This window comes from Rhinolophus sinicus, linkage group LG01, assembly GCF_036562045.2.
Source record: "Rhinolophus sinicus isolate RSC01 linkage group LG01, ASM3656204v1, whole genome shotgun sequence".
NCBI lineage: Eukaryota > Metazoa > Chordata > Mammalia > Chiroptera > Rhinolophidae > Rhinolophus > Rhinolophus sinicus.
The window spans coordinates 69,682,007-69,794,780 of NC_133751.1; the positions used below are offsets into that span (position 1 = coordinate 69,682,007).

General features: G+C 40.6%; 4 protein-coding genes across 4 annotated transcripts in view; all 4 read right to left on the reverse strand.

Annotated features, from left to right (window-relative positions):
• Positions 1-382: 382 nt before the first annotated feature.
• Positions 383-32,438, reverse strand: LG01H3orf52 (linkage group 01 C3orf52 homolog). The gene is made up of 6 exons (XM_019715194.2): positions 29,691-32,438; positions 23,195-23,324; positions 15,468-15,595; positions 9,828-9,898; positions 6,030-6,211; positions 383-1,864 (listed from the first exon to the last, which is right to left on the reverse strand). Exons 1-6 carry the CDS (start codon positions 29,826-29,828, stop codon positions 1,860-1,862), a joined length of 654 nt encoding a protein of 217 aa, XP_019570753.2. The 5' UTR covers positions 29,829-32,438; the 3' UTR covers positions 383-1,859.
• A 4,252-nt stretch (positions 32,439-36,690) lies between these two features.
• TMPRSS7 (transmembrane serine protease 7) lies at positions 36,691-70,257 on the reverse strand. Its single transcript, XM_019715186.2, has 18 exons — positions 68,484-70,257; positions 66,466-66,736; positions 63,119-63,249; positions 62,065-62,132; positions 60,760-60,953; positions 59,700-59,738; positions 58,483-58,711; positions 57,037-57,167; positions 55,147-55,259; positions 51,897-52,003; positions 49,890-50,026; positions 47,945-48,052; positions 45,769-45,879; positions 44,933-45,049; positions 43,859-44,030; positions 41,320-41,588; positions 39,243-39,379; positions 36,691-36,969 (listed from the first exon to the last, which is right to left on the reverse strand). Exons 1-18 carry the CDS (start codon positions 68,529-68,531, stop codon positions 36,799-36,801), a joined length of 2,553 nt encoding a protein of 850 aa, XP_019570745.2. The 5' UTR covers positions 68,532-70,257; the 3' UTR covers positions 36,691-36,798.
• Positions 70,258-81,607: 11,350 nt separating this feature from the next.
• TAGLN3 (transgelin 3) lies at positions 81,608-95,429 on the reverse strand. Its single transcript, XM_019715182.2, has 5 exons — positions 95,189-95,429; positions 94,724-94,905; positions 93,395-93,569; positions 83,476-83,578; positions 81,608-82,082 (listed from the first exon to the last, which is right to left on the reverse strand). The coding sequence occupies exons 2-5, from the start codon at positions 94,901-94,903 to the stop codon at positions 81,941-81,943; spliced, it is 600 nt and encodes a 199-aa protein (XP_019570741.1). The 5' UTR covers positions 94,904-94,905; positions 95,189-95,429; the 3' UTR covers positions 81,608-81,940.
• A 10,296-nt stretch (positions 95,430-105,725) lies between these two features.
• The window catches only part of ABHD10 (abhydrolase domain containing 10, depalmitoylase), a 15,731-nt gene continuing 8,682 nt past the window's right edge, over positions 105,726-112,774 (reverse strand). Inside the window, exons 3-5 of the mRNA XM_019715183.2 lie at positions 112,400-112,511; positions 111,897-112,034; positions 105,726-106,868 (exon numbers count right to left, since the gene is read on the reverse strand). Of these exons, the coding sequence (XP_019570742.1) occupies positions 106,524-106,868; positions 111,897-112,034; positions 112,400-112,511 (595 nt within the window). The 3' untranslated portion in view covers positions 105,726-106,523. The remainder of the gene's footprint in view (positions 106,869-111,896; positions 112,035-112,399; positions 112,512-112,774) is intronic.

Genomic DNA, 112,774 nt, shown 5'->3' on the forward strand with positions numbered 1-112,774 from the left:
CACCTAGACCAAAGAGTAAACCCCAAGGACAGTTCTATGACTTATAAGTGGTACTTGCATCTAGTGCTTTCCAAAGGGAAGATGAAAACCAAACCCAGTCGTGTCCCCTGATATGAACCAGCCCTTTCTTTCAGCCCCAGGCCCTGCCAGATAGGAACCTGGGAAGAAGTGAGTGGAGCAAAGGCCCTGCCCTCTGCCCACTGGAATGCATAGGACTCAGCCTACCCCAGCATACCCCAATTCAATCTTATTCCCTCATAGAGAAAGCTGCCCTCAGGGAAATGACAAGATCACTTCCAACACCATTTGCTGCAAGAAAATATCAACCCAAATCATGGCCCTGGAGAGTCAACGCCAACGAAGCAAACACAAATAAACAATGCAGAGGCAACAATAATTTATTGTAAATATTTTTAAATCCTTTTCCATTAAAGTTCTTCATTATTTTCTAAAAAGTACAAACACACTGACGTCTACATATGATGTGTAAAAACTAAAGAGGAAGAAGGAAACTTCACCTGTTTCACTAGTTTAAGGAACTAGTATCCTCAAAATGAGACACTGAGTTACAATAAATGCATATTCTACTTAAATAAGAAACAAAGTTCACATTATCCAGAGTCCTGGGTCATAAAGAGCTCAAAGCAAACCTACCTGAGACACACACGGGCACATCCCCATACACAGCTGCCCACATACTAACTTCCACCCCAGGCCAATAACTGAGATATCGGGGCTAAGGAGAGCTCATTATAGGACCACAAAACTCTTTCTCCTGGAAAATTTCCAGCAAAACAATTTTCCCAACAAATCAAATACTCTGTTCCTTCATGACAGGCAATTCTCTATCTGCAAATGACCGATACAATTGCCCCCACTGTGCAAATGAATTGGCATGAAGCTTCTGTTTATTTCAGAGAATGGTTCTTCTTGTTTCACAACCATCTTCAACAAGACCCACAATCAATGCCTGAAGGCACTGAGGCCTACAGAAAGGCTATTAACACTGGACAATGAAAAGCCAATGTGTAACAGCTATAGCAGATGGTAAGCCGTCTTAATGATTCCCTGATGGAAGTCTGTGAAAACATACATGGAAAAACTATCCAAAATGATAACAGTGTGTTCAAAACTCACAGGGAACCATGTTTCTAAAAGAGGTGTTCAGGAGTCACAGGAAAAATGAGGAGATGCAAAGTAATTAAGAAACACACATCTTATTTCTGCAGCTGTATGTAACACAGTAATGGTGGGTGATGTGCCACCTAGCAAGCCTATGGATGGGTTGCTAAGATACGGAGGTACAGGTCATATCAGTAGACACAGAACCATGCTGCTTCCGTCTTGTAAAGTGCCTTCCTTTTCCTCACAGGCTTGCTTAGAGGTAGATTAAATATAATGGTGAGTGGGAGCGGATTTCAGTGAGCAAGTAGCCCGATTCTCCCTCACCTCACTGCCTGCCTCTCCTGAGCTCTCTCCGCTGGCACAGGTTGGCAGGATTCTTCCTGAAAGGCCACCCCAGCACTAAAGAGAAGGTGTCCATGTGCAGAAGGAGGCAGCTACTGCTTCAAGAATAGCGGTAACCTCACAAGGCAAGGTTCACCCAGCCGCCCAGTCACCCCTTCCCCATCTGGCTTCCTGTCTTTGTTACAACTGCAACTGGCTGGAGCTCTCCAGTGCAACTTTGCTGGACGTCATAACTGTGCAGAATCAGGAGAAAAAGCACCCTGTCTACCCCTCTAGTCATTTCTAGTCCTTCTGTGTGAATTCACAGGATCTTTTCTGTAAAACGGCATGAATCTCTTCATCCCACAATTCAGTGAAGCACTGCTTTCAGACACAGACCAGCCTCCACCACTTCACTCTGAAAAGAAAATACAAACAAAAAGTGCTAAAGTTCTTAAATCGTGATTGTTTTAAACATTTATGTTTCTATTTGACTTTATTGGGTTTGAACATCAACTCATGTAAAACTGGAATGTTTGTAAATTCCTAACAGTTTACTCTTCAGTCAACAGGCCACACACACACAACTTTGAATCCTTTTTTCAAAAGACAAATAACATATTGTTTGCTCATTTGTTTTGGTATAATTCATGATAAATAACATTTTAATGAGGACTTTTGAATATTGAGGACACTTTAACATTCAATTCTTTGTCATAATCTAACTATAAAAAATACCTCTAAACGTTCAGGTTTTTAAAAGATGGACAATACACTGCATTAAAATTCTGATGAGGGAAATGGTGCAGACCTGGCCTGACCTGGTGGGGGTATGAACTTGCCCTCACTGGGAATTACTGCTCTTTGGGTAAACTCTCCAAGTTTCCTGAAGAATCTATAAACAACCAAAATGGTTTTCCCTTAATGCCCCAGATGGTCCTTTCAAGGATAGAACGCACACTACACTGGCTTCTCCGCCAACAGCCAGCTCATCAGTTTACCCCAAAAATGTGCAAACAAGAGTCACTGTTCTTGCCACCTTGAGCTTTTTTCTCTTCACTTTTATGTAAGTCCAGTTTTGTCTTTGTTTTTCACTCAGTCTACTACGGGTAACTGATGCCTTCACATGAGAGAAAATAGTACAAAATAATTAACCCGTGCCCAAAATAACTCACGAGGTCCAAAATAAGCCACTGTTTTACATTTGTAAAACAGACTTCCCTTCCTTATACCCAAGCCCTACCCATATAAAGGTGAAGAAGTTCAAAGATAGGGGAAGTGGGGAGGGGACATGATCCATTAAAAAAAAAGATTCCTTCAACTTTGAAGGCATTCTGCTAAGTGAAATAAGTCATATAGAGAAAGACAAATAACACATGGTCTCACTTATATGCGGAATCTAAAGAAACAAAACTCACAGGAAAAAAAGCAGATTGGTGGTTGTGGGTGGGGAGTAATTTGGGTGAAGGTTGTCAAAAGGTACAATCTTCCAGTCAGAAGATAAATAAGTCCTGGGGATGTAATATACAACATGATGACTATTGCTAACAATGCTGTACGGTACATTTGAAAGTTGCTAAAAGGGTAGATCCTAAAAGTTCTTACCGCAAGATAAAAAAAAAACACGTAACGTTAAAAAAACAACAGACTCAAAATGAAGTCACTTGTGCTAAGCCCCACAGAGACTTACTATCTAACCTAACTGCAATTTCAGCCTCTCCCAGGAATGGAATTTTAAACCAGTCTGGAATTTCCTGGTCTGCACTACTGAGGTAATCTGCCTGATAAATCTGCCAGAAAACCCCAGTTTTCTCCTAAGGGAAGGTAACCTTGCCTGAAATCATCCATTCTTATAACTTCCTTGCCCCACCCTCTTTCTGCCTATAAAAACCTTTCATTTTGTACAACTCTTTGGAGCACCTCTCTATTTACTAAATGGGATGCTTAGTGATTCATGCATCATTCAACAAAGGTAATTATATCTGTTTAAGTTTACCCAGCTGAATTTTTGTTATTTAACAGTGACCATATGAGGTGATGGATGCTAACTGAATTTACTGGGGTAATCATTTTGCCAGTATGTGTGTGTCAAGTCATGCTGTACATTTTAAATTCAGTGTTGTAAATCAATCATATCTCAAAAAAACTGGAAGAAAATTAAAAATAAGAAATTCCCTCTGATTATAATATTAAGGGATGTTTTATTTTTATAAGACATTGAAATATGCCTGCAGCTCGGTCAAATAGTCATTGTATTTCCAAATTAGAAAATGAGAACTACACACACACACACATAATATCCCAGGAATCCAAATTACAGTCTAATTTAAGGTTCTCACTCTAAAGTGCACACACATATGAGCCCCAAAGGAACCACAGTCTGGCCTCAGGGAATGCTTGGAACCCTGGAATTGTAAAATTTTGCATAGGAGGAGGACAATGTTCTTTTTTTTCTGGGGAGAAGGTTCAAATTCTCTAAGGGACATACAAACCCAATGATTTTTTGTTTTGTGAGGTCGTCTTGTGTTGATCTTGGTTGTGAAGGAACCCAACAATTTTAAGAATTTCTGCTCTTTGATGAATTAGAACATTATTTAGTGGGAAACTAGTTGCCCGACTCATTACAGGAAGTGGGTGGGGGTAGCCTGCCAAACCCACCGCGCATATGAACATGGGGAACTGGCCTAAGAACAGACTGGGCCTCACTCGGTCCCTCCCAGGGACTTCCGCCTATCCCTGCCACAGTCATCTCTTCCCTTTGTTGGGAGTCTGCCCCTGAGCTTGTCCCCTATCTTGGCCTGCCTGCCATCTCTTCTTCCTTCCTCACTTTGCAAATGGTCGCTATCTACCCCTTCATTTAAGAGGTAACAGATACTCATATTCCTGAAACTATCAAATGGCTCAAATACTGCACAGGCATGCTCTGGAAAGTGGATGTGGGGGCACAACCTGTCCCCTAGAAGAAATGTCGGAGATAAAGATACAATCTCCTGAGGAGCAACTGTTTAGCTCAGGCTGCATTCCCAGGGCCTGAGGCAGATCTGTACTTGGGGAAATGTCTCTGAGGCTGTTTGGCTGAGTTCAAAGTCTCCTCTGAGTTCTCCTCAGGCCTCACAAGCAACCTGTCCTTAATCATACTCTGTGTGGACCTCCCAACCTCATAAGCCTCGTAAACCTTTTCTCACCCTCCTTCCACCTCCCTAACCTACATTTGGAAAGAGCTGGTAACCACAATATTACAAAAGGAGGCTCAGAAAATCACAACCCATCACATCACAGCAGCACCACCACACACGTCTCGTGCAGAGCAGACCTCCCTTCTGTCATCTCTTTACACAGGAGGGGGTCATAGGATATTTTCTTTCTTTTTAAAATTATTATGGAGGAAGCATAACGCCCTCACTCCATACCTGTATGCCATCTTCCTGGCCCACAGACACACTTTATTTATTCAGATCCTTCTGTGAGGAAACTTCATTTATGAGACTTTCCCAAGTAAGCTAAAATTTGGTCTGCTGAATGTCATTCTTTCTATTCATTTGGGGAAAAGAAAACTTTAGAAAGCACTTTATATAATGTTCTGCTTTCTTAGGCTGAGATTAGTCTACTCTCACCTCCCATCATCAAAAAATAAATGTCATCATAATAAATGCCTCTTCTGGCGCTTTGTAGTGACATGTGTGCTTTATATTATACGAGTAATCTCTGTTCTGCTCTTCTGATTCTAGGCTGCTGGCACTGTGCCTGGCACTAAGCACATTTCCCTTTGTCATTTTTTCAACTAGTATTTCCTACTACTAACGTGCAGAGAGTGTTTCTGATGGATTGTGGATGAGAAAATAAAATATCCAAGAATGTTAGCATTATGAGCTAGCAAGAGCCAATGCGTCTCCAAAGGAGGAATCAGAAGTGGGAAATAAGAAGAGATGGAAAATAAAGGCCAAAGGACATTTAAAAAGCTGTGGTAGTTTTCTAAGGAAAGAGACTAATTTGCTTTTTTATGTCCCTCTGTTAATTTCTCAAGGGACTCAGAGGCCTTCCACAAAAAAAAAGAGATAGGTTCCTACACTGAGATAATCTTTCACTGATTTAGCTATCTTGTTCATTTCAAATTCTTCAATACTGACTTCATTTGTGAAAACATGGTTTTTTCATGAAGGTTACAGTCATACCTCAGAGATATCATGTGTTGGGTTCCAGCCCACCACAATAAAGCGAGAATCGCAATAAAGCGAGTCATAATCTTTTTGCTGGTGGAGGGTCTTGCCTTCAATTTGTAAAATATGCAACCTCTGTTAAGCACAGTGCAGCGAAGCGCAATAAAATGAGGTGTGCCTGTAATAATGATATTACAAAATGGGATATGGGGCTTAGAATGTGGGTGTTCTACAACAAGAAAACATTTAACAATCCTCATCTTTATAGTTTAATTATTTTTTTCCATGATTTTTTCCCCCAACTACTCTGTCTGCTCATGGAGGGCTGGAACATCACCTGCACAGAAATCATCCCAAACCATCTGTCCCCAATCTGGTTCACATGTTTACCGTCACAGCTCTGTCTTCTTGACTTGCTTGACTTACCATAGAGCAAGAGGGACTCTGGACCAAGCCCCAGAGTCTCACAACCAGGCATGTTCTGATCATGGAAATCCTGCAGCAAAATGCCCAGCACCAACTCCTCACTCATCATATACTTCATAAAACTGTCATCTCCTGATGGAACCCCAAACTGTAGGTGGTAGGTTACGGTGGCATTTTCACCACTGAAAGGCAAACCAAACAGAGACATTAAAACATACAACAGGGCCGTCCCGGTGGCTCAGGCGGTTAGAGCTCCTTGCTCCTAACTCCAAAGGCTGCCGGTTCGATTCCCACATGGGCCAGTGGGCTCTCAACCACAAGGTTGTCAGTTCAATTCCTCGAGTCCCGCAAGGGATGATGGGCTCTGCCCCCTGCAACTAAGATTGAACACCGCACCTTGAGCTGAGCTGCCTCCCGGATGGCTCAGTTGTTGGTTGGAGCGCGGGCTCTCAACCACAAGGTTGCCGGTTCAATTCCTCGACTCCCGCAAGGGATGGTGGGCTGTGCCCCCTGCAACTAGCAACGGCAACTGGACCTGGAGCTGAGCTGCGCCCTCCACAACTAAGACTAAAAGGACAACAACTTGAAGCTGAACAGCATTCTCCACAACTAAGATTGAAAGGACAACTTGACTTAAATAAATAAATAAATAAATAAATAATTAAAAAAACAAACAAACATACAACAGAATTGTACTGCAACTCAGGAAATCAGTCTTAGCAATAACATTTCTTTAGCTCTGCATGTTCTTCCAAGTACAAAACAGCAAAGGATGTACTACCCTGGAAGAGTGTGCTGTCCCAGAAGAATCCTTTTCCATAGGTCCACCATTAAACGTTTAGGTGATCCTAACGTCTCCCTCCACCTAGACCCCATCTCCCAGGACTCCAGCGAGAGAGGCCATCAGAGGGAGAGACGTGACCCAGCTATTGTGAAGGAAGCTCCAAGGGCTAGCACATTGTCTGCCCCAATACCCGCCTTTTACCCCCCAAGGCAGACCAGGAAAGCCCTGTTCTCCTGTATTCTTTCTCCGATTCTCACACTACACCCTCCCCCTGCCCGACAAGTACACATTAGTCAAAGCTACTCAGTTTAGTCAGCTCATTATTTAAGCTATAAAAATGTTTTAGGTAGGGTCCAGAACTTTCTGCCGTCACCAGGGGGCAGAACTGCTCTCCCACAAACTGCTCCGCGTACCAGCAGCAAACCACACCTCCCCCGTTTGTCCCCAAAGTGAGAAGCTTGTTCTGTCCCATTTCCACTCCTGAGGCTCCCAGCTTTGCAACTCTCAGGAAGGGAACCTAAGGAAAAGGAGATCTAGAAATATCTTCCTAGAACATATTTTTCCCATTTCCAAAATTAGAATAATCATAGGGCTATCCTTAGTTAATTAGTGGCTTATGCCATTTGTTAAATGCTACCTCAACATTTAGATTTTTCACGATTATACTATTTACTTTGGTTCAAGAAGGCCCAGATTAAGAGCTAGCAATAAAACAATTAGGACGTGGCCACATCTGAGACTCTCACCCTGAAGCAAGTTTTATAGACAGTCCCAGTAGTGAACTTTGCCTCTGCTAAAGACCGGCAAAGAGCGCCCTCTTGTGGCCAGAAGTCACATAGGCCAACACTTTTACATTAATGTGGCTGACAGTTCAGTTTATAAACTCTACAACGAAGAAGTGTGCCAAACCCTGTGGTTCAAATGAATAATATACACTATGGATTCTGGAGAAACTGAAAATTTCAAGGACACCTCTAAAGGCAAGCTGACAAATGAACTTTCAAACCCTAAGCCAGCTACTCTAGTTGGCAGGTGGTGTATCCTGTGCTCCATCTTCTAATTACCGCTAATGATAGTAAATATTTTGACAAGCAGCTACCCTGCACTCCCATGGGCAAGGCTTGCGGTCAGCTTATGGAAAGGACCAGAGGCTGCCTTTCAGAAGACCAGGCCAGAAGCTGAATGAGAGGATTGGTGAATGATTAGGGTAACCCAGCCTGGCTATTCTCATCCCAACAAGTCAGATCACGGGGTGAATTTACATAGGGCTGAATTCTGAGGGAAGAAGAGGGATTTTCAGGGAAGCACCCTGTGGGCTTTGCCTCAGCTGCCCACCCCTAGAGTGGGTCGGTCCCACAGCTGAAGAAGCAATGGGCATTTTCCCAGGTTCCTGTTGGGCTGGTCCAGGACTGAGGTCAGGATCCCCCTGTAGGCACAAATGTCTGCCAGGCATGTGTCTGTCTCCTGTTCACGTGCAGCCACAGCCTTTCAGAGGCAAAGGCTTCTGTTTCTCAATTCAACATTGTTGAGACTCTGCCTGGTTTGTTTTTTTTTTAATGAAACAAAAATGTTTCCCTGACAGAATTTCTTTACCCAAAATACTGAAACCCTTGGGTTTTTCTTCCCAATTACTTTTAAAAGCAGATTCTCTAACATTGTGTTCAGATTCTAGCCATGTTTTACTCAGTTTTCTGATGGTATTTTTCCCCAATGTCTACCCCAACCCATTAGGCAATCCCACTCCTCTGGACCCATATGGCTGGATTCTTGGAAAAACACTTCAGGCTCAGACCTCTTCCCTCTCTCAACTGTGTCTCAGTCTTCGAATTACAAGTTGGAGCAGGGGCACGAAGAAAAGCATGTTGGGTCTGATTATGCATTTCTCCCTTTTCTATTGGCATTTTAATATCAGTGGTTTATGATTCAAATAAGCAGTGTCAAAGATGTCACCTTAATGTAACATGCACAGGGGGATCCATAAAGAAGAAGGGATAGTGAGTGTTGTTGCCAAGGCAACCTGCCATTATATGCATTTTCAGACTTCAGGTCCACATTGGTCCTACCCTGTTGTGCTACCACTTATGTTACATGCTTCCCTTCCCAGGTACACTCATGTTATGGTTTAGAAAATGTATGGTTTGAAAGGGGGGACCTCAATATAATATTGCCTTTGATCCTCACATTCCAGGGATATCTTAGGAATAGTAGATAAGAAAGCTTAGCCATGTAAATCTTCTCCTAACAATATATAAAGGATAATTAAATAACTCCTCTATACACATACACCCTTTTACATAAGTTTCTACTGATATAGACAAAAATATTAAAGATCACAAGGAAATCTTTTTAAATGTGTGTGTATATGCTATACATGTATAGTATATAAAGTATATATGGTAAATGCATGTATAGAAGAAATAACACCAAACTATTGATGGCTGTTCATTTTGAACAGAGAGTGTAATTCACTATGTGTGTGGAATTGATTGGCACATACATTGTCCAGGGGTAGGAGGGTGGGGTGGGTCAGAAGGTAGACTTTTCCTGTAGTATATATGTATATTTTTTAATATTATACAAGGAATATAGACCCCTGTACTACTTGCGTTTCTCAAAATCCAATACATGACCCCAATAAATTTAAAATAAAAAAAATCCAATACATGTATTCTATCATTTCCATCACATCACTGTCTGAGATCTGTTTCTATTTTGACCATTAGCTCATTTGAGTATCTGTTGTTAAACAGGCATGGTCTACCTGAGACTGGCTTTTCCTCTCTTCCACGTGACCTTGTTGAGTCATCTCATTAATCTGGGCTTCATTTTTCTTCTTGGTAAAATAAGGGAGTTGAGCTAGTTGGTGTCCAAAGACCCACCCAGCACCAAACTCTATGATTCTATCATTGGTTCCCTTCGTGCTTTGGGACTCTGGAAGTCCTTCTAGGTATAAAATGGTGATGGGTGTCACTTTCCAGAGAAAAAGACCAACGTGTAATGTTCCACATTCTTACCTGAAGTCCACGATTTCCACTGACGTAAAATAACGATTCAGAGACGGGGATGAACTGTACACATCTGTGAGCTGAAACAAACAGGAACAAGTGAAACAACCCCATACATTACTGCCAGATCGTGGTGTATGTCACCTGACAAAGCATCACTACTCCTAGACAAAGAATATTCCATGCTTGCTAGAAATTACCTTATCCAGAGAGCCTGGGTCAAAAAATAGAAAGGGGAGGACTTAGTACCAATCAAAATTCAAATTGAAACTCAAAAGAACCTCATTTATAAGGATCAAGTGATGAGACCAGGATTTTCAACATCCCATAGGCTGTGCTGACATCTTGTGGCCTTAACGGTGCGAGGGGTCAACAACCTGAGCCCACACAGACCCCAAGGAACATGGGAAGGAGCGAACACCGCAGTGGCTGGGAAGACTGTAGAACGGGCCCCTCGGGGCCTGGCACGTCACTGGACCAGGGCTCTTCTCTCCTTTATCTCATTGCAAGGAGAAACAGCCACGGTAAACCACAGGTATGGCAGCCCTTTCCCCTGAAAAATGGGACCAAGTGGGGCTGGTCTATAATTGCAAAGATATGCAGTTCTTATTTTATGCCTGAAATATTGCCATCACAAAAAATAAGGACACCTGTGTTTCAGGCCTTCAGATTTTACCAATTCCAGTTCAACCCTTTTATTTTAAGAAATAAAACAAAGCTAAAGCTACTCCTTCACATGATTCTTGGTTTCCCTCCTTCCCGCCCCTAGGGCTAGTTACTGTCCTGAAGCTGGAATGTATCCTTTTCATGCACGTTTTTATAAATGTAATACTTTCTTGTGTAATCATAATAATACATGACTTAATTTGTGTTTTTATTCAAATAAAAAGTACCATAATCTTCTAAGACTTGCTTTTTTGCATTCAAAATTATGTTTGAGATTTACTCATAATGATACATGTAGATAGGGCTCGTTCACGCTAAGTCCTAACTCCTGCATAGAATAATTAAATTAAGCAATTGTACCAACTTTTCCATTCCCCTACTGATGGCCATGTGCATTGTTTCCAGTTTTCTCCTATTATAAACTATGCGGAAGTTACCATCCTTGACTATCTCTGTGCCTGTCTTCTCTACATGTTTGAGTGTCCCTTAGGTACATGCCAAGAAATGGATCTGCTGGGTCCACAAGCAGGTCCATCTTCAACTGCAATAAGTCTTGCCAAATTGCTCTCCACCTTATTCTCCTCCTAGCAATGTACAACCGGTCCATTTCCCACAGCCTTGCTGGCACTTAGTAGTGTTACCTGATTTTCAGATTTTTGAGGGGTATAACCTTGTGTTTCACATTGGTTTAATTTGCTTTGTCTTGCTTACTAGTGAGGTTGAGTATCTTTTCATGTGTTTACTAACTCTTTGGGGTTTCTCACCTTTGAATTGCCTGTTAGTTCCCGTCTTTTCTTGGGCTGTCTTTTTCTTATCTATCTCGAACGATTGGTGTTATATTCTGGATACTAGCTGTTGGTTTTACGTTACAAATATCTCCTCTCAGTCTTTGATTAGTCGTTTCATCATGTTTCAGAGATGTGAATCCTAACCTAGCAGTACTTGAGAGAACATGCCTATGCTACATTTCTTTTAAATGTATATTTTAAGGTTAAATGCCTTGTTCTTTAGCAGATAGGTTCTAGCATAAATCAAGAGAACTGCTCTGGGATCTGGTTACAGCCTGGATGCACTCTAGGGCTGGAATGAGCCCATAGCCAGGCCTCTGGGAGCCCAGCCAGACCCTCTCCTGCCCAACCTGAAGCCTCAGCCCAGACATTGTCATAGAAATCTGACCAGTATCCAATGTCACCCTTGTGCTGAGACCAGTGTGTCCAGCTGCACCCATTATGGCTCAGAGTCCATTACTTTATCCAGCAGCAAGCAGCAGAATGTAACAAAAAGCAGTACTCTGAGGGGAACTCTGCCTATCTTGGTTCCCACTCAAAGGAATCTCAAGGAGGCTGCGTTCCCACTTAATTCTCCTGGTGACAATTCAATCTCTCAAAGGTAGGGCGCAAAGATCAGAGAACCTATAGACTATACCCCTAGAATCTTGTCATTATTGCTGCAATCTTTTTAAGAACCTGACATAACAGGCATTACTAACCATTTCTCCCTTTTTTACTGGTAAAAAAGACAGCATTCCGAGAGGTTATAAAACCTGCCCAAGGTCACTCTGCTAGTAAATAATTCAATCCTAGGCGTTACAGACACCAAAACCCAGCTTCTTTGCATGTTACCACACTATCTAGCGAGGATAAAGCAAGGAAGGAAAGTGTTTCCTTCTGGATATCAAGAAAGAAAGAAGCATAAAGTGATAAGAACTTTGGGAAAATATGACTGGGTCATCTTATAGTTTTTGAGCTCCAGAGAAAAGAATGTTGCCACTAGACACTTGGAAAACTTCGAAAATAGGAAGAAGGCTTTCACAGGGCTGGTCAAATTGACAGGGAGAAGGATGAGGATGCTATAGATGGGATTTTTTTCAAGTAGTAGTAGTAATAGTAGTAGTAGTAGTAATTCTCTCTTCCTTTTAGGTTGAGCTTCTTATGGTGGTGGTCATATCTGACCTTTGTGGACAAAAAAGCAGCTCTGTAATATATCTGTAACCAAAAGTAACCTCACAGAATGATCTATCATAAATTCCTAACTGGGCAGGTCCTGGTGAGTAGTCACACCAAAGCATATAACTTCTTTAGTAAAGGTTTATCTTCGCCCTAACCAAGCCCTGTCCATTGTTTTTGTGCATCTAGCTTAACACTTCTTTGAAATGTCAGAATAATGTTTTTCAGACCTCTTGGAGGTAAAACCACCCACAAAGGAGCACATAATCTTGTTAACTATCCTATAACTCAAACACAGAGATTATCCTGCCTTGCTTTCTCCCACCCTCATGTAATCTTCCTTATGTTCCTTCCTTAATTCCAAAGTTATAAAATTAACTGCAAAACTGTCATTCTCAGGATCATTTGAGATCTTGCTTCCTGGCATGTTGTCAGTTTTGCTTAAATAAACCATAAATAGTCTCTTCAGGTTTGGACATTCTTATTCAACACCTTCCTTCCAGCCTGCTCTGTTCCCTCCCTCCCTTCCTTCCTTTATTAATTGTTGGGTCAAGCACTGTGTAGGCTCTCATAAAAAAAAAAAAAAAAATTCAAGTTAAAATTTTAAGTTGAGATAGTGTGTTATACTAGATCACTTGAAGATTATTTTTGGTGGCATGGTCCCATGCTATAATTAGGATATGTTTGTATATTTGGGAGCCATTAAGCACACTATCTACTGTGGGCCCAAAGAAGTGAAACAGGGGTCCTCCTCACCCCTTGTTCTGGTATCTCCCATACTGTGCCTACAAGGCTGTGTAAAGACTGAGCTAGGAGCCCGTGAGCTGATTATCAGTCGGGCATAGTAGCTAATTAGAAACCAGCTTCCAGAATAAGAGCGATACCTTCCCCAGGTTATCAGAGGTGCCATCCTTAGCTCCTCCATCAAGCACATGAGCTGAGGTAATGCAGAGTAACAGCCCCAACCCTAAGGGAAGAACACTCTGACAATGAGATATGAGAGGGGCCAGGAAAACTGTGTTTACAAAAGCAAGACAATAAAGCAAAAGAGAGGGCACAGTGTTCCAATATTCACTCCCATTTACTTCCATATGCAGAAACTTCTGGAGACTGGCCTAGCTGGAGGAAAGGGGTTCTTGACCTGACAATAGAACAGTAATATCTCTAAGTTCCCTAATTTTGTTCCTGAACATATTTGGTTGGAAAGCCAGGGGCAGGAGTCTTTTTACTTCACTGTGCCTTTTATCATCTATAAATTGGATAATTTTAAAAAAATATTTTACAAAGTTCTTTACATGCATTTCACACGCACCTGTGGGAATACTGGGAAAGGGCAGTGATTTCCATTGATCAGAGGAGGAACCAGCTCAGAGGCCTGTGAACTTGCCCGAGGAATCACGGCCAGTCCCTGTTCCTTTGCCACTACAAAGTGATGAGCCAAAAATACCTGTAGAATCTGGTCGTGTCTGGCTCTGCGTGAGAGATATGGCTCTCAGGTGAATGACTAACATCCATTTGCCTTTGACATAGAGAGTCCAGTCTGTGACATGTGTGTTTGCTGATTCATTTCATTTCCACTCATCAAATTCAAAACCCCTCAATTTAAAAAAGCAACCAACAGGAAAGCAGCAAAAGGCTCTTCACTCAGCAACTTGCTCTGGAAGCAGGTGGAAGGAAAGGAGGAAAAGGGAATGGCAGATAAGACATAAACAAGGAAAACAAGGAGGAAGAGAAAACAGAATAATCATCCCAGAGTACAAACTCCTGTGATCCAAGGAGCAATCAAATGTCAGGCACTTGAGTACACAGAACTGACTCTGGGATGATCGAGACGGAATCACCTCCCTCAGGAGCTTTGGTAGGAATCAAATGGAAGCCAGATGAAGAGGACTCACCCCATTCGACCCATCACAGCAAAGCAGAGTGCAATGGACAGCAAGCTGGTCTTGTTTAGACTTTCTTATCAAAATCTTTCCTGTGTCTGGCTGTGAACCACCCTGTCTTTGACAAGATGACCAGGATTGCCCCAACAACCCTCACAGTCTGGATGCAGAGCCCCCATATTGCACAGACGGCTCAATCCCCTGAATTTCCCACTCCAAGAATGATGCCATCTTCCATCCACATGGCCACCCAACACTGGACCTGGAGTCATGCTTTCCTTCATTCCCACACCCAATAAGCCATTAAGTCCAGTTGAGAGAGAAGACTTCTTAAATCTCACTTGAGTCTTCCATATCACCCTGACATTGCCCTGGTTCAAGACCTCTCTGCCCCCCCACCATTTGTTACCTGGACTACTGCAACACCTTCTAACTAAACACTCTACCTCCAGTGTTTTTCCACCATTACACAGAAAGGCTAAAATGAATAGTTGACCATGTCTACCTGCAGATTAAAATCTTTCAGTGCCTTGCCAAAGAGCAGGAAGACCTTCATGGTCTGACCCTCCCTTGCTGTTCAGCCTCATGTCTGCAAATCCCCACCACACAGCATGCGGAGGCCATAGGACAGGACACCGATGTGCAGATGCCGTAATGTCTGCTGCTCTTTCATCTAGAACATTCCACCTCATATTTCAAGACTCATCCTGAGTATCACCTCCATTCCACCTCAGGTAGTCAAGATCCCCCTCCTTTGTGGTTGTAAAACACACTGCACATATCTCAACAACAGGACATATCACACTGTTTGATAACTATTTAATTTCTTCTTTTACTTGGACTCTGAGCCCCTACTAAGGGCACAGACTTTGTGGCCCTGGCACTTGGTAGAGGGTCCTCAATGAAACCACAAGTTAAATCAAATAGAGCAGAGTAAGGAAACAGAACACTCTCCTCCAGGATGCATTTCACTGAAGGCCAGGGTTCTTCCCTCTGCTTTTGCATGACGGAAAACCCATTTCTAAGCATCCATTTCTGCCAAAATCCAGACAAAGAATTCAAGCCTGAAACTACTTACTCTGTAGTTCAATGCCACCTGTTGTAGCAGAATCCATACTCTAATGTTAAGAAAACAATGCATAAGGTGTCATTACCCTCTTCTTGAGCAGGTGAGACAATTCCTCTTCAGCAACACACTCCTCTGGAATCTTCAGCATGACCAAGAATGTTTTATTTGATGATAACTCAAGTATTTCATTTTCATCTTCATCGATGTAAGTTACTAAAGAGAGTGGAGGGTGGGGGAAAAAAGTAAAAGTAAACACATGCATAAACTAATCAATCCATTGGCTGCTGCACTTTAAAAAAAAATTGAGTACTCTTCAAGGATAAAGCCTGTCAACAGTAAGCAAGTAAGAACAGAAATGCTTTTCCCCCTCAGTAAGATTGAACAAAAAGAAGGTCTTGCCTCCATCATGATAAAACGTTTATTTTACCTCATAAGTGGTCTCAGATTCTATTGAATACAGACTGGGAGGAGGGCCAGCAGGAAGGAGTGGGAAGAACATGAATTTGTTTGTTAAACTAAACCTGCAGCTTAGCTATGTACACATGGTGTCAAGGCAGGTGATGGGGGACAGTCTGCGGGTGGGGGTGAACAATGAGTGATGGGGGATAGAGTGTGGGAGCAAAGAATCACCTTCAGTTGTGTGTACTTGATGAGGAGGTGACATCATCGACCAGAACAGAGGGGAACTAGAATAGGAGCGTGTGAGCCCACAACTTGAAATCTCCCAGGGAGACACAGGATGGGCATGAAGTCATCACTCTAGTGTATATCGCACAGATGAGGAATGTTGACCCACTCTGTTTGCAGAAAGGAAACCAGAGCACTCAGAGCCTCAGGGCACACAGGCTTCCATTCCTGGGACAATGAGCTCTGTGTGGCTACTTGCGTTCTAATCACTGTGAGCTAACTGATTTTTATGCAGTTAGATCTCAAAGAAAAACACACAAAGTCAAGAGCCAAGAGCTAGAAGCTGGCACGCATGGTACTAATTATGCTCCAAGCTCCACCTAGGCCTCACCGGCTGGGCCCACGCAAAAGCCACCTATCTGGCCCTGAAAATGGTGTGGGTGTCCAGAACCAGGTGTTTGTGTTGCCCTAGACTTTTTCAAATCCCAACTGATAATATCATCAGCTTCTTTTCCTGGACTTTGAAAAGGCCATAGTGGAATCAATTCAGGGTTTATGATGAAAGAGCAGGTGAAAAGAAGTGAGAATCCTGGTACCTATTCCCTGAGAAAGTCTGGAAATGTGAGGCATGAGGAACAAGGAAATATGCACAGAAAAGTTAACAGAGGACTGAGACTGCCAGGTTAGCAAGTCCTCTTAGGGTGGCCCCTGGAGGGTTCCCACCATTCCCTGACAAAAGTGGCTCACATGTTCCTTAACTGTTTGCACAAACAACGTGACTTATGTTGAACATCTCCTTCCCTTCTGGGAGTCTGGAATTTTAGTACATGCCAGGCAGAGGTTGCCTATATGACCAACCCCAATAAAACCCTGGGCACTGAGTCTCTAATGAGCTTCCCTGGTGGACCACATTCCACACACTATTGGCACAACTCACTGCTAGAGGAATTAAGTGCCTCTTATGGGACTGCACCTGGACAGGACTCTTGGACGCTTGCACCTCATTTCCTCCAGATTTCGCTTTACATCCTTTTGCTGTAATAAATCAACCATCTCTAAAATTATATTCTGAGTCTTGTAAGTCCTCCCAGCAAACCACTGAATCTAGGGGTGACCATGGGGGACCTCAAACACAGGGAATTATCTCTGCATCATTATTTGTTTTAAGTTATTACATTATTTTGTCTGACAATAAAAGTTATGCCCTCATAATAGAAAACTTGCAAAGTATATAGAAAATTGTAGCAAAGGAAGAGACTAATAATTTTTTAATCAAGTTTTTTCCCCCACACTTTATATTATATATTTGAGGTCTTAATGAAAAGGTAATTTGTATACAGCTTTTGTTGTTTGTTGCTGTCATTGCGTATTTGTCTTGATTCTTTGGTTGTTGCTGTTAACATATCAAAAGCCATTCCCCATGTGTTTGAAATTCCTTGCAAAGATTAATTTAATGGCTGCATCTTGTTCATAACTGGCTTGCCCATTTTCCTAAGTCTTTTAGTGTTTTCAACTTTCCACTGTTGTAAATCATGCTTCAATGGAAATCTTTGAGCTCTGCACCCACGACGTACCATTACCTTGGAAAGGAAGAGGGGATGCCAGAGGGTGGATATGGTATTCACATAACTGCTGAACTCAAGGGCCCTGACAAGAGACGCCAAGTTCAAAAAGAGGATCTCCAAATAATAGTTCTAATGACAGATACTTCAGTTGTATCACCAAATAATGAATCTATCCTAAGATCTGGCTAAATGATTGTGTTTGGTAAATAACAACAAACAACAAAAACAATGGATTTACCTAGTCAGCAGAAGTTGCATGTCATTAATGAGACTTCATCTGGGCAGCCCTTTCCATGTAGAAGATGTGTTTAAAAAAACAGAAAGCCTAAAACATGCAAAGTACATTGCAGGTACACAAAATCAGCTCTTTGGCTGGAATATAAGAAATGAGGCTGCAGAGGGAATCCTTCCATGCCAGGTAGCTGCAGGAGGTAACGGATGTCATGAAATGTCTCCCAGGAAGGAGGTGCAGGTTAAACTGGAACCAGGAGAGACTGGAGGCAGGGAGGCCAGTAGGCACAAGATTGGGAGAGACAGATTTTGATGGACAGCAATGGGAAATGCAAGGAAGGAAGGAGGAAGGCAGGAGAAAGGGAAGGATGGGGAGAGGGAGGCAGGGAGGAGAAAGCCCAGGATAGTGGAAGCAAAGCTGGCTTTAAAGGTAGCCAGACTTCGTGTGAATACCAGCCCAGGTATTTATTAGCCATGGGATCTAAGTAATTCCCTTAAGTCCCTGAAGCTGTTTTCTCAATAGAAATATTGATGCCACATTGTAGGTGACAGTAACACAATGGGAACCAATATGTATAATGTATCCCCCACAGTGCCTTGGAGTAACTGGATAGTCAATGACAAAAGACGTCATCAAGACACTACCAAGAAATGACTGACAAAACTTGGTTATTTACCTAGATATGGGAGAGAAGAAGAAATAAAAAATATTCCAAAATATCAAGTCTGGATAACAGGAAGAATACTAGCAACTATATGAAACATCACATACAGACATTTTGCTATGCACTTGTAGATATTTCTCATGTAATCCTCAAATCAACCCTATGAGTTAAATATTAATGTTTTCAATTTAAAATAAAAACATTGAGGCTTAGCGAAAAGGCATAATTTGTTCAGGTCAATTGAGCTACTAAGTAGTAAGATTTAGATTCAGATTCAGAAATCATTTATATTTTACTAATGTGGAAACGGAGGCCAAATGGATTGAAGAATTGGCCTAAAGTTACACCACTGGATGGTAGCTGGAATAATCCTGGTCTCATGTTCCCCATGAAACTATAAAGAGTAAGCTAATTGGGGAAGGGGATATACACGAATAGTAGTTTCATATGGGTAACGCTTGAGGTGATGACAGATATTTCCAGGTAGAGCTCTCTAGCAAAGAGTATGACTAAAACTCAGGAATGGTATGTGGATGTAGACCTAGGAGTCACCTCCTAGAGAAGTTGGCTGCTGACCGAGGAGTAAATGGGTTACTCAATGAAAAGAATGAAAAATGTGAAAAGTAAGAAACCTAAAGACAAGCCTCATGTACCACAGTACGGAGGCTGAAGGCAGAAATTACAGGAGACCTCAAGTCCGGGAGTTCTGTAGACCCTGAAGGCTACAAACACGGCAGGGGATGGGAGAAAGGCTATTAAGCCTATTATTCATTGGGCATCGTGATGAATTGCTAGTGACCTTCAGAAAAATAATTTGGGACCGATGATACAAGTGATTTAGAAATGAGCAAGAGGCAAAACCCGAATGCAGACCTCTCTTTCTAGACGTGTGCTAGTGAAAAAAGGGAAAGTGAAAAATGCCGAAATGAAGCAGCAAGATTCTAACTGAAAGACTGCTTTGAAGGAGAGATGACACTAACACATTTGAAGAGGTCTGAGTTGATAAGAGTCTATGGATGCTTAGAGAGAAATGGAGCTACCTGAAGGTCTACAAGTCAGAAGAAGCTGGCAAGGATTCTATGGAGAGCACAGGTCAGTCTTGGGAAGGTAGAGAAACATATGAGTCTTGAGGAAAAACAGGTGAAAATGCAAAGAAATTTCAAGGTACTGGGCCTACAGAGTTGCTATTATGTTCCTGCCCCCAAGGACCTTGCTAGCTTACGGCTTGCTGATGCTGTCTGCCTAAAATTTTCCCATGAGTCACCTGACAGCAGACGGAGCATTGCCTTGAGCAACCTGTCTGTTTGCCAAGACCGTGTGATGTCATAAAATGTAGCTCTTTTTCCCAACTCACAAGGAAAACAAATCCATTCACTACAGCGTCACTTGGGAAGTCCCTGCTTATATCTTTGTATCATAGTGTCCTACTCACGGGAAAGTCTGTGTGTTAGAGAGCAAAGGGGTCAGACAGAAAACCAGAATCCTGGGGATATCACACAGGGGTCCCTAGAGTGTTAAATCTGATCACCCTTAAATCAGATTTCTAAGTATCCCCCTACTTGTCACAGTTTGGTTTTTATAACATTTAAAATATTTGCCCAAAGAAAGGTTTCATTACTATGGTGTTACTCGGTGTCTCTCTTCTCCCTGTAATTGGGGCAAATTAGCAAAAAAAGCAGAACCTTTGAGGAAGGTTAACTGATTCTTCAAATTATCCAGAAAGGAGATGACTGAGAGGGGCAGGGGGGAGAGGCTTTTTCACTGCACCACTCACACCAAAGCATTTATAATTTCTCAGGGAGAAGGAGAGAATTGATTAATAACCTCTCCCTAAAGAGCTAGGACAAAACCAGGTTTCCAGACTCAGCAGGATTTCCTGGGTTCTGCCCATAAAATTGTCCAGTTTAAAAAGATTTCATTGTCCATTGTGAGCCTGGCAGAGCGCTAGCCTCTCCTCCACAGTGTGTACGCAGCCCCAGCTCAACACCTCAAGCTGAGCCATGATCCTGAATTTGCCATCATTCCCATGGCATGCCAAAGGCAGAGTGGCAGGGAGCCCACCCCGGGTGCAAGCAATAAGGGGTGCACAGTCTATAGAGAATAACAATCTAACCAACCACAGGTTCCTCTGCTTGCATTCTTAATAATGTCAGTGACAAGATACACTCCCCCCCCCCCAAGCAAGCACCCTGCCCTGGGTACCCCCATTTTCCCTAGTTAACCTCTGCATTCTGGGATGTATGTACTGTCCCTTTCTGTGTCCACTCCAGCTCCAGAGTTACTAACACCTCTGCCACCAAGCCTTGGTCTGAGGACTACAGAGTCCTGAGATAGGAGATTAATGAGTTGAGAGGAAGGGAAGGAAGAGGCGAATGGCAAATGTAGTTCCTGAGGAACTCGCTTCTGAGCGCATCCGGACAGCCATAGGTAAGCCCTTGACTCTCTTGACACTGCCCTTTTCTCGGATTGTAGTGATTTCCACACAGTGCCCAGAAGTTCTACAAATATTTCATTCCTGCCAATGGGCTTAGCAATTAGGCAATTGTTGATTATTGCAAATTGTCATCACGAAAGTGCCTACAGAGCTGCTGTGGGTGGTGGAGGCTGTCATGGAGGGAAGCCCTGTCCCCACCCACATTGTATCTATTGCACCCACTACCACCTACCATGGCTCTCCCATAGGCCCAAAGCCCTGAAGGCTGAGGAGTCGCATAAAATAAAATGATTTCCCTAATTAAAAAAAGTAAAAGTTTGAAAATCTCTCTTATAGCATTAACATTTTAAGGACACAATTTTATACCCAAATTGAAAATGAAGGTTGTGCGACAAGTGTTGAAAAGTTCTTCCCTGAATATCATCCTATGAACTTTCATGTCTCCCAGAGAAACTGTTGAAGGAAATGGAATCCTTTCCTCTGCAGATTGTTCTTTGTGAGTTGAAAGGGTCAGATAACTTTTTCAGAATGGAAGACAGCTCTTGAGTCTTGTGCTTTAGAATCCTGAATATTAAACCACCTAGACCTGTTGCATCATCCTTTGCAATAGGCCCCAGATGCCAACAGACAAACCCATCTGCTTTCAGGATAGCACCAACTAGTTGTGATAGGACAAGACTGTGACTCAACTTCAGTGTCCACATCCACATGTGGGGGTTGATGGGAAGAGGGAGCGTCAATGCTTACACAAAAACTATTGTCCTCAGCATGACAGAGGAGGTGTAGCACCCCTTATTAACTTCTCCCTACCTCAAAACCAGCCTATAGCCTCAAAGAATCATCCATCCCACTTCAACAATGTCCTAAGTAACTAAGTGAACATGATGCTTGCACGAGAAACTCACATGCTGGAGACTGGCACATGTTATCAATGTTTTCCTATTTCTTCATGGACCATGAAACCTTGAGACAGGAGCAAAAGGGGTTGGGAGGAGGAAGAATGGGAGGTGAATGGCAGATGCAGATCCTGAGGAAAATTCCCAGGGCCACCTCTGGAGAGACTCAGGGGTTCCCCTTCTTGCTCTCATCTGTGACTGGATTTGCTATGGAGAGCCTGACTCAACCGAAATCCTTGAGGGACTGGATCACCTCAAGTGTGTCCCACTCCAGGAGAGCCCCCTCTCCCCTACAATCACTCCCACATATAAATAAAAAGTTTTCCTCTATCCTGTTTTGAAATTGAAATGATTGCCCACTGGAGGGTGCTATATTTGTGAATCATATAAACCTTAATACCTACATATCATCATAAAAAATTGGTAAATACCTAAAAGCCTTTAAAATGGTGTAGTAGACTACCTCATGCAGTCATTTAAATAAGGAAGTTTTTAGACCTATTGTAGTGATCGTTTCACATTATGTTACACACCTGAAACTAATATAATGTTATATGTCAATTATATCTCAATTTAAAAGAAATGTAAAGATGTTCAGAAATAATTTTTAATAAATTGGCAAAATGATCTCAATGTACATTAAATTTTTAAAGCTAGGCCACAAGACTACAGAAAAATCTGATCTTAAATTGTTTTTAAAATGCAAATGAAAAAAATATACCAGTGTATGACAAAGTATTAATATTAATATGGATGAGTTTTATGGGTAACTTAACATGTATTTTTATATTCATAATAAATAATTTTAAAACGAGATCATGTATGTAAAACATATAGATAGCATCATATAAGTTTTTGTTTTACATACACATGCAATATAAATACGATAAACAGTTATTTCCAAAATAAGTTCAAATACTGACAGCTTACAGGTACATGGTTCTATAAAGTTTTGAAAACTTTCAAATACATTATTCATCATTTTATCATTATAATCATATACCAGGTATATCAGATGAAATATAATTATTTTTACTAAATAAATTATAAGAAAAAAGTCAACATTTTTTTATCTCAAAAAGTGTTGAAGATAAAATCAAATATAAATTAGTGTTTAAATAAGTTAAAAATGTAAGAAATCTACAAGCTCCAATGGGCAGCATTTAAAGTAAAATGTTCTCTATACTTCAGTCTCCCTACTTCTTCCAGAACTTATTAAAACAAACAAACAAGAATCATGTATTTCTCCCATATAACATATTCCAAACCAGTTTTAAATTCAAATTATAAATAATGAAATAGCAATGAGTACATCTTCCATTTCAGTGTAAGTCATAAGCATTAAACACATCTTCTTAAAGTGCATCAACTTAGTCATGTTGAAATCCTCTTACCTCCAATAAGACATAAGCTTATGATGATCACTATAAAGAGACCTAGGAAAATGGAGGCGATGACCATCCACAGTTTACATTTTCCGATCACATTCCTATTACAGGAGCTCCAAGGGCTTTTCTGGTTAGCCTGGAAAGCAGAGAAGACTGTTAGGCAGTCACTCTGTTTCAATAAACATTTTGGAATAGTGAGTATGGGCCAGTGATACAGAAATCGGGCAGCAGGATCCTGGCTTCAAGGGGCTACACTCAACAGAGTCAAGTTTACAAAGGGGTGCAATGGAACTTCACAAAAATGTTGGCAAGAAAATGCTCTGGGGGCTCTGAGGTAGGCAGGACAGGCAGGATTTTGAAGAATGGAGAGAGTAAAACACTTGAAACCCAGGAAATGGAGGATCCTCGGTGTTGATTTATAATGGAAATGGGCAAGAGACTCATGTGATTGATTAGTAGGTTTCAGAGGCAAGTAATGAGAGCTGAGATTGGAAAGAGTGAAAGCGCGGAGCATATTCGAGAGGGTTTTGAATGTTGCCAGAGCAGTTTGGACTTAATTTGGTGTGTACTGGAGACCTGTTGAAGTTTCTGGAACACAAAAACTGAATTGAAGATTAAAAGAAAAATGATGTGGAGTTTAGAGTGGACACATCAAGAAAAAGCAAAGAGGCTTCTGCTGCAGCCCAGACTGTAAGCAATAAAGGTCTAGAAAGGAAAATGAAGGAAAGGACAAGAGAGACACCAGGAAATAAGCTGTAATGGGGATAGTGAAGCTCAGTGTGGGCTCAAATAAAATAACTATAGTCAACATCATTGCATTTCATCCTAACAGCACTCAAGCGACGCATTCGCCCATTTAAAAGATGCGTATCAGAGATGCGTATTAGCCAGGACTAATCCTTGCTGTGTTTCACCGGAAATCTGGCGTGCTCTCCCTTTTGTCCCCAGCCTCCCTGTGTCATGAGCTCCTGGTCAGGAGGTAGCCTGATTGCCTTAGGGCTGCCTCCACTCTCAGCACTACTACCTGCCCCTATAAGGTGCCATGACTCTTCTCCTTCCTCCCTCTGAGGAGTTAGGTAATTCCCACGTGGAGACCACGGGAAACAATGGAATATGATGGGGGGAAAGTGTGTTCCTGTGTCAGGATTCCAATCCCCATTATACCACTTACAGGCAGGGTGACTATCAGCAAGCTACTGAAACTCCCAGCCCCGATGTCCTCAACTGTAAAACACACAAATAATAAATCCAGCTCACAGGGCTGTTGTAAAAACTAGAGATCATGTAAATGAAGCACTTGCTGAACAAATATTAGGACCTCAACGAATGGGTGTAATCATTGCTGAGTGTTTACCTGTCTCACAAAGCAGCAGCAGGCACTTCAGGAGTGCCTTAGTGCTTTCAAAAATGACACCTTGTTTGTTCACTTGCTCTCCCATCACGATTTCAGTGGTGGCCATCAGAAAAGAAAACTGTCCACATTAGGACTACAGCTCAGACTTTTTCAATGAGAGGTTCCTAAGCCTGGCTGCATATCAGAATCACCTGAGAAGGAATGTAAACTACACACACATAGGCCCTACCAGGATCCAGATCGTAGGGAGGTGTGGGCAGGTCTCGGCTTGTAATTTTAAACCTCCCAAAGTGAATCAATTGTTTTAACAGTGTTGAGATCTCTTGTCTGAAGCCTCCGCACTCTTCAGAGGCCAGGTCAAGTCTCTCACTTTGTGGAGGCCTCCCCACCACCCTCCATGGAGCTGTCCATACAGCTCATCTGCTGCTGCCTTGTCTGGTTTCGTGTTCAATTATAAACCGATACTGGCCTTATCTTCCTAGGTAAAGTGAAACCACAGAGAGGGAAGGATGATTCTTAAACTTCCGTGTTCCTATATCCAACACTTGTGCCTCATGTAGGTAATAGTCACTTAATACTTGTGCATTGCTGAGTTACAGAGGGCTCCAAAATTTTAAAAGATGTACCTTGAGAAATTCTAGTAGAGGTCCCACTTTGTAGCACCCGAGTGTACTTTCACTGGCTCTTCAAATTGGGGGTAAGGGAGCAGTAGAGGCCCTAGGACTATCCGGACAGAGGAAAACCCTCTTGAAGTTAAGTGGGTCTGGAGTCTGGGGACAAAGCCACATCTCCTCCCCACCTGAAGATGAACAACTGCTCCAAAGCCACCAAAGGCCAGGGCTCACTAAGGCACGTGGGAAAAGAAGTCCCAGTACAAGGAACCTTTAACGTTTCAGGGGACAGAAGCATAGCTTCCCATTTACAGAGCTTCTGAGGCACGTGCCAGTTTAATTCTTATACGAGAGGCAACCAGGACCCTAAAGATTAGTACAAAATGGAATGGCCCCGAGTCTGAAAGGAGTCACATATCCTTTTACGTCTTCGGCCTCTTGTGCCTTCACTTATGTAGTCCCTTAGAGATGATAAAGCTAGGACCCTGGTGGTTTGAGGAGACCACTACTCTGTGACTTCCTGGGGGCACTCAGCTCAGAATTGCACAGCCCTCATCTGTAGGAAATGCTTCTTCCTGTCCAGTCCAAGACTGCCATCCCACAGCCTGACCCCCTTCGTTGTCCTATCGTCACTCCTAAGGTAAAGACCACTAACCCTTGTATGATTAATCTTCACAGGATTTAAGTCATTATAAAACTGTACGTCATTCACTTCTAACCCAACATTAGGATTCAGTGTTTCTCAGCTGTCTACTCATTAGAACCAACTGAGGAATTAGCACTTTTTAGAAGTGCCCCCAGGAGATTCCACTGTGTCCTGAGGGTGGAGAGTCTCTGAAACAGCAGGTGTGCACCACCTGTGCTAGGTATCTGGGTCTCCCTTCAAAATCGGAACACGGAGACACCTGGCCTCCTTCACTGGCTTCTTCCTCCTCTCTCGCCCAAATTTCAGGTCATGAGGAGAGGCCACACACAAATTCTTCTTCAGGGTATCTTCCAGAGAGTTTTGCAAACGGCATTTTACACTCTATGATTGCATTATATGGCTCAAGAATTTGTGTGGCTTTGCTCTGAACATTCCCCAGGTATTCTCATCCCTCTTCAGATAAGAGTCCAAATACATAGCACAAGGCACTTCAACTATGGCAGGACTTCCTACCTCTTGAAAACAAAGAGGCTCAATCAGGAGTAGATATTTCATAGATCTAGAGAAATTTTCTTAGCACATAGGAAAATCTGTACTTTATAATATTCAGTGTGAGATTTAATCCACCTGTTGATCCAATCACAAAAAGCCAGTTGATTCTTGTCCTACATTCTGAACAATGCACAGCGATGGGGCTAATTTATAAAAATTCATATAAAGTCTTGCCTGTCTCAATCCTATCAATATACTCAATTATTATTGTCATAATAAAATTTCCATTCCTTGAAACGTCTCTGGGACTTCTATTTGGAAACTGAGCCCATCAACTGAGTCATAAAAGAAAATCAATCTCCCTCTATTATCCATCATTTCTTTTTCACTTTTGACTGAACCATAGTGCCATGTTTACAGTGCTGGCAAGCAAAGGGAAATTCAATGGCTTATATTCCTTTCCCTCAAGCCTCAAATTCAGTTCAAGAAAGTGAAAGTTCTTTCCAAGATATTTGTATACTCTCTCCAAGAGGCCTATATCCATAATATAGGATGTCTTCTTCCCAATGATCTCCAAACGGTTTCCTACTCCTCACTCATCCCCCTGCAATTCCCTCATCATTCCAGATATGCGATTCAGCTCCTCAATAAACATCTGTACGTTTATGAACTGACAGAAAATAGTGCTACATAATATAGGTAGTCACATGGATATGAGTATAACTATATATTATATTTATATATTTAAATTATATGTTGCTATATATCTAGCTGTATAAAATAAATCGACCTAAATAGCACAGGTTTGAGACCTAAAAAACCCAAGTTCAAATCTCAGAGTCACCACTGAGTGAACTTGAATATTTTAGTAACTCCTCTGAGCCTCAAGTTCTTCACTCAGTTCATCTGTCAAGTTCTTCACTTTATCTGTCAAATCAGAATACATACTGAAACCTTCCTCTTAAGTGAGTTGTGATAATTAAATACATATATGTATGAGAAGTATTTGGCACAGGATAGGTACAAAACATATGGTTAATAAAAATACACAGACTTAAGTTTACATTGAAAAATTGGAAATCTTATAGTTTGAGGAGACCTCCACACAAAATTCTTGAGTCTGAACCCTGTGCTTGTGCTAACCAACACTTTTAAGAACTCTATATTAATTGACTTTTCAATTTAAAATACAGTTCAACTTATTCTATAGAACCAAAGAGAAAGGTTAACACATTAGATGAGGGTGGGTTTTTTTTTTCCCCTTTTTAAATGTTTTTCCCATTCAAGCATTTCTAGAATGCTCTCCAAGTGCTCAGGTAACGCTCATCTTCACGTCATTCAGTCACTCACCACAGACTTCCTATTCAGTGACCTACAAAGCAAATTCACAAGGAAGTCTGGGCTATCTGTATATACCTGACTAAGGAAGGAGGAGGTAAATAGAACATGAGAGCCATCTGTACTAGGTAGGTGCTAAACAATTATAAAATACTGATACTCTACATGTGTTTAGCATGTTCTTCTACTCAGCCGTTTTCAACAAGGCATTCCCAGGCCTGACAGAGAAGCCAGATCAGCCTCATTACCACCAACGGCCAGCTAGGAAAACACACACCTCAGTGCCTTGCCCCAGGACACATCTTTTAGTGGTGAAGCTGTCACCAGAATGTGGATCTCTGGATTCAGTCCCAAGCCACAGAATCTTTGGGGTGTCCTGGTCTACCTAACATGAGGCAAGTATTCCTAATTCTCATTCCTAGACAGTTCCTTGGAGAATTGATACAGCAAGTCCACAATGCGGCCACTTGCGCAGGGATCAGACTTTCTTCTTCCAACTTTCATTCTTCTGTTGTGTTCATCTTTCAGTCAAATATAGGATACCAAATTATTCTCCAGGGTACCTATAGGTTCCTATAAAAGCAGACTTTACACTATTTCCAGGAATCAGTGTCAAAGCAAAAGCAATGCTTTCACTGTTTGAACTTCCTGCTTATCCCTCAAATCAACAATTGAGCAGCAAAGGTCGGAGTGGAGGAGTGGGACCCTATAAAGATCAGGTTGGAAATACATATATATATATATATAATCAAAAAAATTATACACATTTTAAGAAAGGAAAAAACTTGTATTAATTGTAGTACTCAATATATACCGCTAACAACAGATGAATACAAGTCACATTTGACTTCTGCAATCATAAGAGGTGCTGAAAGTGGTTACCATCAGCGTCCAGACACTTCTGATTATGGTGAACTACTGCTTGAGCATAGATACTGTGTTTCCCTGAAAATAAGACCTAGCCGGACCATCAGCTCTAATGTGTCTTTTGGAACAAAAATTAATATAAGACCCAGTATTATATTATATTACATTACATTATCTTATATTAGACCTGGTCTTATATTAAAATAAGACCGAGTCTTATACTAATTTTTGCTCCAAAAGATGCATTAGAGCTGATGGTCCAACTAGGTTTTATTTTCAGGAAAACACGGTAACATCTCCTAAAATGTGTATACATATTTTGGCACCCCCGGTATATATGGAGTTCCATGTACCCAGTAAACCTCAAGTCAGTCTTATAGGTTAATCACAAGGTAGATGGCTGACAATGCAAAGTCTCTGCTGTTTTACAAGCATTTGATGAGAATGAATAATGCTCCTGTCACTGCTAGCTAGGGCTTAATCAGAAAGAGTTCAGCAAACGTCACCAAGGACTTCCTTAGAGACTGAGATAAGACAGAAGCAAACGAAGTGCAGTCTAGTTCTTTGGGACAAGTACTTTGAAATTATTTCCCTTCAGTTGAGCCGGGCAAGTTCTCGCCCTAGCAGCCCTTCTTGTTCTTGCTGCTTTTCCCATTCTCCCCTATCTCTCTTGCTGTGAAATCAAATGGCCAGACTGGGAAAAGATTAAAACTATGTGTCTAGCGGCTGTGCGCCAGGCTGGGTGATGGTGGGTGGTGGGTGAGAGTTAGGAGGAGGGTAGAGGGTGAGTGGAAGTGGCAAGGTAGTCAAGAGGGAAGCAAAGAGATTCTGAAGAAAAAAGAAGATTCCAACTATCTAGTTTTTTCTATTTGAAAAAAAAAAACAAAACTAACTACATTAAAAGTTACAGGCTTTTTTAAAACGACCTCTTTCTCTGGGGATTCTCTTTCAGAAGCCACACACCTCCTAGGTAGGATACTGCCAAGTTTCATGGGAACTGGAGGGGTCGGAAGGGCCTGGAGTGTGTTTGCGGGCAGGAGGGGCTCAAGCTGCAGGACATTCCGGTTTCCGCTCTATTTAGAACTTTCCAGCGCGGGTGGCGTCGGTGGCGCGGGGAGAGCTGGCTGGAAACCCGGCGGGGAGGCGGGCTCTGCGCGCGCTGGGATGACGCGGTAAGCACCAAGGAAACCTTACCTGGGCTGGACCGGGGTCCTCCGCCGAAAAAGGGATGACCTGGGCGGCTCCATTAAGAGGCGCTTGCTCTTCTGGCTGCCCCTCGAGCACTGCGAGTTCCAGCTCATCTTCGGGCGATGGGGGCCTGGCGCCTTCCATGGACAGCAGAGGAGGACTAAACAGCCCGCCGGGATGCAGCCTCTGGCAAGCACCAGAGGGTGCAAAGTCCTTGGGTGGCTCACTCTCAAGTCCCTGATGGGCGGGGCGAGGTGGGGGTGGGGGGAGACCTCGGCCGGCGAACTGGGCGGCTGGCACCAGCGCGGAGGAAACTCCGCTCGCTCCTGCTGGCTGCTGGCAGCCTTGCCGCCATGGGCTCCCTTGCAGAGCAGAGGAGGGCTGTTTTTCTGGTTTGTTCAGGGCGCTACCTGCACTGCCTTTCCTTGTTCGTGCTGATACAAAGCAAAAGCTGAGCCAAAGGACTGGTTGGGTGGCGGGCTAGGCACAAGTGGCCCGGCAGTGCTGTTCCAGAGAAGAGAGTTGGCATTCCATCCCCAGGAGCTGTCTGTTTCTGGATTTGACCCAGCTTTCGCTGCCTAGCAAAAGTTCATTCATTTACTCAACAAACAACTAGGAAGCAGCTTTGACATCCTAGCCAGGGTAGGAGGTTCTGCGCATGTGGAGACGCCTAGTAATCCACAGGAACGCACTCCTTCCTCTTAACAAGTCCAGGGTCAGGCAAATATATCAATGGTGGAAGGGACAGCAGGCTCTGGAGCCAGGCTGCCCAGGTTAATCCCCTCTGACAGGGTTCCTCACTGTGAGACCTTGGGCTTCATCTTTCTGTGCTAAAGTTTCTTTCCTCATCTGGAAAGTTGGCATAATATTACCCACCTAATGGAGCTGTTGCCAGAGTTAAAAGAGTGAATGTCAATAAAACACTCAGAACAGTGACTGTCACATAGCAAACATTCATCAAGGTGGTTATTATTATCTACCTTTGAAGAGGAGTCACAGACATCACCACACACACGCACACACACACACACACAGACACACACACACACACACACACACACACACACAAACCCTGAGGGAAAATTACAAACACCCACACACAATCCATAGCTCAGAACTTCTGGCTTGGTAAGCCTGAAATTATGTTTGCTAAACTTGGTGTGTGCTGATCCTCTCGAGCTTCTGTTCAGAGCAGGTTTGCCTCCCTGCTTCTTTCTCAAGCCTGCCGTCAACACAGTGTACACACACACACACACACACACACATATTGAGAGCAGTTTGAGGTGTGGACAAGATACATATAAATAAGCTCCACTTTAGAAGATGTTGACTTGTGTCCAAAAGTCTGGCACCCTCAATGCCTACTGTTCAGACACTGCCTAGATATTGGGTCTCTAGTCTCGTACCTGCTACCCAATCATCTGGACTTTGGACTCCATCTGCCTGCTGGACGGGGTCCTGCTAGCTGCAGACACTCAGCTGCTGGCCTGCACTGACTTCTGCTTTCTCTACTTTTCCCTGTTTAGAGCCAGATCCTGCAGGAATCAGGCTGCATTTTCAGCTGGGAATTTGGGAGAGGCTTTTTAATGAAGGAGCAAGGGTTAAGGGAACCAAGAAGGGGTGCTGAGGCACCCAAAGACTAGCAACAGTAGAAAGCTGTCAGTACACCCAGACCTGCTAGACCGCTGAGGAGGGCCCTCCTGATAGGATCTGTAGTCAAAAAAAGTTGCAGCCATTGTTGAGACTGCAGCCTAGCAGGGAGGGAGCAGAGGGGAAATAAATACTCTGACCTGTCTCCCCACCTGCCAGTCTCCTGCCTGTGACTCCCACTAGTGATGGAGACTGGGGATCAGCCTGGGGGTGCTCAGAGCAAAGAATGAATCTGGGAGTGGGCAAAGAGAGAAGAATCTGAATGTATGCCTTTCCCTACAATAGCTGACATCTAGTCTTCCCTCTGAGGCATTTAGTAGTAAGTAGACCCCTCTGGTCTGACCAGATTCCTCTTCCTGGAGGGTCCTTACTTAGCCCATTTTATTGCCACCTCTACTTCTGTGTATATGATGCTTCTGCTGCTTGGAATATTTTTTCCTCCCACTCCAGCCCACTTTCTGCGTGGACAACCCCCATTTATCTTTAAATCCTGACTGAAACATACTTTTCCCACTAAACCCTCCTTGACTCCCTTTCTCTACCAAAAGTTATCTACACTCTTCTCTGCTACCAATACCCATTGTACTTGTGCTAAATATGTCATATATTCAGTCCAATTTAACAAGTAGTATTGAGTGCTTGCTACACGTCAAGCATTCTTCTGGGTGCTTGAGATATGTCTGAAAATATAACTAAACAAAATCACTGCTACTGTGAGGCTTATCTTTAATGAGGGGAAACAAACTTAATAAATCATGTTTCTAGAATATAAGAAGGTAATGTGTGCTATGGATAAAAAAGTAAAGCAGAGTATATGGGAGGCGGGAGTGCTGAGTGGTGAAGGTTGGGGGAAGGGGAAGAGTTGCAATTATAAATAAAGTGATCAACTTAGGCCTCATTAAAAAAGTGAAATAAATAAGTATGGGATGTAATGTACGGCATAGTGACTATAGTTAATAACACTATAATGCATATTTGAAAGATGCTAAGAGAGTCAGTCTTAAAAGTTCTCGTTATGAGAAAAACAGTTGTAACTATGTATGGTGATCGATGTTATTGTGGTGATCATTTTATACACATATTAAATCATGTTTTATACCCAAAACTAATATAATCTTATATGTCAATTAGTCAGTCCTTAATGAAAAAAAAAAGGTGAAATTTGAACAAAGAGTTAAAGGTGTAAAGGAGTGAGCTGTGCAGATTTCTGAAAGAAGAGGGAACTCCAGAACTAAGGACCAGGTTGATACTGGAGTCTATTTGACATTTACTGTCTGAGAATCAATAGAGGCCAGAATGGCTAAAGTGGAGTATGAACAGTAATTTTTTTCTTGTCTGTCTCCTTTATTGTTTAAACTCCTTGAAGTACCTATGTATTCCCAGTATTTAGCTCTGCATCCAGCAACGTGCCCTCTGTATGATTAACTTGAATGATATTCTCAGCAGTTTTCTGGGCCCAGGGCTCAAGACCTCTCAAACCTGGACCCTCTTCCTTACCTAGTGCCCGTACAATCTTTCCCACAATCCCCTTGTTGATTGCAAGATCTCAGTCTCAATGGGAGATTCCCTCTGTCATGTCAGATGAATTGTAGCTGTCTTCCTGTCTGGTTTCTCCATGAACAGATGTCTAAAATCTCCTTCACTCCCCCAGAGGATCAAAAAGCTACTGTTTTGCTGTCACAAACGCACTCTAAACTGGATCTTTTAATGCCTTCTGAATGTTGTACAGCAAGGTTTATGGACTCTCTACTCTAGACTACATTTTCAGAATTCCATAAGCCTAACCCTCGTACACAGTTGAAATCCGTATGGTAGTATAGGTTTTGAAGACAAGCACAGTTAGGGTATTAGACTCTCGCAGTCTGGGTATTCATGGGCAAGTTGTTTAATCTATGAGCTTTATTCCTCTTTGCAAAATGATTCCTACACAGTAGTGTTGGGAGGAGTAAATGAAGTAATTATAGTAAAGCATTTATTCTTGTGCCTGACAAATAGTAGTCTCAGTAAATATTCCCTTACTTTCCGTGACTATAAGTATTTTTGTAACTAATACCACCCACCCCTGACCTTTAGCATCTGGCAAGAATCCTTGATTCAATATGTTTTCTTTCAATATTGATTTGTGTTCCTGTCCTGTCATATTTTCTTCATCACTGACACTTGCTGATACCTCCCAATATTGCTGACACTACTTAAATTCCTGCTTGCAACCTGTTCCTTATTTCTGGGAACTGCAGATTTCTTAATCTCCAGACAGCTGACCTAGAATGTAGATGAGTGTCCCAACCTCTACTTGAGGACTTTTTTCATCCTTCCATTCTGATTCCAAACTAAGGATTCAGAACGAGTTAGAAAGAGGTGTTTCTCTCTGGATATAGAACCTGTTTTGGATTAAACAATTCTTGATAAAAATTAAGGACAAATGAATTCAGGAACTAAATTCTATTTAAATTTTCTTTCACAATTTCTTCAAAATCCATTACTATAGGGGTAGCTTTTTTAGAGAGTTTGTTCTTTCATAAATACTTCTTTAAACATGCTTTTTTAAAAAAATATATACTGTTTTTATACAAGCAGTTCCTTTTAATATAATTTAAAATTAATATTGACTCCATTGCTTTAGTTTGTTCAGAGTCAAATGCAAATAACATTCAAAAATTAAAACATACTTGTTGCCAAGACTTGCTGACCAGTACAAGATTTTCAGTTTTGCTTTTCTTGTCATAGTATTTGCTCTTCTTTCTTCATCTCCTTTAAGAGCAAATAATTTCCTAAATGTTATGGTATAAACCAAAAAATAAACTAACATTATCAAAATGACATCACCAAAGCACCAAAGTATCTCATAACCTTCAAACAGATCTGTGTTCTTGAAAACACAACAGTCTGTACCCATACGAGTATGTTGTCGGATGGCAAGCAGTCCTACTCTGATTATCAGAAATTGGGTCAGCCACTCAGGCTAATCAAGCAGAAAACAACCAAGAAACAGTTGCTTGGCTTGTGATGTTTCATTTTGCAGTTTTCAAGGCACTTGTAAAGAAGAGCATGCATCCCTACAAATTCTCTCCAATAATCTGGCACATGAAAATACTGCTGCCATTGCACTCTGCCAACTAAATTGGGATTTGCCTTTATTCATGCCTTCACAAGAATGAAGTGAATATTCAAGTTCTAAAGGCATCTTGGCATGAAATAGCCAATTAAGTTAGGTTGGTGTTTCTCAAAGTTCCCCTCCCTCACCCCGACACCCCGCGCTGCCCCGGCCCCCCAACCTCTGAGGAATGTGAACGCTCACATCAGCACCAGCAAGTACTTAGAGTGGTAGCATGAATGTGTGGTTTGAAAACGCCCTCACATGAATCTAATACATTCTCCCAGCCCTCCTCCATCTCCTCATTGAGATCAGATACTTATGCAAGGTTTTGGTGCATGTTGTTGAATAGCAAATCACCTCCTTAGAAATGACCATAAGTATGAAGTACAATTCGCCTTATACCCAGGTCACAGCAATACCAGGCAAAGTAAAAATAGGTTTTAAGAACTGTCAGTCTAATTGGTCTTCTACACAATGGATTCAGTAGATAAATTCCCGTTTGTGTATAAAGTGGTACACTTGGCTCTCTGAACTGCACTATGTCATAGCCAGTTTCCTGAAACCTTAAGGACCTATTATCTTTCTAATATTTTATCCAAAATGTTTTATCTTTTATCTGAGGGAAACAGCCTTTCAGCAAATCAAAATATGGTTGGTGAACTGGAAAATATTCACTATCTTAGGGAAATCATATCCACGTTTCAGTCTTTCTATCCGATACAAGAGATGACCCTTGTGGTCTCTCTCCTTTTACTGTTACATTAAGATTTATTGAGGTCTTATAAAAACCATTTTTATTATTCTGGACCCTACTTTAAAATATCATTATTATTACTCTTTGACTTTGTTTCAAGGAAAATAAATAATATCATTCTTCTCCATTCTGCTGTTTTCACCTATTTGGTGGTAATGTTAAGTCTGGTTTCTGTTAATGAAAAGATTACTTTGAGATCAAGTGTGACACGCTCTAAATCAAGACAAAATAAATTGATAACTACAATGTGTTGAGCATGTACTATAGATTTATAACTATGGTAGGTATTATAAGTCTCTGAAAATAAAAGAAAGTCTGGGCAATTGGAGTTTTATAAAGGAACCAAAATCCAGATGATAATATTTCTTTTAAAAAAATTCATTTTCAAAACAATCATTCAAAAATTCCTGTCTTTATTTTTTTTTCCCCTTAAAATTGCATGGCTCTCTGTGTTTACTCTTACTTTTATATTTTTAACAGTGAATAATAATAGAGAAAAAATATTTCTCTTTTCTTTTAATGCTACTCAACTGCAGCTGTTTTACCACATAGTAACTCAGAGATTAGGTGGGACATCTGACTTCTCATGTGAAATCTCAAGTTTTTAAAATGTTGGTGAATAATTCTCTCTCTCTCTCTTTTTTTCTCATTAGTTTCAGGTGTACAAAACAACACAATAGTTAGACATTTATACCCCTCACAAAGTGATAAGCCCCACTCCCCCAATCTACTACCTTTCTGACATTGTATATAGCTGTTACAGTTCCACTGACTCTATTCCCTATACTCTACTCCACATGCTGTGACTATATATATATATATACATTTATATATATATATATAATTATAGTTGACATTCGTTATTATTCAGCTTTAGCTTCAGGTGTACACTGCATTGGTCAGTCACCCGTGTCTTTTAATTACTGACCAGAATTACTGTAATTTCCTTAAATCCCATGCAAGTTGTTTCAATTCAACTACCACAATGCTTTATTACATCATCTTAGTAAAGATTACTGTCAGTTTTGTTGGTTGGTTGATTGATTTCTCTGAACACAATATTACCATATGTCATGGCTGAAGAAAGTCCAACTATGATATGGTTAGACAAATTGGATTAGAAAGCAACAATATAGGTACTTCCTCTGTCGATAAATGAGTTTAGCCCCATTTGCATTTGTGAAGGAGACATTTTTGTGTGTTAAATTTCATTAGAACACTGAAGATCAGGCACATTTATTATGGAATTTCTTTTTTCAATAAATCAGATTTGCCTAATTCCTTACCTTATCTGTACATTGAATTGGAGCAGAAAATAAAGTATGACTATCTGAGCATCTCACCCATTTCTTATTTTAGAGGCTTAGTTCATGACATTACTTTAGATTTCTTCCATTCCTGAATCAATGACCCTTTAAGAATGAATACAGCTATATCCTTGAAGCAATTTGTAGGAAATATAATGCATCTCTCAGTTTTTCAATAAATACCAAATGTATGCAATCTGAAGTTTGCTAAACAAAAAATGAAAGTGTTTCATTTTATTTATAATTACTGCATTCTTTTTAAAAGGATCTATCACATAAATCACAATCAAAATCCAACTTGTACTATTACAAAAGAGAAGGGACATATTTTTGAATCCAGGGAACAAAGTTAGATACCCTTGTGTAAACACCAGGAAAGTTTGGTCTCCCACATCCATGTCCCCAGCTAACGATGCCAGTCAAAATCCATTTTCCATCGCTTTTTCTTCGACAAGCTAAAGGTCCACCCGAATCTCCCTGCACAAGAAGATAATGTAAGTATAAAGCACGTCTGCCATTAATTTTGTCATTGATGTGTCTAATGGATTATGTTCAAAACTCCCATTCTGATAGGTTTTTTCTTGGCTAATTATTATGGAATTTGGGGAAGTGTCAAGAAATAATGTGAAACTTCTAATGTCATTTTCAAATTATTCTTCCTAATCAAAATGCTGTATTTATCACAAGAAACTTGATTCTTTAGACCAAGAATAATATTAGAATATTTCTGCAGGGAAAACAATTCTCACATAACCTCCAAACAAATAATAAACCTCAATAGTAATAGTAATAATAATAATAATATTTATTTAATGTGAGCTATGTGCTAAGCACTGTTTTCGGTCATTTAATCTTCACAATAACCTTATGAGGCATGGTGAGACAGGTTAGTTAGCATGTTGTTAGGTAGATAGGAAAGTCCCTGGTGGAATAAACAAAGGCAGCCATATCCTGAAACTCCAGGTTCTGAAATAAGTCATTCACTCCAGGACAAAAATGTAACTGCTCCCTGAGGTTAATAAGTTATCTCATAAATCCCTTTAGGCTGGACAAACAGAACAGATCTGATAGACAGAAATGGGTTATTTCGTTAATCCCTCAGGCTGGAAAAACAGAGCAAATCTGATAGACAAACTACATTAGAAGGTGCCAGCTCCCTTCCCCCAGCAGGCAAGGGAAAATGTAAGAATACTAAAAGCCTTTTGCCTTAGCCAGTGGGTATCCCCGTGGGGTACCCCCTCTCGCTTGAGAGCTGTATTTCCTTGCTTTAATAAACTATCCGCTTTTGTAATTCCTCGCCTCTCTGGTCTGGGCTTCCTTTCTTCGGTTTCGTGGGACCACGATCCCAGCACACAAACACAGAAATGTCCTACATCAATGGTTGTCTTGGAAGACTAACCTCTACCTCTGGCCCAGCAACTTCTGTGAGTGGCTCATGGTCCCAAAGAAGAAATTAGAAAAGACCATGTTTAATTAGCCAGGTCCAATGAAGCAACCCTAAGGACCACTGGCCGACAGCTGCCACAGACAAATCACCCTCACTTGACAGTCCCTTCTGATACCTCAACTTCGCAAAGCAAAGGCTGAAATAATTCAAAGTTTAAACATAATTTTTACACTATTCATCATTTAAATTATAATATGTGGGTTTTTATTTTCTCATTTTGGAGAATGAGTAAAGCTGCAACTTAGAGGCCAAGATAAAAATGCTTTTCAAATTTGCCCCTGTATCATACCCCCATAATTCTAAACCCAATTAGGTAAATTCTGACTAGTAGAGAAACTGGGCTCTTTTTATTTTAATTATTGCCATACCAATTCTACTAATTTAACCTGTAAATCCTGGTGGCTATAAGAAATAGGACTATATAGTAGGACAAGCTGGGACTTCTGCAGGAAGCCCCCAGAACCCAGTAGTTTTAGTATTAGAGAAATAAGGGTTCAAAGCCCAGCTCAGGCATTACTTACTAGATATGTGACCTTGGGTAATTTACGTACCCTCTCTGTGCCCCAGTTTCCTCTTCTGTAAAATGGGGATGAAAAACTGATATGAATTTGTGTAAAGAACCTAGCATAGTTCTTGCCACAAAATAGGAACTCAGAAGATAAAAATCATTATTATAATAAGATGGGTTTTTGTGGCATGGTGACTAAGGTTGTTGAAAGATGTGGCAACAGCTTCTAGTGTCCACTTCATCTCCTTAATCACCTGTTGACTTTTTGGCAATCATTTAGATATCTGCATAGATTGGAATCTGAGGCTCAGAAAAACGTCCCCCGTGAAAGTCACCTCCAACTTTACCACCGCCAGGAGGTGATAGAGTGTCCTCTGTCACATCTCCCACTCTTCTTTCCTTTCCCACAGTCTGTGTGTCAAAGGAGTAAGTGAATAAAACCATTATTATTTCAGAAGGTAAATAGTTGCTGCTAAGGAATTACGTAGGTATCAATCCTGTGTGTGTGTATGTTGCTTTGTTTTTTTAGTTTTTGATTATAAGAAAGTCATGGCAGAATGACAAATGCTGACCACATTCTCTAAATGTTGGAAAACACATGGGCACTGAAAAACTGAGTTTTATAGACCCAATTATTTAATCACCTTTTCCTGATCTTAGAGAATTGGATTATAGTTAATATCTGAATTAAAGGAAGCACTGGCCCTAGTTATTTCCCAGTGTTGTGTGAATTAAATGTGAAAGCACTTATGGAAAGTATAACGTGTTAGGCAAGGGCAAAGTGAGATGACTTACTCTGCAAGCATCTCTCTTGCCTGACATGACACCCGCACAAAGCATCCTCGAAGTGATGATTCCATAGGTGGAAACACAGAGGGTTTGGTCAATGATCTCTACTTCTGCTTGCTGCAAAACAGGGGAGCCTTTATTGTCTGGAAAACACAGTAGAGACAGAAATCACCGAAATGGCTATCTTATTCAGGACCTTATTAAACAATTTACTCACATTATCTCCATTATCCTCTGTGGGGGCAGAGCCCCAGAAAGTAGTTTCCAGGCTCTCGGCCTCACTTAGACAGGTGCTGGCTCAGGTAGTAAATGGCCATCAACTGTGATTGCATGGCCATCAGCTGTGGCTAGTTGGCCGTCAGCTGTAACCAGTGAGCCATTGGCCACTAATATAACAGCTGTGGCTACGCTAGAAAAAAAAAAAGGAGGCTAGCAAGAAGATGGTGGCTGAGCTAACAAGAGCGGATTGCAGAGAGGTGGATGCCGCCAGCGAGAATATAGTGATATGACTCCCCATCTATGGCTCTGTGGGTGTTCCTTTTTGGCCTCACCACATCCTGCGTTCTTCTGTGGGGAGCGGGACCAGAGACCCCGCCGGACGCCCTGCACTACATCCTCATACTTTCTTTTGGATAAATTCTATTATGATCCCCATTTTCCTGATGAAGACAGAGAGTCTTAGGAGGTTAAGGGACTTGACCAATGACACACAACTAGCAGGAAACAGAGCAGGATTCAAACCCAAGGTCTGACCCCACCATTTGAGCCACTGTGACATACCCCTGCACTGTGTCCTCCTGCTTTCAGCAGGACTGTGAATCTCTGGTTATTATCAATACTTACTGGTCAAGTGGAGCAGCATAACTGATATATGGGAGAGTCCTAGGAACCATAAACACGTATCAGTTTAGATATAGCCCTTTCACGCCCTTGTTAACCTGTCTGGCTAAGATGACTCCAAAAAATAAACACACATGCACACTCAGGCTTGTAAAGAGAGTGTCTCCTAATAAGATGATTGAGGAAACTCTTTCCTCCTGTGATACATGATAATATAGTTAAAGTCCTGGTATTCAAGCAGGTAGTAGCCACTTCCCTCATTGAGTCTATTGAGACCTCAGCAAGCCCAAACAGATGGTGAATGTCACAACTTTAGTAGCTAAATGAAGGCAGTGAGCACTTGAAGAGCTGCCCACAATGAATCTTTAGAGTGTCACTGAGGGTGTGGTTCATGATTTATAAAAAATGTATGCCCTAAACTCTTAGAAATGACTTCAAGGGAGTCTGAGATGGTTGGGAGACCAATGAAAAGCTAACTAACATTTAGGGAGATGTTCACCAAGCTTTGGACTTTTCTCCTCACTACTATATATTTAGAATCAACCACGACTCCTAGGCTATGGAAAACCTTGGCTGGGCAGATGTAGGGCATCCCTACCATACACTCAGACATTTATGCATAATAAAAAAGATATCTCCTCTAGGTGGAGGAAATGTCAAAAGGCATCCCCTCTGGGTCGTGGGATTCTAGGCTGCTATAACCCCAGGCCTGAATTTACAGCCTGAGGAGCTAGAGCAGGCTGGATTTCAGCCGTTACTCTCATCTCCATGGCCAGTTGCCCTTGTGCAAGACATACTTATATAATCCTCCAGACAGTTGTCCATGAGTTGACACAGTAGGGTGTGTGTGTGTGTGTGTGTGTGTGTGTGTCCTACTCTCTCCTTTATGAAAATGAATCACTTCTTTGTATGAAAAGGGAACTTAAAAATAAGGAGGAATTTCTTGCTCTTTTATAGTGGGGAACCTAGAAAACCCCTCAGAGTTTGAAAGAGCCCAAACTATTCAATCCTGCCTTGCTCATAGACCCCCTTTCCTTATGAGGTGTGTCCTGCTTTTTTGAGGAATAAGGGGAAACCATCATACAACAAACATTATCCTCCTCCATTCTACCTCTCAGAGTTGTTAGGAGGCTCAAATGAGACCATGTACAAAATCTCTCTCTATGAACCCCAAAGCATTACATACATCAGTACAAGTTATTATCTGAAGGGGAAGGGCATAGCCATTCATTCGTACACATACCTGCTTCGTGCCTTCGCCCCCAGCCGGTTACCCAGCACTTCTCCCCACTGCGTACTTTCTGGCCAGCAGGAGGAATGCATATTGGCTGTATAAGCTGTTTCAGGGTCTCAGGCCAGGCGACACTGAGCTGTAGCAAGGCAATATCATAGTCAAAAGTATGGCTGTTATAGTACTCGTGGACCACGATTCTTCTCACCGGGGAGATGAACTTGGCATTCCCCTGCACATACATCCCGAGGTGAGCAGTCCATGGTGTGGGGTCTGACAGCCTGGTAGAAAAGGAATGAAGCACGAAATCAGTGGCTTGATGAACCATACATCAAGAATTCCACAGAGAGATGAGGGCTCAGGAAAGGGAGGCCTAACTTACAGTCTCTATCGTAGTCACTGGCTTTGTACACAGACATGGCAAAAAGTACAACTTCTCTGAGCCTCCCTTACCTCCTTACTAAAACCAGAGATGCAGTAAGGTGTAGTACAGGTGGTAAATGATAACTATGTTCCAGAAAATTCCTCGATGACATCCTAAGGAAAGGCTGGAAATTTTATTGTCACTGGTATTTCATGAACTACATACAGGTCAAGAATGTTAGTGACTAGAATTAATGTTATTTTTTTTCCTATTCATGCTGACAATGGTATTTAATGGAGACAGCCAGCCAGGACCAGTAAGACAGTGGCCTGGGGTTCATTTTGCCAAATTTAAATGATATGAATACCAAGATAGATTAGAAATCAGTGTCACAAACAGGAATTTGATGAACTTGCTTCTTGCAAACTTGCCAGAAGCTTCAAACGTCACTGCTCAGGCATAACCATGCACAGGGGTCACACTCCCTTTAGTCCTTCCAGAATTCTAACCTGTGGACTTGCACAAAGTCACCGAGTATCTTGCAGTCTCCATGTGAGGTTTCCATCTCTACCGGTGCAGTAGCCTTACTATGGTGGGGTGAAGAGAATTTGGAAGCTTTGGGGAAAAAATAAGGGCAGAGTCCAGAGTGCAGCCCCTAATTTGCTTAGCTGAGATCTCATGAGTGGTTCTGGGATGCAAGGGAGTGTTAAGGTTAACATATTACTTAGAGCAGTTTCTTTGCATAAAAGATTAAGGATCAAAACAGAAGACATTTTAGTTAGTAACCTGAATCCTATAATTTCCAGCAGAAGAAAACACTCTGATAAATTTGTTGCAATACTCCACTTAAAAATTTTTTGAAGAAGAAATGATATTTTTGTATCTAAAATCTAGTAGGTAATATTTTAAGTGAAATTATTTTCTAAGCTTTCCTTTTACCTTTAGTTGGAAGAACGTTTGCCTCATAATAATCCCACTGGTAAAGATAGAGCCCTTCCAAGGCTAACATTAATGGATGTGTCCCGGATCTCCCTCTATGATATTGTGATATATGTAATAAAAAATATTTATTTGGTCTTAGGTCCATTTCTGGCACAGAGCTCCTAAAACCCTTAGAATTTCCTAAGTGATTAGAGGGACAAAGGGTGTCTTTTTTTATGCTAATGAGATGACTTTGGGATCCACCTAAGGTTGGTGGCCCATTGCCAGGAAAATCAAACCTGTGATTAGAGGGTTGGAACTTTCAGTCCCACTCCCTGACCTGGAGGAGGAAAGAGGAGCTGGAGGTTGAATCTGTCATCAATGGACAATGATTTAATCAACCGTGCCTACATAATGACGCCTCCTTAAGAACCTGAAAGGGCAGGGTTCAGAGAGCTTCTGGGTTGGTGAACACATGGAAATTTGGGGAGAGTGTCTCACTCAGAGAGGGCATGGAAGCTCCTTGACCTTTCCCCATATCTCACCCTATGCTTCTCTTTCATCTGGCTGTTACTGAGTTATATCCTTTGATAATAAACTGGTAATACAGTAAGCAAAATGTTTCTCTGAGTTGTATGAGCCTGTCTAGCAAATTAATCGAACCCAAGAGGGAGGTTGGAACCTTCAATCTATAGATAGTCGGTCAGAAGTAGAGTTGACAACCTGGACTTGCTATTGGCATCTGAAATGGGGCGGGGGGTCATTCTTGTAGGACTGAGCCCTTAACCTGTGGGAGTAACACTATCTCAGGTAGGTAATGTCAGAATTGAGTTGAATTTTAAGACACTCGGGTAGTGTTGGAGAATTGCTTGGTGGTGTGGGAACCCCCACCACCGCATTGGAAATTGGGTGCAGAATCCCACTCTAAAAAGGGATCCCTACACTCCAGCCATCCTTCAATGTCTACTCTTCAGCACATTATCCACACATTCCCATAGGTTTGCTCCCCCTGACTTGAAAGCCCTATCCTATTGAGTAAAAGCGTATTCATTCTCAATGTTCCTTTGCGTTGTTTTTTTCCTTTACGTCAATAATTCCTAGAAGGAATATTGGGCACACAACTAGTGTCAAAAAAATAACAACAACCAAAAACCAACAATTGGATTGCTTGTGTGTCGCCAACAGGAAGCTTCTTCCCACACTTGAAGGCAGATGGATGGTCTGTGGTCAATGTGCAACTTTAGAATAAGGATTGAGATGCCCTACCTGTTTCCATGGAAACAGTGGGCTGCAGAGAGAAGCCACTCCCTGGAGATGACGGAGGCTCCACAGTAGGCAGATCCAATGAAGTGGAGGCTGACTTGCCACGGCCAACCCCCTTCCAGTGTGTCAGTGCCCCCAATGATGCGGTGGAGGGTGGAGGAACTCTTTCTGCAGCCTTTAGAAGAGGAAGTGTCACGTGATTTAAGGGCAGACTTAGAAGAAAAGTCAAATTAAGTTGAGTTTAGTTCTGGGTTGGTAACTGATTAACCAGGTAAGTGATTTGAAACCTGCTTTTCTAGAGAAGAGGCAATACCAACAACAACAAACCACTCCCTCCTTCCTGAAAACAGGCTTTTACAGAGTCTCTTCTATACAATAACGTGAGGGGAAGAGGGGGCCTGTTAAACAGCTGCATTGATATGAACAGCAGCTGTGGGGTTTAGGTTGTTAGAAAGGAAAAAATTAGTTTCAAATGCAACAGAATTGAGAGTGTCTTTGGAATTGTACTGATTTGAGAAAAGCACTTGGAGAGAATTTGTAAGTCCAAGACAAATGAAAACCTATTAAGAAACACTAATTATCGCAGCAATTCTTTTCAAGTGTAAATAGTACCAATAAGGATGTAAAGTTAACCTGTTGCCTAGCAGTGATTAGAGGTCACACATGTAACAACATATGGCAGGTTATAGTTCTCAAATTATAGCTAAAGCAAGAACGAGCTAGCACTTGATATTGACCTAACATAAGGCATAATTAACACTCATCCACTGCATGCCAGTATTCCTTTACTCATAGGTTTTTTTTTTATTTGAGAACTTATTTTTTGATTAGTTATTAAAAAGTGAAGTCTTCATTGTAAATATCAAGTATATTAATGTTTGTTAACAAGAAAGAAGATGGAATGTACATTAGCATTTTTTATTCTGAGAAACGATTTTAGATTCAGTTCACCAATATTTTTCCCTGGGCCTAAGGCAACCTCTGCCAGGAAGATTACACCAAGGAGAGAATGAAAATGAAAAACAGGCAGATTGAAGAGGGAATAGAAGGACCCAGAAGAAACCAATTGCTACTCACTGCAGCCTTCTTCATCGCTTCCGTCTGGACAGTCCACAGTCCCATCACATTTTGCATTTTGTTTCCTAAAGCAAATATCATTGCCACATTTAAAAGTTCTATTGTTGCATGGAATGCCTAAGAATAAACAAAAGAAGAAAAAGTTTTTCCTAGCCAAAAACTGACGACACTGAACTCCGCCAAGGATGGCTTAAGCACAGGATGGGTATTTCCCACTCTGGGAAACACGGCAGACCAAAGGGAAGCAACCCCATGGTGACCTATCCCTTCACCTCAGCAGCCTCTGGGAGGCAGGCAGGCTGGCACACCTGCTGAGAATCAATCCAAGGGCCTCTCCTTTCTTCCACTGCAGGTGAGATGGAAATCAGGTGGCCGTATCAGTGGCTTTAGGCCAGGGCCTCTCTGTTATTACCTTGACTTGTTCTCCAAGAAAGTTTTTGAGCAAATATCATCACTATACTCAGTCATTTCATACCATTGGGGTGAGAAAATGGACAGACTTTGCGAATTACAGCACATTTATTTACAACACTGGCAGTGTGTGTTTCTGCAGGGGCTAGGAAAAAATGCCGTGTCCCATCACAGTATCTAGCAAATAAGTAATGAAAATCTTCCAGTATTCACACACACACACACACCACCTCAGTTAGAGAGACCAGCTGTCCTGTTTTGTCTAAAACTGAGAATTCTCAAGATATGGGATTTTCAGTGCTAAAACTGGGAAAACTCTGGGGAAAAATGAGACAAGTTGATTATCCAACCCAACAGAGGTATTTTGATTCCGATTTAAAAGGATTTTATAGGAAGCACAGCAGAGGCAGAGGACTTGCCCTCACTTTGAGTGCAGTTCTGCTCGTCCTGGCCATCCTCACAGTCCCTGAAGCCATCACAGACCAGAGGGCCGTGCTGCTTGAAGGAGCTGGCATTGCAGGCAGGTTTAAGAGTCACTAGAATGAGAACAGACAGAAAGCTCATGAGCCTGACACACCAGCTGGACTCTCTGACGACCAGTAATGCTCATCTAAAGGTGCAAAGGGTTAAGACGACTTAAAGGAAATTTTTTTAAAAGTCTGTTTTCCTCAGAATTGATACACACATGGAGAAAAGCAAATGTTTAAATTTTGGTGTAATTCCTAGCACTTTGACTTGGTCAGATCTGATTTTTGCTTTTGCATACATGTGGTAAACTCTGGCAGCTTGTTTATTTAATTATAATTAAATGCATTGTAAGATATTATTTTCAGGAAAATAAAAATCATAAGCTGTTATCTAAATTGAACTCATCTACCTTCCTAAACAAAGTGGAAGTATCCTGACATGGGAAATTTTGTCTTATTTTTCTCTGTACCGCAAGCCCCTGACCAAATAGTAAGCGGTCACTAAAGGTTTGTTGAATAAATTAATGAGTGTGAAATCTTAGAGGACAACAGACTATAGTCTGTGTGTAAGGAAAACTCTCTTTAAAATTATTTTATCCTGAGAGATCCATTTCCTGAATCGGAAGGTACCAGGGTAAACTTAACACAATCCAGAGTATTTTTGAAAATGGCCTTTATACCAGTGACAGATACAGTATATTAGCAAGTACTCTTAGCAGGTCTGATTCCTTAGACATTTCCGGTTTTGTGAAAGTTATCATTTTTTGTTATCTGTTCCCTTTTTTTCAGAAGTATCTCTTGTGAGGGGTAGGGAAAGGCCATTGCTGCCCTAAAATAGTTCATTAAGTCTCTAAGAGTACCTAGTTGACTCCTAGAGAATAGCCCTCAAAATGGCATGATGAGAAATAATGATTGCCAAAAAATGGTCTTCATTATCAAGTAACAATAATCACTTTTGTTTGGAGCATCATAGCAGGTAATAACAAAAATGTGAAAAACAAAAGAAACCTTCATCACTGTATAATGGTCAGTATTTATTTTCTTAAGAAACAGAAGATCCTATAGATTGTTCTGAGGGTTTTATTTTGTCTATTGAAAAAAGAGGGTATAGAGTCAAAGGTTGTTTTCCATGAATATCATCTTTTCACAGTTAGTTTTAGTATCTGTAATATTTATATCCAAAAACATGAAAGAGATTAAATAGCTTCACCATCACAATCATTTGAACTAAACTCTGGATCTTTAGGAGAAAGTGTTACCAGTGGTCTCATACGGTCCAATGAACTGGCCTCCCCCTATTGTTCCCTGAAGCTGGAGACAGAGTCAGGAATGATGTGCAGAGAGTAATGAAAAATCAACAGAAATTCTCTGTCCCAAATAGAACTATTCAATACCCTACCTTTTAGCCATCACCAATGTGATGTCAATGCAAACTATATAGGTAAAAAGTACTTTTATTCATAACACCTGCACTCCATAAATGAACATGCTGAAAGAATTTACCTCTCTGCTGATTCTGTTTCTCTCTAGATAAAAGATCTGTGCTCTAAAATAGGATTGTTATATTTAAGACTGTAGTTGATTAAATTATTAGCCCCAGGCCCTCATCCCTGTGGTATATTATGCACTCCCACTCTTCCTATGACCCCAAACTGTTCAGAATAAACTGTCTTGTTCCTTGACTATGACCTCAGCTATATGATTTGATTTGGCTGATGGAATATGACACAAGGGATGGTGTGCCAGTTCCAAGCCCACAACTTAAGAGGGACCTGGTGATTTTGCTCCCTCCCCCTTTGCTTCTAGCACTTCCCTGGCTAGCCCACTAGGTCAATGGGGAAAAAAGCCACAAGGAGTAGACCTGACCCCAACCTGGGAATAACCAAACACAGGGGACCCACCAATTGAAGCAGAGCCACCCAATGAGGCCAGTCTAGATCAGTCGCATTCCAGACAACCCACAGATACATAATTCAGGATAAATGATTGTTGTAAACCACTGAGTTTGGGGTCTAGTTTGTTTTGCAGCAAGAGATAATAGGTGCAAAGATCCAGGAGGTGCACCAGCAGCAACAAGGGCTCTGACACATTATTTATTCAATAAGAATGTCATAGCAAAAGCTTGATTACCCACCACAGAAAAGTTCATCACTTTCATCAAAGCAGTCATTTACTCCATCACACCGCTGGGCCTGAGGGACACATAGACCGGAGGAGCATCTAAAAGATCCAACAGGACAGGCTACAGACAATAAAAAATTGGAAATCTTGTATGGGTCCCTAAAAGTCACCAGACCACATTAATAAAGACATATGAAGTATTATTAAGTGATTAAGGAGTTGACAGTGTAGCAGTAGCAATTATATAATTTCTCCATCAAATCAAGGTTATAGGTAATAATTTAAAAAACAAAAAAGCAAAATTTAGGAGAGTAAAGAAAACACATGAATTCAGCAGAAACTCTGATTCATCACTGCAACCAGGTCACATGTATAATCAAACTTCTACTATCTCCCTCCTTGACTCAGTTCCCTGGCTTTATCATAGACTCAATGAAAGCAAAAGCTGGGAGATACATTAGAGAATCCAGCATTCTTAGTATGCAGTCTACACACCTCTCAGGAAATTATAAGTGGACTCTGATGTCTCTGAATTCTCTAATCACATGTATTAGTTTGAGGAGTCTGTACCTTGAATTACATTTTCAAGTAGTCTCTGCCTCAAAATATATTAGTAACCATTGATCTTAGATAGTTGGACCTGGAGAGATTAGCGATTGGCTTCAAAACTCAGGACTCCTCTCTCCTCCCTCCCAGTCCATCATTTTTTCCACTTCAACCATACTACTAGACAAAGATTGCCTCCCTCGTCTTGAATCATTATTGCTGAGCTTATCACAAACATATAGAAATAATAAACCTTTCCTCCCTGCTATGGTCTGAATGCTTTGCGTCCCCCTAAATACATATGTTGAAATCCTTATGCCCAGTGGCAAAGCCTTCACGAATGGGATTAGTGCTATTATAAAAGAGACACCACTGCTCTGCTTAGCCCTTGCACCATGAGAAGATACAAGAAGAAGTCTTCAGTGCCCAGGAGGGCCCTCACCTGACTATACTAGTGCCCTGATGTTGGACTTCCAGCCTCAAGAACTGTCAGAAATTAATTTCTGTTCTTCATAAGCTACTGAGTCTGTGGAATTTTGTTACAGCAGCCTGGATAGACTAAGACACTCCCCTTGTGCAAAGGAGTAGGTAAGAGTACATGGTCAGTTCACCACTATCTCAATGGCACACAGGGAGGGGATGAGTTCCTGGAAAATACTCATGATTTGAAAAAAACAGTTGAATATAAAATGGTTTACTATGTACCTGTGTCCTTGATGGAAATTCTAATAGTCTCATATTCAGAAGTATAATATTCTAAATCCAGAAGCAGGTATATTGCGGATTAGCAAAGAAGGACATCCTCTAAAGGAGCTTTCTCTGAAGTCTTACCCTTATGGAGTCCTAAGTCTTTAACCCTGACTTTTCCCCTTTTAAAACAGATTAAGAATTTCCTGCGCAAGTCAGTATCTACTCTCTCCAGCTCTAATGACTTGCCTCAAATATGGCTTTTCTGCTAACCACTTCCTGGCCACTATTTTAGCAGTTCTCAGTGTGAAGTTTGACATTCTGTGGGCTGATAGTTGAGTTCTCCCTAACCAACCAGCTCTCCCTACAGGGCACAGGCCAAAGTGAGTCACAACTATTGGCCTCTGATCCACCAAATGGATGTAAAATAAAAAAATGGGCTTTTCCTATATTTTTAAGAATAATGTGAGATACTATTTTTCAATTATAAATTAATAATTACAACCATATTATTTTTCTATAATTTAATCTATAGCAGTAATAAGTACCTACTTTTATAAATTATTTATCTTATATTTACATTATATATACTTGCTATAAAAATAAAAATACAACAGAAACCAGCAGCAACAAAGCAGTTTTCATTCCTTTAAATTCTCCCAAGTTTAGAGTTGTAAAGTATTAGCCTCCCTTTACCAATTTATTAAAGCTAATCCCAGGCTTACGTTGACTGATGTTGTAACTGCCATATTCCACCAAAAGTGGCTGGTCCGAAAGCCTGGAACTGCACTGAAACTGAATGTGAACAAGGGGGCTGGGCACTCGAAATATCGTCTGGTGATCCATGTAGGAGCCACAGTACCTGAGGAGACAAAAGTTGGAGGATACATGGCCTAAGGGTCTATCAACTGCATTCCTACTAACAATGAATTCACTGATGCTTGGTCATTTAGGCTTCACACATGAGAAGCTTATGGTAGAGCTAACAGTAGTTGTCCATTCCATGCTAAGTGTCTGTGATTAAGTTCTACCCCCTGGATTTTTCTCCTCTGCTAAGTAAAACCAGAGCAGTACCTGTTACCCATTGCTTTCCTCACCAGCACTTATAATACACAGATACTATATGGGTTTAATTCTCCCAGTCAACTCTCTTTATTTGGTGTAAATAACTGTGCAATACAAGAATTGCCTGCTTTTGCCCACAAACCTGTCTATAGAGCAGAGTGGAATCCATGAGCTCAGGTTGAAAATAAACAAAGAATCTAAGCAACACTTAAAGCAGAAAAGACAACAATATTATTTCAAACTAAATTGACATCTGACGCACACTTCAGGGCTTGTCCTTGGCAAAATTTCACAGCAATGTCCATCTACAATATTTCCCTATCTCACCTTTTCTTACTCAGTTTTTCTCAAGCAGAAGAAACTCTCCCTCCTATTAGTAATTCTTTTATCAGATTCCACACATAGGGAAATCGTGGGTGGTAGGTATTGTATTGGGTGGGAGGGTAGGGAGTATCTCATTTCCAAAGCACAGCTCTATCTTAGGCATACAACTTTACAAAAGGTTTGTTTTACAAACCTCTAATTAGATACTAAAATGCTCTATCCTTAAAGCTTTGGGGCACATTCTATAACATTTTTCTACCCAATTTCATTTCTAAAGCAATCTTACTAATCATAATAGCCAATCTTTCTTCGTGTGTAATATGCATTATTCCATTGAATGTTTAAAAAAAAAAACACCCACCTTATTAACTAGGAATGATTACCTCATTTTACAGACTGAAGATCAAAGAGGTTAAATAATGTGTCTTAGTTAATGTAACTACTAAATTACAGGGCTGGAATTTGAACCCAGATCTTCTCCTTCTGACACAATAGATCCTTGATTCTATAATACTCCCCAAAGGAATACAAGCCACATCTTAATAATGGATCCAAGAATGCCTTTAAATCAGATAGACTCTATCCCAGTGAAGACAGGACCAATGACTATTTAGCAAGTAATCTGAGTCTAAACGAAATGAAAGGCGGTTTTTCAGGAAAATCCTATAGAAAGGAAAGGTTTTCATTCATGGAATAATAATAAACAAAAACTTAGCAGGCAAATCCCATGGGCTAACTTCACAAGGATTCTTATCTCAAAGTAAGTTGAGAAGCTATTCTGCTGCCAAGACAGGGCATCTTATATTTTTAAATGTAAGACCTATTATAACTTCAGAAGCAAACAAAAAATAATGACAACTAAAGGACAAGTTATAGGTGAAAGTGAGGACCTACTAGGTGGGCTCAGGAAACCCAGGCATCTAGATTTCTCTCAGCCTCTACCTGGTCAGTCAGCCTCAACCCAGGTCCCAGCCTCAGGATAAAACCAGCGATTGGGGCCTTCCTACTGCACAGAAGTAGCTAATGGTTTCTAACTTCTACCACCAGGATTCCTATTCACTATTTTTTGCTCCATGGCTCCATGGTTTGAAAGACTTTGTGTGTCAAACTATTTTTGTAAAGTGTAGTGTGCACAGCCACAGCCAGCAGCATAGAGCAAGGACTCGGGGACCAGAGACCCAGGCTTGTATCCTGGCTTACTCACTTACGAGCTGAGTGGCATTGAGCAAGTTATTTAACTCCTATATTCCTCCATTTCCCTATCTTTGGGGACAAGAAATCCAAGGCTTTGAACCTCTGAGCAAGGCCTTTTATCAGATTCCTTACACATGGAAACCACTTACATGTGCTCATTAATTTCCCACCATCCGTGGTCACAGCCTTTCATACTCTTCTTGGTTATTGAATAGTTATGGAATTTCAGTGCTATGCCAAGAGTTGTTAGGGGAGTCTGCGAAAAACAAACATAAGTCAGAAAACAAACAAACAAACCAAAAAAAAAATGACCCAATTGAACGACATGTGTCAGGCTAAGATTCCCTTACTCAGAAGTCACTCCCTTGGTTTCTGTTGTAAGGGCATTTCATTCTTTGTGCCCTGTGGCCTTTGGTGGGGTAGCCCACATCCCCTGAGTGAACTGCGATGACGAGGAGAGCATGATAGAGAGGAGAGCAGGCAACGCAGTGCTCAGGGAAGAGCTATTAGGCTGCACTTTGAGTGAGCAAAGTGACAAGGGACACATGAGGTCATTCATCTCTAGGTTTCAGTTTCCTTCTATTCAATGAACTTAACTTTGAAAACACCCACATGCCAATGAGCGTGCACATTTTTCTCCTTAAATGACAATCATGACATTGTTTATTTAAAGTACTATTCAGATTTTTAGAAACAGGAGAAATGAAGCAGCATCCTTTTCACATGAAACCTGGTTACTCCTGAGGACAGTTACTGAGTCACCCCTAGGTCTCCTCGGAAGAGATAAAGCAAGAGAAGGAACTGCCTGTATAGAACATGTACACACACACACTATACAACTAACCTTTTTATGGCATTGTATGGCATGCATATACATTATGTCTGATGTGCCACAATTTTGGTTTTAATTTTCATTTTGACCCAGGAATTATTTGAGAGTTTTTACATTCACAGGGAGTAGAATTTTGGTTTACACATTTTCAAGTTTTCTAATTCTATTTTAATTAGATATAAGATCATTTATTGCTTATACTGTTTTTAATTTATTAAGGATTTTGTTGTGATCAAACGTATGAATTCTCCACAGTCATTTTAAAAAAGGGTAATTTCTGTGTGTGTGTGTGTGTGTGTGTGTGTGTGTGTGTGTGTGTAATCCTCATTATTTGTATGGTTTAATACCTTTCTTAACCTTATTTATTGTCCCCCACTACCTCTGTCATGAACCAAGAGAAAAAAATTAAAACCTCTTCTTTAAGCATTGTCCATTTCTTTTTGATTGTTCCACAGGATTTGATTTATAAATACTAATGCTATATCCTTTGGTGCATAAATAATTGTCATAATTACATCTTCTTTTTCTCACTGAAGTTGTTGCCCTGATTTCAACAATGCCTGGCACCAAGTTTGCGATCCCTGCTTTCTTTTTGTTTACATTTGCCTAGAATGATATTGCCCATCCATTTCTCTTCAGCTTTATTAAATGACTTTTTTATTCATTTTGTCTTTTAAAAACAACATACTGTACAATTAAGTTTGCAGCAACATTTTGTGATTCAATCCTACTATCTTTCTTTTTTTGTTGTTATTGAGATTTCATTGCCATAAACATGAGTTAGAACATAATGATTTGCTATTTATGTATATTGCAAAATGCTGACTACAATAAGGTTGGTTAATATCTATTGCTGTGCAGTTAAAATAGTTTTATTGTGATGAGAATTTTTAAGATCTACTCTTAGCAATTTGTCAATACAATACAATATTATTAAATATAGTTAATAATATTAATTATATTAATATTAACTATAGTCACCATGCTATACATTATATCCTCATGATTTATTTATTTTATAAGTGGAAGTACATACATTTTGATCACCTTCATCCATTTTGCCCAACCTCTATCTCTAGCAACCACCAATCTCTTCTCTGTATCTATGAGTTCAGTTATTTATTTATTTATTTATTTTAGATTCCACATATAAGTGAGATCATAAAGTGTTTGTCTTTCTCTGTATGTCTTTCTCTTCCTTTCTAACTCCTCCTTTCATCTTCTCTTCCCCTTACCCTCTCCCCAAACTTCAGACTTGATAGTCATCTGAAGCTTTGAGATTCTGCTACCCTGAGGCCTTAAGAACCTGGCCGTGAGTAAGTGTCTAGTACCTTTATGTTTTAATTACTTTGCAAATGTATGTGATGATGATAAAAAGGTAAATTAAGGATGCATGCCTTCAAGACATTGACATCAAGTACATATTTAGGTATAATAAAATCATTAAAAATATTTAACTTACTTGCACAAATCATACGTGTAGCAAGCGAACACCTGCCTCAAGGTCTTTGCGTTAGCTGTTCCCTTTGCCTACAACACTCTTTCATAGGTATGCACAAGGTTAGTTCCCTCAGATCTTTCAGGTTTCTGTGCAAATGTCCCCTTGTCAGTGAGGCTCTCCCTGACCATCCTATTTAAGATCATAAATGTACCCTTTGTACACCCCACCAGTCACTCAGCTACATCCTCCTTCTTGCGTTAGTGTTCTCCATAGTACTGTACCACCATGTAACATACTATATATTTTTCACTTGTTTGTTTGTTGCCTATCTCCCGCTGCTCTCAGAGGGCGGAGCTCTTGTGTGGATGTGTCTGATCTTATGGATCGCAGTGTTTAGAATACTGCCTGATATGTAGTGGGCATTCAATAATAAAATGCTGAATGAATATAGTCAGCATAACAATTAGATATAAACAGCCAGCAGCATGCTGAATGAATATAGTCAGCATAACAATTAGATATTGTTATGCCACACAATAATATATGTAATGAAAGAGCAAAGGTGATATCTTTCTCTATCTCCCGCCACATGATAGTACAGTTGAAGAAAGAAAAATAGTTTGCAGACTAAGATTTTTTAAAAAAAAGCAGAAAAAAAGCAGGAACACCCTGTCTAGCCCCAGAGGGAAATGTATATACTTCACATAAATTTACACTCTGTTTTGCTTATTCAACTGAAATATATATTGCCTAATCCAATTCATTATTCCTTTATTATTCCTATTATAATACTGATGATGAAGTAATTAAAAATTAATAAATGAGCTCTGTCATAATTAAATAATAATTTGTTTGATCCTGTAACAATGTCTTTGCGTTTTTAATACAAACAAACAAAAATAATAAATTGGAAAAATAAGCCCAGTCTGCAAAGGACAGTTAATTTGTGGGCAGAGGACTGAAATTATAAGAAACTTTAATGTTTTGATAATATGTTTCAATAAAGTTTAAATATTATAAAATTAACTAATGCTGTATTTGTAATTAAATTTAAATATGAAGGTAATTTAATTCAAAAATAAATTACTACTGAAAATAGGATAAGATAGTGGTAAAACTAGGCTACCTGAAATTTCCAGGTACACTTGCATTTTGGAGGATAGTAGCTTGGGTAATATGGACTTGAAATTTTCCCTTCAAAGCCAGTGATTTCTTTGACCAACACTGCATTTTCACAGTCTGGAAAAAAAAATCAGTAACACAATGATTTGTAGTTGTGAGATTATAGGAAACACATTGCATATATTTCTTTAGAAATGTACACTTTCTTGATCGACAAGCATATATATTTTTTGAAATGTAAACTAAAATTTAAAAAAAGAAATAATATCCTTCAGATGTAGAGCTAAACTACTTGTTCAAATTCTATATTTGTTTTCAAATTATACATTTTGGCTACAGATCAATAGGATGCTTTTTTTCCTTTAAAAACATAGTTTAAATATATTTTTAAAGCTTCTGGGCTTATTTTGCTCAAGTGAGTGTATATTTGTTGTTGAAGAAATATACTCAGTTTACATAATATGTTGTTCTGTTTAAATAAGACAATCTAAATGTCTATTCTTACTGATATGGTCATCCTTCTGCTAGAATGTGAGTTTCCTGAAAGTATTGATTTATGTCTTTTTTGTTTAATGCTATTTCCCTAACACCTAGAATAATTCTTGGCATATAATAAACACTCACCTGAATAGACGAAGTCCACTACAATCTTTCTGAGATAATCACATTTTTAACCTTTGGAGTTAGAGATAATTTTCAACCCAACAATATCTTAAATATCTAGTTCAATTTTGTTCAATAAATCCATTTTACATTTGGTTCTGTAATAATTTGAAGTGGAAAACCATCAAAATAAGCCACTGCCCTAAAATATAGATGAAACTATAGCTATCATCATCTACTTAAGCCAAAACCTCAGCCCTCCTCATCCGCATCTCCCATTCTGAACCCTTTGGCTTTACTAATGCTTATAAAGAAGTTACCAAGACACGACTTACAAGATCTGAGCAGTTGCAAAAAATACTGCAAAGAGTCTAGAGTTTCAGTGAAGGCGCTTTTTGTTTTGTTTTACTTCATCAACCCAAGTCAAAAAGAGAAGAATGAGCGGGAGAATGACATATTGCTCATGATTACCTAGAAAAAACCATTAAATCCTTGACATTTTGCTTCATAGGCACTTTCTAGGGTGTCATTCACATGCATTACTATAAATGAGAAGTCATGAAAGATAGTTTAGTATGCTGTTACTGAGCTATTGTCTCACAGCTCCAAACCAAGCCTGCTTTGTCCTACAGGGCTGGGGTTGGGACTCTGCAAACTACTTCCTTCCTTTACCGCCTGGCTTCCTGATAGGCTGTGCCAAACGGGGGTGCTAAAGGTAAACTAGAAAGTTGGAGGAGGAAGAATTCCTGGGAGTGTCACCCAGCAAAGCTTCTTCATCCTGCAGAGACATTTCCTTCCTGTAACTGAGTTGAATCCTGTTAGCAGTTTTTCCAGCTTCCATTTTATTGCATCTCCTTTAAAGATACCAACTGTCTGGCACCCACTCCTCAAAGGTCTGGGTCCCAGGTTCTTGAACACCTGCCTTTCAACTCAGAGACACCAGCACCAGCTGAGCAATAAACCCTCCTCAGAGGTCTCAGTTTCTTTCCAACAGACACTTCTCCAAGCTCTAAACTCTAATCATTCCTTCATATGTTAGACCTATTGTACCTTACATTTTCTTTTTGCCTTTCCAGTTACCTAGTTAATTAACACCTTATACTGAGTAATAGCTCTTTACATTAAATTCGTTCTGTGAGAATAACTAATATGATCTCTCTTCTGACTGGACCCTGAGTCAGAGTCCCTGACTTACACAACTAGTGTTATAGCACAGCCTCAAGACAGATCAGAAAGGAGTGTCATAATAAATATTTCTAACGGGGACTTTTTTCAGTTGGAAAAGACTTACTTTGTTCTGGAATGACCTCGAAATATGCCCGGATTCCTGATAGCCTCTGTATTTGAGGAGACTTAAATATCACCAACATGAGATTATTTGTAGAAACAAATGACATTAATGTTCTTGTGGGTTCACAAATTCTGAAACCAGATAACAAGAGTACATGAATAATATGTTATTGAGGAGTGGGCATCTATCCATCACTAATGCACACATTTCCTGGGGCCATCCACACAGTTCTTGTGAATCAGGTTCTGCCAGCCAGATTTTCATCCACTAGTGGCCACAGGGCATGACAGAGGGAGGGGAGTTGATAAAGATACACAAATATTTGTTCAGTAACTACTGAAGAATTCTCCTGAATAGCCATCACTGGATCCTCCTTGAGAGCAAACAAGGTAGAAAGGCAGGGTATTTAATAGCTAAGACCATGGGCTCTGCACTAAGAAAAAGTGGGTTCAAAGCTCAGTTCCATCATTTAACTGGCTGAAAAACTCTGGGCAATGAAGTAATAAAATCTTCACAACTGCCAGTTTCCTTACTATGAAATGGTAGTAATAATAATAGTATACTCCTCCTAGTACTGTGGTGAGGATTAAATGAGATAATAACTAATATGTCTGGAAGGATAAAAACAAACCAACAGTAATGACTGAGAAATGGGAGCCAGCGATAATCTTACTTTTCACTACATATTTTTATATACTGTATGGATTTTTAACATGCACATTCATCCTCAAAATATACATAGATACAAACAAACAGAAAACACTGTTACATACATACATAAATACTATTAAAATAATGGGATAATTCATGTACCTTTTTAGCACAGTGAATAACAAATAATAAATTTTTAATAAACCATCATGATTAGGCTAAAAAAATATTGAGCATTCATGAAGTAAAGTGAAAAAATATTAGGGTATATATAAGTATATGTGTGTGTAATAACATATATGTGTGAAATAATTTATGCAAAAATATAAGACATTTGTTCTGGGTAATGGGATTGTGAAATAATTGATATTTTTGGGGGATTGACCTCATTTTCACAATGAATAAATATGGTGTTATCTTTACAATAAGGAAAAAATAATCATTTTAATAATTTTATGCAATCATCATAGAATATTTATTCTCATACTTTACTGAAACAGTATACTTCATTGTGATTGCAATATAAAATTAAAGAAAACATCTGTTATGTTTCAGAACTATTGGCTAAAGTTCCTGCTGTATTGATTTTTGACTCTTATATGCTACGGGGGCAAAGCAAACATTGTTGTCTGCTAGGCTTATACAGAGGGTACTACGTAAGTAGGGAATGGGTCATTGACTTCATGAGTATACACAAAAATGGATTTTAAAAAATCCAAGGGGAACTCAGATCTACAAAAAAGGAGATGTTGTAAACAATATTTTCACTCGCCAACCAGAGTGCTTGCATAATACCTATACAAGATGGTGCTCCGGATTGGCAAGAGGGAGTCGTAAATGGTCAGGGAGTCGGTGACACAGTTGTCGGCTTCAATCTGGACGGACTCTATTGACAGACGTATCACATAGCCCACGATGGCCACCAGCTTGAAGTGGCACATCAGCCTCCCTGAGGTTGCAGAAATCTCCAGAGGGTAGCGGAGAGACAGATGATCTGCATACAAGTACTGAGAGCAGCCTTTCTCTGTGGAGACAACATTTTTATTTTGTTTTAGGAACTACTTTTCTAGTAATCTTTATAGAAGAGTAAAGAGCAAAAGAGGTCACGTGGAGGACATCTGCTGTCTTTGCCAGCCTCGAGCCCATTCCCTTCTCTCCTGATAACAGCACTAGATTTTACTTTGAGAAACTATCCCTACCCTGCCTATATGGTTGGATTGGGGTTAAACTCACCCCTAGGTATGGGGTAGGCACATGACTCAGATTGGCCAGAGTCAAAGAAACTAGTTCAGGAGTCAGCATGTCAGCTAATCCAAGAATATGAGACTCAGCCCCAGAATTTCTGCAGGAACTATTAGGAAACATGTCAGGTTTTTTCTACTATGCCGTATTTCCCTGAAAATAAGACCTAGTCAGACCATCAGCTCTAATGGAGCAAAAATTAATATAAGACATGCTAATTTTTGCTCCAAAATAAGAGCAGCTCTTAATTTAATATAAGAGTGGGTATAATATAATATAATATAATATAATATAATATAATATAATATAATATAATATAATATAATATAAAATACCGGGCCTTATATACATTTTTGCTCCAAAAGCGCACTAGACCTGATGGTCCAGCTACGTCTTCTTTTCAGGGAAACACGGTAGTTGCTAAACTGATAAATTATAAGCTTGGATTTGCTGGTGGCCATTTGTGCTACCACATTGGAAGAATACACTTGAAGTCTCAACAGAGGAAAGCAGAGACACAGTCTTAATGATAGTTTATCTTAGGACCTGGACCTAACAAAGCCTGAAGCCAGATCACCCCAAGTATGTTCCAGTTATATGAGTCAATCAAGTTTCTTTTGTGCTTGAGCCAGTTTGAGTATATTTCTGTCACTTGCAACTGAGAGAGCACTAACAAATACCATCATTTGAAAAGGAAACCTATAGCCAAAAAGGATACTGATTTGGAGGAACTGGGGGGAGGAGGGAAGAAACCACATGGCATAATTTACCAGATCCTATGGTTGAAGAGTAATCTGACCGAAGCCCAGCTGCATTAAAAAAACACACAGAAAAGAGATTGTCAGTCCCAGTATTTCATTTTCATTTTGTTAGAATTTTGTCTAGTAAAAATATTTTCAGTCCTTTAAGAGCAATCGGACATATCTGAGATTTGCTTTAAAATAATCCAGTGAGAGTAGGGGAGGTTGTTTAGGTATTTAGATATCAAAAGGGACAGACATGAATTGATAGTTGTTGAAGCTGAGTAAAGGGTATGTGGGAATTCGTTATACTATTCTCTTTCCTTTTGTATGCTTGAAATCACCCATAATAACAAGTTGTAAATATTTTTAAAAGTAAAAAGAAGTCAAGCAAATATGATAATAATTAGTCATATTAATTAGTCCTATATCTGAAATAGTGTATGTGGTACAGAATTTTCATTCATTCAACGAATACTTATAAGCCACCTAATAACATAAGCCTAGCATATACATACATATATATATATACTATGTATATATATAATTTATATCATATATACATATAATTTAAATCATAATTTAAATCATAAATATAATTTAAATTAAAAGAGAAAGCTGCATAAATTTTGGGTTACACAATAATTAAACCATTTTCCTGTTGAGACAAATTGATGGAATTTGCACTTTGACAGGGCTATCGGGCAGGTTGTTTTGAAGCACTTGGCAACACTACATAACATAGGTTCAGTTCTGTCCAGATGACAGAAGAGACAAGATAAACCTCAGCAAAATTTTCCTTCTTCAGGACTTTATTCCTTGGTGCCTTAGTTTGAATAAGCCAAATTAAATATAGGGGGGGTACTCTTTAATAATTTCAATGTCATATATATTTTGGCCCCAATTCTATTGTCCAGTGTGTAAAATTTAACCACTTCCTTTATCAACATAGCTCCAATGTCTTCAACTAATCCTGTTCCACTGAGATTGTGAAAGAGAATACTCCATTACAAGAGTGACTATGAGAATGACAGTGTCAGGAGGGCTGTAGGAAGGAATGCTTAAAGGGGAATTAATCACCAACAATCACCATTTAGTACCACAGAGTCCATGTCCACAGCCAGACCCTGCAAGCTTCCCACAGAGGTCCGGTTTATGATGCTCGTCTGGATGGAGTCCTTCAAGATGGCAGCCACACAATCCTCACAGAAGATATGGGTCTTGGCATGTGGCATGACAAACACAATCCAAAAGTGAACAAGGAGGCCACCTTTGTTGTTACTGCTATAGTGAAAAGATAAAGATATTCAAGGACACCTCGTAGGAAGTAGACTTTCATAGGAAACCAGTGACCTAACTGATAAATTCAAGGTAAGGCCAGTGAGCACATCCTTCAATGAAACATAACTTTCTTCTTTAGGAAGTCATTGACTCCTGGATTGGGAAGCGAGAGTGTCATGGTACATGTATTCTTGTGTTGAGTTCAAATCTGTAACTGTTAGTGTATAGTTGCGTCTCCACAGAGAATATAGTATTTCTATGGATATCAATCAATATTCACTGCTATCATAACAAGTTATAATTTTTGATACTTCACTGTTTAGCACCTCACAGTGCTAAATCTGCTTTATCCCATTTAATCTTATGAGGAAGTTCCTACTATTATTCTAGATTTACAGATGAGGAAATTAGGGCAAACAACAACTCAGAATCACACAGCTAGTTAGTAGGAATTCCAGGAATCGACCCTGGTTTGGTTTCCAGTGACCGGAAACTCCTGGAGCAGAAGCTCCTAACTGCATAAATATTGTCACGTTTTATGAAAAAAATATACAATAATGCTCTACAGTGAATGACTTAGAAAATAAAAGATGACTGAAGGTAAACAAATTCTTTTATTTCAAGACTTCTCAGTGATTTTAATATGCCAAAGTGGATTGTGAATCTCTGCAGATATATTGCGGGTGAAGGAGGGTGGTTTCCAGTACCCAGCACACAATTTTTCCTAAAAGTTATTTGACCATGGGATCCTTTTTGTCTCAGAAGGTCTCTAGTGACCAGTTTTTTACTGAGCATAGTCTGAGAAATGCTGATCTATGTTTTATTTTTGCCTCCATCCAATATAGTCACCATATTTATGGCTATTTTGTCCAGTGACTTTCATACAGGGTCCAGGATCCCAGCTATGGGGGAAGCGAGGGCTTTCATAGATGAAGAGAAAAACTCAGCATGACAGCATAGCAAAGAATTGGGTCACTGTTGCACTAAAAGGGCATTAAGTCTCAACCACTCCCAAGAAGTTACTTAAGAACGGTGGTATCTCAGCCTTTCTGTGGCTCTGAGAGGAATTTATAGCAGTGAATGTAGAAACCCAAAAACAAGGAACACAGATTACCTGACGTCTGCAACGACCGACTGCTTGTAAAATTTGGAGAAGGCAGATGTTGTGTAAACCAAGTTTACCTGAAAAAGAACTAAAAGGTTTCTGAAATCTTTCAAAATTGGCTTCCTCTCATAGTACCTAGCATGCTTTAGGTCCAAGCTCTGATTAGCTAGCAAGGAGAAAAACAAAGCTCAAACTAAAGGCCTCTGTCTCCAATCCCAGACATTATTACTTGAATTCAAATATATTTTTACTTCCTCTAGTAGTCTTGGGTTGCTTTATTTTCATTCTGCTTTCTGTGAAGAATAGTTACCTTCATTCAGTTATTCCTGTGTTTATACACCCTAAACAAGCTTAACTTCTGTATTCTGCCTATTCCAAAGTTAATTTTCTCCACAATTAATAAATCAAAATCCTTTAAGCATACTTTCAAAGTATTTGACCCAAGCTCTTTTCTATCAATAAATAGCATTGAAAATTTAGACTCTTAAGGATACATTCCTGTATGAGCCACTAGGGGGCGGGTGGTGCCCACCGCCAGGTCTACTATCCCTTTTCTGAACTACAGTCCCTAGGGAAACAACTAGCCCTTTTAAAACTCCATAATTTGCTCTCAAAACAGAGGTATTTCCATCAATTTACTTTCTTTACTCTTACTTAGCATTTCTGAATCAAACTGACTCATCTGTCAAATCTTTTTCTCTTCCTGTATTTCCCTCACTACACAATAGCAAAATCACCTACCTAATTGCCCAAGAATAAAACAAACAAACAAACTTAGACATAATATTGCATATACAGTATAGTAGAAAACATTAGGAGCTGTGGAGTTTAAATTCACTATGTAATACGGAACATTTTACCTACACCTGCTGGCCCCATTGTGGTTTTTTCCCCCTCTTTTTCAAAAAAAATCTGTAAAATGGTGATCAAAATGCCTACCTCTGGGATGTGACAAATAACTGATATATATTGCACAGTAAGATACTTGTGACTGTTAAACACCGTCCCCTCACCCTCTGACCCCACCCTGCCCAGACTCTCACCCTCTCCCCCATCACCTCACCACTTGCTGCACAGTCTGTGCCACTGACAGAAATTCCCTGGAATCCTTCTGTTGGTATTCAGGAAGAAATTCAATGTTGGTGATGCGAAACATCCCAACAAAGTAAAAAGCATCTCTGCTTTCTGTCTTACCTGTAAGACAGAGAAAAGGCAGGTAGGGGGTTTTCCCACATGTGTAGTAACGAGGTATTATCTGATCTATGTCAGTATCAGGCTCCCAAAAATGATTTTATTTTACGCAACTATGTATTTTACTGGTTCACAGCTTGTGAAGCTCTAAATGTAGTTAACATCTCTTCTATCAGTAGTAAACACCATATCCCTTAAAATATTCTATAAGATTCTGACAAGTACTTAAGAACAAGATTAAAAGATAGAAGATATCTCTTTGACTTTATACGTGTCCTAACACTAAGGGGCCAAAGAAAGCATACACAATTTTTATGGATCTTGAGTCTATGGAAGGTAGGGAGGTAAAAAATGTAGACCATCAAGCTCTGAGGTGAAGTGAGCTTACTGGGAGAAGAGGAAAGCTTCCCTCAGCGGACCTTCACTGAGCTCATCCTCTCTCTGACTTGTATGGCTGATGCCCAGGGTGCTGGGCCAGTCCTGAGCTCTGTGCAGTGCAGGGAGAATGTACCCTGATGATCCACAAAGCGTGGTTCTCAGACTGGTGTCAGGTCACTCCTGCTCAAATACTCTGCCCAGTGAGGACCATAAGATGGGGTGTCAGGCCTGCACAGAAACTTCTGACAAGACAAGCAAAGAGAGTGCTGTGTCTGAATTGCCTTCGGGCACCTGAGAATAGCTTGAGGAGATGGGGGCTCTTCTTTCTGCCTTTTCTTTTGGTTACCAACGTCATGCTGCTTTGCGGCACCATCCCCCAGACTCCCATGGCTGTGGTACATTTCTTTCCTGTGGCACGTGCCCCACTGCATCGTAAGTTCTGTCTGCCTGTCTGTCCTTCTAGAGGAACAGTAACTTCTCAGCCCCTAACATAGTGTACGAGTGCCTGAGCTCATTTTGAAGTTCAATAAATGTTTTTGGGAAGGAAGGGAGAGAAGAAGGGGGGGATAGAAGAAGAAAGGGAGATAATAGTTCTATTCTCTCTTAGCACAATGCCCAGCACACGGAAATGCTAAATAAGTGATGACTGAATTAAAAAGACAGTGCATGAGTATCATGCTAAGTGAAATAAGTCAAATGGAAAGGGACAAAATCAAATGATTTTACTCATTTACGGTATACAAAACAAAAAGCAACAAACAAACAAAAAAACAAGTGAACTCATTGACACAAACAACAGTAATGTGGTTACCAGAAGGGAAGGAGGATGGGGGCAGGATGAAGAAGATAAAGGCGGTCAAATACATGGTGACAGAAGGAGACTAGACTTTGGGTGGTGAGCACACAATGCAATGTACAGTTGATGTATTTTAAAATTGTACACCTGAAACTTATATAATGTTATTAACCAATATTACCCTAATAAATTTAATTTAAAAGAAAAGAAGGTGCAACCTGTGTGAGTGATAAGAAGCCACCTCCCTTATATGACTCAGCCAGGGTCACATCAGCTTCAGGCAGTGCAGGGAGGTGGGAGTGGGGGAGGGGCAAAAAGGAAGGGGCAGGAGGCCTGAGCTTCTGTCCTAGATTTATCCTTTCACGTTGTGTGACTTTGGATGGATCACCCTGTCTCACTAGGCCTCTCATATAGAACAAAGTTTGTTTTATTTCTGATTTTACCAAGGAAATGCTTCTTGGACTTTTTTCTTTTTATCCCCTTTTAGACTCTTTAAAATTTGAATGAGAGCTATGACTTCTATCTAGAAGCTCATACCTCCTTCGGGTATCAGTAAATACTTATGAGTCAAGATAACAACAATGCAAGGGAGATCACTTGGCCTTGACCCAGATTACATTTACCTAACTCTCTAGCTCATCCCAACATACAAGACCCTGCATCATCTCCCTGATGATCCTGTCCACTTCATTTCTCAGGGTCACCCTCCACGCCCAAATTTCACGCGTTGAAACTAACCTGGGTTGTTTGTTGAACAATTCTTGCTTGTTCATACCAGTTTCCATTATAGTGGTCTGTCTTTCTGAAAGGCCCTCCTCTGATTTTCACACAGCCAAAAAACTACTTCTACACAATTTTCCAAAACTTTATACAAAAATGCTATGGCAATGCAAAGGTATCTATTAAGGGCTGGCAGAGAACTGATGGGAATTTAATTGGTTTGCTCTGAGTTGCAGTCATGTTTCTTTTGTGTTGTCTTAATTGCCCATTGACTTGACTTTCCTCATTAGTCTATAAGGACAAAGATTCTTTCTTGTCTACCACTCTGTCCCTAGGGCTGTCAAAGGCCCAGATGGCATTCCAAGTGTCAAATGAATTTTCAGGAACCAGTTGATGAAGCCTTACTCTGGACTCCATTTCTGGGCAGGTTGGGTGTCTCCCTTTTGTGATTGCCAAGTAATTACTTAAACAAACAAAGAAACAAACAAAAATCACCTTACTCTCTCTCTCCAGCACTGAACTGTGAGATTTTTTGAAATTTAAAAACGCATCTGTGAGCTTTTTGAAGATGAGAGGCATTTTGGTATGCCTGATGTCTTATATTGTGCCACACAAATTATACATGATGGATTTGTCTATGACCTGAACTGTTCAAGACAATATGTATTCATTCTTTGCCTATAAATCTTGCTTTCCTACCAAATTTTAATATCTTGGTGAGAACACATATCTTGTATCAAATATATTAAGGTGTATATAGTGGGAAGTCTAGCATAAGTTAGCAAATGCTATAGTTGCTGAGCTGCATGGGTTCGTACTCTCTAAGGAAGAATTTCGTTATGACTCCTGTTTCAAAAGGATCAATCAGATCGACAAAAACATAAAAACAGAGGAGAAAAAGGTACATGAATAAAATGAAGCCCAGGGAGCTGGAATATAAGGTTGCCTAGAAACAAGCAGTGGGTGGAATGAGGAAATGAAATAGCTTAACATTCTATTCATTTTTTTTAAACCTAAAAATGGATTACATTTCTGAACTAGTCAAAATTTGCTCCTGAGCATTCTCCTCAGTTTTTCTCATCCTGTTCCCCATCTTTGCTCCTCTTGCTTTCCTATGGAAAGAAAGCGGTGGTGGGAAAAGAATAAATGGGAAAGACAATTCTGGTTTCTTTCTCCTTAAAAACCTCAACAGTTTTAGAAATGGTTATTAGTCTGAGAAACAGGAAAATTCTTTCAGAAACCCCAGGGGCAGATTGGGCCTGCATTTCTCCTGCTGCACTTACAGGATAAGCTCTACCCCCAAAGGAATACAGATTTTAACTCACTGATGTAGAGCCACAGAAGTGTCCAGGCTATGACTGCTAGGATGAATAAAAATACTGTGAAGAGAATGATTTTATTTTGGACATTCCAAAAGGGAGCTTTCTTCTTGAGTTCCTTCTTGGGTTTGGCTTTGTTGATGGGTTTTGGAGGTGGTCGTCTCCCTGGTCTCACTGGTCTCATTGGTCTCATTGGTCTCATTGGTCTCACTGGTCTCACTGGTCTCCCTGGCAACTTCCCCGGGGTACTGACCACCTGAACTGAGATATTGGATATCTTAAAAAAAAAAAAAGCAGAAAGACATATTATCAATCAGAAGTAGTCTAAAGTTTAATTGGAACCACTCAGTAAAGAGAATCTTGGTGGTAAGAATCCTAAATATAAAAAATAAAATAAATAAAATTTTAAAAAATTAAAAAAAAAAAGAATCCTAAATATGTTGAACAAATGATTTATATAAGCGTACCAAATGGACTTGCATTGAATTACACAATTAAGATCAGAAAAAACAGACATTATAAGAACTGTAGTGAAATGGTTCCCAGGTCCTCTCCTCAACTCCCTACTTCTGCTGAACAGATGCAGTAGAAGATAGGCCTGAATTTCATAGAGTGTAGACTAGCAGACCTGGAGATCAGGAGGTTAGGATTCCATGTGGGTCAATTCATGTGGACACAGCTGTGCAGATGAACGTGTTTTTCAAATGTTTGTGTTATATATTATATATTTTTTTTCTCCCACAATCAATTTCTTCTGGGCTGAGATAGGATTGAAAATAATACCATATGTTAGTTCCTCAGAGAAATGAGTTGGTTTCCCAATTATGGCTTCATGACCAAGTGATGGTGAAAAAGAGTGAAGGATGATTTTGTGGTTTGTGTAGGGCTGTCGGATAGGGATCGAAGTGCTTGTTTCACCATTGCCTCGTGTGTGTGCTTGTAAGCCAGCCACTGAAGTGATCAGTGACTCAGTTTCTCAATCACAAATGAAAGAATGATTTAAAAAGAAAGACGGAAATAGAGGGCTTACATTAGAAAATTATTGGTTTTAGCATATTGATGTGCAAAGTGTTATATGCAAGAGGAAAAAAATATATTATTTAACTGTTTCCCCTTCTCTGTTTTTTCCTACTCTACCCTCTGCCATTTGATCCTGTGAATTCTTGAATAATGTATTCGAGAGTTTAGCTTCTTTGAAGGAGAGATTTATACATGTCAGAGTAACTAAACTCCAGTGATGAAATGACTTTTAACCACACATTCTTTTAAAGGCAGCAATCTAGAATACCAATTCCAAAGAAATAATCTCTCTTTTGAGCTCTACTAAGAGTTCGGTCATTCTCTCTTACTCTCTCTCACTCTTCCCTTCAAAGTACATGCCTTTCTGTCTTTAATCCTACCAATTAATGGGATAATACGTGGCCAAGTACATTCTGAATTATTTATGGCTCCCTCATTCTTTTTTGCCAAACACCCTTGTCAACCCCTGGAGTGAAATGTAGCTTATATCCCACCAGGTGAAATTGAACTAGACCAGACCTCATTTAATGTGATGTCCTGCAGGAGTGAGGATGATGTTTCTAAAGAGAAAAACATTCCATTGTAGGATGAGTCGACTATGGGGTCAAGCTACTTTCAAATAGTCCCCCAAATAAATAAAACGGGAAAAACACACAGGAATACTAGCACATGTATAACTGACAAGGCCAAGGTTGGGTCTTTAAGTGCAGGAACACAGTATAGGCAGTCTCAGTTAGCACTGATTAAATTTTAAAATGGAATTTCTGTAGAGATCAGTACAATTTCCCTGGAGTTTTAGAAAAACAGCTGCAAATCAATTGCCAAGTACAGCACTTCAAAACAAGCCCACATTTGTAAAATCCATTAAGTAAGTACCATAGGAAGATAAAATATTCTATTATTGTTGCTCTTATTTTTATAAAGTAACACAGTCTCATTTTACTAACAGAGTCAACAACAAGTAGCATTCAAGTAACAGAGACAGCTTCCCACACTGTACTTACCTTCCCATCAGCAGGTTTGGATGAAACGTCATTGTTTTCTTTGTCCATTTTTAGGTGTTCTGCCTGTGCACATCCAGAGGTGTCTCAAAGCCAGTTTCCACCCCCTTACATTCTCGCTTGAGAAGAATTGGTTGCCGCATTCAAGCTAGCTTTCAGAGGAAAGGAATCAATTTACCTCCACTGGGTCCAGTTCAGAAACTGAAGCTGCCTCATTGCTATATAGTGAATGTTAAAGGGACCTAGCAGTTAACTTTGCACCCAAACTAATGGTTTCTTAATGTAACTCTAATATCCGTCAGACCCCTCGGACCTGAGTCTCCAGACAAGGTTGCCTCACATGAACACTGTCCAACCACCCAAAAATATTTACAAGTCTTTAAAATGTTTGCCAGTCTCTACTAAAGAATATTAAGAGATCTAACTTATAACCCTCAGCTCTGCTTCCTAGAAATCCCCACACCCTCATTTCTCTTGCTCCAGAAACTTCACTCTCCAATTTAGCTCTCCATTTTCCAGCTACCCTCTCGGAAAATCCCTATCTACTGGTAAAAGGGTTATTTTTTTTTTTTCTTTTTTCTCCCCCTCCTCTTGAAATCCTCAGTAAACCCAGGCCCTTTCTCATAAAAATCCCGTTCCCATCTCTCCCATTCTTCCCCATGTCAACCTGACTTAGGTTCAGGGTGGGAAGAGGAAGGTAATCATGAGGGGGAGTGTCAGAGTTTTTCTTAGCAGACATGAGAAGGAGAAAGGCTAGGATTGGTCCTACACGTCTCATCCTTGTGACGGGGACTTTCTCCCTTGTGAACACTTGGTGTCAATGGAAAGCTGATCAATCAGCTTTGAAAGGGGGAAACACTGCTGTGCTGAACACAAACTTTGTTGTCATTCAAAGCCAGGTCATACAAAAGAAAGTGAGAAACTGCCTGTTGAAAGTGGTGAAAGGTTAGGGAGTAAAGACAGAATGACAAGTTATGTCATGTTGTGCACATTTACTTCCTGGCTTTATTATTTATTAATAACACTGATGAAATGACTAACGATGCTTTGGGCTTTATAATTATAAGATTGGGATATTTAAAAATGAAGTCCTCTTTAACTGACCATCCTTTCTGTATTATTTCCCTTGTTTCTAGAACTACTTATTTCACCAATGTAATTTAAATATATGTCCTAGGCAGTGGCCCCTGACAAAGATTCTCTTCTTGAAAGTCAAGCTTCCAAGGCTTCTCTGAGCCCTCGGTTTGATGAGGCCTCATCCTTGGACTCGGAGCTCCCCCTGTCTAGCCCAGCGATAGCAAGAATCCTGCTGTCAGTTTTGTGAGAATCTCCATCTGGGTATCTGATCAAGTTCCTCATACCCCACCCTTGATGTACAAATCTTTGGCCTGCCTTTAGGAAGAACCTTCCTCCCCGTGATGTCTCCTCTTACTAATTTTCTACCAATTACCCCCATCACTCTACTCATTGGCTATAAATCAGCAACTGTCTTTACTATATTTGGCATTGAGCTAAGTTCTATTATGAAGTCTATGCCTTATTGCAATAGTACTGACTAAAATCTCTCTTTACAGCCTTACACTGTGTCCAGCTTTGTTTTTCTTTGAAACCATCAAGATTGGGAAGGGGCAGGAAATCATAGGAGGCTGTACTTTATGTAAAAAATTTAAAAACAATTGTAAACCCAACTAAAGGCTGCTTTTTTATTATCAGCACTTGCCAGCAATTCTAAATAATGTCAGTGATAAAATACTCTTCTCCAAAAAGAATCTTTGACTAGTATAGGTTTTAAACAATTGCTGCCATTACAACTGAGTTTTAATTATATATATATATATATATATATATATATATATATATATATATATATATAAGCTTCAAAGGAGCACATTTTTATTACTCATCTTTTAATAAGTAATGAATGTCATGTAGAACTTAAGAAGTATACAGAACGGGAACTGCAAGATGTAATGTTTTATATCTAATATTTTGTATGCAATATTTACTTTGTTAATTTTATTTTTACTAACATAATTATACATACAAAGTTGAATAAGTTTTTTCACTGTGTTTTTCTAGCCATTATTAGTTGTTTTATTTCATGATTATTACTGAAAATGTTTTCACTGTATAAAAATATGAGTTGTTAAAAATGATGTAGTCTAGGAGGACAGACGTATGACAAAGCATAACAAATGTTAATGGTGGAATCTAGTGTGAGCATGTGTTTACACTATAGAATTCTTTCAACTATATTTTTCAAATTTTTCTTGATAAAATGTTGTGGGGCAGGGCGGGGGTGGAGATTATCACCTCCAGGGGTCAAATACTCTACATAAGCCATGGTTTTGAGAGGCAATAACAGAAAAAGCAGGGGTACAAGATAAAGTCTTGGTGAATGAGCATGCGTACATCTCCTTGCTGCTTTCACTTGCATGAACATTCTGGTACAGAGCCCCTTCAATCCCAGAACATATGACCAAAGACAATCCCAGTGACCAGATGTAGGTTGGTCCTTCCCATCATAAATAGCTTGAAAGATAGTGGAGAGCCTTTTATTCCTTTTCTAGGAACAAAGGTCCTGTGCTAAGGGAAGCCAGGCAGGTATCTACCTGCCTGCCAGCCGAGCAGAGAGTGTGCATTGACCTGGATCGAAAGAGAAATCCCTCTCTCTATTGAATTCAGCAGTGACTGCCAGGAGCACAGAACTTACCCAATAAATCAATTCCACAAGCGAAAAGTTTCTAAATATTTCAACCTTCTGACCCAAAGGTGAGCCCAGCGCATCTGAAAGCCTGGAGGCCAAGACGTCCATCTAATCTGAGCCCATGGCAGAAAAGACGCTTAGCAGGATGTGACAATTCCATCCTTGTCTAACCAGAGGAGAGGCCATCTCTCCCATAACTGATAATGTTCACTTCTGCTACTTAGACCCACTTCTCTCTATTCTGCTAAATGATCACGTGCAAAGTTGCCATCTGATCACCACTCATCACTGAGCTCTCTGCAGGGGGTGGGGGGGGTGAATCCTGAGGAATCACAAGGTTGCACAGGAGCCTGGGAAGTGAGCCAGCCATTTAACACTCTCACTCTCAGTGTCCTGTAATAAAATGACACGACAGTGATCCTGGCTTCCCTTTCCTTGCTGACTCACAGGGAGCGTGATGCTGATCCTTTGTGTCACAGCACATCGATCTTTTTTAAAAAATGAAATGATAGGGGGCATCTTAGAGAACCCCTAGATCTATTTTAATATTCCCTTCACCGGTTTTCCTCCTCTAGGCTCACCCTTTCCACGTGCATATCACTACTAACCAAACCTTCTTAAAATAACTGTAAGGTCACCTCCATCTTTGACAATTGCAGCCCAGCCTCCTTTTGTTCAGTCCCCCTAGCCTGACATGCAAGGTCTACCTCAGTGTGACACCAAGCTACCTTCCTGTGCCCTCCTGTCACCTCTACTAAATCTGCTCTTTCGAGTTATGCATTTTCAATCTTTGTTCATCCATTTACTCATCCACCCATCTGTTTACTTAACAGTTATTGTATGCCTACTATGTGACAGATGCCAAATATTTTTTAAATGAATAAAATATATCATTGCCCTTAAAAAGCTTTCAATAGAGAGGGAAGGCATGCCAATGACAATATTAGGTAATAAACGTTATCAAAGAGATGTCAACAAATGGCACAGAATCATAGAGGAGGCTGATATTAACAGCCAACTCCTCTGAATCTGAAGCCCCCAGCCCACATTACGTTATTCAAACCCTAATCATTTTCAACACCGTACTTGTAGTTCTCCTGGGAGTTTTTCCTCCTCAGCCTGCAGCATTCTCTTTTATTCCCTGACTCAAAAGCTTTATTGTCCATACCAGTATATGAGAATTTCATAATGTTATAATAATTAATACTACTTTGTGGAATCTCTCATGTTGTCTTGGTTATTTAGCTTTGTCATATGTATAGTCTATCTTCAAGGTCCTTGAAGGCAAGGTCCCTGTATTAGCCTTTTTGATGTAATAGGCTTCAAGGCCTGGGGGTGACAGCCCCTTCAGGAATTAGTTACATCTGGGATTGTTTTCACCTTATTTACAAGCTAATAAGTTAGCCTGTTACTATTTCATGGATGGTGGCAGAAGACAATGAGATTCATGGCTTAACAAATGGCATGAATATTCATGTTTGCATTGGGTATCTTCTTCCCATTAATCCCACAAGAGTGACGCAATGTGGTTCAGATAAATGCAGGGGTTTACATATAGCTGAGTAACATGGAGCCTGGGTAATTCACCATTTTTATAGCATGCCATAAGTAAGTCTGCCCATTGACCAAGATATTACCTCGTCCTTCAAGTTGCTCCCTAAAAACATAACCAGAGAAATGGCCAAGTTAGAGAGCAGTCAGGACATTTTTTTCATACACAGTGCATCCATTTCCTGGGGTTTCCATGATAAAGTACCACAAATGGGTTTAAAATAATAGACATTTATTGTCTCACAGTTCTGGAGGCTAGAAGTTCAAAATTAAGGTGTCAGCAAGCCATGTCTAAAATACATAGAGAAGAATCTTTCCTTGCCCCTTCCTAGCTTCTGGTGGTAGCTGGCACTCCTTGGTGGTCCTTGGCTTTTAGCCACAGAACTTCAGTGTCTGCCTCTGTTGTCACATGGGAGTCTCCACTCATTTGTCTCTGTGTGTCTTTTCGTATAAGGATACCAGCCATATTGGATTAAGGGCCCACTCTACTCTGCTATGACCTCATCTAAAAGAACTACAACTGCAATGACCCTACTTCCAGCCAAGGTTATATTCTGAGGTAGCTGGGAGTTAGGACTTCAACATATCTTTTGGGGGGACATAATTAAGCCAATAACAGCCTGAAAGAACTGCAGGAGTAGGAAAGACTATTAGAGGATTGTCTCTTTCAACAGAGTAAACTTGCTTCTAACACACAGCACTGCAAAAATACTAGAGCCTGGTCATAGTCTGGGGCAGCTGCAGGTAGCATTCTAATCATATTATTAACATCTGGATGTTATCCTGAAACCCCACCATACTCTTCTGACTCCCTTTCCCTCCATGGTGAGGAGGGGGAAGGATGGTGAGTATGACTGAGTCATGGTCCAGGAGCAGCCGTTTAATAAACCATCATGGTCAGCATGTCAATCAGTACCAAGAGTCGAATGGTCAGAAGAGATTGTCCTGCATTAGACCGTAAATGGGAGAACAAGGGGATGACAGCTTATGCCTCTTTTCTTTCTGATTCAGTGGACACATTAAAAAGACTTCTTTTCCCTTTGTAAGTGCCAGGTAAAAAGACTGCACAATTCAGCATAAAGGTGTAGTTAAGCTGAGGGGAACTTGGGTAAACTAGTTCAGAGGTCATTCTATAACACATCTGTTATGCGGGGTCTCTGGTCCCACTCCCTGCACCAAAACGCAGGATGTAGTGAGGCCAAAAAGGAACACCCACGGAGCCATAGACAGGGGAGTCATACCACTATAGTCTCGCTGGCGGCTGGGTTGGAGACACAGGAAGCAGGAGCCACATGATCTGCAACATTCTGTCTGCTTCTCTGCCAACCAATCTCACTTGCTCACTGCAATCCACACTTGCTAGCTCAGCCACGGAAGTTATATCAGTGGCTAATGGCTAACTGGTAACAGCTGATGGCCAACTAGTCACAGCTGAGGGCCACCTACTACCCGAGCCAGCACCTTTCCACATGAGGCCGAGAGCCTGGAAACTGCTCTCTGGGACTCTGTCCCCACAACACCTCACCAGAAAACCTCTAGAGGGCCCAGATTGGCCCAAGCTCATAAACAACACGCTCACAGAAAGCCATCAACATATTGAGCTTGTGAAGCATCTGGCTCGCTGTAGGAGCCGAATCAGCTCAATGTTTGATGAAGGAATGAATCTGCTGTACTAAAAAGTATTGACTTTGGAAATTATGCAAAGGTCACTAGATTACAAAGGAACGCTTTTTTTACTCCAACTTTAAAAATCATAGTAATCAGATTGAAAGGAGAGGATTAGGGAAATGACAGAATAATGGGAAATGAGGACAATTATGATAGAATGAAATAAAACAGATGAATCAAATGACCTTGGCACAGGGAGGCATGGAGAAAAAGGAGAAATAAAAACAAAAGGAGAAAAAAACAAAGGGACAGGAGCAATTAAGGCATTTGTAATGTGTATACCATGGCTTAAATTGGCCCGGAGAACATCTCACTTCTTAGCAGAGTCCAGTCCTGCCCTGCTCTGTCTGCAGTTATCTTCTCCACCAATTTCACTCTGTTACGTGGTTCCATAGTCTGAGCGTCTCTGGAGTTTAGCACCCTGTCATACCAACTTCCCGCAGGCTATATGCATATTCTGGAATCTGACATAAATACCATTTAACTATTTGCTCATTATCCTAACTCATTCCCAATTCAAGGCCTCAGTGGCCTCGATGTAATTTAAAAATGGCAAATGAGAAATGCCTCAGTATGTTCTGGTCATTTCTGTCAAAGGTTAGATGCTTTGCAGCACAGCTAAAATCCAGATAAAATCTTTAGTGATGTGGTAAAACAAAAATCTTACCTTTCCCAAACCCCTCAGCCCCCAGAAAAGTATTTCAGAATTAATTAGACCCTTTCTGCTAAGAGGGGTTTGCCTCTTCAACATTGCCTCCCCTAACTGAGGAAGTTATATAGGGCTGAAGCAGGGTTTTTTTGTTTGTTTTGTTTTGTTTTTTAGTTACAAATGAACTGTAAGTTCAGGTTTTGTTCCAGCTAACACAGACAATGACTGTGTTATTTCTATAGTGTTAGCTACTAAATTATTTTTTATTCATTTCCACCAGCATCTCTGATTAAAATCTCTTAAAATCTCAGGGTAGCTGAGACAGGTGCTTATTTGCCAGGAGGTTTCCCGGCTGTCACATTGTTGTAGAGCTCATTGGAGAATTCTAAACTATGGTTGGGAATATTCATGGGCCTAGTATCAGGATGCAGGGGCGTCCAGTGGAATTCTATTGCCTTCCTACAACAGGCTAAGTGCATCTGACTTATTGAGGGTGTCTGCTGCCATCCTCTCACTTTCTTGTCAAGCATAAAGAACATATGAGTGGATGTCTCTGCTAAGTGATCATTCAGTGCATCAATTTGCTCTGATGGACCGGAAAGAGTTTTATCTCCAATGGTATTTCCACACTTCTTTCACAAGTTGAATGTCACCAAAAGTCCTTGATACCTCCAACTAGCAATTACCCACAGCTCCCAGATTCCCTTTCTCAAGATTCAGGTTCTTCAGCCTCACTGATAAAACGCCTTAGTGTCTTAGCAAACCAGTGAAGGATGGAATCTGTCCCCTGGGCTGGTATCAAGAGGTGAGGGTCATTGTTCTCCACAGTAATCCTGAGCTGCAGGGCAGAACTGCGCAGGTAGAGAACTCTGATTTATGATTCTTGTTATGATAAACCCACATCCACTGAGGGAGTCTGTTCCTTAGAAAACCCTGAAGGTAGCGTGGTGCCCGATATGTAGCAAGTGCTCAGTAAATCTTGGCTAATGTAGTAATAAATGACGACATCTACGAATTACTATGAATTAATGAATACAACATTGCTAAAGACCTAGTTTATCCATCCTTATTCTTTTTACCACAAAGGGGAGTATTACAGACTGCTTTGCTTCTCAAAACTAAATTTTGTACCCAAGGAGAGTGCCTCACCCACCTTACGCTAATCCTGGACCTAATTAAAAGATCCCAAACAAAAAGAAAGATTTACAACATTGACACAACATTTCAGAAATCATTCTGATCAAGAATCATATGTAAAGCAAACTACCTTAAATATTGGCTACTTGTGTACACAAGGTGTTCTGAATTCAGGAATGAATTAAACACATCTTTTGAGCTGGGTCCAGAAAATTATATACATCTGTGCTTTCCTGTGAGACACAGTTCTTCCCTGTGAGTTCCTACTGGGGAAAGATTAAGTGCTAGTCAAATGTAGGGACCACATCTTCTCCTGTGTGTCCCCTAGAGCCTAACACTGTGTCTAGGATGGAGAATTCAGTGTTGTATAATGGAATTCATAAAACTTTTAAATCATAATGTTCAGAGTTCAAATTCCAGTTCCCTCTTACTAACTGTGAAAGCTTGGGCAATCTTTTGACCTCTTAATCTGGAAAACTGTGTAAATACTTACCTTGTGGGATTGTTATAAACATTAAAGGGGAAGAATTACATAGAGTGCCTGATACTTAGTAGCTGCCTAATAAATACCATTTGAGTGAAAATTCCTCATTTCATTATTATTTTTCTTTTCAGTTATTCTGAAGCAAGATTTCTTCTAAGGCAGTTTCTTGTTTTGCAATCTATATGAGCTAAGCTCATCCCATCTTAAGACTGATGCATTGTTCTTTCAAAGGATTGTTGATTCAAGAATGTAGAATCAGAATGAATCTTTAACTTTATCCAATAGGAGGTTATTCAGTGTGTTTCATTAAAATAAAGGTCAGTAGGGTAATATTCATCTCAAATGAATATTGAACCATAGTGAGATTTATCCTTGCCCTTTAAAATAGCTTTACATTTTTAGCTCAGGGCCATAAAAGTTAACATATTTATTTTGAGAATATGTAATAGGCTCATAGCCACATCAGATCATGGATTTAGCTGAGTAGCAAATCAATTAACCACATTTTGCTTTAGTTCTCTTGTCTATGACAGTCAAGTTGAATTCCGGAAATGATAATTTGTTTTGGTCTCATATTTTGCAGTTCTTTTTTGTTTTGTTTTTAACCAGTTGACCCTTCTGTCCACCAACCCTCTGCTTCTTAGAGCATTGGCAAGCATGAACAGTTCATGGATTTAATGTGCTCTTTGGCAGAGATGAAAAATGCTGAGATTTGGGGCAAGGACACAGCAATCATAAAATTCCTTTGCAGCTGCCCAGAAAGAACATCAAGTTCTACCAACATCCTATTATGCAGATGGCATCTTTCAAAAATATTCACACATATATTTTTAAAATGATAATGCTGATAAGAACGTAGAGAAATGGCCATGCAAACTTTGCAGGTGAGACTGTAAACTGGTAGTGTGGAGGACAATTTGAGAATATTAATCAAAAATAGATATTTAGCCTCTAGCAAATTGCCTTAAGGAAACTATTATAAAGATATATCTATAAGGGTGTTTTATAGCATTAATTTTAATGGTGAAATTTAGAAGCGTTCTAAAATTCAACAATAAAGGATTAATTAAATGAAATGTGATACACCCATTCAATGGATTTTCAATGAAAAATTATTCAGTCTTTTCCATGTAGAAGAGCTTTCCATGTAGAAGGGACCATCTTCCTCTTCCTATCTTGTTGGGACATCCCCATGAGTCACCTCTTCCTGTGAAAAGACATCTGCCCTCCTCCTTTCTATGAAGCTTCATTGGTGCACAGGTTGTAGCAGAGAGAAGCTAGTTTACTGCCAAGGGATAATAGAGCTGTAAACTTTCTAAAAATGTTATGCTGATTATATATATACATTTTAATATTCCACAATCATATGTACTAAATTATGAGCAGTGGTAATGCTGGATGATGGGATTAAAAAGGGTCTTTCATGTTCCTTGAATTGTTTACAAAGATTTATCAAGGGGGATAAATCTATTTTGAAATACAAAAAGGAAAAACTATCATGCTGGCCCAATGCACAAACACCTTGAAGCTAGAGAGATAGTCAATAAATTAATTAATCATGCTAATCATTAAGATCTGTGTTATTAATAAAGCGGTAACAAGATAATAAAAAGGTACAAACTAACACCTAGAATCACTGTATGCTTCCAAGGAGCATTGCTTCAGAGACTCATATATTATGGATTATATCACAACTCCATGCACTACAAGGAAATTTTGACTTACTTATGTATTGCAGAAAGCATTAATGTTAGAAAATATTCAATTAACTTTCTATTGTTTGTTGGATGCACAGGATCGCAAAGGACTCTTTTGATGTGAAATTCCCATTTCTACAATTTACAGCATGTTAATATCGCATGGAGAAAAACTAAGCACCAGAGAATACTACTGCTCAGTTGGCCACTTAGCCAGTAGTTTTAATGGCACAGTGGTGTCCCTGAGACACAGGGTTTGCATAATCATGCAGTTTATCCTCCCTCAAGCACCACTGCTTGTAATTAAAAAGAATACATAGCGTGCTAAATAGGTCTATAATTTAAGAGAAAAAAGCTTGCTCTTAAAAAAAAAAAAATGGACTTGACTGTACTCAGGATCCAATCAAACCATTGGATTATTTTATGGAGCTGAAGTGGGTAAAGCAACTATCAAGGACTGGCACCTACCATTTGAAAAGGTTCATAAACAATGCTTGGGAGCAGAGAATCTTATCTTACTCAGGGATATAGTGGCCTTAAGCTTATTCATTATCTGCACAATGTGAGGGCATTACCAAGGCTACATGAAAAATGGTCTTGAATCTACATCATCCAAGAAACTGACCATGGCCTATTTAAATGGGGGAAATTTAGCCTTCAAAATGTCCAAAAGAACTAGGCATACAAAACAACTTGCAAGAATGATGAGCTCTTTTCCGCCAATAATGCTACCATAATTTAAAATTTTATCTTTGTGCTTTATTGGTATCATAACAGTGAAAGATTCATAGTCAACAGGATTATTTCAATTTCAATGACTGGAGAATTTAGCAGTTTTGCTAATTTGAGGCCATGGCAATTACATTTCCTATCAACAACAGTACTGCCACCTATGTCATTAAAGCTTTGTGTAATTAATAACTAAAATGGCAGCATGCCTAGAAATGAAAAACAAACCCTTATCAAAAGTGAGCTTTGTGTTTACTGACATAAGACCCAGCTTCGATCAGTTATTGATGGGAGGAATGATAAGAAAAGTAGAGAACTCTGCACTAGTCGGCCTGGAATCAGACATTTTCTTAAGTCATTTTTCTTCCTTTGACATATCAGAGAATAAGAAATGGGACTTATATTCACACTGCAGCCTGGTGCAACTCTACAAATAGCATGCCTACAGATGTCACTAGTCGTTAGCAAATCTTAAGATCTACAGGAGCCTTGAGAATTGTCACCTAAAGAAGCTAACACATCCTCTAAGAGTCCTTGTGACCCTCTGACAATCACTGGTGAACTGTTCATTCCTAGAAAGAAGTCATATGAACATGGTAAATGAATGCCTTCCTCAAACCTTATCTTAGAGTTGCCACAAAAGCAAAAAGGGGAGGCTGATGGATCCCAAAAAGTGAAATAAAACTGGGAGGAAATTCCTGGAGAGAGACTGAAGGTGGTTAGGTCTCTGTTTAGGATTGGGAGTGGGGAACCACCAGCAGAATAGATTTGGGAGAAAGCTTTCAGGCTATGTCTGTTCTGTTTCCTACATTGCTCAGGCTCACCATTGCTATACCAAAAACAGTAAGAGGCAGAAAAACAGCAAAATCAGCATAGAGCTGGGAGGAAGTAGCCTGCCAAATCCAGGGCAATGTGGGAGCCCAACCAGAGTGAGGAGCAGGTAATAAGAACAGTGGTAGACTTGCCAGCACCTGGGCATTTCAACCAGCGGTTGTCAGAGGGTCATTAGGAGTCTTGGAGGATACATTAGGTTCTTTAGGTGATTCACGGACTAATTTGCTTTAGCATAATTTTTTTCCTGTTTGTTTTTAGTATTAAAAGCCTTTTAAATCTTCTGCTGAATCCTAATATATAAAATAAGTAAGACTAGCCACGGGGCCAGTCGTCCGTGCTCCTAGCGCCAAAGGCTGCTGGTTCGATTCCCACATGGGCCAGTGGGCTCTCAACTCCCACAAAGGATGGTGGGCATCGCCCCCTGCAACTAAGATTCAACACGGCATCTTGAGCTGGGTTGCAGCTAAGCTCCCAGATGGCTCAGTTGGTTGGAGCACGGGCTCTCAACCACAAGGTTGCCGATTCGACTCCCACAAGGGATGGTGGGCTGCACCCCCTGCAACTAGCAACGGCAACTGGACCTGGAGCTGAGCTGCGCCCTCCACAACTAAGACTGAAAGGACAACAACTCGGCTTGGAAAGGAAGTACACACTATTCCCCAATAGGGTCCTGTTCCCAATAAAATCTTAAAAAAAAAAAAAAAAAAAAAAAGATAAGCCATGCCCTGGTTGAAACAGGCCTGGGAACCCAAGGCTTCTGCCTTCTCAGCAGCCAACACTCCCCCCAAAGGGGATCCCATAGAAATCTCTATGGAAGCCTAGAAGTGGAAAGAACACAGTCTGAAAAACCACCACCCAAACATTTAATGTGGCAATATCTATAGTTCCATTTACTTTACCTTTTCTTGTTAATTAACAATGAATTATACTGATAAAAGACCTTAGTTCTTCTTATTAAATAAATCACCTTTGTTGTGGTGGTGGTTTCTACTGGAAGGAAGGAAAATGTGAATTGGCGGTCCCACGCTTGTTTGACTTCTTTAGTTTTCTATGGATGAGAAAAAATCTTTAAAATTGATCTCACTTAGCTAGATCTCAGTCTTAGGCAATATCCAAGAGTTTTAGGGGTTTAGGCCCTAGAAATGACTGTTAAGAGAACAATCTGCATAACTCCTGGCTAATGAAGATACTGTATAAATGTTGGACTCAGGATCTGACCTGTAGGTAAGGGGGAGATTATTGCTAGAGAAGTGAAAACTGCTGATTCCTTCAAGCATTCATCACCCATGCATTCGATACAACCACCCATCCATTAGATATTTCTTGGGCATCTATAGAGAACTCCTTGAGAACTGGGGCTTTGGCTTGCTCATTCCTGTGTCCCCTACAGAGTCTAGCATAATAAGCACAAGGTAGGTACTCAAAAAATATGTGAGTCAAAGAAGTTATTCTTGAACTCATGGCATGACGCTCTCAGAGTGGGCAAAACTGCTTCTAAACGTTCTACTGCAATTGCAGGGATAAACATTACAACCTTGTAAGGGCTTCTGCAAAGCACACCTATATTTCCACAGCTACAGCTACAGCTTAATTCCATCTTGCTGGTCGTTTGAAGGAAATAGAAATCAGCCCTGCTTGCAAAGTCCCTAAGACAAAGAATGAACTTTACACTTTAAGACACAAGACTAATTTGTTTATTCGGTGCGTTCTATAAGTTGAGGAGGGACATTTTTGGCCAATAAATAAATAAATAATCAGACAAACGGGGACTTTAGGGCAAAGAAGGAGCCGAGGAAGAGGAAGCGGAGTCTTTGCATAGTTCTAAACGAACAGAAGGTGGCAGCAGTAGGCAACGCGGATTCTCAGCAGTAATGCAGCACTTGCAAGAACCAGGGACAGGAGGCTTCGAGAAAGAGAAGGTCAGAAGGTGACTAACTATTTCTTTGTCATAGAGACCGTGGTGTGGAACGTTCATCCTCTCTACTGGAGGTGGGAGGCGGCGTCTTACATGATCTGCCTGGGCATCCCGTACCCGGTCATGCCCGCCTGGGAGGCGCCCTTGTTGCTGCCCATCTGCAGGCCAATTACGTTCTGTCCCTGGCGAAGCTGCTCCTCTGAAAATCCTCTCCGATTCTGCTGGGCTTTCCTGGGCAGAGGGAGTGAGATGGAATAATGCCATTCTGACAGTTTTCAAACCGTTCCCCAGATATGCAGGGAGACAGGTTGTACCGGTAGTCAGCAGATAGAAGAGCAGGCCCTGTGTCAGGTTATGGTCCTGCCATAAGCTATGGCCCTACTCTGAGCTGTGGTCCCACCAGGAGCTATGGTCCACGGTGAACTATATCCTTACCACAAGCAAACCCTACCATGATACTCTTTAGAAACCCAGATGGTTTTTCAGAATATCCAGCAATGATCAGTAGATGCCTCTCTGGGGACTTCACTCTCAGACAGAATTCCTGTCACCCTCTCTTTCGCAGTTACTTTAAAGCCTTGTGAAAATTAAAATCAGCTCTCATTGCCAAGCACATCGTTAATCCCATTCCCCCCTTCCCTGTATAAGGCCAAGGATGAATGTTCCATCGCAGAGCTGAGGGACCTAGGAGTTAAGGAAGGGAAATCTCTTACTCTAGCCTAGAGGTCAGCAGACTTCAGTAAAGAGCCAGACAGTAAATAATTTTGGTGTTGGGGGTCATATGGACCATGGTAATATGGACCACTCATAAAGCTGGGACTGAAACAAGGGTTTCAACTGGCCATTATCTAGGACGTTTTCAGACCAGGTTCTTTTAAAAAGACACAAACTGGTACCTTTTTATAACTGTCAAGAAGAAGAAAAGGGGGTTAGAGAAATAGTCAATTATCTGATACATGTTGTCTTCATCTCCCACTGAGCTTTTAGGTAGAGTTTAAGCTCCCTTGCTACCTCTACCCCTGAAAACAACAACAACAAAACAAATCTCTTTAGGAAAAAGCCCTTTACTGACATGACCATATAATTTATTATCTAGACCAGGCCACTTCTGAGAGTAAAAGAAAGTGCTATTAATAAACACACTGGGACAACAGGCATTAATCACTGTCCCAGGCAACTAGGACATATTTTCTCTTTATTAAGTGGATGGATGGATAGATATAGATAGATAGATAGATAGATAGATAGATAGATAGATAGATAGATAGAGATGGACAGATTGATTCAGGGCTACTTGGGTCATAATAAAACCAAGTTCAGACATCAAGCCACATCTGAGAAAAGCCATTCAGTCCTACTCAGCCTCAGGAGAAACAGAACCTGGGCAGGGTTGGAGGATCCAGCTATCAAACAGGGAAGGCCCCACCACTTCTGCTCTGGGTGGGCTGTTGGTCTGAACATCAGCATCGGTCTTTCCTTGCTCTGGGGGAACTCAGTTGGGGGGCCAAGAGTGCTTGTTCCTAGGGGTTTGTGTTGAAATAGCCTTTGGGGAGCTACAAGGCTTCAGACGCTCCCTCTTATTAAAATCATCCTCTACTCCAGAGCACTGAGAAGGGATTTTTACCTGTGAAACCAGGATGGCTCTCCCCGGTAGCAGCCATCATCCTTGGTGACTGCAACACTACCAAGAGCCATCAGAGTCCTCTGCACAGCTGCCATGTCCTTCCCTGGAAACCAACAGAGAGATTAAAGCCAAGCATATGTCATGGTCAAGGAATCTGGAAGGATGGGGTTGGACCTCTGGGAAGGAAGTTCTGATAAGAGGCTGCAGGCAATCACATTCATGGCACAGGGATATCAAATGCTTCTCAAAGTGGCCCAAACACAACCATAGCAAAATCTCTCAGAAAGGAACAAAAAATCACCCGGCTCATTCTTCTCTATATGGTACAAACCAGAAATGCCCAGTTTCTAATCCATTCAGAGTTGCTGTATGAATAAAACATCCCAAACACTTAGCAGCTCAGATATAGGTAGGTCCCTGTCCTGAGCAGAGGACTGGCCTTAGTGGGTTCTGTGGGCTGTGTTAAGGGGAAGCCCTGTGGGTAGGCTGGTGGGGTGGACTGCAGACGAGGATTTTCCTCAGGACAGGAAAGAGAGAGGGAAACTAGACAGGAGTTGGTTAGATGCATTAGCTGCAACAAACCCCAAGTGGCTTCTCTCTTTTATCTGTTTAAAAGGGTCTAAAATCACCCATGTGCATCAAATTGAGTATTCACTTGGCTATTTGGACTTCTGGAAGCCTGACAAGTGAAGAAAAGCAAATCAACAGAGAAAGCACTCAATATGACACAAATGATAGGCCCTTTACTATGTGCTGCTTGAAAAGAGCTAAAAGGAGAGAATAAATAACTGGGCTCTGTGTGTGTGCGTGTGCGTGTGTGTGTGTGTGTGTGTGCACGCATGACAGAGAGAGAGCGAGAGAGACAGAGAGAGAGAGAGGAGGAAGAGGATGAAGAAGGACAACGATGAAAAAGATGAAGATAAAGAGATGTGTGATGTGCCCCTCACATCACAGGAGGGAAAGCACTGTTTTCTGAGGAGCCCAGTACCCTTAACCCACAGAGAAGGCAACTGGACCCTACAAATTAGCCTGTTCCTCCCATGCTTTCTCCTTTCCTCCCTTCCGGTTGACTGACATGGTCTGGACTGGGAAAGATGCTACTGTATGGTTAGCCTGCAATTTAGAACCAGATCGAAAGTCCATGCAAGGCACAAGTGTGGAGTGCAAAAGCTAAAGGCATAGGGTTAGAAAGGAGGGCAGCATTCAGCCTGGTGGGGAGCTGGAAAAATTAAGGGCAACTGTTCAAACGCTCTCTTTAGACTGAGTGATCTGTGGTCTCTCCCGCCTGGCTGATGCAGCCCAGTCACTAGGAAATACAGAATTACAGAGGAAAGGCAGATGGAAAGTGAAAATGAAGTATAACTCCAATAAAATAAGCAATTAAGGCCCACAGAGGAAGTCCAGTTCAGGATGCACATTTATTCAAAGATGAGAGAGAGACAGCACATCCTTCTTCCCTCATCTCTCTCCTCCATCCCATTAACTACGGGCCGATTTCCTGGATCCTGTGGGATTGGTTAATGGATACAGGGATGAAATGCTCTCAGTGGGGGAGTCCTCAGACTCAAGGGATAGCTGGGGTGGTGGAAAATGGAGAATCTTGGCAGCACATGGAAAGAGGAGGGCACAAGAAATACTGAGAATTAAGAGAGAGGAAAGAGAAATGGTTATTAGAATGATTCTTCTCCTCCACAGATAAAAACATTTCTGTCACTGTCACTGTATGACAGGATACTTGGATACTGTTTTTAAATAGACCTGTAGTGATGACATTCTGAAGGATCACTCTGGGAAGAGGAAGGGAGAGAGTTTGCTCTTCAGTAGTGAGTCATTAAAGCGAACCTAGAGAAATGATTAAGCACAGGAAGGCTTAGGAAGGTTAGGGCATATCACTCATCTCCACTCTGTACAAATTACACCCTAGAAATCTGTTTTTGATGACTGGAAAGAGTGGGTCTGATATGTCCAGATTCTGGGGAAATGTGGAGTCTGACACCTAGCAACTCAGCCACAGACGCTCCCCTGGAGGCGTGGGTGAGGAAACAAGCTCTGTTACCCATGGACCTGGCCTCCTTCACAAGTAGCTGGCTAATGTATATACTACATGAATCCAGAAATGATGGAATGAACAAAGTTTCTAAGTTAAAACTAAGAAATCTAGGAACGTAGAACTATAAATACCATCCCACCCTCATCCCAGACAGTGGAAAAGGAAGCGATTGCATGATTGGTGCAGAAGAAGCTGGGGAAGGAGGCATTAAACAGCAACAAATTGGAAGAGTTTTCATTCAGAAAGTTCGCGAGGCAAGTGATTTGATATAAATGATAGGCCAGACACTTAATTATACATGACATTAACCGCATGTAATTGATATTATTCCTCCCAATATGTGGATGGGAAAACTAGTTCAGGGAGGTTAATTAACATGCTAGTCACCCAACAAATAAACCAGGGCCCAGCTCTAGTTCAGGTATCTGAATGCAAAGACCACAAACAGTCCACTAGGCTACCCTGCCATCTCCCATGGGTCCCCATTGCTGGCTGCTTGGAGAGGCCCACGCCTTAGTGATCAGGGATGATCTGAAGGTTGGCAGCAGCTGCTTCAGTGCCAGGCCAGAGGGAATGCACTGGGAGGATAAAACTGGGGCACAATTCTTGGGCCCCACAAGATCAGGGCACCAACCCTGAATGGCGCTTGGTAAGTCTGAGTGTTTTTGTCTGGAATAATTTCTCCAGGTCTCAAATCAAGTAAGATTAAAGCAGGAAAAAGTAGTTGAGACCTAGAGTCCCCCATTGGTGTGCAGATCAAATCAATTATTGTCAAGATGCTAAATAACATAATACACGGAAATCTGTCTCTGCAACCAGTTCATGTCTAGCTTGTTTTCTGGTCATGTCTGATTAGTTTTCTAATACATATTCCTGTGAAGAATTCCAGCACTCTTAGGCTGACAAAATAGAGAGATGGCCTCTTTGCAGCCTCACTTTTCTTGCCAGTTCAAAAGCCTAGATCAAGTGCTGTTTAATGGAAAGGGGACATTGGTGGGGGCTGATTCCTGGAACTGGGGGTCAAAAATTTAAATGTCTAAAGGAACAGTGAGATTAAGGAAGATCTGTGAAGTGAGGCAGGTAGAAAGCAACTGAAAAGCTAAACTGCTTGTGTCACAAGCATGTGTACCATCTGCCTAGAACAAAGCCTGCTTCACAGCCGGGTTCCCCAAACTTCTTGGATGATTTATGGGACGGCATGGGGGGGATCTCCTTTAAAACTATGAAATTTGAGGTCATTGCCCAGAGAGACTGACTCAGCCTGGGAGTTTATATTTTTAATTAGCTCCCCAGGTGATACATGCCATCAGGCAAGTTTGAGAAACATGGGTTTCACCTGGTGACTCCCAAATTAGATTGATCATCAGAATTACCTGAGGGTCTTAAAAATTCAGATTTGGGGACAATCTCCTGAGATAATTCTGATGCAGCCAGATTGGATAGGGAAGCACTGCTCTAATTCTTTGGTTTTCCATTAAAAAGAAAATCACAATGGCTGAATGTGGTAAGTACTAAGAAATATTTGTTAAGCATTAACACCTTCTTTAAGAGATATCTCCCAAAGTCAAATTGCAAAATCAATAACTAGAAAGGCTCTGATCCAAGTTGGGAGTCAGCTCAGAGGCCTGGCAGTTTGGAATCTCTTTGTTCCCTGAAAGCTACCCCTAAATACTTTGGCAAGACAGCTTGAAAACCACTGCTCAAGGATATTCTTCCAAGAAAAAGAAAGAAAGAAAGAAAGAAAGAAAGAAAGAAAGAAAGAAAGAAAGAAGGAAGGAAGGAAGGAAGGAAGGAAGGAAGGAAGGAAGGAAGGAAGGAAGGAAGGAAGGATAGAAAGAAAGAAAGAAAGAAAGAAAGAAAGAAAGAAAGAAAGAAAGAAAGAAAGAAAGAAAGAAAAGAAAGAAAGAAAGAAAAGCATCAACTAGGTGCTAGGAATTTTCTAGATGCTGGAGAACAGAAATGAGACTGAGTTCTGGTGGCAATCTAAAAATGAGACCACCAGACATAAGAAAAGTAGTGACACACGAAAGCAGAGAGGCCAAATGTACACTAACAGCTCGGAATTTTAATCAGGCTACCTGGAACTTTCCAGCCCCCATCACAGGAGGAAGCTAATATCAGAACTTGAAGTTGTAAAAAAAGATGGCAGCACAGTAGCTGCCCTGTCTCACCAGGTAAACCTTCTCAGACAGCGTCTCATATAGCAGCTGACATTTTTGCTTGACAATAGAATGTTCCCTGTTTCCTGCATTATCATAAAACAATGTTTCCCCTCGAGCGGCCTTACACTCTAAACTACTGAATGATAGTCTCTGGGGAGTAGGTCCAAGGGTTCTGCATGATAAGGACCCCTGTCCCAAACCAGGGATTCTCAATGCCCATAGAGTTTGAGTACTATTACCATAAAGATACTTGAACAGGATTTGTTCTCTTAAATTTTTTTTCATTACTTTCATGATATCCTATGCAAATCTTTCAAACAAACAAACAAACAAGCAAACAAACAAACAAACAAAAACCAGAACAATAAAGAGAAAGAAAAAAGGCAGAGATAAGTTATATGCGTGGGTAAAGTCAGGTTGGATACTCTACTTTCAATATTAAAAATCAATCTTACAGTCTAAACTCCTTGCTTCAGGGCTACTTTCATATTCATAAAAATGAGTTTCAACTCATTTTTGTTACTCTTGGAATACTGTTGTTTTGTTTTTGTTTTCGTTTTTTTATCTGTCTGGGATTTACAGAGAAAGCAATGAATGGATGAATGAACCATTTCTTATTTCCCTGAGTAATGACTTAGGCATAGCCCCCAATTTTCCACTCATGGTAGAGGACATATTGTTATAATCAAGGGAGAAATGTCGGAGGATAGGCTGGCCTTCCACTGTGGGTTTTATGAATTTTTGTTGCTTCCCTCCTTGGAGAAACTCCCTAGGGCAGTGGATTTCAAAGTGGGGTTCCCAGACCAGCAGATGCAGCATTGGTTAAAAAAAAAAGAAATGCAAATTCGTAGGCCCTTGCCCACAATTAATACCTCAGAAACTCTGGGGCTGAAGCCCAGCCACCTGTGTTTTAACAAGCCTACCTCGTGATTCCAACACACACTGGAGTTTGAGAACCACTGCCAGAGGGAAAACAAGCCAAACACAATTGTGAGCAACACTTGGAATAAATGGTGTGAAGGCTGTTCTTACAGAAAAGGAAGCTTCAAGCTGGAGGCATCTGTGATGTCTTAGGTCACTACAGGAACCTCACAGTATCCCCAATTATCTCTCAGACTAGGTGAAATCTCTTCCTTCTCTGCTGTTGAGGAATGATACATACAGTGACACCTCCCCAGAGAATATATTTGGACCTTCCAGGCATTCCACCCCTGATGTAAAACCACACCTTCTCCGTGACTCCCAGTCATCAGGGAGAGGGAACAGGGAAGCATGACAAAACCATGTGTCCAGGACTCTCATCAGTAGGATTACTAAGAGTGATCAGATTTGATTGATCTTTACCTGCTCTGACATTCTAGAATTCTACATGTCACATGCTCACCACATAGTTATGCAAAGGAACCCAAAAGGATAGTTGCTGATGGATTTCCAGTAGGGGAAAGAAGCCAGCACTTATTAGGTGTCTGTTAGCCATGCATTGTGTTAGGCATTTTACCCATTTAATCCTTACAAGAACTCTCTGAAGGAGGTGTTAGACCTGTTTACAGAGGAGAGAATTGAGGCTCTGAGAAGCTAAACAGCGTAAGCAAGGTCACACAACTAGGATGTAGCTAAAGAAGAGTTTCAACCCATCTACCTGGCTCCAAAACCCATGCTCTTTCCACTGCAACAAGATCTTCTGAGTCTGGAATTGGCAAAGCAATACATTATGGGGAAAAACATCAAGAGGGCAATGACCAAGAGGTGGAAAAAGTCAATAAGGGGACCCCTGAAGCTGGCCTCTCTGTACTGGGGAATGGTAGATGTGGTGAAGATATGAGACATGACAGAGAGGGCAAAGGTCATGCAGGCAACCCTACCAGCTTCTGCGTGAAGCCATTAATGAACTCCATTTATTCCAAGACAGAATACGTGACTTTCCTGCCTTGCTCCTGTGCCTCATTTTCCATTAGTCTTAAAAAAGGACATGCCAATGACAATGGTAATTTTTATATTACCAGCATTAAGCGATTCTAATGCATGATCTCATTTACTCCCCATATCATCCCTGTAAAATAGATCTTATTACAGCTGAGAAAATCAAAACTTAGAAAAGTTCATTGGTAAGTGATGGAGCAGAGATACGAGCCACACCATCTAGTTTCTGATTCAAGAGTCTGTACTTGACTACCTTCCAGGATAAGCATTCTTTGAGTCTGCGTGACCAGCACACTCACCAGCTCTCACATGTTCTCTCTCTCTCTCTCTCTCTCTCACACACACACACACACACACACACACACACACACACACCTACCTCTTCTTGCTCTTCCCTTTACCTCCTCCAAAGAAAAGATGCTGAAGCCTACCTCCAGTTCGCTCTCCTGAGTCATAGGCAGCTGAGATGGCCCTTCAGGCCCACATGGCATACACCAGGCATTCATCCATCTTACTCATCCAAGAGAAACGCGTGCCCAGTCCCCTCCCATGGCTCTAAGTGGCCCTGACTCTTTTCCCATTACTGAAAGGAAATGGTCACTCCAGCTTCCTCCCAGGGGAGCTTCAGTACTTTGTCTGTAATATCCCTATGGTGGGGTTGTTTTCTGGACCATTCAGCACTGGATTTCTTTTGAAAGCCCCTGAACCTTTCATTCTGGTTGCCCCCAAATCCATTCCAAACATTTCACATTGCATCTAAAAGGGGTTTCAGGATAGTGGGTACATCTGGGGCCTCTGCCTGTCTAGATAACAGAAGCCTAAATGAGAAGGCATTTGGCAAGCCTGGGTTCCTGCAGCTTTATGGGTCTGCAACATAATACAGCATGAAATCACTGGGCAGCTGTGGGCAAGCAGAGCCTTATTTGGAAAGGTGCCATGCAGGGTAGATGGGGGGCTGAGAGCTGTTGAGCATAAAATTCCAGCAGAGGAGGAAGAGAAGTATTTGGGCAAGGAGGGTGGTACCCACAGCAGCCATAGCCATCACAACCACGAGCAGAGAATCAGGAGTGAATGGGAATAAACTGAAAATCACAGTCAGGGTATAGAATACTACCACAGGGAGACTGTGACACTTAGCTGAACAAATGTTTGGTCCAATAGCATGTCCACACTCACACACACATAGACACATGCCAACCCTGCCTTGAGGCATTCCTCTGATTCCAGCATACTCATCCCCAAACTCAGGAGTGACAGACAGCTCTTACAGAAAAGATCCAGCCTCTTGCTCAATCCATGTTCAGTACTGTGGGTCTCACTGCTGGGCTTGCTCAAGGCCACTGTCCCTCCCCCTTTCTTCGCTCAAAGCAATCTCTGGCTCCATTACATGGTAACCAGCTCTGGACTGAGATTCAGACAGTGATCCTGGGGGACCCCCAAGTACCCCCTCCAACACTTAGAATCTCCCTGAACTTCAGTCCTCAGGAGGGGCATCCAGAGAGGGGGCCACCAGACCCTGGGGCCATTTGCCTACTTCTAAGCATCTGCTTTCCTGTGGTAGCTACCCCCACCTATTGCATAACCTACCTAAAGCAGGTCAGCTACAGCCTCCTTAGTACGGGTTTCCTTCCTTATTTACTGTAAAATCTAATCCTCTTCTGCCTTGGGGATGAGACCTCTCCGTGTCTGCCTTTTTCCATTTTCCTAGAAGCAGTTTCCTGTCCTGGAGCCCACTTGTCCACGCTCCTATCTCAGGCTAATCACACTCATGCCTCTCAACCTCCCTCTTCCCTAAGAGGTATCTAACACACAGGGCTAGTCAGGTAGCATACACCTCTCCCTGCTCTATTTATGAGGGGCCATTGCTCCCTACACCCCACCCCACTCACTGCCAGCACCGCCGGGGTGTAAAGTTCGTTTATTTGCGTGGTTTTTGGCAAAAGAAGAAAGGCGAGCAAAGCATCTCCAGTAACGGAAAGACAGGAAAGCACTCTAGGGATCCACACCTCCCTCATACCACCCAGTTTCTTTGTCCTCCACTTCCTGGGTACTTGGGGGGCCTCATGGGCTCCCTTCCATTCACACAAATCCGCTAGTTAGTGCAGGGGCTCTAGCTCTTAGTCCCACACAGCCCTGACTCATCCTCCTCCTCTTCATCTCATCAGTCACCATTATGACTCAACAGCACGCTCATAGTATAGATGAAGGCAGTAACTGGCCAAAGCATGGCACGGCAGACTAGTTAAGGCCTATTCTTTGGCATCAGAGAGCCTGGGCTTGAATCCCGGCGGTGCTATTACTAAGCAGCCATATGATGTACATGCATAATCATGGGCAAGCTTCAGTTTTGTCATCTGTGAAATGGGCAAGTTAATAACACTTACCTCAGAGAATTGTAAGAGAATTCATTGGCATTATGTACTAAAGCACTTGAACCATGCTTAGCACATAGGAAAATGTCAATAAGCGGTAGCTATCTTTATTAGCTGGGGATAATCATCATAGTTTTGATCTAAAAAGACAGGAACAAGTTTCAACTGTGACATTCCCTGGGGATTTGGAGGTAAGAGTCCATGAAGCCAATGGCCTGGACTAAAGGTCTGGATACCTGAGTTTCTAAGTAATTGCAACACCAAGGAAAACTGATTGTTGTCTTAGGATTTGAACTGCTTAGGATTTGAACTTCATACTCATCTATGAAGGAAACAGGGAACGCCGGCTTTCTGCCTGACACAGAGGGGGCATGAGGATTAAGGATGCAAACGTTTCTTTATAAACTGTTTAGTAGAATGGTCCTCTGCTAGAAATCTATGTCAACCATCATCTAAATGTCCCTTAAAACACCACTGTCTATTAATCACAGGAAAGTTACCCCATTCCTACTGTCAATAGAACCATTTTGGTCACTGCCCCAGGTATCCTATTGGTTGGGCCACTGATGACAGCCAGTGACAATGAGCGTGAGAAAGTAGTCAACCTGGCAACCCTGCTTGGACTGGTCCGTATCTCCCCATGCCCAGGCAGGCCTAGTATAAAGAGTTACATGGATGGGCACCCACATTTGGGCTCAGGGGGACACACAGCACTATGACTGTAGGTCCCAAATTCTCTGGCAGTGTCTCCATTCATATACTTTCCCCCCAATTACAGTGAATTATTAAATATGTTAAGAAATATGATTTGATTTTTATGCCTCTTAAGATTTCTTAATCAAGGCAACTCACAAATGTGAAAGAAAAAAATCATCTGTCACTCTCTCTGAGAGAATGCATATCTGGAAAGTAGAGTCACTAAAGCTCCCAGATAATACGTTAATAAATGGTTGGGGTGTTATTTATTTCTCAGATTGAATAATAAAATTGCACCAGGTGGATCTATGAGCCCTGCTGCTGATGAGTCAGACACACACTCATCCCCCCCCCCCCCACTCTCTTCCAGTAGCTATCATTTGTTCAGCAACAGTACATTGTGGGAGGGGTAGCAGGAATGAAAGGCATCCATGTAACCATTTTAACTTCCTCTCCATGGAGGCTTCAGTTTACTCCTTGGTTTGCTGAGGTCCCCGCTGTGTCCTGGGGTGTGCATTCCCTTAGAGGAAGATACCCCTTTCAATAGAACATCACAAAGGGGAGTCTAACAGCGCCCCCGGGGTGGCAGCTGGTAACCCTCCCCCCCACACACACACACACCCGAAGGCACAGGGAAGAACACAGTGAGCAGTTTTCACAAAGAGATGGGCAATGGGAGGGGGAGGGGAGAACAATCCCAGAGGCACGGGGCTGTTTACCTTCCCATAAATCCACTGTCTGAAAAATATCGGTGGTCCTGACGCCATAGATCTCCGCAGCTTTTAGGAACTGGGAGATTTGCTCCATCTGCTTAAAAGCCATCTTGGACTCTGAGATCTTGGCAATGGGTTCTTGTCCGGGTGGGTATAAACTGTTTATTAGCTTGCATAGGACCTGAAAGGGGGAAGGGAAGGACACAATCAATGTTTCCCTTTGTATCTCCGGGTCACTAATGCAAAGTGAATCCTAGTCCCCACAGGTCCCAGCTTACAGGTTTGGACACAGGCAAATCTTGGGCCCCGGGAAGGCATGGGTTCTAGGCTGGGTGGTTAGGCTCCCACATCAAACCCTGAAGACCCAGGCAACCCCATTCCCAGGGCTGTTGCTGACCACAGAGAGTCCGATTGCCTGGGAACCCCTTTCCCACCTTGCTCCTCCCTTCCTTTTTCTGGGTGAAGGAAAGAATGTTTACAGGTAGGGAACGATGTGCAGGGACCAGGTCATGATTCCAGACTTGCAATGCAGGTATGAGCTAGTGCAGCCCGGGGAAGTCAAATGATAGAGTCTAATATTATTTCTTCTTTCAAAGACAGATCCGGATCAGGCTTCTATTGAATAACTCATCCGGTATGTGCTAATGATGTGTACAGAACTGAACTGACTACCTTCCTCCTAGATCTCTATACCCCAAGTCCTGGGCAACCCAAGAGAAGCGTGGGATAGCAGTTATATAACAACAGTTAATCACAGCCTGCAGGAGAAAGATGGGCTTGTTTGAATCGGCAGAACCTGCAGTCCTCCACTCCCCAAACACACAGGATAATCTGGTCAGAAAAGCAGTTATCTATTAAGGATTCCCTTCAGTTTCCTGAGAACCTCTCCATTCAACAGACAGACATTGAGCACCCCCATGGAGCATGGTTCTTGGGAGGATGGTGGTTAGGTCCCCCTCCCCACCCCTTTGTTTTACTATGTAAAACCAACCGATTCCCCTGGGGAACGAATGGCCCCAGATGAGCTGATGCATCAAAAAGGTTGGAGAGATCTCAAGGAAATACTTATCTCTATTCTCACTGGAAAAAAGCAAAAGGGCTTCAGATTTGCCAACAACTCAGAAGGAGGCTGCGATGCTCCAATGGGTGGAGAATCCTCTGAACTAGCTAGGGAATTGTGCAGGGAGCGCAGAGTTTCCTACCCAGAAGAAAGAAAGGCATTTCCATTCCCACCCCGGGAGACACAGAGCTTGGCAGCAGCAGCCTCACGTGAAAAGAGAAGGCCCTGGGGGGTCTGCCTGCCTCAGCCCAGCCACGACATCTCTCCGCGCTTACCGTCCCGTCCATTAACCACTGCTGAAAATGGGCCCTGCCGGGGGGCGGGTGCTCTATGTCCTCCGCACACTGCAGGATGATCCAGTCCACCAGCTTGTTCTCCAGGTCCGCGTCGTACTTCTGCTCGATCTTCTCCTGCACCTCTCGGCTTAAGCCGTAGCTCGGGCCCCTGTTAGCCATCTCTGCAAGAGAAGAGAGTTCACCGCGGCATCCACACAATAACAGCCCGAGCTCCCTGGGTTGTGGCTGGGCCGCCTGGCCCAGCTGCTGCAAAGCGGGCAGAAAGCCGGGCGTGGTTTAAATCAAAGAGCCAATGAAGCCACTGGGGTTTCACCTACAAACGGGAAAGAAAAGCGCAGCCACGCTCCTGTGACACTAGAATAAAGCCCCTGCGGGTCCAGGAGGGCTGGATCCTGCCTCTCGGTCCCGCCCATTAAAGAGAGGCGATCATGTACAAAGACTCACTATCGAGGCTGAAGCCCCAGGCAGCAAGAGGACTGGTTGGTCGTTTCTTCCCCCTCCAGTAGCACTTTGCAAAGGCAGGAACCCTGAGATGGGAAAGAGCAGGTAATTAACAGGCAGAGAGGAGGGCCGCCTTGACGTTCAGCTGCTGATGCTGCATGGCACTTAGAAGAACGGTACACTGATTCGATTTTCTCCTGGCTGAGGAGGGTCAAACCAGGGCCGTTGCTAAGGGCCATCCAAAAAGCCAGCCCTCTCGTGTGTCAGTCAACCCCGCCTGTCTCCCTCCCTCTGAGAGCTTTTTTTCAGTTACACAATTCGTTCCCCTCCTCTGGGGGAGAGCCCCCGTTGTATCCGAGGCCAGCACACAGCTGCATAGGGCATGGAGTCTGGGGGAGGGTCCATTCAGTCAGCTGTCCATCTGTCAGGAGTTGCCAAACCACTTTCCCCCCTGCCCTGAGGGAACAGTTGTCTGGCAGGATAGGACAGGAGGGGCTGAGCCTGCAACCATTAACCTATTCAGCTGCCAGCCAGATTTGGTCCAGAAATTTCCATCCTAATGCAAAACTCTTGCACCTCAGTTTGACTTATTCAAGGAATGTGGCTTTTTAAATGTTATTTTTAATCCAAAGACATTAAGAGCATATTTTGTAAATAAAAAATCTCAATATACCAAGAACTCTTGGAGTGAGAGATTTTGAGTGTAAAGATTTTGTCTGTTTATTTTAATTAACAACCAGGAAGGCACAACTGATATATTATCAGTGGTAACTTGAGTATTCAGTATTAGCAAACAAGACCTCAGGAGAAATCATCAGACTTAAGTTGGCCTGAAATTTTTATAACTGCTAAAGGGTTTGGCAGTTTTTCTTCCTAGACTGGGAATAAAGATTAAGTCTTACTGGTATTGTGTAAGTCTCTGGGTACTTTTCATGACAGAAAAGTTTGTTTTGTGGTTCATTCAACAAATATTTTTGTGTGCACTTAACGGTGCCAAGTACTGTGCTGAAGAGGAATAAAGTATAATTTCTAGTACATGGGATGGTAATCTTTGTCCCAGTGGGAAACTGATTAGAAGCTATGCAGGAAATGACTCCTCAAATAATACATGTATTGAGAAAAATCTCCTGCTGGCTGGGGCCTGGACTAGTGAAAATTTGATTACTTGGTAGATATGTGGGTGGTTTGCTTGAGACAAGACTTAGTGGTCAGTAGGCGAATGCCTAGGAGTGAGAACTCTGTGAAAAACAAAAGGGTTGTGGGAGAATCAGGAACTTTCAAGACAGCAGTCAGTTAAGAAAAAGGCATGAGAGGGGCTGACGAGCGCAGGTCTGATGCTGTGTGGAATCCTCAGTTTAAGAAGCTTAAAAGACAACAGAACTGTCTATCTCCAGAGGTGGAGCTTAGAGAAAGAGCAGGAAAATTGTCAACAGAATTTTAAAGTCACTGAATTGCATCTTGGGTGGCAGCAATAAGGTCAATTCCAATCTGGGACTAAAGAAAGGGGGCCCAGACAGAAAGCATGCTACTCTCTCTGTGGCTGGAATTGCTCTGAAGAAGATGTTGGTTTGTTATAAAAGGTAGAAACAATTCTAAAAGATGTACATTTGCTACTCACCTCCTCCACCCTTTTTTTTTTGCAGGCTGTGCTTTGCAGATCTTTTGTACCCAAAGATGTCTTCCCATTATATGGGTGCTTTAGGTAAATGATTGCGCTCAAGGTTCTAGAAAGGATACAGTGGGCAGGGGCGTGGGGGTGGGGTGGGCACACTTTGCTAGCAAGGCATAAGTTAGACACGTCCAGAAATCCACAGGAAGTCTTTAGAGAAAGAAGCTTGATCCCCTGGGGGAGTGAAAATGGAAATTGGCTCAATCCTACATTTACTGAGTGCCCAAGAGTATTATAGTTAATTGTTTCAACAACTTTTTTAAGGGCATATATATCTGAGATTTAAAAAAAAAAAAAATGAGTGAGCCCCACTTATGGCTTCTCGCCTGTCTCACAAGGTTCTGTGGTGCATCCCCAAGCATGAGCACAGAATGAAGTGACGTTTGGAGGGCGAGGAGTCACCACTGTATGCAGCCCAGTAGCGTGGGATCCCTGGGAGCACAGAGGCTTTTCCTCACCAGTGCTGGGTGCTTGCCTCCACCCCTGCAGTGTATGAAGTCATATCCAAGACCATGCAGCCAGCCATTGGAATTCAGTATTCTGTCACACCCAGCTATCAGGTTGCAGCAGTGCCACAGGGCTCGGGTGGCAGTTGTGGGCTCACCATAGCAATGGTTCATAGCCGCCATCATCACCCAACAGCTGTGCAGCCCCATGGAGGCCAGGTGATCCAGTGTCAATCTCTTTCAGCATCACCAGTTCTACCAGTGCAGGGACAGCAGCAATTTCAAGGCTAACAGCAGTGGAGGATGCACTGTCCTATCTTGACCAGGTGAAGCTGTAATTTGGTCGTCAGTCTCAAGTGTACAATGATTTCCTTGACATCATGAAGGAATTTAAATCTCAGAGCACTGATACTCCAGGAGTGATGATAAGTAATGTGTCCCAGCTGTTCAAAGGCCACCACCCCAACCTGATCATGGGTTTTAATACCTTCTAGCCCCCTGGCTCAAGACGGAGGTACAAACAAATGACATGGTGAATGTGACAATTCCTGGCCAGGTTTTTCAGATCCCCACCCATAGCGTGCAGCTCCAGACTCAAGCACCACCCCAACTTCCTTCCCAGCCTGCAGTCCGGCCAGCTCTCCAGGCCCCACCTGCCAAAAGCAGCAAGGTGAGCACTAAGAAAACTATCACATGACTTGCATCCTTAGAAAGCACCCTCCTTGGACATTTCTACTTTATATAAAACTTACCGGTAGATACACGTTACAGTGGATTTAGAGAAGATGTAGTAGTCACATCCCTCTAAAATGATCCACATTGACGTACCACATATTTATATATGTTTAAATCTCGACATCAACAACCTACAACGACTGTCTTTTCCCCAACATCTGCTTATTGAACCCACAAGCATCACAACAGGTGGTGACTTTGTGTAGTCGTACTTTGACAACCAAGGTAGAAATGGTCGCTTATGATCAGATTATGCTACTGCCTGCGTGGTCATCATTTTACCAAAGTTACTCCATGTACCAGATTAGGTCATATCAAGCTGTTGATGACAATGGTTATGATGAGGATGGGGTATCCTTGGTCTAGAATTGCATTGCCTGATACAGTGGCCACTAGCCAGATAATTGAAATTTAAATTAGTTAAAATAATTCCATTTTTCAGTTGCACTAGCTATATTTTAAGTGCTCATCACCTCAGGTAGCTAGTGGGTATCATACAGGACAGTGTAAATAAAGAACATTTCCATTATCTCAGAGAATTTATTGAGTAGAGCTGGCTTAGAAGATTTTTATGTGGAGTTACCGCAACACTTGAGTTGTCTTGTTTTGACATTCAAGATTTATGTAGAATGAGGGTTTTTTTTCTATTCTATTTGTACCTGTTGAGCTAGTGAGCTTAAAATTGCATATGAAAAATTATTCATTATGTTTACTTTTAAGGTTGTATTTAGAAATTTTGAGACTAAAATATTGGTATTAGGATGTGTGAACCCTCCACACCTCCCACACCGGCCCAGTGTGATTGAGTTGGGCTGAAATGGCCTGGCCAGAGTTAATAAAGGCTATAAGTTAATCAGAAAGAGAGAGAGAGAGAGAGAGAGAGAGAGAGAGAGAGAGAGATACATGAGACATGGCAACATGTTCTAGTAGCAAAGTTAAACTTGTAAACAATAAATGCAAGCCAGTTATCATGCTAAAACTATGCAAAAGATACTCAGGTACGATTATACCTAGAGGAAAGAAATAGGGGAGTAGGAAAAAGGTTTATAAATGAGATTATGTTAAGTCTCAAAAGATGAGTATGTTTTTGCCAGGTGAAAGGGCAAGATATTTGCTAGATGGATGGGTGAGGCAAGAGGAAAAAGGAAGTTTACTGGCAAAGTCAGCTTATTTAAGAAGATGAAAAATGTTCTTTTATAAAATTAATTTAGTTTTCTAAAGCTTTTTTTTTATTAGTTTCAGGTGTACAAAACGACATAATGAATAAACATTTATACCCCCTCACAAAGTGATAACCTCCTTTTAATGTGCTACTCCTCTGACATCGTATATAACTGTGTGGGGTAGATGTTGAGGAAAATTTGCCTTTATTGGTTGATGTGAGCTTTTGTCTACTAGCTTTTATCTGTTCCTGTATGTGAGGTGATTTCTGTGCTGTGATCAGGGGTTGAGTAAATTCCCCCTTTGGTCTCATTCTCCCGAGCAGGGGAGACATGGGATGAGGTTTTCTGTTTGGTCTCATTCTCTCGAGTAGGGGAAATATGAGATGATGTTTGTTGTTCTGTCCGTGTTGTAAGGTGATGGTTAGCTTAGGGTTAAAGAAATTCTTGATCAGGGGTTGAAGGAATTCCCTCTTTGTTCTGTCTGTTTCGCCCACATCAGCAGATGAAGTGAAGAAGTAGCTAAGTTATATCAGGACGACATGACAGGCACGTTGCCAGGCTTTGGAAGACCTTGTGCTGATGGTCAAGCAAGAACAGTAGATATTGCTTGTCCGGATGGGCAACATTCATATCAGTAACTGCCAGACTCCTGGAACTGGCCATTCCCAGAGGGGGCGGGCAGGAACAAGAAACTTGGCTCTAAGTTACGTCTGAAAAAATATGTAAGACAGACCTCAGTTGGCAGTGTTATTAATTAATTATTTCATCATTTGGTCATTTGTCATTTATGATTTCTCATTCATTCTGACATTTTGAAGACTTCCAGCAACATGCAGCTTATAATATCAAGGGATGTCCTGACTTCCAGCCGTGAACCTGATGAGGTCTGGCTGGTTCCTGGCCTCTACCGTGTTGTTCCCCATGGTTAGCTTTCTTGAGAACTTGTTAGCATCTAGAAAACTTGTATGCAGCTTGCAGCTTACAGCATCAGAAGACGTCCTGACTTCTAACAACAACAACGATGGCAACAGCAACATTCTTCAGATTGTTAACACCTTGAAAACTTACATGCAGCTTGCAGCTTATAGTATCAGAAGACGCCTTGACTTCTAACAACAACAAAGACAACAGCAGCAACATTCTTGGGAACTAGAAAGCAGTGGTGTGGGAGACGCCTGAGTTTCTCTCAGCTATAGACCTGGCAAGGTTTTGATTTATGGCTTTTTCAGTGTTGTTCTCTCCCAGTTTGGTGAGCTTTTGACATCTACTGTAATAGTTACTATCCTATAGAGCTTATTACTCCTTACTGATGTTATTTGTGTATTTAGCCAAGTGATTTTTTATCAATAGTAAACATATGTTGAGATCTCTTAAACTGATAAGTATGTGTACTCCTTTGACGTGACATTGGTGTCAATGTATATAGTTTAGTCTTAACAACCTTTACTTTCTGTCATTAGCACATTCTATTAATTGCCTTTGTCTTTTGCTATTGCATATTGCTAAATAAATTGATTATTGATAAATAATTAGCCCCATTCTAGCCGGTGTCCCTCCTCCTTCTTTTCCCCGCTCGTCATTACAAGCTGTTACTATTGGTTGTATTTCCCATGCTATAATTTACTACATGCTGTGACCATGTATATATATTTAATTATGGTTGACATTCAGTATTATTCTACTTCAGCTTCAGGTGTGTAGGCAGTGGTCAGGCATCTACACAGTCTATGAAGTGATCCCCCTGATAAGTCCAGTGCCCATCTGGCACGTTACATATCTTTACAACATTATTGATTATATTCCCCATACTGTATTTCATAGCCCCGTGACTATTTTGTGACTATCAATTTGTACTTTCTAATATTAACAAAAGGTGGGTAAGGAGGTGAAAATATTGTAATATCAACAAAGCATAGGGTTAAAGGGAAGAGACACACAGTAAGAAAAATAAGGCTGGAATGTCAGGCAGGCTCCAGAGCATAAAGTAATATGCTTGCAAGTGCCCTTGTTTAAATTTTCAGGAATTTTGAGGGCCAGTTGTTAAATTCAACCATCATAAGCAATTAAATTATGTAAACTTACACTTAAATTATATTACAAACAAAGGTTAAATAGTCAAAACAGACCACTTTCTAATTTATTTTGCTATATTTTACTATTACCTATGTTTTTGAGGATACTTATGTTTATTGTCTCTGTATAGTTGTCAACGAAAGAAGGTCTAGCCTAAGAAAAAGTCTCTTGAGAGTTTGAACCAAACTGATGACAATTGCCGGGAAGCAAAATCTAAACAGACTGAGAAAATGCTCTGGAGAAGGGCAGTTTTGCAACTTATTTTATACATTAGAAGCAAAGGAGGAGGGTAGGGAGGGTTATATGAAATGCATTGGTGCTACTGTGTTTCCCCCAAAATAAGACACCAGACAATAAGCACTAGCATGATTTTTCAGGATGCTTATAATATAAAATAAGCCCTAATATGTCTTTTGGAGCAAAAATTAATATAAGACCCAGTATTATTTTCAGGGAAGTATGGTAGGGTTTATTTTAGATTACGAGCATCCTGAAAAATCATGCTAGGGCTTATTTTCCGGTTAGGTCTTATTTTTGGGGAAACACGGTAGATAAGGGAGGTAGGGGAAAGCAAAGCAGGAGATATCTCTGAGATTGGATAAAAAGTAAAACAGAGACACATACTTCTTTTACATTGGTGGGTACAGGATAGTTCATAATTAACATTTACAGCACCTAGAGAGGGTATGAGGGCAACAAGATAACAATGTGGTCTCGTGCTCTGGTGCTGGTGGTTGTGCCTTTCAGGGTCTGGAAACAAAGATTACTCTGACATTTCAAAGGCATGTTATCTTAGATGTACAAAGACAGTAGACAATTTCAAAGGTTAAGATTGACCTTGGTCAAGGAAGCTACAGGCCTTAGGAGGTGACTTATGCACCATGACCCACATTTAGTTAGGAATTTTTACTCAGACCATCCTGTGTGGTTACTTTCGGTCCCTGAGTTTGTAAGGCCCACCATGCAGGCCTCCCCTGAGCTTGTCAGGTTCATTACACGGCCCCTTTATCAGGCACAGTGTCTATACTATATGATGGTGTGCTGCTGGCCACTGCTTCCCAGTCTCCTTGTGTCAGTGACGTCACAGTGGTCGCTTGAAACTAGTCAAGATGGGAATTTTTACTCCATGGATGTTGGTAAACTCTGCAAATCAGGGCTTCCCTCTCCCCTCTCCCCCCGGAAATCTGGACTTACGTATAACGCAAAGGACTTTGGTTTTTTCCATAAGGAAAGAGAACCATCAGGTCTGATTTGGTTGAAGCAAGAGGGGATGGTCAGATGACTCCCAAGTTTGACTTGTAGTCAAGGACTATGGTGGTGCCTTTTATTGTAAGGAGACTTGTAGGCAGGGAGGTACAAAGGTGGAAGGATAATAAGGTTTGTGCCTACTGCATGTGGGAGGCCTACGGTCCATCCCAGTTCATTAGGCAGTGGTCTTACGGGATTGGAGCTCGAGAGAAGCCTGGAATGGAGGAATGTACTTGAATCACCTGCATGCAGGTAGCACTTAACACCAGGAACACGGGTGTTGTTGGTCCAGGTGAATAAGTAAGTAGCAGCAGAAGAGTAGCAAGGTCAGAACAGAAAGGGAATTATTAACATAAGATGGGTGAGGAGGAGCCAGCAAAAGGGGTTGCTGTGACGTGGTGGAAGACACCTGGGGGTAAGCAGTGTTAAAGCCCCTCATCTCAATAGTCTTTTGAGAGAGGGAGGCTGGCATATAGACTGAGAATCTCAAAGTAGTAAGTTCTATCAAAAAGGGATGAACAGAATGCTTGCTGTTCATGAAAGAGGAGAGAGGACCCAGGGACAAACTTCTTGGAAAGAGAGATGAGGATAAGTCAGGAAAAGCTTCACGGAGAAGCTGACATTTGAGCTTCTTTTTAGTAGAAGAAAGTTTATCTGTAAGCAAAACCCTGAAAAGCCCAAGAAAAGAGAACTCAAATGGGAAATGATTATTTCCTTCAAGAACACGTTTGGTTAAAAAAATGTGCCTACCTCTCTTCTAGGCTTATTCTCTAAATGGAGGAAAGCACCACCTCTTTTTCATGAAACCAAGCTGTGCATACTACATGATTCTGTGCCTAAACTTAAAAGTTACTTTAGATTTGTATTTAAAGGGGACCTTAAAAGGGTGTATCTAAATTCCACCCATTTTCCTCCAGAAACTAAGTTTGTTAGTTTTTCTTTCTAAATAGTTCAAAATTTAATGAAAATTTGATATATATTTTTTGGGTACTACCCTGGAAATGGTTCTGTGGTGAGCAATGCTTTCCTTGCTTTCTATCTCCACACTTTATAAAACAGCCTTGCCCAAAGCTCTTTTCCTCCTCTCCTCCAAACAGACCTATTGGGTGCTCAGAGAACAGCATACTGTTTAGATTTGTCCGGAAATGGCTCTCAGCTCCAGATGCAGCAAAAACAAACACAGTATATTATGTGGCCTCACTTAGCCTTCCTTTCCATTGCACACGCGTGAGATTGTTTAGAGGGGTTATGTCACTTTTAATATAATGCAGGAGTTCCACAAGATAAGTCACTCAAGGTTGCTGGCTGTTCAAGCATTTTCCATGTCACTGAATATATGGCATGGGGCAGTGGGGAAGAGTTTGGAAGAAAAATAGAAAAGAACACTTTAGTAATTATGTACCAGAATACAATAAATCTCACTTTCTTCAAACTCATTTGGAATTTGTGATGTTACCCTCTGCAAATCTAGATTAAATTTTAAAACCGCTTTTCCTACCTTAGGTAGTGAAGGTTTCTCCCCTCCCCCTTTTCTAACCATTGACTATTTGAAAGGCTATCACACAACTAACATTCCAATTTGGGATTGCGAGGTTAGGAAAGTCTAGTGCAGTTCGGTTTCAGAAACCCATCTACATTGTTGCCTCTGCTTTTCTTCCTAACCCCCCATGAAGTGTGTTCGTTTCTCACCGACTGTGCTCTGTGCATAACAGAAGTGGAAAGGTAGGGATAGGGAGTGACTCCTACATATCATTGTGCTAGCTGTGCTGTACTTATTTAACCCTTCCACTTTATCTAGGTTTACATTGTTATTTTACAGAGGAGAAAACCTCAGGGAGGGTGTGTATTGCTCAGTCACAGGCCTAGTAAATGGTGAACCAGGATTTAAACTCAAGCTCGTCTCTGTCCTTAACCCTTACACATACTGCCACTACACATGTACTATGAATCTCTAATCATATTTATTACATTTTATTACGTTTAACCCTAGGAAATTCTCCTGGGCAGGGGCCCTTTTTCCTGTCTCATCCTCTTGTCTAGCAGTGACAGCGAAGAGAAGGCCCCACCATCCACTATCAACTCGCTATAGCAGCAGGTACCACGTGGCACACACACAACTCATATTTTTTATTTGTAAATGGTTTTTGGTATGAAAGATAATTCAGAGATTGTAGTTTTATTGCCTTGTAGGACATTAACCTGTTTTCTATCTGCGTCAGGCATCCCCAAGACCACCCCCAGGTTCAAGGATTTGTTAGGACTCACCACACTCGGTGTGTAGTTCTACTCACAACTAGGATTCATTAGTGGAAGGATAAGAAGCAAAATCAGCAAAGGAAAAGGAACCTGCGGGGAAAACTAGGCACAAGCTTCCAAGAATTCTCTCCCAGTGGAGTCACACAGGATGAACTTAATTCCCCCAGCAGAGTTGTGACAGCATATGTGAAATGTCCACCGGGAAGCTTGTTCAACTCAGTGTCCCGTTTTTATTGGGAGCTGATCACTTAGGTAGGCTCTGTCTAGCACCTACCAAAATTCCAGACTCCCAGAAGGAAAGGTGTTCAGCACAAACCATATTTTTTGCAAAGTTGAGGCACACTGAGACACTTTTATCAGTACTGGGAATAGTGGACTCCTCCTAAAATTCAAGTTCCCAGACGACAGCCATGGGCCAACCTTGTAAGCAGGTCTGAGGATAAGCAGTCAGGCCTGCTATGTTAACTCTTTTTGGCACAAGAAATTTGTCCCAACATTCTTTCTTAATATATGTCATGTTTTTTTACTTTGACAGACATAATCCAAGAGACTAAAGTCCAACCAAATTTAAAAGCTAAAAAACATCAACTCAATAATATCAAGGCTAACTACTGCACAAGCTCATTTTAGTTATTAAAACTTTATATTTGCATTTCACATTTTCTTAATATATTTGCACTTCAGAAAGTCCTCTGATTTAGATGGTAACCACTTGGCTATTTGGACTTAAGGTACTTAATAAAACAGAAATGTTTCTGCAGGTAGGCAATAATATATAAAATTAATTACTTCTTTAGGTTATGAAAATGCATTTAAGATGAAATTCCCCCAAATATATTACATAAAGCCAAAATGTAGAAATGATGTAGCTCCTTTTTATCACTGTAGTTTTGAGCCTTTAAAAGATAACCTTAATTTTAAGCTCAAATATAACAAGCAGAATATATATGTACCTTTATTTTTTGAACTTTATTATGCTTTAGACATTTCTCCAATCATTTCAGATTTATTTTCCTATATTTCGTGAATTGCATTTTAAAATCAGAATTTTACAAATCTCCATCTACAATGATACGAAACAAAACCCCCCAAAATTAAGCTTTATTAATAATTCTAAGAAGAGAACACAATTAAAAGCTGGCACAGTTAGCAAAAGCATTAGAAGTTAAACATCTCTTTAATGAAAAAACAGAAAATATTTTAATGAAAAAAATATCAGAAAGTTGAAGGAGAAAACTTTCCAAACAGCAGCTGGTATAGTCAGCCCTTCATATCTGCAGATCCCACACCCCTGGATTTAACCAACCATGGATCAAAAATATTTTAAGAAAAACTCCAGAAAGTTGATCCCTAAACAATACAGTATAACAAATATTTACACAGCATTACATTGTTTTAGATATTATAAATAATCTAGAGGTGATTTAAAGTACACAGGAGGATGTTCGTAGGTTGTATGCAAATGCTATGCCGTTTTATATAATGGACTTGAGCATCCTCAGATTGCGGTGTCTGAGGCGTGTTAGGGGTGGGATCCTGAAGCCAATCCCTTGAGGATACAGACAGACTGTACTTTCTTCACAATTTGTATCACTTAAGTGCTAATACATCATTAAATAAATACTCATGTGATAATTACAAAATAGAGATTAAGAGGAAAAATCTTCTGAGTATCAGGATCTTCCTTTTGTTATCTCTCTTCCAATCTTCTGGATCCAACAGTTCACACACCAACTAAAAATGTGACTCTAGTTAACTATAGTTGAAAGCTTATCAATTAAGTCATCAATAGTGCAAACAAGAAGTTGAATGTCTGCTTTTTCCTTCATTCGGTGATCACTATCTTTTCGGAGGATGACATCTACATCCCTGCTGACTACTCGGTCTGCAACCTGCATCGATGTATGCCAAGGCACGATGTCATCTTTCATGCCATGGAGCAATCTGATAGGGCAGTTCACAGGAATAGGACTATGTAACAAGCAGTGGTGTTCCGCCTCTTTAATGAAACTGTATGGAACGTGATAAACTCCTTCTTCACTGTATTTTGATGGCATGTTCCACACGCCTTTCATCTCTATTTCTTTTTTTACCTATTGGGAAAAATTAGGAAAATAAAAGTATTTATGAAACATTAACACATGGAACAGTCTTAAATAACATGGAAAGCAGTCCTTGAGGAAGAGGAAAAGAGATAAAAATATATCAATGATAATTATCAGTAATTAAATACTACAGGCAAGGCACTGTGACAGGTATTTTACACATCGCATCTCATAAGATTCAAATAATTCAGTTATTATTTCATTTTTACAAAAAAGGATATTAGAGTTTAGAGAAGTTAAATATGTTCAAAGTTGAAAGGTAGAACTGTGGCTAGGATTCAAACTTAGATTTAACTAACTTTATCAGGTAAAATCTTAAATCAGGTGTTGCTTCACCCCAACTAAAAGGGAAAATGAAGGGGAGAAAAACACAATAATTTCTTGGAATATATTATATTCCAAATATATATAATTTCAGATATCATTCATATTAATAAAATCAAATCTTAGCAATAAAAATTGTTTAGATTTCAAAATCATAAACTTTTAGCACCTATATGAGAAGTTACTAAAATGGGGATGGGGTACGAAGAAAAGAAGGATCAAGCATAGAACTAAAAACGGAAAAATAAGACAGTATGTATTCTGAGACAATCAAGTACTGAGTATAAATAAAAATGTACAGTTTCTGCCTTTCAGAGTCCTATGGAATGAGAAAAAAAAATTTGTTTTGGCTGACAATGACGTCTTCCAAATACTTCCTAAAAACTGAGCAATGATATTTCTACACTTACTGCCTTAAAATGAAACATTGGGTATCTTTTGATTCTTGAAGAATTTTCACATTTAGATTTAATTTGTCTTAAACAATTTTCCTAATAAAAGTAACATATACTCATTACAGAAAACATGGGGAATTTATATAAAAAGAAATAAATCATCCATAATCCTACCTCACCTAGTGGATATAACAACCATTAATATTATGGCTTATTTCCTTCCAGTATTTTTCTATGTGTATAGTAAGTCCTCACTTAACATCATCCATAGGTTCTGAGACTTTAAGTGAAATGACATATAATGAAATCAATTTTAATTTAGGCTAATTGGTAAAAACAAACGTTAAATTCCTAAGGCAGCTCATCAACATTATAACAAAATGATGTTTAAAGAAAAACATTATTTGAGGATCCACTGTATTTGATTTTTATATATGTAATATATAAAATACATACCTATTACACATTCATGCATAGTTTTCTATGCTGCTTTACTTATTTAATACATATTTCTGGGTTTTAAAAATTCTATGAAAAATTTTAAAGACCACATAATAGTCCACTATAATCAATCTAAGATAATTGACTTGACTATTCCTATACTGCTGGATACTTCCATGAATATCTTTGAGCAAAAAGGTTTATACGTATACGAATAAATTCTCTGTAAATATTATCAGAACTTGAAAATGATAAATCAAGATACATACTGTGTAGTTTTAAGACTCTTGCAATCATATAATATGAAGGGCATTTCTGACTAGAAAAACAAGTGGGCATCTTATCAAAAATAAAAATATAAGGAAAGAAAAACCACATATATTTGAAAAATTTTGTATTTAAATTTTCGATAAAGATATGATTTTTCCATGTTTAAAGTTGTAAATTTATTGCAAATATGTAAAGGAAAACAAGAATTTAAGCAATAAAATATTTACAATATAATCTATATATACCGGGGATGCCAAAAAAATGGATACAAGTAGACACTTTGGTCAATGTTGCTCACGCAGTAGTTCGCCGTAATCAGAAGTGTCTGGACGCTGATGGCAACCAATTTGAGCACCTCTTGTAATTGCAGATGTCAAACTTGACTTGTATTCATTTTTTGCTATCGGTATATAAAGAATATTATAATTTTAATAGTTTTTTGCTTTCTTAAAATGTGTATACATTTTTTTGTCACCCTCTGTATATTTAGGCATTTTAATGCATTTTTTTAAATTCCAAAAAGATTTGATTCAGTTGAATTGAGCAGTTGAAGTCAATTTATTTCAGTGAAAAAAGCTGTATGTCTGAAATGCATACTTTTAAATATCTGTTTCAAATGATTTGAAATTAATGAAAATCAAAAAGCTATAAGATATATGAATCTATATTAATATCATGGGATTTTTCTGCATTAAAACATGTGAACCAAATATTTAAAGCAAAAATGATAATTCAGTTATCCTCAAACTAGTCAGGATTACTCCTGAATTTATAATTTCAGTAATTAAAACTTAGTTGCACTGGTTATTAGATGAAGAAGGAACTATCATAATTATTGAGACACAATTAATAACAGTTTCATTTTAAGCATCCTTGCCTTCAACTAGCTGTTATCTGCTACTGAATTGAATATTGTCCATTTGAAGAACAAACTTTATATAAAATGTAATATGTCCCGAATCCTCCAAAAAAAAGTTCAGAAATAGCAAAAACAGCATTAACCAAAAAAAAAAAAGTATAATATGCATAAGGTCTTCAACGAAAAGAAACTGTATCAAGCAAGACAACGTGGTTGTGAAGTTTGGGTTCCAAACAGCTGTGCCTCCTGTCTGGCGCCCTCTTGTGTCCAAAGAAGGAGACAATGATTAGAGTCCGTGAAGAGGGAAGACAAGGTCCCGCACAATGCGAAATGCTGGGTCTTAAGATCCCAGGGCTAGAGAAGATAATGAAAATCTCCAATTCTACTCCCTTGACACTGTTAGGGCTAGCTGTGTGGGTGAAAAAAAAAAAAAAAGATAGTGATCCTAGTGTCCCTACTCTTTCCTTACATGTGCTTTTAATTAACAAGGGATTAATATGTATCTGTTAATGGCCATTTGCTGGTCTGATTTAGGATTAGCAAAATATGCTCCGACTTCAGATCTTCTTAGTCACTTAGTGGGTATCTACCATATCCTTTTTCTGAGTGATATGACTATACACACATAAACAGAAATGTACGCAGATCTTGCCATTTACCAATAATTCTCCCAAATTGTTAATCAATTCCTTTCCAATCAGCGATGTTCTTGAAATAATTTCCTACCATGAGAAGCACTGTATTACTGGGTTAGAGGATGGGGTGAGTGGTCCAAGATTTAGATGCAGAAAGATGCAATGGCAGGAAAATATAGCAGCATGAGGACACTGAGCAACTATGTATGAGAAACAATCAAGAAAGTGAAAAAAAATTTTCACAAATGGGAGATAAGTGCAAGAAAAACCAGCTTCACAATTTTAGCCCTGATAGGAAGTCATATGAAAAACCTGACTATACAGTCAATACCATTTTTTAAGGAGCTGGGAAGAACAACATGAACTATGAATAAACTTAGAACAGATAATATGGCACTGAGTTCTATGCAGAATTTGAGGCAAAAGTCAATGACATGTTACGAATCAACGCTATATATGCTTTTCTCTTTTTTCTCCTCCTGCTCCTCCATTCTCTAGAGCAGGCTTCTCCAACTTCACCTGAGAGACTTGTTCAAAACAGATTACTGGGCCACACGCCCAGTTTCTGATTCAGCTAGTCTTGGGTGAAGCTTAAAAATATGCATTTCTAGCCTGGGGACTATACTTTTTGAATCACTGCTCTAGACTGTTTTTCTTTTATTCTGGGCTTCAGGGCTGACAGGATGTTAGTCCCACAGGTGAAATTTAGATCCCTTGTGTGTGTGTGTGTGGAAAACACCCAAGGAGAACTCAAATGATTGCAAACATAAATAAATAAATAACACACAAAAACAAACAGCGGTTACCTACTATTTCTTTGTTTGCAGACAGCTGAAGTGCTTAAACATATGTCCAATAATAAAGTATACTAAACTAACTGCCTTGCCAGTTATTTCAGAAATCTCATTTCTAGCATGATCTGCTGAAGGACGTGCTAATACGTACTGAAAAGCACCTTTTATTTTTCAAGGTGAGAATTAGGAGTGGCAACTGGCAAAAAAGGAATGCCAACTAAGTGTCTAAATCAGGAATGGCAAGTCTCATCTCCTGGGTGCTAATTTTGATTGACAGTGTGTGTTTGGAGACCTCTGCTAAGAAAGGACCTAGGACTGCTTTCAAGCTAAAAAGTTTCATGATTGATTAGTCAAGTCTAACATGGTCAGAAGAATAGGTACTATTTCCCTTATTCCACAAAATAAGAATAAGAGGTACAAGAAAATACCATAATGTACGACGTATGCTATCTAAGTAAATGTGATTAATAAAGAAAATGTGGCTAAAAAAAGAAATTTAAAGTGCAATTTCATTAATGTGGCTCAATTATTTGAGAGAATGATTGAAGGGACTGGAGAAAAGGAAGCCTTAAACAAGAGACCAAGTAACAAAGCAAAGAGATTGTATATAAAAAGCAGCTAAATCACAAGATGGGTCAACAAGGACGGACAATTAAGTTTGCAAACTCATCCTATATACCTCATTGCTGAAGATCACTATGGTCACCTTCGAAGTACTCCCCTTGGGAAGCTATGCACCAATGCCAGAGCCTAGTTCACCCTTCAAAGCAACTTTGGAACTCTTTATCTGGAATGGCCTTCAGAGCTGTCGTCACATTACCCTTGATGTCCTGAATGTCATCAAAATGTCTTCCTTTCAATATTTCCTTTATCTTTGGGTAAGGAATGAAGTCATCGGGGGCCAGATCACGTGAGTAGGGAGGGTGTTCCAATACAGTTATTTGTTTCCTGGCTAAAAACTCCCTCACAGACAGTGCCGTGTGAGCCGGTGCATTGTCGTGATGCAAGAGCCATGAATTGTTGGCAAAAAGTTCACGTAGTTTTTGTCTAACTTTTTCATGCAGCCTTTTCAGCATTTCCAAATAGTAAACTTGGTTAACTGTTTATGCAATTGGTACAAATTCATAATGAATAATCCCTCCGATACCAAAAAAAATGTTGGAAACATTGTTGCAACAAGTTTGTGAACTTAATTGTCAGACCTTGTTAAGTCAAAGGGTAATACATGAATAAATATTCAAAGAAAGAAGGAGCAGAAGAATGACAAGAGGTTCCCCCTGAGGTTTCCTGTGACTTACCTCAACAGGAAGCTGATTAAACTGTGTCACAACGCCATCTACAGCTGTAGCTACACCAATAAGAGCTACAACTTTTTGTGGCCGTGCAATTGCGGCATGAAACATAAGCCATCCACCAAGGCTAGATCCAACTAGTATCTAAAAATAAAAATACGTAGTTTTAAAGAGGAATTTCTTTTTCTCGTCTCTAAGGGGAGTGAGTAATTTAATAGAATGTATGTACTTTCTTCTTTTATATCCTTTGGCTCCAAGACTTTTAATATTTGACACAAAGTAGAATTAAAATTGATTACTTTTTGTTAAATATAATAGAGAATTACAAAAATAAAATTTATAGAAAGTAAAATGCTACTTACACTTTATAAGAAAGTGAAAATGACAGAACTATTTCAAAGCAAATATCAAAATTGATTGTTAAACATTTAAAATATTAAATGTTCGTATCTAACAAAACAGCTCAAATGTCACAAGATTATAGTCAACAATTAAACAAAAACAGTCACCTGTGGTCCTACAGCTAAGTCATCAATTATAGAAAGAACATCTTTTCTCCATCTTCCCACTGTACATTCTTGTAAGTTACCATCTGAATTTCCAACTCCTGAGTAATCAAACCTGGAAAAATGGAAAATATATATCTATATCTAGATGTCTATCTATATATTTGCTTCTCTGATTTTTAAGGAAGATAGCACATTCATCATTATTACAATGCCAAAAATATATTAAAATAAAACACTGAAGTCAATATACGAATATATGTCAGCAAATCCTATTGGTTGAACCGTCAAATATCTCTTATAGCCACTTACTTTTTGACCCCCTCCACTGCGGCCAGCCTGGTCTAAGTCACCACCCTCTCTCAACCAGACTAAGAC

Bases quoted from the DNA above. Each gene is read 5' to 3' on its own strand.
- LG01H3orf52 (XM_019715194.2), bottom strand. From the start codon at position 29,828: ATGGAAGGCGCCAGGCCCCCATCGCCCGAAGATGAGCTGGAACTCGCA. The intron at 15,596-23,194 runs GTAAGAGGATTT...CACTCTCTTTAG, and splicing joins AAGCTTATGTCTTATTGGAG to TAACTTACATCGATGAAGAT. The intron at 6,212-9,827 runs GTAAGAATGTGG...TTTGCCTTTCAG, and splicing joins GTGGAAATCGTGGACTTCAG to TGGTGAAAATGCCACCGTAA.
- TAGLN3 (XM_019715182.2), bottom strand. From the start codon at position 94,903: ATGGCTAACAGGGGCCCGAGCTACGGCTTAAGCCGAGAGGTGCAGGAG. The intron at 83,579-93,394 runs GTAAACAGCCCC...GTTGGTTTCCAG, and splicing joins GACAGTGGATTTATGGGAAG to GGAAGGACATGGCAGCTGTG. The intron at 82,083-83,475 runs GTAAAAATCCCT...CCCTCTGCCCAG, and splicing joins GAGCCATCCTGGTTTCACAG to GAAAGCCCAGCAGAATCGGA.
- TMPRSS7 (XM_019715186.2), bottom strand. From the start codon at position 68,531: ATGGACAAAGAAAACAATGACGTTTCATCCAAACCTGCTGATGGGAAG. The intron at 63,250-66,465 runs GTGAGTTAAAAT...TCTGTCTTACAG, and splicing joins ACTTCTGTGGCTCTACATCA to GTAAGACAGAAAGCAGAGAT. The intron at 36,970-39,242 runs GTAAGTCATCTC...CTTCTTGTGCAG, and splicing joins GCAAGAGAGATGCTTGCAGA to GGAGATTCGGGTGGACCTTT.